A 144,179-nucleotide genomic window follows, 5' to 3' on the forward strand; every position below is an offset into this window, starting at 1 on the left:
GGGTGAACGGATGATCTCCGCATGTGTATTTCCCACCGTAAAGCATGGAGGAGGAGGTGTTATGGTGTGGCGGTGCTTTGCTGCTGACACTGTCTGTGATTTATTTAGAATTCAAGGAACACTTAACCAGCATGGCTACCACAGCATTCTGCAACAATACGTCTTCCCATCTGGTTTGGGCTTAGTGGGACTATCATTTGTTTTTCAACAGGACAATGACCCAACACACCTCCAAGCTGTGTAAGGGCTATTTTAACAAGGAGAGTGATGGAGTGCTGCATCAGATGACCTGGCCTCCACAATCCCCCGACCTCAACCAACACTCAACAAAGAGCTGCAGTTCGTTTCAGAGTGGGTGGCAAGGAATAAGTTAGCCCTAAATATCTCTAAAACTTAAAGCATTGTATTTGGAACAAAACACTCAGTAAACCCTAAACCTCAACTAAATCTTGTAATAAATCATGTGAAAATTGAGCAAGTTGTGATGACTAAACTGCTTGAAGTAACCCTAAATTGTAAACATATTGATGCAGTAGTAATTAAGATGGGGAGAAGTCTGTCTATAATAAAGCGATGCTCTGCCTTAACAACACTATCAACAAGGCAGGTCCTACAGGCCCTAGTTTTGTCACACCTTGACTACTGTTCAGTCGTGTGGTCAGGTGCCACAAAAAAATGACTTAGGAAAATTGCAATTGGCTCAGAACAGGGCAGCACGGCTGGCCCTTGGATGTACACAGAGAGCTAATATTAATGATATGCATGTCAGTCTCTCCTGGCTCAAAGTGGAGGAGAGATTGACTTCATCGCTACTTTAGTTTATGAGAGGTTGAACGCACCGAGCTGTCTGTCTAAACTACTGTCTGTCTAAAACATGCCACAAGAGGTCTCTTCACAGTCCCAAAGTCCAGAACAGACTATGGGAGGCACACAGTACTACATAGAGCCATGACGACATGGAACTCTATTCGACATCAAGTAACTCATGCCAGCAGTAAAATTAGATTTAAAAAACAGATAAAAAAACACCTTATGGAACAGCGGGGACAATGAAGCAACACAAACATTGGCACAGACACACACACACACACACACACACACACACATGGATTTAGTACTGTAGATAGGGAGTATGGGCCTGAGGGCACACAGTGTGCTGGGAAATCTGTGAATGTATTGTACTGTTTTTACAAATGTATAAACTGCCTTAATTTTGTTGGACCCCAGGAAGTGCAGCTGTTGCTTTGGCAGCAGCTAATGGGGATCCATAATAAATACAAAAAATACAAATACAAATTGAGATGGTTTGGGATGAGTCGGACCACAGTAAAGGAAAAGCAGCCAACAAGTGCTCAGCATATGTGGGAACTCCTTCAAGACTGTTGGGAAAGCATTCCAGGTGAAGCTGGTTGAGAGAATGCCAAGAGTGTCTAAAGCTGTCATCAAGGCTATTTGAAGAATCTCAAATATAACATTTATTTGTTAAACACTAGTTTGGTTAGTACCTGATTTCATATGAGTTTTTCATAGTTTTGATGTCTAGAAAATATTAAAAATAAAGAAAAACCCTTGAATGAGTAGGTGTTCAAAAACTTTTGACCGGTAGTGTATATATATTTGCAAAAAAATGTGGGGAATTGGAAGTGATACAGACAATTACATTGTTGGAAGCTACAATCTATACTAGCGGTATTAAAGCTGATCTGCCCCCTAAAAATAATAAAAATGAACAGTGGCGGGGAAGCCGCTTTGTTATTGTTTCAACTGCTGGTTGGCCCTTTAAGCACATTGTTGTGATAATACTCAGAAACAACATCCACACTAACGGCCGTTAGTGTCACTCAATGTATTAACTTAACTCTCACACCTCTTTTGTACTTACAATCTCCCTACTGTAGTCTGCTACCTTTGTACTCACACACAGGATATGGGCCTTTCTAGTAGAATAGTGTATAACAGTTGTCAGCTTTAAATCTGAATTCATATAGGTTTTGCGTCAAGTCTTGATTATGCGGCCGTACCACACAAAATGTTACTTAACAGTCCACTACCATTTTGCTACCTTCAGGATGTTCACAGAGTAGACCCTGATTGGCCATACTATCTCTGACGGTGGTGCTCCTAAAGGTTGAGGTCATGTAAGGATGTTCTATGTTGTGCCGTAGCAATCCGTCAATACTTGTAGAGAACACATGATGTACTGTGGGATCACAGAGTGGTTTATAAAAAGTTAACAATACCAAGGGCCATAGCAGCCCTCATTAAACCCTGTGATCATAGACAGGATCAATAAAGAAAACACACAAGGCAGGCAGCACTCATAGATACAGCAGATACACTACATGATACACTACATGACCAACAGTATGTGGACACATCTCATTCCCAAATCATGGGCATTAATATGGAGTTGGTCCCCCCTTTGCTGCTATAATGTTGGAACATTGCTACGGGACTTGCTTCCCTTCATTCACAAGAGCATTAGTGAGGTCGGGCACTGATTTTGGGTGATTAGGCCTGGTTCACAGTCTACGTTCCAATTAATCTCAAAGGTGTTCGATGGGGTTGAGGTCAGAGCTCTGTGCAGGCCAGTCAAGTTCTTCCACACCGATCTCGACAAACCATTTCTGTATGGATCTCACTTTGTTGCTCAGGGGCATTGTCATGCTGAAACAGGAAAAGGCTTTCCCCAAACTGTTGCCCTAAAGTTTGAAGCGCAGAATCGTCTAGAATGTCATTGTATGCTGTAGCAATAAGATTTCCCTTCACTGGAACTAAGGATCCTAGCCTGAACCATGAAAAACAGCCCGAGATCATTATTCTTCCTCCATCAAACCTTACAGTTGTCAGTATGCATTGGGGCAGGTAGCGTTTTCCTGACATTTGCCAAACCCAGATTTGTCCGTTGGACTGCCAGATTGGTGAAGCGGGATTCCTCACTCCAGAGAACTTGTTTCCAGTGCTCCAGAGTCCAATATTGGCGAGCTTTACACCACTCCAGCCAACAGTTGGCGTTGCGCATGGTGATCTTAGGCTTGTGTGCGGCTGCTCGGCCATGGAAACCCATTTCATAAAGCTCCCGACGTTGCTTCCAGAGGCAGTTTGAAGTGTTGCAACCGAGGACAGATAGGCAGTATATGTAATATGCCAGGGAGATATGTATACTGTAGCTAAGAAAGTAATACTTAGTGTATGTTGTATAGTAAGTTGTTAGTAGCCCATGTGCCTCACCCTAATAATTTGGACCCTTTCCCCCTCAGAACCTAGCCTACTGTTCTGACTTGGTGGTGCACATGTAGGATATAGTCTGTTTTAGAGAAATATCATCATTGAATATTGTAAGAGCTTTCTTTGTCTGCTTATATGCCCCCTTTATTTATCCTAGGGTTCTGACTTGGTGTACAGGGAGAATACTGTAAGAACGTCCCATGTTCTGTACATTTCAAAAGTGCTGAACAAATAGTTATATTGACTACATCCATCTTAGCTCGCTCATTAATGTCTTAATTGAAATTACGGATTGCCTCTTATCAGCTCATCATTCATTAATGCTATAGTTTGTACATCTCAATTGTTATAGGGTTATTGCTTATATAAGTCTATCTCATTAGTATCTTATTCATCTTTTTGGCAATGTTGGAATGATTTCATTGTTTTGCTTACTTTGTGTATTATAATTAGCTCATATGCTTTTCTTGATGAGGAAGAGAGATACTATATAATGTTGTTGGGTCTGTAACCATGTTTGCCAGTGACAGTCTCTTCCCATTCACATATTTGTTTTCAACAAAAAGTTCAGTAATAGACCCAAGTAATTCCAGTTGATATTACGATGGTTGTTGTTTGCGCAATGTGCTGTCTGTGCGTCATTACATTGTATAGTATTTTCTTTCCTTTTTAGAACATATAGGCCTAATAAAATACTTAAAATGGTAGGCTAACCAAGTCTCTCTCTCTCTCTCTCTCTCAAGAGTAAAGTTAAGGCCTCAACATCTTGTTGAATTTATGTGAACTCATTATATTATTTGAATTTCTGTCGGTATCCATTTTGAAAGTCCTGAACAAATAGGCCTACCTCGTCGCAGCTCGTTTGCTTGCACTTGCTTATAATTAGAGCTAAGTGTTAATGATATAAGAATAAACGTTGTGAAATTACCGAACATAAATGCAATAATATTTGAGTATGGTTCAAACCTCATTTTAGCGTTCGTTATTATTGAAGGAGAATGTGGTTCTTATCGACTTACACAAATCCACAAGGAGTCAGTAGTAACCACATTTGTTAAAGCAAGTCAGACATATCGGCTATGGTTTTTAAAAAGGAAGTAAATGAGGCTGAATGAACTGTTTCGTTGCCAGACAAGGCTCCGCTGATAGCCAGGTGTATTTAGGATTCACTCCATGGTGCTGAAAAGAAAGCTCTGCTGTTGGGACAGTTTATGTAGGCCCTAATAGTTTATGGGCACCATTTTGTCACTGTTATAGTGCAATTAATATATTGTTCAGTGTTGTGTAGTGACTTTGCTGGCATGCATCTAAAAAAACTTTTTTGAGTTTGCCTCACCTACATGCTAAAATTGCCACTGCTGGTGACATCACCAGGCAGTAAATGAGTTAATAGACCAATAAGAAAGAGAGTTTCAAACCTCTCTGCCGATAACAGCTAGATTTCCGTTTCCCCCTTCGTACTCAGACCACTCCGAGACAGTCCTAGCAAAATTCTTGCTTATTTTGATCAGTTTAATTGAAAACAATCACAGTTAGGTACTTAATTGTCACCCAGAAATGATTTGATATTGAGATCAAAACAGCTGAATTGGGCCATTAATTGAGAGGTTTGAACCACTCTTGATTTTGTTCATCATAACAGAAATGATTAGCTTGTTCAGTTCACAACTACAACAGCTGGAACTGGTTCTGGCTCTCTACTGCTCATGCACAGTCAGGTCTGGGTAGTAATAGATTACATGTAACAGGGATGACGTAATCTGATAAAAATGAAGTAGCCTGGAATCAGCCCGGATTACTTTTTAAAAATGTGCCATCGGATTACAGTTACATCCTTAAAAACAGCTGATTACATTTTGGAATACTTCATCTAATATCAGAAGGAACATATTATACAACTTTGTCAGCAATGCTGTCGGCACCCTCAAGACTTCTATTGTATTCAAACTGGTTGAATGAAAAGGTAGGGCGGAACATTTACACCTGGCCCACTGAACAATCAGATAATTAAATGTACTGTTAGGTTAATCAGGATTTTAAGCCTTGAGACAAGTGAGGCATGAATTGTGTATGTGTGCCATTCAGAGGGTGAATAGGCAAGACAAAATATTTTAAGTGCCTTTGAATGGGGTATGGTAGTAAGTGCCAGGCACACCGGTTTGAGTGTGTCAAGAACTGCAACATTGCTGGGTTTTTCATGCTCAACGGTTTCCTGTGGTCTAGCACCCAAAGAATGGTTCACCACCCAAGAACATGCAGCCAACTTGACACAACTGTGGGAAGCATTGAAGTCAACATCGGCCAGCATCCCTGTGGAACGCATTCGACAACTTGTAGAGTCCATGCCCACTATGAATTGAGGCTGTAATGAGGACAAAATATTAGGAAGGTGTTCCTAATGTTTTGTATGCTCAGTCTGTAAAGATGATATCTTGATCATTCTCTATGTTTACCCTATATGACTGGGAAAAATCTATTTGAACAGCCCTCCAACTGGCAATTACTAGTGGGAAACTCGTCTATCATCCTTGAGTGAGAATGTATTAGTTGTGAAGTCGTAAATACCAGTTGGATGCATCCACGTGCTTTGAAGATGTTGAGAAACGCACAATTGGCTAATAAGCTAAAGAAATGATGGTGTTCAAAAACTACATGAATAGATCGTTTTTTAAAGTAGTTTCATTTAACATCTGAAAATGTCACACCCTGATCTGTTTCACCTGTCCTTGTGTTTGTCTCCACCCCCCTCCAGGTGTCGCTCATTTTCCCCATTATCCCCTGTGTATTTATACCTGTGTTTTCTGTGTTTTCAGCCTACCAGTGGTTTGTCTTAGCGCCTGGTTTTCCCTAGTCTCTCTTTTTCCTCGGCCTCCTGGTCTTTGACCTTTACCTGTCCTGACCCTGTACCCGTCCGCCTGACCACTGCCTGTCTCTGGGCCTGCCTGCCGTCCTGTACCTTGGCCTCTGCTCTGGATTATCTACCCCTGCCTGCCTTGACCTGTCATTTGCCTGCCCCTGTGGTTACAATAAACATTGTTACGTCACACAGTCTGCACTTGGGTCTTACCTTGATTCCTGATACGAAAATGCTGTTATCGAGGCCATTTTCCTTCGTAGGTGACATCAGAACTCACCATGTGGGAGAAGTCAAATAGATTTTTCCCAGTCTAGATTAAATTAAAACATGTATTTCTTGAATCATACCATTCAAGTAGCCTACACTTCTTAAAAGCACTTTGAATTACTTTATAACATGAGAATTTTTTTATTTATTGTGTGAAAACATTAGTAGGCTATGAATCCATGTATATGTTATGCTTTCAGACAGAATATAAAACGTGATTTATAGGCTCTTTATGCTCTCACACTGAAATTGGAAATAGTCATGTTACTAAATGAAATAATGCTATATTTGGTGTATTTAAAACATGTCTGGGGAACTCAAGTAATTCAAATTGGATTGTTTTCCTGGGGCCCAGAATTATTTATTTCCTTGTTCTCAAAACTCTCCTCAGGGACTCCCAGCTGGTTCATGTATTTGACCTATTCCAAAACTAGCACACCTAAGTCAACTAACCCTTGATTAGGTGAATCAGATGAACTAGTTCAGGACAAAAACAAAATTGTAAAACGTCTGGGAGAGGTTTAAATACCACTGGACTAAGCTAACCAGGTAAAACTCCGGACCCTAGTTGGAACTAACAGGGCTGAGTTGCATCGTGTAGGCCTTCGCATCTGTAATTAAAAAGTTACTTCCACAGTTTGTCTTCACTATTGTGTTAATTGATTAATTACAGTCAAAACTTTTGGCCTGATAAATTGAATATAACCAAATTTGATCACATTCACATTTTATCTTAATACAAATTAATAGGCCTGATTTAAGCTGTAAATACATACGTTAGCCTATAAATGCATGACGTTAACACTTAGTTTCCGCTGGCCAGAGGGGATCAGAGCGCATAGGCTTCTCTAGGATACTTGCAGCTGTGGTTATCAGTAGGCTACAGCTGATCAGACTGAAGCGCAGATTAATTGTGCACTAGTTGACAAATAAATCATGAGGCAAATCAGTGCAAACAACAGTACTTTGTTCCTCATTTCAACTCTTTTGTGTCAATATTTTTTCATGAAACCGAATCAGAAATGTTGGGGCAAATGCCAGCCCGCTACACGTTTGCCGGTGGCCCTGCTGTGCTGATCTCTGCCACGTGAATAGATGGAAATCGCCACATAATTCTACAAATGAAGAAACATATCCTATATGTAAATTCTACAATCTGGAAATGTCAACATTTTTAGATACGCAAGTCAACATTTTGAGATAATATCTAAAAATGTCGAGATACTATCAAAAAAATTTGAAATCATTTCTAAAAATGTTGAGATACTATAGTGTTGTTTACCTGTAATAAAGCTATTGCGGGTAGCAGTGCTGATCCTAATCACAAGAAGAATTCATTCAATACATTTTGAATGGGTCAAATTACAACTGTACTTATACAGTTGAAGTCAGAAGTTTACATACACCTTAGCCAAATACATTTAAACTCAGTTTTTCACAATTCCTGACATTTAATCCGAGTAAAAATTCCCTGTCTTAGGTCAGTTAGGATCACCACTTTATTTTAAGAATGTGAAATAATAATAGTGGAGAGAATGAGCTTTTATTTCTTTCATCACCTTCCTAGTGGGTCAGAAGTTTACATACACTCAAATAGTATTTCAGAGCATTGCCTTTAAATTGTTTAACTTGGGTCAAACGTTTTGGGTAGCCTTCCACAAGCTTCCCACAATAAGTTGGGTGAATTTTGGCCCATTCCTCCTGACAGAGCTGGTGTAACTGAGTCATGTTTGTAGGCCTCCTTGCTCGCACACGCTTATTCAGTTCTGCCCACAAATTTTCTATGGGATTGAGGTCAGGGCTTTGTGATGGCCACTCCAATACCTTGACTTTGTTGTCCTTAAGCCATTTTGCCACAACTTTGGAAGTATGCTTGGGGTCATTGTCCATTTGGAAGACCTATTTGCGACCAAGCTTTAACTTCCTGACTGATGTCTTGAGATGTTGCTTCAATATATCCACATAATTTTCCTTCCTCATTATGCCATATATTTTATGACGTGCACCAGTCCCTCCTGCAGCAAAGCACCCCCACAACATGATGCTGCCACCCCCGTGCTTCACGGTTGGGATGGTGTTCTTCGGCTTGCAAGCCTCCCCCTTTTTCCTCCAAACATAACGATGGTCATTATGGCCAAAAAGTTTTATTTTTGTTTCATAAGACCAGAGGACATTTCTCCAAAAAGTACGATCTTTGTCCCCATGTGCAGTTGCAAACCGTAGTCTGGCTTTTTATGGCGGTTTTGGAGCAGTGGCTTCTTCCTTGCTGAGCGGCCTTTCAGGTTATGTCGATATCAGACTCATTTTACTGTGGATATAGATACTTTGTACCTGTTTCCTCCACCATCTTCACAAGGTCCTTTGCTGTTGTTCTGGGAATTGATTTGCACTTTTCGCACCAAAGTACGTTCATCTCTAGGAGGCAGAACATGTCTCCTTCCTGAGCGGCATGACGGTTGCGTGGTCCCATGGTGTTTATACTTGCGTACTATTGTTTGTACAGATGAGCGTTGTACCTTCAGGCATTTGGAAATTGCTCCCAAGGATGAACCAGACTTGTGGAGATCTACAAATTTTTTTCTGAGGTCTTGGCTGATTTCTTTGGATTTTCCCATGATGCCAAGAAAAGAGGGCACTGAGTTTGAAGGTAGGCCTTGAAATACATCCACAGGTACACCTCCAATTGACTCAAATGATGTCAATTAGCCTATCAGAAGCTTCTAAAGCCATGACATCATTTTCTGGAATTTTCCAAGCTGTTTAAAGGCACAGTCAACTCAGTGTATGCAAACTTCTGACCCACTGGAATTGTGATACAGTGAATTATAAGTGAAATAATCTGTCTGTAAACAATTGTTGGAAAAATGACTTGTGTCATGCACAAAGTAAATGTCCTAACCGACTTGCCAAAACTATAGTTTGTTAACAAGAAATCAACATCAAAACCTCATCCCAACTGTAAAGTATGGTGGAGGGAGCATCATGGTTTGGGACTGCTTTGCTGTCTCAGGGCCTCCCAAGTTTATCAAGACAGTTTGCAAGATAATGAGAGGCTATCTGTCCGCCAATTGAAGCTCAACAGAAGTTGGGTGATGCAACAGGACAACGACCCAAAACACAGAAGAAAATAAACAACAGAATGGCTTCAACAGAAGAAAATACGCCTCTGGAGTGACCCAGTCAGAGTCCTGACCTCAACCAGATTTAAAATGCTGTGGCATGATATCGAGAGCGGTTCACACCAGACATTCTAAGAATATTGCTGAACTGAAACAGTTTTGTAAAGACGAAGAAAAACAATAAGGTTGCTTTAACATTAAACACAATACAAATAACTTTTTTTTGCAAATTACTCACATAATAGTTGTACGTTAGTCTTCCTTTCCAAGCAATTACCTACCATCTCACCTGTCACGTTGGTAACAATGATTTGGGAGACAGGCGCAGGAATGCGTAATAGTTTTTTAAAATTACGCCCCAAATTATGGTGTGCCGTGTAAGGGCACGAGGGATGAAGACCTGTTACGCGAGTGCAGCAAGGAGCCAAGGTAAGTTGCTAGCTAGCATTAAACTTATCTTACAAGAAACAATCAATCTTCACATAATCACATATCAACACAACACATGGTTGATGATATTACAAGGCTAACTAGCTTGTCCTGCATTGCAAATAATCAATGAGGGTGTCTGTTTATTTATCATCGAATCACAGCCTAATTAACCTTGGCCGAACGGGTGATGATTTAACAAAAGTGCATTCGCGAAAAAGCACAATCGGTGCACAAATGTACCTAACCACAAACATCAATGCCTTTCTTAAAATCAATACACAGAAGTATATATTTTTAAACCTGCAAATTTTGTTAAAATAAATTAATGTTAGCAGGCAATATTAACTAGGGAAATTGTGTCACTTCTCTTGCGTTCAGTGCAAGCAGAGTCAGGGTATATGCAACAGTTTGGGCCGCCTGGCTCGTTGCGAACTAATTTGCCAGAATTTTATATAATTATGACATATCATTGAAGTTTGTGCAATGTAACAGCAATATTTAGACTTAGGGTTGCCACCTGTTCGATAAAATACGGAACGGTTCTGTATTTCACTGAAATAATAAACGTTTTGTTTTCGAAATGATAGTTTCCGGATTTTAAATAATTAATGACCAAAGGCTCGAATTTCTATGTTTATTATATTATAATTTAGTCTATGATTTGATATTTGATAGAGCAGTCTGACTGAGTGGTGGTAGGCAGCAGCAGGCTCGTAAGCATTCATTCAAACTTTACTGCGTTTGCCAGCAGCTCTTAGCAATGCTTGAAGCACAGCGCTGTTTATGACTTCAAATCAAATTGTATGTGTCACATACACATGGTTAGCAGATGTTAATGCGAGTGTAGCGAAATGCTTGTGCTTCTAGTTCCGACAATGCAGTAATAACCAACGAGTAATCTAACCTAACAAATTCACAACAACTACCTTATACACACAAGTGTAAAGGAATGAAGAATATGTACATAAAAATATATGAATGAGTGGTGGTACAGAACGGCATAGGCAAGATGCAGTAGATGGTATCGAGTACAGTATATACATATTAGATGAGTAATGTAGGGTATGTAAACATATAAAAGTGGCATTGTTTAAAGTGGCTAGTGATACATCTATTACATCAAGATGGCAAGACGCAGTAGATGGTACAGAGTACAGTATATACATATGAGATGAGTAATGTAGGGTATGTAAACATTATATGAAGTGGCATTGTTTAAAGTGGCTAGTGATACATTTTTCATCCATTTTTACATTGTTAAAGTGGCTGGAGTTGAGTCAGTATGTTGGCAGCAGCCATTCAATGTTAGTGGTGGCTGTTTAACAGTCTGATGGCTTTGAGATAGAAGCTGTTTTTCAGTCTCTCGGTCCCTGGGTTGATGCACCTGTACTGACCTCGCCTTCTGGATGATAGCGGGGTGAACAGGCAGTGGCTCGGGTGGTTGTTGTCCTTGATGATCTTTATGGCCTTCCTGTGACATCGGGTGGTGTAGGTGTCCTGGAGGGCAGGTAGTTTGCCCCCGGTGATGCATTGTGCAGACCTCACTACCATCTGGAGGGCCTTGTGTTTGTGGGCGGAGCAGTTGCCGTACCAGGCGGTAATACAGCCCGACAGAATGCTCTCGGTTGTGCATCTGTAAAAGTTTGTGAGTGTTTTTGGTGACAAGCCGAATTTCTTCAGCCTCCTGAGGTTGAAGAAGTGCTCCCTCTGCTGTTTCCTGAAGTCCATAATCATCTCCTTTGTTTTGTTGACGTTGCGTGTGAGGTTATTTTCCTGACACCACACTCCGAGGGCCCTCACCTCCTCCCTGTAGGCCGTCTCGTCGTTGTTGGTGATCAAGCCTACCACTGTAGTGTCGTCTGCAAACGTGATGATTGAGTTGGAGGCGTGCATGGCCACGCAGTCGTGGGTGAACAGGGAGTACAGGATAGTGCTCAGAACGCACCCTTGTGGGGCCCCAGTGTTGAGGATCAGCGGAGTGGAGATGTTGTTACCTACCCTCACCACCTGGGGGCGTCCCGTCAGGAAGTCCCGTACCCAGTTGCACAGGGCGGGGTCGAGACCCAGGGTCTCGAGCTTGATGACGAGTTTGGAGGGTACTATGGTGTTAAATGCTGAGCTGTAGTCGATGAACAGCATTCTCACATAGGTATTCCTCTTGTCCAGATGGGTTAGGGCAGTGTGCAGGGTGGTTGCGATTGCGTTGTCTGTGGACCTATTGGGGCGGTAAGCATATTAGAGTGGGTCTAGGGTGTCAGGTAGGGTGGAGGTGATATGGTCCTTGACTAGTCTCTCAAAGCACTTCATGATGACGGAAGTGAGTGCTACGGGGCGGTAGTCGTTTAGCTCAGTTACCTTAGATTTCTTGGGAACAGGAACAATGGTGGCCATCTTGAAGCATGTGGGGACAGCAGACTGGGATAAGGATTGATTGAATATGTCCGTAAACACACCAGCCAGATTTCAAGCCTATCAACTCCCGAGATTAGGCTAGCAATACTATGGTGCCTATAAGAACATCCAATAGTCAACGGTATATGAAATAAAAATGGTATAGAGAGAAATAGTCGACGCGTCATAATTCCTATAATAACTACAACCTAGAACTACTTAACTGGGAATATTGAAGAACTGGGAATATTGAACCACCAGCTTTCATATGTTCTGAGCAAGGAACTTAAATGTTAGCTTTTTTACATGGCACATATTGCACTTTTACTTTCTTCTCCAACACTGTTTTTGCATTATTTAAACCAAATTGAGCATGTTTCATTACTTATTTGAGACTAAATAGATTTTATATATGTATTATATTAAGTTAAAATAAAAGTGTTCATTGTTCATTCAGTATTGTTGTAATTGTCATTATTACAAATATATATTAAAATCAGACGATTAATCGGTATCGGCTTTTTTGGTCCTCCAATAATCGGTATCGGTTTCGGCGTTGAAAAATCATAATCGTTCGACCTCTAGTTGAAACCCAAACAAAAGAGCGAGGAGTACCTCAAATAAATAACACTAGCGCACAATGATTATCACACGGGACGAGACCCGTAATCATCTGATCAATCCACAAGGGCACGAGAGCACAAAACACACAGCACAGGTACTCACACGCACCAACAGACATTGTAACAATAATCGACAGCACCATGGTGAACAAAGGGCACATACAGTACATACAAATAACAACCAGTGGGAATAGGGGCCGGACGGACCAGTCGCAGCGTCGTAGGACGGGCCAATCCCGCTGTCTCCCTTAAACCTCTCTGGGATATTCGGGACGCTAGCGTCCCACCTCAACAACAGCCAGTGAAATTGCAGGGCGCCAAATTCAAAGCAACAGAAATCCCATAATTAAAATTCCTCAAACATACAAGCATTTTAAAGATAAACTTGTTGTAAATCCAGCCACGGTGTCCGATTTCAAAAAGGCTTTACGACGAAAGCACACCAAACGATTATGTTAGGTCCGTACCTAGTCACAGAAAAACACAGCCATTTTTCCAGCCAAAGAGAGGAGTCACAAAAAGCAGAAATAGAGATAAAATGAATCACTAACCTTTGATGATCTTCATCAGATGACACTCATAGGACTTCATGTTACACAATACATGTATGTTTTGTTTGATAAAGTTCATATTTATATCCAAAAATCTCAGTTTACATTGGCGCGTTATGTTCAGTAGTTCCAAAACATCCGGTGATTTTGCAGAGAGCCACATCAATTTACAGAAATACTCAAAATAAACATTGCTAAAAGATACAAGTGTTGTGCATGGACTTTTAGATCCACTTCTCCTTAATGCAACCGCTGTGTCAGATTTCAAAGAATCTTTACCAAAAAAGCACACCATCCAATAATCTGAGTACAGCGCTCAGACAACAAAACAAGCCAAACAGATATCCACCATGTTGTGGAGTCAACAGAAGTCAGAAATAGCATTATAAATATTCACTTACCTTTGATGATGTTCATCAGAATGCACTCCCAGGAATCCCAGTTCCACGATAAATGTTTGATTTGTTCAATAAAGTCCATAATTTATGTCCAAATACCTCCTTTTTGTTTGCGCGTTTAGTACACAATCCAAACTCACGAGGCGCGGGCAAGTCCAGGCGAAAGTTCAGACGAAAAGTCATATTACAGTTCGTAGAAACATGTCAAACGAAGTATAGAATCAATCTTTAGGATGTTTTTAACACAAATCTTCAATAATGTTTCAACCAGACATTGTAACAATAATGGACAGCACCATGGCGAACAAAGGGCACATATTTACAAATACAATCAGTGGGAATAGGGGACAGGTGTGCGCAATAAAAGTTCCACGGGGATCCGTGACATCACCCAACGTTTGGCACTTTTAAACTCATGTTATTGAAGAAAGGATCTCCTTTAGGGTCATAAACAAAATGGGAGAGCATACAGTTCTATTATGTCTATTCTGGTATTTAAAGGGACATTGTGGCTGTTGTGACGTCACTCTGTGCCCTTATTATTGCTCATATCACATCTCAGTTGAAATCAGCAGTTGAAACAATAACAAAGGGTTCTCCCAGCACTGTTTTGGTAAAAAGCTGAGGGATGGGGCTGGAGAAATGTAACCACTCTCAAATTCATAGACATAGCTATGGATGCAAGGACTGACTATCCATGACATCAACATTATAGTTTTAACCATGTTTTGAGGCTATACAGTGTTGGCTAACGTTTACTTTGTTTACAAACATTGAAATAAAATAAGCTTATATTTTGGGTTCTGATGAGGTACGAAGGTTGAACTAAGCTCATGAGGCATTTATAAGTTATAGTCTATTCTTCAAGAGTACAGGGTACGTACACCCTCACCAAAAAAAACAGGCTTCTGGCAAACAGTTGTGACAACCTTTGGCCAATTTGTCACAAATTTGCGGAAAGCTCATATTTTCACATGCAAATTAGTTTTGTGGCAAACAGTTTTGGTAAATTTGCAGCAACTTGTGATCTTCTGGCAAAATATTCTGGTAAACTTGTGGCAAACATTTTGTTTGAGAGAATGAGCCACCAACGCTACATTTTTTTTAAATTTCCAGTGCTGGGGCCCAAAGTGACACAGTCTGTTCCAACCTCATCCACAGAGTGACACTGATATGGGTGTTTTCAGTGCCATGATCAATCCTCAATCTATGGGGATTTAGATAATGGGAATTGATAATGGGAATCTATGGGATTTTTAATAATGGGAATTGATGGAAATTATGTAAAAATGTACCACTAGCCACTTTAAACAATGCCACTTAATATAATGTTTGCATACCCTACATTACTCATCTCATATGTATATGTATATACTGTACTGTATATCATCCACTGCATCTTGCCATCTTTATGTAATACATGTATCACTAGCCACTTTAAACTATGCCACTGTATGTTTACATACCCTACATTACTCATCACATATGTATAGACTGTACACTATACCATCTACTGCATCTTGCCTATGCCGTTCTGTACCATCACTCATTCATATATCTTTATGTACATATTCTTTATCCCTTTACACTTGTGTGTATAAGGTAGTAGTTGTGGAATTGTTAGGTTAGATTACTTGTTGGTTATTACTGCATTGTCGGAACTAGAAGCACAAGCATTTCGCTACACTCGCATTAACATCTACTAACCATGTGTATGTGACAAATAACATTTGATTTGATTTGATTTTGCATCGTTACTGTCACTCACGACATCCTTGAAATACCCAGCGATGATCCAAGGGTCATTGTTTGTCTTGCAGGCTTCTAAGCAATATTATTTTATGCGAAAACCCTTCGATGTATCCACTGATACTGTACATATTCCGTAAGGTTTTAACTTGTCGTAACCATCCCCGGGCCAAACATAATTTGCGCCACGACCGTTAAATACTCGCCTTAGGCGCTTCCTTGCTCGCTGGTTGACACCGACGTTGACGGACATTTTCCTTGTCGGTAACTATTCCGGCCTTACAACAATTCTGGTGCATCCACCGGTAGTCATGTTGTCGATCTGATGTTTGAAGCTGCTTTTGCATGAAAGAGAGCACCTCTGCTTCATCTGTTTTGTTTTTAACCCGGCAGAGCTGCTTCCTACTTAGAACTCTCTTCAGGGTCCGAATACTTCTTGTTATGTTGTGCGATTCCTCCAAAAACCATCAACATTCCATTGTTTGTGAATCCACGGTGGATGTAGTCGTCAACGATATTGTCCATTACCTGTAGAACAATGTAGAACAATAGACACGGGGGTCTTGAGATGGAATAAATAGGTACCCCTCCTCTAATTACACACATTATTACAACACAATAACAGCTAAGCCATGGAAAATAATAACCCACTTTATCATAAAAAGAACCACAATATTATGAACTCAGTCAGATAACATATACATTTTATATTTATTGTCCAAAACAGGGCACGCACGCACACACACACACACACACACACACACACGCAGAAACATTTTGTAGCCTAATTGACTATAGCAGTGGTTCCCAAACTTTTTATAGTCCCGTACCCCTTCAAACATTCAACCTCCAGCTGCGTACCCCCTCTAGCACCAGGGTCAGCCCACTCTCAAATGTTGTTTTTTGCCATCATTGTAAGCCTGCCACACACACACTATACGATACATTTATTAAACAAGATTGAGTGTGATTTTTTGTCACAATCCAGCTCATGGGAAGTGACAAAGAGCTCTTATAGGACCAGGGCACAAATAATAATAATAATCAATAATTTTGCTCTTTATTTAACCATCTTACTTAGAAAATCTTATTTGTTAATCGAAAATTGTGAATAACTCACCACAGGTTAATGAGAAGGGTGTGCTTGAAAGGATGCACATAACTTTGCAATGTTGGGTTGTATTGGAGAGAGTCACAGTCTTAAATCATTTTCCACACACAGTCTGTGCCTGTATTTAGTTTTCATGTAGTGAGAGCCGAGAATCCACTCTCACATAGGTACGTGTTTGCAAAAGGCATCAGTGTCTTAACAGTGTGATTTGCCAAGGCAGGATACTCTGAGTGCAGCCCAATCCAGAAATATGGCAGTGGTTTCTAATTAAATTACATTTTCACAGAACCGCTTGTTGCAATTTCGATGAGACTCTCTTGTTCAGATATCGGCAAGTGGACTGGAGGCAGGGCATGAAAGGGATAACGAATCCAGTTGTTTGTGTCATCCCTTTCGGGAAAGTACCTGCATAATTGCTCACCCAACTCACTCAGGTGCTTCTCTATATCACATTTGACATTGTCTGTAAGCTTGAGTTTATTTGCACACAAAAAAATCATACAATGATGGAAAGACCTGTGTGTTGTCCTTGTTAATGCAGACAGAGAAGAGCTCCAACTTCTTAATCATAGCCTCAATTTTGTCCCGCACTTTGAATATAGTTGCGGAGACTCCCTGTAATCCTAGATTCAGATCATTCAGGTGAGAAAAAACACCCAGATAGGCCAGTCGTGTGAGAAACTCGTCATCATCCAAGTGAAAATGATGGTCAGTAAAGAAAACTTTAAGCTCGTCTCTCAATTTAAAAAAATGTGTCAATACTTTGCCCCTTGATAACCAGCGCACTTCTGTATGTTGTAAAAGCGTTTCATGGTCGCTGCCCATATCATTGCATTGTGCAGAAAATACACGAGAGTTCAGGGGCCTTGCTTTAATTAACAAAGTTAACCATTTTCACTGTAGTGTCCAAAATGTCTTTCAAGCTGTCAGGCATTCCCTTGGCAGCAAGAGCCTCTCAGTGGATGCTGCAGCGTACCCAAGTGGCGTCGGGTGCAACTGCTTGCACGCGCGTTACCACTCCACAGTCTCCCTGTCATGGTTTTTCTGACATCAATACAGATACCAACATGAGCAGCAGCTATGTTTGGCTACATACGGCCCGTTAGTGGAATTCCCGCAAGAGAGTAACGTTTAATGAGATTAACTAGGCTACCTGTATTTGAGATTTTGTTGTTATTTCGCTGAACACTAGATGGTTTCATTTTATTTTTGACAGTGAAACAAGGCTACTCATGTGAGAACCTCACCCAAGTGTATAGCCCCGTTGGAAAATATAAATGGACTGTTTGAAAATGTGAAGAAAAAAGTGTTAAAAATATATATTTATTTTTATCCATCACATTTTTGTATGGCGTACCCCTGACGGCATTGCGCGTACCCCGTACCCCAGTTTGGGAATACCTGGACTATAGCATGTCTTACCTGGAAGGTTTTTGCTGTGCTGATCTCTGCCACATAAATAGATGGAAATCACCACACAATTCTACAAATGAAGAAACATATCCTATATCTCGAAATGTTTTGATAGTATCTAGACATTTTTTATAGTAAACTCAGCAAAAAAAGAAACGTCCCTTTATCAGGACCCTGTCTTTCAAAGATAATTCGTAAAAATCCAAATATCTTCACAGATCTTCATTGTAAAGGGTTTAAACACTGTTTTCCATAAACACTGAACATGCACCTGTGGAACGGTCGTTAAGACATTAACATCTTACAGACGGTAGGCAATTAAGGTCAGACTTATGAAAACTTAGGACACTAAAGAGGCTTTTCTACTGACTCTGAAAAACACCAAAAGAAAGATGTCCAGGGTTCCTGCTCATCTGCGTGAACGTGCCTAAGGCATGCTGCAAAGAGGCATGAGGACTGCAGACGTAGCCAGGGCAATAAATTACAATGTCTGTACTGTGAGACGCCTAAGACAGCACTACAAGGAGACAGGACGGACAGCTGATCATCATCGCAGTGGCAGACCACGTGTAACAACACCTGCACAGGATCGGTACATCCAAACATCACACCTGTGGGACAGGTACAGGATGGCAACAACAACTGCCTGAGTTATACCAGGAACACACAATCCCTCCATCAATGCTCAGACTGTCCGCAATAGGCTGAGAGAGGCTGGACTGAGGGCTTGTAGGCCTGTTGTAAGGCAGGTCCTCACCAGACATCACCGGCCTATGGGCACAAACCCACCGTCGCTGGACCAGACAGGACTGGCAAAAAGTGCTCTTCCCTGACGAGTCGAGATTTTGTCTCACCAGGGGTGATGGACGGATTTGCATTTATTGTCGAAGGAATGAGCGTTACACCGAGGCCTGTACTTTGGAGCGGGATCGATTTGGAGGTGGAGGGTCTGTCATGGTCTGGGACGGTGTGTCACAGTATCATCGGACTGAGCTTGTTGTCATTGCAGGCAATCTCAGCGCTGTGCGTTCCAGGGAAGACATCCTCGCTCCCTCATGTGGTACCCTTCCTGCAGGCTCATCCTGACATGACCCTTGTTGCTCATCCTGGCATGACAATGCCACCAGCCATACTGCTCGTTCTGTGAGTGATTTCCTGCAAGACAGGAATGTCAGTGTTGTTCCATGGCCAGCAAAGAGCCCAGATCTCAATCCCATTGAGCACATCTGGGACCTGTTGGATCGGAGGGTGAGGGCTAGGGCCATTCCCCCAAGAAATGTCCGGGAATGTGCAGGTGCCTTGGTAGAAGAGTGGGGTAACATCTCACAGCAAGAACTGGCAAATCTGGTGCAAATGGTGCAAATCTGTTGCAGCTGGTGGCCACACCAGATACTGACTGTTACTTTTGATTTTGACCCCCCCCCCCCCCCCTTGTTCAGGGACACATTATTCAATTTCTGATAGTCACGTCTGTGGAACTTGTTCAGTTTATGTCTCAGTTGTTAAATCTTATGTTCATACAAATATTTACACATGTTAAGTTTGCTGAAAATAAACGCAGTTGACAGTGAGAGAACGTTTCTTTTTTTGCTGAGTTGATCTTGAAATTTCGAGATTTATAGTATCTATACTATCTAAAAATTTCGAGATGTTATCTAAAAATTTCAGATTATGGAAATTAAAATGTCGAGATAGTATATGTACTTACATTTTTTTTTAGATACTAACCCACACTTTCAAGATACTAGAACATACAGTACATATAGGTGTTTCTTCATTTGTAGTATTATGTGACGATTTCCAGTGGTGGAAAAATACTTTAAAGTACTACTAGTTTTTTTGTATATGCACTTTACTTTACTATTTATATTTTTGACAACTTTTACTTTACTACATTCCTAAAGAAAATAATGTACTTTTTACCTGTCACCCAAAAGTACTCTTTATATTTTGAATGCTTAGCAGGACAGGAAAATGGTCCAATTCACACACTTATTAAGAGAACATCCCTGGTCATCCCTACTGCCTCTGATGTGTCAGACTCACTAAACATAAATGTCTTTCTTCCATTCAGCCACAAGAGCATTAGTGAGGTCGGGCACTGATGTTGGGCGATTAGTCCTGGCTCGCAGTCAGCGTTCCAATTCATCCCAAAGGTGTTGGCTGGGGTTGAGGTCAGGTCACTGTGCAGGCCAGTCAAGTTCTTCCACACCGATTTCGACAAACCATTTCTGTATGGACCTTGCATTTTGCAAGTGGGCATTGTCATGCTGAAACAGGAAAGGGCCTTCCCCAAACTGTTGCCACAAAGTTGGAAGCACAGAATCGTCTAGAATGTCATTGTATGCTGTTGCGTTAAGATTTCCCTTCACTGGAAAAAAATAAACACACACAAAAAACAGCCTCAGACCATTATTCCTCCACCAAACTTTACAGTTGGCACTATGCATTGGGGCAGGTAGCGTTCTCCTGGCATGTGCTAAACCCAGATTTGTCTGTCGGACTGCCAGATGGTGAAGCGGGATTCATCACTCCAGAAAACGTGTTTCCACTGCTCCAGAGTCCTATGACAGCGAGCTTTATACCACTCCAGCCGAAGCATGGCATTGCGTATAGTGATCTTAGGCTTGTGTGCGGCTGCACGGCCATGGAAACCCATTTCAAGAATCTCCCGGTGAACAGTTGTTTTGCTGACATTGCTTCCAGAGGCAGTTTGGAACTCGGTAGTGACGGTAGTGATTTTACGCGCTATGTGCTTCAGCACTCAACGGTCCTGTTCTGTGAGCTTGTTAGACCTACCACTTTGCGGCTGAGCCATTATTGCTCTTAGAAGTTTCCACTTTACAATAAGAGCAGTTACAATTGACTGGGGCAGAACTAGCAGGGCAGAAGTTTGACAAACTGACTTGTTGGAAAGGTGGCATCCTATGACGGTGCCACATTGAAAGTGACTGAGCTCTTCAGTAAGACCATTCTACTGCCAATGTTTTTCTATGGAGATTGCATGGCAGTTTGTTCTATTTTGAACACCTGTCAGCAACGGGTGTTGTTGAAATAGTGAAATCCACTAACTTGAAGGGGTGTCCACCACAGGAGGTTGTTGGCACGTTAATTGGGGAGGAAGGTAATGGCTGGAGAGGAATTAGTGTAATGGTATGAAGTACATCAAACAAATGGTTTCTAGGTGTTTGATGCCATTTAATTCGCTTCGTTCCAGCCATTATTATGAGCTGTGCTTCCCTCAGCCGCATCATGTGGTGTCCACATACTTTTGTATATATAGTGTATGTCTGAGTGATAGAAGTTAAGCAATCCAAATTGGATTATGTTACTCTTTTTGAGTATTAGGCCTAAATTACTGATGAGACTACTTTATTTGCTATGTAGGCCATAACTGTAAACAGTAACGGATTAGTTTACATGTTTCAAGTAATCTGCCCAACACTATTGAACCATTCCCGCCACCTCCAAAAAATAAAAATTACGATACTATAAAAAAACGTTATTACACGTAATGAAAAGTGTTGGGGCAAATGCCAGCTTGCCACATATTTGCAAACAAATGAAAATGTATGGCCCTCACTTCAGAAAAACGTATTTTTACACGACCATCACCTGAACACTTGAAAAAAACAAGTGACCCTCCCCTTTACCCAAAATAATAATTAGAACACGAAATGGATAGCAGATAACATGCCTACTATTTACCCTCACTCCTATGACATACCAGAGCTTTCGAGATGCAGTTTTAGAGACTTGCAAACATTGTAAAGTAGCCACAAGGGTGTGGGTTCACAGACCACTGTGGACAACGGTAGGGGTGAAAAGATCTCCGTTATAATAAAAGTATTACAATAATCTATCTTCCTTTGTACGGTCTGAGGAAAAATGGCCTTTTATAAACTCCAAGAGTGTGCAAAGCTGTCATCAAGGCAGAGGTTGGATACTTTGAAGAATCTCAAATATAAAAAATATTTGGATTTGTTTAACACTTTTTTGGTTTCTACATGGTTCCATGTGTGTTATTTCATAGTTTTGATGTCTTCACTATTATTCTACAATGTAGAAAAAAGTCAAAATAAAGAAAAACCCTTGAATGAGTAGGTGTGTCTGGTACAGCTGATGTTCTGAAAGAGCGGCAAAATCTGGATCCCTACAAATCAGCTGGGCTAGACAATCTGGACCCTCTCTTCCTAAAATTATCCGCCGCCATTGTTGCAACCTCTATTACTAGTCTGTTCAACCTCTCTTTCGTATCGTCTGAGATTCCTAAAGACTGGAAAGAGGCCGCGGTCATCCTCCTCTTCAAAAGGGGAGATACTCTAGACCCAAACTGTTACAGACCTATATCCATCCTGCCCTGCCTTTCTAAAGTCTTCGAAAGCCAAGTGAACAAAAAGATCACCAACCATTTCGAATCCCACCGTACCTTCTCCGCTATGCAATCTGGCGGGTCACGGGTGCACCTCAGCCACGCTCAAGGTCCTAAACGATATCATAACCGCCATCGATAAAAGACAGTACTGTGCAGCTGTCTTCATCGACCTGGCCAAGGCTTTCGACTCTGTCAATCACCGTATTGATTGCCTCGCCTGGTTCACTAACTACTTCTCAGATAGAGTTCAGTGTGTCAAATTGGAGGGTCTGTTGTCCGGATCTCTGGCAGTCTCTATGGGGGTGCCACAGGGTTCAATTCTCGGTCCGACTCTTCTCTCTGTATATATCAATGATGTCGCTCTTGCTGCGGGTGATTCTTTGATCCACCTCTACGCAGACGACACCATTCTGTATACATCTGGCCCTTCTTTGGACACTGTGTTAACAAACCTCCAAACGAGCTTCAACGCCATACAACACTCCTTCCGTGGCCTCCAACTGCTCTTAAATGCTAGTTAAACGAAATGCATGCTCTTCAACCGATCGCTGCCCGCACCCGCCCACCCGACTAGCATCACTACTCTGGACGGTTCTGACTCACATTAAGCATCTCCAATCCAAAGTTAAATCTAGAATCGGCTTCCTATTTCGCAAAAAAGCTTCTTTCACTCATGCTGCCAAACATACCCTCGTAAAACTGACTATCCTACCGATCCTTGACTTCGGCGATGTCATTTATAAAATAGCCTCCAACACTCTACTCAGCAAATTGGATGCAGTCTATCACAGTGCTATCCGTTTTGTCACCAAAGCCCCATATACTACCCACCACTGCAACCTATATGCTTCGTTGGCTGGTCCTAGCTACATATTCGTTGCCAAACCCACTGGCTCCAGGTCATCTATAAGTCTTTGCTAGGTAAAGCTCCGCCTTATCTCAGCTCACTGGTCACCATAGCAACACCCAACCGTAGCACACGCTCCAGCAGGTATATTTCACTGGTCATCCCCAAAGCCACACCCCCTTTGGCCGCCTTTCCTTCCTGTTCTCTGCTGCCAATGACTGGAACGAATTGAAAAAATCACTGAAGTTGGAGACTTATATCTCCCTCACTAACTTTAAGCGTCAGCTGTCAGAGCAGCTTACCGATCGTTGCAGCTGTACACAGCCCATCTGTAAATAGCCCATCCAACCAACCAACTACCTACCTAAATTGTAAGTACTTCGCTACTATTGGCCTATTTATTGCCTTACCTCCTTACTTCATTTTGCACACATTGTATACAGATTTTTCTATTGTGTTATTGACTGTACGTCTGTTTATCCCATGTGTAACGCTGTTGTTTTTGTCGCACTGCTTTGCTTCATCTTGGCCAGGTCGCAGTTGTAAATGAGAACTTGTTCTCAACTGGCCTACCTGGTTAAATAAAGGTGGAAAAAAAGAAAAAAAAGATGGTTTGCAGGAGGAGTGCAGTTTTATCATAAGGAGACATACTTGGAAAAAAGAGTCGGATAATGGTGGAAAAAAGGGAGATGGTTTGTTAAGACAGGAGGAGAAATGGAAGTGAATGAGGGTGAAGTATCGGAGGTGGTAGGTGTGGTGAAGTTATCGGAGACCGAGGTATGCACCGAGGATCAGGAAAAAGATGAGTCTGTGACAGTAGGAGTGAAGTTTACAGAAAAAGTGGACTCTTGCCTTTTGGCTGATCCATTTGTGGTTTCACGGTGGGTGAAAAAAGAGTTGGGTAATGTGAAATCGGTGAGGGTAACCAGAAGTGGTCTAGTGATAATTGTTTGTGTTTCTGTTGGTCAGAGGGAGAAAGTGCTCTGAGTTAAACGAATGGGGGCAAGAAAAGTGAATTGTTTCGTTCTCAAGAAAAGGGCACCAATGAAAGGAGTGATAACTGGGGTAGCAGTAAATATAAAAGTTGATCAGCTGAGGGGAAAGATTCCGGGTGTATGTGATGCTCGTCATTTGATGCGACGCAGACAGGGTGGTGAGAGTGGGGAAACAGAAGAGTCATTGTCTGTTATTTTGAGTTTTGAAGTTGAGTCTTTGCCTGACAAAGTGAAGTTAGGATATAAGTTATCCTGTACGAGCGTATGTGCTGAATACATTACAATGTTACAGGTGTCAAGCTTATGGGCATGTGGCAGCAGTGTGTAGGATGGAGGGTCCAATGTGTAAGAAATGTGCAGAATGGCATGAGACAAAGGAATGTGTTGTATTGGGGAAAGTAGTGGAATGTGTTAATTGTTGGGGTGCCCACGGAGCTGGGGATCAGAAATGTCCCATGCGAGAGAGGCAGGTTGAGGTTTCCAGGGTTAGAGTAGAGCAGAAGTTGTCATATACTGAGGCAGTGAAGAAAGTAGAGGAAGATGGGTTAAGGGGGAGGAGTGGTGAGAGTAGTAGCTCTATACCAGTACAGAGGGATAGGCCAAAAAGTGATATAAGTTTCAGTAAGATCGGATTCTTTTGCATTTATAGCGATGGTTATCAACTGTACTGCAGGGATGGAACGGAAGTCGCAGAAAATTGAGGTTGTGGTGGCAGCTGCAGAGAGGTATTTGGGTGTGCGAGACTTCACATCAGAAGAGTTACAGGGTGTGTTAAGGGGTAAGGGGTGATGTTCCATCCTTTCAGGATGATGGCATGAGGTAGGAATACATACATTTCATTAGTGGAGTAGGGTATTTATTTAGTCCATTTTTATTTTTCAAGCAAAGTATAAGGGAGTTGTACTCCAGCCTAGTAGGTGGCGGTAATGCAACAAATTCGATGCCAACCGCCGTTAAACCTCATAGAAGAAGAAGAAGAAGAAGAAGAAGAAGAAGAGAGGCACAATCAATGCGGAAGATAAGTTTGTGTGTGTCGACGCGGTGTGCGCCATGGAGTGGGGTTCCCCAAAACACCAGTCACCACATTGTACCGCCGATGACTACCGCCTGAAATATCTCTCTATGCCGGACAGTAGCCTAAACAGAAGAACACCTATTGCAGTATTGGAAAATACACTGAAAGTTGCACTCAAAAATAGTACTGTAATTGAGATAACCACGTTTGACGGTGTGCGGTCAAATTAAATTGTAGCGCACTACAATTTTGGATTACACGGCGTCGGTTGTGCACACTCCCGCACGTTCATCAGTCGAATGCCGAAGGAGAGGGAGAAGAGGCGAAAGACCTCCAAGGAGGCAGGGCTGTCTGGCGCTGGGATTGGTGAAGGGTTTTGTAAAGAGCGCAGAACAAGCTGCAAAGCAACTGAGAATTGCGATGAACTGTGCCAGATGACAGAAATTCGGTTACCTGAGGTTAACGCCGTTCTAGCGCAATCTAGTATGATGGAGGTGCTCCGTGTACCGCAGGTGACAATAACCCCAGATGGAGGCTGCTCGCAGGAGATCGAGCAGGAGGACTGGTCTGATGTGAATGGTCCTCTACGACGGAATATGTCAAACTCCTCTATCTCCTCAACAGGTTCCTCCATAGAGTCAGAGGATGACATTCTGAGTGACAACGAGAAAAAGAGCAAGGGGAATATCACATTGGAACATTTGTGTGAGCACACGGGAGAAGTGAGTACAGACTATTCTTTATTAAAATAAAGTCATATTGTTATTGGGTCGTATTTTAAGGAGACATTGTGCACCAATATAGAATTTAAAAGCCTGTTATAGTAAATGAATTGCCCTTTAATACAACTGGGTTGAGAAACTCTGTTACCTTTAATATAGACGACATGGAGAATTCAATAAATCAGATTTTTTAAATGGATGAAGACTTGCTAAAGTGCCAAAATTCAGCGTTTTTATTGCATTCCAGGCACCCTCTGTGACTTCTAGGAAGATTTTAACCCACTTAACTCCAAATGTATCCAGGTTTTCACCATCATATAGTTAAGCCCTTGTTCTGACAGTTATTTCTGAAAATATTTTTTTATTTCATGTGATTAGTGATTGATTTACATATGGACCTCATTTTAAGGTCAACCCTGTAACAGCTGCAATATATACAATTTTGGGGCGACCGGACAAAATACATTGAAAGCAAGTCTAAGAAGCGGTAGCTCTGTTCTTTGTGCGCTTTTTCTATGGTTCCCGTTCTTAAGTTTAGTTTTTGCAGTCTATTACTTTTGTCAACCCTGTTACCCATAGATACAGGCTAGAAATGTTTTGTCTACTAGTATATCTCAGATCTGGTAGTCATTTTGATATTATGATTGAGAACTCTGTCCTGTCATAGGGCTAGATTTATTCTTCCCCCATCTACTGTACAGTACCAGTCCAAAGTTTGGACACACCTACTCATTCCAGGGTTTTTCTAAATGTTTTACTATTTTCTACATTGTATAATAATAGTGAATACATCAAAACTATGAAATAACACACATGGAACCATGTAGAAACCAAAAAAGTGTTAAACAAATCCAAATATTTTTTATATTTGAGATTCTTCAAAGTAGCCACCCTTTGCCTTGGTGACAGCTTTGCACACACATATATTTCACAGCGGTTTAAATGGTAGAATGATTCTCTACGCTATATTTGCTTGTTTTGTCACGTGAACCAGAATTTTAGCAACCAAGAAATGGCTGAGCGATTTCTGCATAGTTCATCTTTAATGGATGTGAGCTTTCTGATGAATTCACTAAACATCCTTTCTTTAATGTATTAATTCATGTTTTAGAAACCCTTTCATACACAAGACCATTAAGCAACATACAGTACATGTGATACTGGTATAATAAGTTGTTTTTGAGGATCTTTCTAATGTTTTCTAATTTATAGTGCAGTAACAATGAATCACTGAGTGGAAAAACAGAACATTTTTGTATCTAATCAACAGCCAAGTGATCAGTTAGCGCTGATCACTTGGGTAATTACAGTCACTAATTACAGACACTATTCGAATGGTTTATTTAGTCTTGTTTGGGATCATGTCAGATAGGCCTATAGTTAGCTATCTTAAAGGTCATTTCCTCTTTTGTGGTGCTCTTCTGTGAGACAACACAGAAGTGGAGAGGAATTAGTTTACCCCCCCATCTTAATTGAGTTAACTCCCTTCATGTCTGATGGACCCTGGTCTGAAGTGGCCATTTTGTTTTTGCCTTATTTTTTTTGTTTTATGTCTTATAGCACATAATACAGGCGCTGCTGTTAGCCTGACCTACAGTATGATTTAGGGGGGCTGAGGATGGTGTTGCATTTGACTTCAACACGCTTGATTGATGACTTGCTGTATAAAATAGTGACACAGTTGTTTGTCAGGACAATACAGTAGTTTTCGATCCTCAAACTTAAAAGTAGCTGTGAATACCTATATGATGATCCAACAAAGTTTCCAAATAATGTCACTTGTGAATGTAAAAACATAATTCAATGTTTGACTTCTAAGGCCTCTGTTCCTCTAAACCACTGGGTGAAAATTCTGATCGAAGTGAATGATAATCTACTTGTCAGAAGCCATATTTGACTTTGTCTCTGACAAAGGAGATCTGTGCCTCTGTGTAACTCGTCAGAGCTATGCTCAGCCATCTCCATAGAAGGGTCTTAGCTGTCTGCTTCCTTTAAACACACTGCATACACATTGCCTGGCCCTGCTGGAAGGGATGGCTGGGCTGTGTACACTACACTTGAAAAGCTCTCATACCCAACCCTTTTATTGCTCTTTCCAGTTATTGAAAAAAAAAAAAGGTCATGTAAAAAGTGCCTCCCTGTTATGAAAATAGAGATTTCATTAACTCGCTAACCTTTTTAAATGGCAGATGAAGTCTCCAGTCAGCCCCCACACTTACATTGCAAGCCACCCCCATAGTCTAATGACTTATGTGCACATTTTAGCCACATTGACATTTAGTTATTGCCCTTTCAACACAGCAAGAACACTACTACTTTGTACACCAGGTTACCCATTCTCTGTTTTTCCAGTAGGGGAGAGTGAGGTAAGTTATTTATTTATTTTTGTTTTTTTTGTTTACCCTTTAGCATTAGTTCTAACAAAGATATCTACATATATTTCAGGATGTTGTGTATCCCTGGAAATAATCAGAGGCCATGGAAATATTACAGTTTGAAAACATACACAAGCTATCTAACACTTTTAACATAGGCCCTGTTGTTAGCTCATATCTCAGCAATAATGCCTTGCATTACACCTGGGAAGACAACACTTCAATTTGTTCAACTTGCCATTGGCTCAACTTACCAAGGCAAACATTTTGACTATTAGCCCACACAGCTACAGTTGAATTTGGAAGTTTACATACACTTAGGTTGGAGTCATTAAAACTTGTTTTCAAACACTCTACAAATTTCTTGTTAACAAACTATAGTTTTAGCAAGTCGGTTAGGACATCTACTTTGCATGACTTTGTGCTTTTCCAACAATTGTTTACAGACAGATTATTTCACTTATAATTCACTATCATAATTCCAGTGGATCAGAAGTTTACATACACTAAGTTAACTGTGCCTTTAAACAGCTTGGAAAATTCCAGAAAATTATGTCTTGGCTTTAGAAGCTTCTGATAGGCTAATTGACATAATTTGAGTCAATTGGAGGTGAACCTATGGATGTATTTCAAGGCCTACCTTCAAACTCAGTGCCTCTTTGCTTGACATCATGGGAAAATGAAATCAGCCAAGACCTCAGAAAATAAATTGTACACCGCCACAAGTCTGGTTCATCCTTGGGAGCAATTTCCAAACGCCTGAAGGTACAACGTTCATCTGTACAAACAATAGTACACAAGTATAAACACCATGGGACCACGCAGCCATCATACCGCTCAGGAAGGAGATGTGTTCTGTCTCCTACAGATGAATGTACTTTGGTGCGAAAAGTGCAAATCAATCCCAGAACAACAGCAAAGGACCTTGTGAAGATGCTAGAGGAAACTGGTACAAAAGTATCTATATCCACAGTAAAACAAGTCCTATATCGACATAACCTGAAAGGCCACTCAGCAAGGAAGAAGCCACTGCTCCAAAACCACCATAAAGAATCCAGACTACAGTTCGCAACTGCACATGGGGACAAACATCGTACTTTTTTGAGAAATGTCCTCTGGTCTGATGAAACAAAAATAGAACTGTTTGACCATAATGACCATCGTTATGTTTGGAAGAAAAAGGGGGAGGCTTGTAAGCCGAAGAACACCATCCCAACTGTGAAGCACGGGGGGTTGTAGCATTATGTTGTTGGGGTGCTTTGCTGCAGGAGGGACTGGTGCATTTCACAAAATAGATGGCATCATGAGGGAGGAAAATGATGTGGATATATTGAAGCCACATCTCAATGACATTAGTCAGGAAGTTAAAGCTTGGTCGCAAATGTGTCTTCCAAATGGACAATGACCCCAAGCACACTTCCAAAGTTGTGGGAAAATGGCTTAAGAACAACAAAGTCAAGGTATTGGAGTGGCCATCACAAAGCCCTGACCTCAATCCTATAAAAAATTTGTGGGCAGAACTGAAAAAGAGTGTGCGAGCAAGGAGGCCTACAAACCTGACTCAGTTACACCAGTTCTGTCAGGAGGAATGGGCCAAAATTCACCCAACTTATTGTGGGAAGCTTGTGGAAGGCTACCCAAAACGTTTGACCCAAGTTAAACAATTTAAAGGCAATGCTCTCAAATACTAATTGAGTGTATGTAAACTTCTGACCCACTGGGAATGTGATGAAAGAAATAAAAGCTGAAATAAATAAATCTCTCTACTATTATTCTGACATTTCACATTCTTAAAATAAAGTGGTGATCCTAACTGACTTAAGACAGGGAATTCTTACTAGGATTAAATGTCAGGAATTGTGGAAAAACCGAGTTTAAATGTATTTGGCTAAGGAGTATGTAAACTTCCAACTTTAACTGTATAATTATGCATTGTAATGCTAGGTTTAGGACCTCATTTTGAAGCTTATAGAGACCCCCACTGATGTATAGAACATTCTTAAAATTATCTTCTTTGGTTTACATGGAGGTTTCATGATGCTTCTAAAACAATAAATTCATTTGACTTGGTGAAAATCTTAAACATTTTTTTTTTTTTTACCTAACTTGCTTACCACTTTTTCAATGTGGTTTCTTCCTTCAGACTCCATGAAATTATGACCTCTTCCTAAATATTTGGTCAAATTATTAATTTTGTGTATGGTTTACCCCTTTGGCTGAACTTACCCCACCCTCCCCTATGACAAATACTTGTAGCGAAAAAGAGGAATGAACTTTGATGACATCACATTTATTGGCACTACCAATTTGTAAAAAATCAATAAATAAATGGTATGTTGATTGCTCATATTCAAATCTGCCAGGTTGAGAAACTGTTGCAAGGAAAATGAACAGCTTGAGTGAATCATTCAGTGTTGTCACTCCCTTGTTCCAGTTCTTGTTTACTGTTATGTCATTTATAATTGGTCAAAGTGTTGTGGGCTTTATTTGCAGCTGATTCCAGGAGCATTATTTTCCATCAGTCTGACAACCACACTAGGCATGTCTTTACAAAGATGTGTCCCAGAACTCACCAGGAATGTATTAATAAAGGGTTAAAGAAACAACAATGTTCACAAACATTAAGTTATTGTAGTTTGTGAGAGAACATGCCTCATACCGTTATGGAAATATAGCATTTATTTTTATTAATTAAAATACCTACTACAATGTTGAAATTCAGACTAGCTTTCACATTACGTCTATAGAATTGTGTGTAGCCACAAATGAAAGGACTGTGTTCATATCTCCTTGTCTTGACAGATGATATGGCTTTATTAAATACATGTTCATTAATATGCCACTGTACACTGTTGGCAATTATGTGTTTGCGAGAGAGTTGAAGGCCTGTGTGGACATATGACACCCACATAGCTGGCTATACCAACAAAGTCCATTTCATATGCCACATAAACAACACCAGCAAGTGTCACTTGACATTTCAGTGTGTCTGAGTTCTGTTATTTGTTTTCAGTGTATACAATCAATAGAATGAGTTAGTGTTCTTTCACTGCGGCCAATGACCCGGGCTTCACTTCCTTTTACTGCATAGTGACCTCCGACCTCTGTTTCATTGATTACCCTAAATTGTCATTGCCACTGGACTTACAGTGCATTCGGAAAGTATTCAGGCCCCTTGACTTTTTCCACATTTTGTTACAGTACAGCCTTATTCTAAAATTGATTAAATTGTTGTTTCCCCCCTCAATCTACACAATACCGCATGATGACAAAGAATAAAGTTTAGATTTTTTTTTCAAATGTCTAAATAAAAAATGGGAAATATCACATTTACATAAGTATTCAGACCCTTTATTCAGTACTTTGTTGAAGCACCGACTACAGCCTCGAGTCTTCTTGGGTATGATGCTACAAGCTTAGCACACCGGTATTTGGGGATTTCCTACCACTCTTCTCTGCAGATCATCTCAAGCTCTGTCAGGTTGGATGGTGAGCGTCGCTGCTCAGCTATTTTCAGGTCTCTCCAGAGATGTTCGATCGGGTTCAAGTCCGGGCTCTGGCTGGGCCACTCAGGACATTCAGAGACTTGTCCCGAAGCCACTCCTGCATTGTCTTGGCTGTGTGCTTAGGGTTGTTGTCCTATTGGAAGGTGAACCTTCGCCCCAGTCTGAGGTCCTGAGCGCTCTGGAGTAGGTTTTCATCAAGGATCTCACTGTACTTTGCTCCGTTCATTTTTCCCTCGATCCTGATTTGTCTCCCAGTCCCTGCCGCTGAAAAACATCCTCACAGCATGATGCTGCCACCACCATGCTTCACCGTAGGGATGGTGCCAGGTTTTCTCCAGACGTGATGCTTGGCATTCAGGCCAAAGAGTTTCATCAGACCCGATAATTATTTTCTCACGGTCAGTCTTTCGGTGCATTTTGGCAAACTCCAAGCGAGCTGTCATGTGCCTTTTACTGAGGAGTGGCTTCCGTCTGGCCACTGTATCATAAAGGTCTGTTTGGTGGAGTGCTGCAGAGATGTTTGTCCTTTTGGAAGGTTCTCCCATCTCAACAGAGGAACTCTGAAGCTCTGTCCAAGTGACCATTGGGTTCTTGGTCATCTTCCTGGTCAGCTCTATGAATATTCTTGGTGGTTCCAAACTTCTTCCATTTAAGAATGATGGAGGCCACTGTGTTCTTGGGGATCTTCAATGCTGCAGACATTTTTTGATACCCTTCCCCAGATCTGTGCCTCGACACAATCCTGTCTCGGAGCTCTACGGACAATTCCTTTGACCTCATGGCTTGGTTTTTGCTCTGACATGTACTGTCAACTATGGGACCTTTATATAGACAGGTGTGTGTGCCTTTCCAAATAATGTCCAATCAATTGAATTTACCACAGGGGGACTCCAATTAAGTTATAGAAACATCTCAAGGATGATCAATGGAAACAGGATGCATCTGAGCTCAATTTGGAGTCTCATAGCAAAGGGTATATGCATTCTTACGTAAATAAGGTATTTGTTTTTTTATTTTTAATATATTTCCATACATTTCTAAACCTGTTTTTGCTTTGTCATTATAGGGTATTTTGTGTAAATTGAGGGGGAAAAAATATTTTCTCCTGTTTAGAATAAGGCTGTAATGTAACAAAGTGGAAAAAGTCAAGGCGTCTGAATACTTTCCGAATGCACTGTATCTCAGTACTCAAAAAATATATATATATGGTTTTATGTTTATTTATTCAGGGGATCCCTGAAACTAGAGGAGGATTTACATAAATTGGTCGAGACCAGAGGGACCTCGAGTTAACCGTCCCTGCGAGTGGGTTTGGTAGCTCATTCTTTTATACTTTAGTAGCACAGTTAGGTAAGTTGGAAGCTTGTGTAGTAGAGCTTTGTAAACAATCTGCTTCCTGCTATTTAGGGAGAGGCAATATCTATTTCTGAAAAATAAGCCCACTTTAAATATTTTTAACTAGCTCATCTGTATATTTTTTTAAACATAATCTTTGTCAATCCAAATGCCCAGATATTTATAGGTGGTGACCTGATCAATGGGAGAACCATCGAATTAATAAATATGTAGTCCATCCCCAGAATTTTTAGAGAATTAGAGAACAACATGTATTTGGTCTTGCCCGCATTAAGTATACGTTTTAAACCTTCCAGAGCATTCTGTAAGGCAACCAGGCCAGATTGCAGCTCTTACACAGCCTGGTCATCAGTTGGGGCAATGGCATACATAAGTGTCGTCTGCATACAGATTAACATTTATAAAAACATGTATCTCGAAAACTAGACTTAACACCATTTAGAAATCACACACTGTGTCTTGTCTGACAGATAATTCTCAAACCACACGCAAGAAGCCTGATCCAGGCCTATTTCATTCAACCTTTGGTATGAGAATGGGATGGTCAACAGTGTCAACGGTCTATAAAGAAGGCAGCATAATGATTTTTATAATCGAAGCAATTTAACACTTCAGCTGAAACGGTGCCATGTCCAGGTCTTAAACCGGACTGGTGTGGAAATGTTTCCTTTTAGAGTGTAATAAAATAATGTCTCACCTCTGTCATCAAGCAAGTGCTAAGTCTGTGTAGCAATTCTGCTGCGAACATGCTTTGTGACTCACTCAACGTCTCATCACAGATAGGGAACCAAAGTTGTCATGTCTCTGCCTGAATCATCTACATCTCGTTGAACAAGATCTCGATGACGGTCTTATTGCAAATCACATGGAAACAGCAAGCAGGTGTGACCATACACAACAGCTGGTAGTGAAATGTGTAAGTTCCACAGAAATGACAACATATAGCAAAGAAACTAAAATGTTTGCAGATGAGGCCAAGGTTATTGTTTCAAGTAATGGGTTAGGGGTAATGGCTAGGTATTTAATTTTTATCGAAACTTTATTTAACTAGGCAAGTCAGTTAAGAACAAATTCTTATTTACAATGACGGCCTACCAAAAGGCCTCCTGCAGGGACGGGGGCAGGGATTAAAAATAAAAATGTAGGATAAAACACACATCACAACAAGAGACAACACTACATAGAGACCTAAGACGACAACAACAGCATGGCAGCAACACAACATGACAACACGGTAGCGGAACAACATGGTAGCAGCACAAACATGGTACAAACATTTTTGGACACAGACAACAGCACAAAAGGCAGAAAGGGAGAGACAACAATACATCACGTGAAGGATTAAGGTTTAGGGTTGAGCAAGAGTGGGGCTATGAAGCTAGGGTTAGATTTGAGGTTTGAATTAGAGTTGAGCCGCGATAAGGATATGAAGCTACGGTTAGTGACTTCGATACATTGAAGCGAATAACCAAAGTAACAGTGGCCAAGTGATTATGACAGCTGTCTGTCGTATTTGAGTCAAATCATGATCATTATCGTTATACAACTCAATTGACATCCACCCGACTGGTGAGCGCTGGCTTGAGGATGACAGTGGCTCTGCCTGGTTGATAATGAACCAGATACTCCAAAGAGGTAAAGCTGACTGTTACTGTGCTTGATCTTCCTTCTGCAGAGCACACCCTGGTGGACGCTAAAGAATATCGTCGTCAACTGGCCTTTTGTTGGCTCCCAGAGAAGAAACCTGTCCTGGGTTCAACTAGCTGGACACAAAGGTAAAGCACAGTCATCATGGTCATGACCCCTCACCTATCAGAGCAGCGTACCAAGAACCAATCAATGATACATACTGTGCACATTTCACACAAAATAAAGCACACGAAACACAGACTACTGTATACTATTAGTCACACACAACTGCAAATTCCATCTGAAACAATCTTCTTGACCCTAACCAGCTTCAAGACTCGTCACTCAGCCAAGACCGCTCTCCTCTCTGTCACGGAGGCTCTCCGCACTACCAAATCTGACTCTCTCTCCACATCCTCCTAGATCTGTCTGTTGCCTTCAACACTATAAATTATCAGATCCTCCTCTCTACCCTCTCAGCGCTGGGCATCTCAGGATCTCCACACTCTTGGATTGCATCCTACCTGGCTGGCCGCTCCTACCAGGTGACGTGGAGAGGATCTCTGCACCATGTCCTCTCACTACTGGTGTCCCCCAGGGCTTCGTCCTAGGCCTTCTTCTCTCTATACACCAAGTCACTCGGCTCCGTCACATCCTCACATGGTCTCTCCTATCACGGATGACACTCAATTACTTTTCTCCTGCCCCCTTTTGACACCCAGGTGGCGACAGGCATCTCTGCGTGCCAGGCAGACATCTCAGCTTGGATATTGGCCCACCACCTCAAGCTCAACCTCAACAAGAAGGCCTGCCCGCTCCAAGACCTCTCCATCACGGTTGACAACTCTATGGTGTCTTCCTCCCAGAGTGCAAAGAACCTTGGCGTGATCCTGGACAACACCCTATCCTTCTCAGCAAACATCAAAGCAGTGACTCACTCCTGCAGGTTCATGCTCTACAACATCCGTACAGTACGACCTTAGTACTTCACACAGGAAATGGCTCAGGTCCTAATCCAGGCACTTGTCATCTCCCATCTGGACTACTGCAACTTGCTGTTGGCTGGGCTCCCTGCTTGTGCCATAAAACCCCTGCAACTTATCCAGAACTCCACAGCCTGCCTGGTGTTCAACCATCCCAAGTTCTACCATGTCACTCCGCTCCTCCGCACACTCCACTGGCTTCCAGTCGAAGCTCGCATCCACTACAAAACCATGGTGCTTACCTACGGAACAACAAGGGGAACTGCCCCTCTACCTAGCTATACTCAAACCCTACACCCAACCCGAGCACTATTCTGCCACCTCTGGTCTCTTGGCAGTCCCACCCCTACAGAAGGTCCGCTCCTGCTCAACTCAGTCCAAGCTCTTCTCTGTCCTGGCACTCAAATGGTGGAACGAGCTTCCACCTGAAGCTAGGACAGCAGAGTCTCTGCCCATCTTCTGACAACAACTAGAAATGTACTACCTCTTAAAAGAGTATCTTAAATACAGTGCCTTCACAAAATATTTATACCCCTTGACTTATTACACATTTGTTGTTACAGCATTAAAAAAAATGGATTCAATGTATTTTTTCCACTCATCTACACACAATATCCCATAATGACTAAGTGAAAACATGTTTTTAGACATTTTTGCAAATGTATTAAAAATTAAATACAGAAATCTCATTTACATAAGTATTCCCACCCTGGACTTAATCCATGTTAGAATCAGCTTTGGTAGTGATTACAGCTGTAAGTCTTTCTGGGTAAATCTCTAAGAGCTTTGCACACCTGCATTGTACAATATTTGCACATTATTATTTTTCAAATTCTTCAAGCTCTGTCAAGTTGGTTGTTTATCATTGCTAGACGGCCATTTAAGTCTTACCATAGTTTTGACTTAAATTGACTTGAAAATAAGGCCACTCAGGAGCATTCAATGTTGTCTTCGTAAGCAACTCCAGTGTATATTTGGCCTTGTGCTTTAGGTTATTGTCCTGCTGAAAGGTGAATTTGTCTCCGTGTCTGTTGGAAAGCAGACTTAACCAGGTTTTCCTCTAGGTGCTTAGCTCTCTTTTGTTTCTTTTTATCCTAAAACAACTCTGTAGTCCTTGCCGATGACGAGCATACCCATAACATTATGCAGCCAGCTCCGTGCTTGAAAATATGATGAGTGGTACTCAGTGATGTGTTGTGTTGGATTTGCCCCAAACATAACACTTTGTATTCAGGGCATGAAGTGAATTTCTTTTACACATTTTTTTTTGCAGTTTTACTTTAGTGCCTTATTGTTGAATATTTTTATTCTTTACAGGCTCCCTTCTTTTCACTGTCATTTAGGTTAGTATTGTGGACTAACTACAATGTTGATCCATCCTCAGTTTTCTCCTATCACAGACATTAAATCTCTGTAACTGTGTCAGTGATGTCATCTCAGGGCGAAAGTATTTTCTGGCTTCGTGCTAGACTGCCGCTTGTCCCTGGTACATGTTTCGCCTAACAGTGTTGACTTGTTAACTTAGATTTGTTAGTTCTTCGTGGTTTGTTTTTGTCTACTTTCCAGCCTGTTTTTGTCCACTTGCCTTGCATACTGGACTTTTACAACCTTGCTTTATTAGAGCTAGCTCGTTAGCTGTTAGTCTGACCATGCAGAACCTTTCAGAGGTCATTTGTGGTCTGCAGTGGCTGTACAGTATTTACTGCTGATACAGACTCTGCAGAAGTCAGCGCAAACATACTTTTTGCGCTTCACAGAGCTGTTGTCAAATAAAATACAATTATATTGGTCACCTACACATGGTTAGTAGATGTTATTGCGAGTGTAGCGACATGCTTGTGCTTCCAGTTCCGACAGTGCAGCAATATCTAACATGTAATCTAACAATTCCACAACTACCTAATACACAGAGTTTGTGGTTTATACAGGACCTCCCGTCCCCACCTACCATCAACCAATCATGCCAATACGGAGCCCTCCACATTGTTACAAAATATGAGAGGCACGCGGCGATGTGGTACGGAGCTTGATTTGGCCTCTGCGTGCCTCTGGCGTCTCTGCAATTGTGTCACACCTTCCATACAAAGCCTCCAACCATATTTTCAGATCAAGCATAAATTGGATTTGAGTCTGGACTGCGCTGCTGTGATCACTTCCACCTGCCTGGGTTCTTCCTCTGATCGCTGGCCTCCTGGTTCACTCCTGGCCTCCTATCGGATTACCCTCTGACTCTCGCTGCCGGGTATGGCTTCCGCCTCACCCTGATTATTTGCCGGTAAGCTCTATGGCAGTGGTCAATGACGATAAAGGCTTACACTCCTTTTTTTTGTGTGAGTTGCGCTGTTGTTGGTAGTTGCACTTGATTCAGAAGCCCTGCACACCGGAGAGGCAGTGTTCCCATTTTGAACCATTTCATTTGTCTGAAAAGACAAACTCCGCCTACCAAGGCAGTCTGGGAGATCTGTGGTTAAATTGAGTTTGCCTACTGCGCTGGCCAATTTAGATAGCTCAAATCACTTTGTCTACAGCTTCCCCGGCCACAAAGTTTGATGCTAGCCTACATGAGGTTTCATACGTTTTAAAACCATGGCCAGAGAGAGACTCAAAGAACACATCAAAGAGCTGCTGTTTTTATGAGTGAGTTTGTCTGCTTTTATTCGACCCTATTATAAAACGGGCTTCTCCCTACTTCTCCCGCTGCAAAGAATGAGTAGCCAAGTCTATCGATAGTCCTGCATTTGACTTATTAGCAGCTCGTTGTGTCTTTTTAATGAGGAGTATTTCACTTTCTCTGGTCATAGGAACACCTTGAAATTGTGCTTGAGACAGATGGGGTTCGACCTGAGTTTCGCCATCAGTTGGAAGACCGTGTCCCCTCTTTCTGCTCAGTCTCACTGGAGGAAAGGAAGGAGAGAGCAGGGACAGTGAGAGGCTGAACCTCTGCTGCTCTCTCCTCCCTCTGCTGATCAAGACAACTGGGAACTCTGGCAAAAATTAGATCCGACTGGGAACAATAGTTTGAACGGTCATTAAACTCAGAATTCCAAGTTGGAAACTCTAGAGCTCTGACTTTCCGGCCTGAAGATCATTGACGTCACGATTTGACCATGCCCCCACCCCTAGGTCCCAGTTGTCATAAAAGCACCATTACCATCGGATGCAGGTACCATTAGTCCAGAGAAAGAACAAATAATTTCAATTGATGCTCAGCTGTGCCTTGCAAGTGCTACACCAACTGATCTATTAGTTATCAAATCTCAAGTTTTGAAATATAATATGGTCTGAGAAGAATATTGGCAAGCCAGGCCTATAGCCAATATGCTTTAGGTTTGGGCCTACTGCACAAACCTCATTCCTACAGAACTGTTTTTATTAGGTTAATGTTACATTTTAAGTCCTGTTTAGAAAATATTATGAGCGGTAGAACTCTGCATGCTTTTTGACTGCAAAAGTGGTCTTGACTCAAAGTTTGGTGACCACTTCACTACGGCCTCTCCCCTGAAGCGCCTCTTTCCCTGGCTCTGGTAACCCAGCCTCGACTCTTTTGCCATTGTGTGGGCCCCGGTCGTCAATCTCATTGAGTAAGTCTCCGCTCTCTGCTTTTTCCTCTGCAAGCAAAGGTTTTGTTTTTGACTGTGGGTTATAGTGCTAGCTGGTTTAGAGTAGGCTAGTTGGGCTTTGGCTTGCTGCTTTGCCGACCATGGCGGTTTCCTTCCTCTACGGCAACTGAGTTAGGAATGACGCCTGTATCTTTGTAGTGACTGCTTGTATTGATACACTATTCAAGGTGTGATTAATAACTTTTTCATGCTTAAAGGAATATTCAATGTCTGCAATTTTGTGGTCCTGTATGGCTCAGTTGATAGAGCATGGAGCTTGTGACGCCAGGATTGTGAGTTCAATTCCCGTGGCTACTCACACATAAAAACGTGTCTATGCATGATTGTAATTCGCTTTGGATAAAAGCGTCTGCTCTGACATTTATTATAATAATAATTAATAATTTGTTATTATATACAAAAAAATACCAATCGGTGCCCTTCTTTGTGAGGCATTGGAAAACTTCCCTGGTCTTTGTGGTTGAATCTGTTTGAAATCCACTGCTCGACTGAGGGACCTTACAATTATATGTATGTGTGGGGGGTACAGAGATGAGGTAGTCTTTCAAAAATCATGTTAAACACTATTATTGTGCACAGAGTGAGTCCATGCAACTTATTATGTGACTTGTTAAGCAAATCTTCATTCCTGAACTTATTTAGGCTTGCTATAACAAAGGGGTTGAATACATATTGACTAAAGACATTTCAGATTTCATTTTTAATGAATTTGTACAAATTTCTAAAAACATAATTCCACGTTGACATTATGGGGGTATTGTTTGTAGATAGTGACACGATCTCATTTTAATACATTTTTAATTTAGGCTGTAACACAATGTGGAAAAAGTCTAGGGGTGTGAATACTTTCAGAAGTCACTAAGTCATATGTCTTGTCCCCCCCCCCCCCTAAAATGTCAATATAAACTGGCAGTCATGAGTGGTTTGCTGTGGAATGTCAGTGTGTCTGTGCTGCTCTTTTCCAGGTAATTTCAAAGCTGGTGGCGAAGGCACCATTCTGAAGAAGTTCTCAGAGAATGAGAAGCTGTGCTTTGAGAGATTGCAGGGTGACGTGCTCCAGGGCTTTGTACCAGGATACCATGGGGTGGTGGAGAGGGATGGGGAACCCTTCCTACATATGACTGATCTACTGGTCAACTTTGATGAACCCAGTGTCATGGACTGCAAGATGGGAGTGAGGTAAGTTATCAGCAGTAGGTCTGTTCCATAATAATGTGCAGAAGACTACATGTCTGGCCCTTTAGGAGGGTTGGGTGAAAGGAGGTATTAAGCAATGTTGAGAAAATGGCAAACGAATCACTGTTGGAGTAATGTAATTTAGCAGTATCAGAGAGCATTTCCCATCTTACACTTCAGTGCTCCTGGTAGCAGAACATACACACTGTAAACTTGTTTCTTTTTCTCTTGATAAAAAAAAACCTGTTTCTGTGAGGATTTCCTGCCACAGTTGGTGGGGGTGTCGTGTCACATAGAGGCCCTCACGTTTCCTGTACATAGACAAAGAACCACGTACACACGCATACACGGGGGGTTGCAGGCACAGGTTTCCCCTGGAGACTCCCTTCTGACAAACATACAATCCAATTCATTACCCAAGCTCTCACCGTCAGCTAACACACCCTGTCACACAGTTAAACTAACAATCAGGCTGTGTACCCTGGAGTCTCCTCCTGACTTCCTCCTTTTATACAGAGGAAGTTCCATTAGCAGAATGAAACTGACCTTCACCGCGCATACATTGACTTTGCTTCTCTTTTTGTCTACCAAGTAAGACTTTGCATGCTGTTGTCTGTAGTGCCACCACACCAACTCCACTCTCATCATACACGACAAGACACAATGAGAAGTAACTTAGCTGTGAGGACCTGTTGTCCTCTTCTCAGGACGTATCTGGAGGAGGAGCTGGTGCGAGCGCGGGAGCGGCCTAAGCTCCGTAGGGATCTGTATGACAAGATGCTGGAGGTGGACAGTGAGGCCCCCAGCCCCCAGGAGCACCTCCAGAGGGCCGTCACCAAACCCTGCTACATGCAGTGGAGAGAGACCCTCAGCTCCACACACACCCTGGGTTTCCGCATCGAGGGCATCAAGGCAAGTACCAGTGTGTCAACATAAAATAAGGAATTCGGTCAGTTTTCACTCAAAACGCCACCATAGAGATCCTTTCCCATGTAAAAGGTTTTTCTTGGTCCCCCCCCCCCCCCCTCCCCTTTAATGTTGCTCATACGTTTTTCATGTGAAGTTCATTACATATGCAATTTAGTCATGTTGGCTGTTCCTTCTCTCAGAAAGCTGACGGTACATGTCATACGGATTTCAAGAAGACCCGGTCTAAGGAGGATGTCACACAGGTCTTCAGGGACTTTTCCGGAGGCAACACAAACATCGTAGTAGGTTGACCGCTACGAGTCCTACCTGTTATGGTGTTACAGCCGCATTCATTTGCATGTTCTGCTGATTCATAGACAAATGGAGACATACCTTGTCTCATGTAAAGGCCATACTTGAACAGTCAAACAAATTGGTTGCACTTTACCTGTCTCGTGTAAGATCACATGAAAAGTAATACACACATTGGTAAATATTTGGATAGGATGAGCAACCCACATGGCAATATGCACTACAGTAGATCCTGTTGGAACGACAGATGGCAAATGGAATTGAGATACCTGTACACATAACCTCTATTAATTTAATGGATTTATCAAGGGAGGCTCCCAAGTCTCAACTCTACAGCCAGAATGATCATATTGCCCCCTATTCTCCCCCTCTCATACAGAATTCATACCTCAGCAAACTAGCAAAAATTCAACAAGCCCTGAAGTCATCTGAATTCTTCAAGAGACACGAGGTGAATAGAGGAGCTTTAGTTCATCAGCACCTGTTTTCTATTGACATTTGTTCATCACATTATAGTTGTGGCCAAAAGTTTTGAGAATGACACAAATATTAATTTTCACAAAGTCTGCTGCCTCAGTTTGTATGATTGCAATTTGCATATACTCCAGAATGTTATGAAGAGTGATCAGATGAATTGTAATGAATTGCAAAGTCCCTCTTTGCCATGCAAATGAACTGAATCCCAAAAAATACATTTCCACTGGATTTCAGCCAAGCCACAAAAGGACCAGCTGGACATCATGTCAGTGATTCTCTTGTTAACACAGGTGTGAGTGTTGACAAGGACAAGGCTGGAGATCACTTTGTCATGATTGAGTTCGAATAACAGACTGGAAGCTTCAAAAGGAGGGTGGTGCATGGAATCATTGTTCTTCCTGTCAACCATGGTTACCTGCAAGGAAACACGTTCCGTCATCATTGCTTTGCTCAAGAAGGGCTTCACAGGCAAGGATATTTCTGCCAGTAAGATTGCACCTAAATCAACCATATATCGGATCATCAAGAACTTCAAGGAGAGTGGTTCAATTGTTGTGAAGAAGACTTCAGGGCGCCCAAGAAAGTCCAGCAAGCGCCAGGACGTCTCCTAAAGTTGATTCAGCTGCGGGATTGAGGCACCACCAGTACAGAGCTTGCTCAGGAATGGCAGCAGGCAGGTGTGAGTGCATCTGCACAGACAGTGAGGCGAAGACTTTTGGAGGATGTCCTGGTGTCAAGAAGGGCCGCAAAGAAGACCTATTCTGCAAAAGGTACAGGGATTGGACTGCTGAGGACTGGGGTAAAGTCATTTTCTCTGAAGCCCCTTTCCGATTGTTTGGGGAATCCAGAAAAAAGCTTGTCCGGAGAAGACAAGGTGAGCGCTACCATCAGTCCTGTGTCATGCTAACAGTAAAGCATCCTGAGACCATTCATGTGTGGTGTTGGTTCTCAGCCAAGGGAGTGGGCTCACTCACAATTTTGCCTAAGAACACAGCCATGAATTAAGAATGGTACCAACACATCCTCTGAGAGCAACTTCTCCCAACCATCCAGGAACAGTTTGGTGACGAACAATGCCTTTTCCGGCATGATGGAGCACCTTGCCATAAGGCAAAAGTGATAACTAAGTGGCTCGGGGAACAAAACATCGATATTTTGGGTCCATGGCCAGGAAACTCCCCAGACCTTAATCCCATTGAGAACTTGTGGTCAATCCTCAAGGCAGGTGGACAAACAATAACCCACAAAATTCTGACAAACTCCAAGCATTGATTATGCAAGAATGGGCTGCCATCAGTCAGGATGTGGCCCAGAAGTTAATTGAGTATGCCAGGGCGGATTGCAGAGGCCTTGAAAAAGAAGGGTCAACACTGCAAATATTGACTCTTTGCATCAACTTCATGTAATTGTCAATAAAAGCCTTTGACACTTATGAAATGCTTGTAATTATACTTCAGTATTCCATAGTAACATCTGACAAAAATCTCTAAAGACACTGAAGCAGCAAACTTTGTGACACAAATATTAATTTCCGTTCTCAAAACTTTTGGCCACGACTGTATATATTAAACACATCGAAGAGCTTTTGTGCGGCATACCGGTGAACAATATCAATGATTATATTGTAATGAGTACTAGTCTTCTCTCTCTCCAAGGTGATTGGGAGCTCCCTCCTCTTCATCCATGACCACACTGAGCGAGCTGAGGTTTGGCTCATTGACTTTGGTAAGACTACAGGGCTACCTGAAGGACAAACTCTGGACCACTGTATACCCTGGCAGGAGGGCAACCGAGAGGACGGATACATGTTGGGACTGGACAACCTGATGAGGACACTGGGCTCTTTAACCAATGAAGGCAATAGTGAAGGAACTAGTCAATTGACTAGTGAGTGAACTAGTGAGTGCCTTTTAGCTATGGCCACCCGGAAGGGAGATGGATTTTACATCATTCTAGCAGTTAGAGGACCCTGGGTGGTATTCTACAGTCTCAAGGGTCCTCTGTCACAAAGTATACTTACTGTATGAATCACACTTACAGCTTACCTACCTACTGTATTCAGCACAACCCATTGTATTGCTGAATACGTATTGTTGTAAATAATACTGTATTGTTGAAGCTATTGCAGCATGGAGGTAAGAGGAAGTTTTTTTTACCATATCTGTGCCTACTGAACAAATGTCACATTTTAGGTGATGAAATGTAATGAATATACAGAAACTTGATATTGTAAAGCCTGTACATTCTAGAAAAGGCATACATTACTGCTTACGTAAGGGACAGTATTGCATAGAAATCTAACACGCTCAATATTCCAAGGTATCATTAGATATGATTGATTGAACTATTTGATAATCAAGCATGTCATTTTTGGTTTCAAAAGTTATTTAAGACATTGGGCATACTTTATTCTACAGTTACATACAGCAGTTTGTATTTAGGATCATATCATGGTGAAAGATGAATTTAAAATGAGTCTTTCTAGTATTGTATGTTGATTGTGTGAATGGGTTAGCAATGGTTGTGTATTGGGATTTCATATGTTAAAGTAAACATCTGTAATGCTGTATTATACTACACTTTAAATAGTTCATTTATTTGGGGTAGAGAGATACAAGTATATTGCGTAAAGTTTATAGTGTTTGTTCTTCTGTGTAGAGGCCCATAACTTTGGATATGAAACCAATAAGTCTGTGGAAATTATGTGAAAATAAAATAGTTTTCAGACTGTTTTATTATTTATTTTGGTGGGGGAAGTTGTATTTTACCAGGTAGAGTCAGGTTGAAGGGGGTTTCTTCACTGTAATATATAGGCTTCAAGGCTTGTCCACTTGTAGCCACGTCAAAGTGTCACTGTAGCCTACATCATGGAAACACAGGACATTATCGTAACCTAAAATATCCAGTAAACAATGTTTATTTCAGTGTAATAAGCTAACATGTACACCAGCAACCGTACCGCTTTAACTACAGCTCATAACATAAATACTGAGAAATAAAAAAGTAAATGGCAAACAAGCCCTCATGTAAATACAAACTTTAACTATTTGGTATTTCATATGAGAATGCTGTCCCCTGCTGGGTGTAGGAGGTACAGTAGAGTACATTACAAACCTGTAGTGTTCAACGACAAGACATAAACACACTTTATAAATGAAGTATAATTGCTACAAATGTACGAAGTTAGTCCAGTTTAAGGAATTCCAATGTCAAATAATAGTATATAATATTTTGGTGTTGCCAAGGTGAAATTCAGTAGTATTAACATTTTGTGTGGTGGAACAAGATGGACACATTACAGAGCATTTCCTACCACATGATCTGTTCTCGGTTTCTCTAAAAGCCTCAGTAAAAAGTGAGAATAGCCACCATTTGATTAAATGCACGTAGAGAGGGTAAAGTATTAGTAAACAATTAATATAGACTATAGTATTAAGAAAATAAGTGTGGAAATGACTACATTTAAACACTATCTACAAAATAACTGACAATTCTAAACGAGATGACATTTTGGTCATGCACCTTGTAGGTGACAAGTCATTAGAATTCTTATCGCAAGGAGCTCCTAGACTACCCGTCGTAACATCCTCACACAATGTAATTCTCCTTTCTGCCTTACCATCACCTGCATAGGGAACCAGAGATTCTTATGTACTCACAGTATTGATTTAGCAGTCAATCCCAGTCATTCATTCCAGTGTAAACCTACAATACAACTTTATTAACCATTGTTTCAGTTACGAACAAAACCCCCCACACATCACACAGACACACCGTTGAGAGGAGCACAGGGTCAAGCTGCAGTGCTCTCCCTGGATGGAGAGCATGTTGTGGAGTTATGGGCCCAACGGTAGAGGATTGTTGTTGGGATATGAACCCAGCAACTAAAAGGTAATGGTAGAAACAGAGAAGAAAGGAATGGCCTAACAAAAGAGCCCCCGAAGCAGAGGAGACACTGCGCATTTGAATGGATGCCAGACATTGCAGCTGAATCCAGCTAGGGCCTAGAAATCCACTGAGGCTTGGATGTGCTTCTGTGCCAGTGACGGCCTTCTTGGGATGTGTCATATTCCACATCAGGAAGAGAACATACCACCTGTCTCCTGGCAATGCAGCATCTCTTCCTGTCTGTAAACTGTGCCTTTCATATAATTCTCTCACTGCCTATGCTGACTAGAAGGCATCAGTTGCACCAAAACTGTATAAAATAAAACAATGAATCGACAAAAGGGAGTGAAAATGATTTGGTCAAAATGGCTGCCGTCTCCAGTAGTGTGTTCCTGTGCGTGGCCATTGATCTGTGCGGTCTGTTCCAGTGTTCTGCTTCTCCCCCCCCAGGGGCCACGGTTAGACAGGGGTGACGCTCAGGTCCTCCGACAGGGAGAAGCCTGAGTCTCTGTCCCGGGTGGGTTTCTCAGGTTTGGTGTGCTTCCTCACATCTTCGTGTCCATAGCTGGCGTGGCGCTTCAGTAGCAGTTTGGGCATACAAGAGGAGGCTGCGCCCAGGCCTGCCCCTGAGCAGGAGGAGAAAGAGGCGCTGGGGGCACAGCTGGTGCTGGGGCAGGGCTCTGGGCTTTTGGGCACCACCAGGGGCAGTCTCTCCGCCTCGTAGCTCTGCTCGTCGTAGGCATAGTTGACATTGCCACAGGGGAAGCTCTGCAGCTTTGCCAGGTCCACAGCCTGGCACCCACTGGCTCCTCCTGCTGGGCCCTTCCGGGAGGACACCAGGCTGAGGCTGGGTGCACCCTGGGGAGCAGAAAGGGTCTGGCAGGGCGAGGAGGGGGATGAGGAGCACAGGCTGCTGGGGGCAGGGAGGCCGAGGCTGCCATCGCACCCAGAGTCGGTGCACTCGGAGGTAGGGGGTGCTGCCTGGAGGGCAGAGCAGCTGCTGGACAGGGGCATGGACTGGGTATGAGACAGTGCTGTCTTCCCCTGACCAAAGCTCTCCAGCACCCAAGAGCCGTAGGTTGGGTTCCATAGGTTCTTGGTCTTGTTTTTGAGCCTCTGGCTGCCTGAAAAGGAGCTGTTCCTGGAGCAGGGCCGGAGGGGCTCGGGTTGGAGCCAGGCCCCAGGGCAGACCCCTGGAGCAGGCACAGGCTCAGCCCAGCAGGGCTCTAGGGCCTCACGGTATGAGGCCACCTCCTGAGGCAGCTGCTGGGGCCTATGTAGCAGCAGACGGGGCTTGTGTGGTTGGGGCAGCGGGGTGGGACCAATGCTCAGACCCAGACCCAGGCTGCTGAGCTGGGGAGAGACCTCCTGGGAGGCAGAGTGGGCCACCAGCAGAGGGGTCAGACTACCCGAGGTGTCAGGGCAGATCACAGTGCTCAACTCCTCCTCTATTGTGGGGCCATACTCCACAGGCAGGGGTGTGTTGATCACATCAGGGTCCTGGGTGGGAGAGAGAGAATATAAGTGGTAAATATAAATGGTGTGTTATAAAGGAAATGCATCCCTGGCTGCCAGTGGGTCAGTACCTGAGTGCAGTAGTTGATCCTCTCCAGAATGGTGGAGAAATTGGGTCTGTGTTCAGGGCAGTGCTGCCAGCACTGAGTCATGATCCGGTAACTACAGAAGGGAGAGGAAGAAAAAAACTCAATATCATGGATTTAAGTCTAAAATTGCATATAGGCCTTGCAACAGTAAATGCATTATAAACTCCCACCAAGAGTTAACTCTCCATCAGCTCAATCTGATCTACTCACACAGGCCCGGGACAGCTCTTCGGGGGGTCCATCCTCCCCCCACTCGTCACAAACTCCAGAACCTCTTGGTTGGTCTTGCAGGGGTAAGGCATGTAGCCCAGAGAGAAAATCTCCCAGAGCAGTACTCCAAACGACCTGCAGAGGGAGAACAGAGCTCAGTTTAAAAAGTTGCTCAGAGAAATCAGTTGCTGTCCCATTTACACTGGCCGTATGTACTTATACCATTCATTCAACTTTGGATAGATCAACTTTGGATCATGTAGAAGAGTAAATGGGTTACCATGTGTCCGTTTTGCAGGTGAAGATGCCCTCCATGAAGGCCTCTGGCGGCATCCACTTGACGGGCAGCATGGCACGGCCACCCTTTCTGTAGTAGCTGGCCCTATGGAGGAGAATGAGTCATGGTTAGCGTTTCAAACTCCTCTAGGTATATAACTCAATGGGAATAGTACTCTCGAGTCTTCATCACTGCATGGAGCGAGACCAGACTGATCCTACAGATACGTTGAGATTTCAACTAGGAAAAAAACACAATGGAGAAATGAAACGGCTCATGTCATGAAGATCAAGAGGCTTGGTAGATGCCGAGCGTGCTATCGGGACAGATAGTACTGGTGGTTTAAGTGTACCTGTATATATCACGTGCCATTCCAAAGTCCCCTATCTTAGCCACTCTGTCTGGCCCAGGGCAGGTCAGCAAACAATTCCTGGCAGCTATGTCTCTGAAACACACAACATTGAATACCTCTTTATGTAATATGAATACCGTATACAAAAAGGTCATGCATAGGTTGTGGTAGGAGGACATAGTAACCTGTGGATGAAGTGGTTCTCCTCCAAGTAACGGCAGCCGAAGGCGATGTCTCTGGCCACGTGTAGCAGCTCCAGCATGGTGAGGGAGGAGCTCTGACTCTGAAAAGACACCATACATAACCATTACTGCTTTTACCTACACAGACCTACAGGGCTGTTTAACAGTTGAGAGACACTCCGCTTCTGGTCGGTTCTGTCTAAGGGAGCTAATGACCGTTTTGGTTCTGTTCTGTCTCAGGAAGCTACTGACCGTTTTGGGTCTGTTCTGTCTCAGGAAGCTCTTCATATCTCCTCCAGTCATCAGCTCAAGGAGGATGAAGCGGGGCAGGATCTGCAGACTCACCCCGATGCAGCGCACTATGTTCTGGTGGCTGAACTTACTGTGAACACACAAGGACAGTGGTGGTGAATACACTACCTCAGGCTAGGAGAGTTTGCCAGACATCAACTGTAATAGCTTCAGGGTACACAGGATCCGGCACCATTCTGTTTTGGACTGTTTCGTTCCTGAAACTATTTGGCCGAATCCGGTACCTCTTGGCAAAAAATAAACGCAATATATAAAAAAGTATATTGTCAGCCCTTACCTAATATTTTAAGAGTTGATTGGGGTACAGTCGGCCTGGGTTTATGGTTTGGGCAACATTATGTTTGAGAACAACGTGTGGCTGTGTGAGAAGCACGGCTTTATTGCTCACAGAACTAGAAGGAGATTCAGTTTCTATGATCCCTCTCCCTGCTCTGATAGACATGAGCCTGCAACTCTCCGTTCTCCAGCGTTGTACTTCATTTATTTCCATATATAATCATAGCCGTGCGAAGGGTTCTGGAGGAGCTGGAGCACCCCTGATTAATGCAAATACATTTGACAAAGTTATAGAATTACTGCTGTCGGTTCAGAAATAAATGAAATAATAGCCTACTAATTTAGCCACAGAGGATCAATAGCTTCTTTAAAAAAAATGCCTAGCTGTGGATTATGTATAGTAGCCCATTTACGAGGCATAGCCTACAAGTCGAGAACGCTCGGCAAATCTGTCAGTTGCAATTTGTCAATTGCATGGAATTTGTTTATTAAAAGGCCACATTTTCCCCAGACCCTGGGCTACTAAAAATGTTCCCCATGTGTGCAACTTCTGGAAGTGCCTCTACTCTACTGCTCTGTGCCACCACACAAAAAAAAAGTGATTACATGCAAGCCAGGCTTTATTATAAAGGTGCTGTGTTTTTTTCTCTTGCGTTCAGGTACCTCAGAGCTCCCCAGGTCACCCCCTCTCACGCTCATTTTTTGTTCCGGCACCTCCCGATTTACAAATTAACCACTGATTTTTACAAAACTGTGTGTGATGTTGTGTGGTGGCATCTACATGAATGTGTCTGTGTTTACATCTGTATGTCTAGGGTTATTTCATGGCCAGCAAACACTCCGGATCCCAATTTACCCCAAGCTGCTTATTATGTACTCTGTTGTGCCTGCTTTAGCCCGACAGCATCTGCTCGACAGATATGCTTTTTAATGCTTTCAGCAGAGCTCTATTTGGAGGAGAGACGAGGTTCTTCTGGCAACCAGCTGCTGTCTCCTCGATAGGGATGAATTACCTGACTCTCTATGATAAACAACAGCTGGGGAGCTGGTTAACAAAACATGGCAGCAGACTAGCCTGCCGAGCGCTAAGTGATGGCATGACAGTGTTTGGGTCTCATCCGCCTGCCTCATGGTACGCTATGTTACAGTATGCATCCTTTGTGTGTGTGTGTGTGGTGCAGGAGGAAGTGGATGGGGCCGTGTGTTCCAGCCCAATGCACCTCATAATCAGGGCCTCCATCAGGAAATCCATCTCGTCCTGTTCGGAGCAGATCTCCGGAAGAGTCTGTGGAGCAGAGAGGTAACAATAGGCAGTCAGGCCAATCAGGTCCTATTCAGAGCAGAGCGTGCAGTGAGAGAGAGAGAGACCCCATGGCACAAAGTTGTTTACGTCACTGTTGGTGAGCATTTCTCCTTTGCCAAGATAATCAATCCACCTGACAGGTGTGGCATATCAAGAAGTTGATTAAACAGCATGATCCTTACACTGGTGCACCTTGTGCTGGGGACAATAAAAGGCCACTAAAATGTGCAGTTTTTTTTTTCACAACACAATGCCACAGATGTCTCAAGTTTTGAGGGAGCGTGCAATTGGCATGCTGACTGCAGGAATGTCCAACAGAGCTGTTGTCAGAGAATGTAATGTTAATTTCTCTACCATAAGCTGCCTCCAACGTCGTTTTAGAGAATTTGGCAGTACATCCAACCGGCCTCACAACCGTAGACCATGTGTAATTACACCAGCCCAGGACCTCCACATCTAGCTTCTTCACCTGCGGGATTGTCTGAGGGGGACTGCTGAGGAGTATTTCTGTCTGTAATAAAGCCCTTTTTCTGGAAGAAAAAAAAACTAATTCTGATTGGCTCGGCCTGGCTCCCCGGTGAGTGGGCCTGCCTCCCAAGTGGGTGGGCCTATGCCCTCCCAGACCCACCCATGGCTGTGCCCCTGCCCAGTCATGTGACATCCATATGAGGGCCTAATGAATTTATTTAAACTCACTGATTTCCTTCTATGAAATGTATGTTACTCAGTAAAATCGTTGAAAATGTTGCGTTTATATTTTTGTTCAGTATACACTGTTTACCGGGGGGCAGGGCTACTGACAAAGGCTAATCTGAAGATGGTGCTGGCTGCAGTTAAAACTGGTGAGTGTAGATGGTATAGGGATATTGTTATCCACATCAGCACATATTATGTTAGGATGAAACAGTCAGAGGTCACCAAGCGCAACATAGCTTCAGCGTGTAATTTAACTAGAAATATATATTGGCATTGAGTAATTGTCTCTGGCCCCCTCCCAGTAAAGGGGAGTGATGAGCTCTACAGCAGACTCACAAATGAATCACTGGTTGAAAATGTATTTCTGTCCCTCACAAAAGTTAGAATTTCTAGATAGCCGGCCCTCTTTCTGGGACTCACCTACAAACAGGACCAAGCCTGGCCTGCTGAGGAGTGAATGATTCAATCCTAGCTGAAGGGATGCTCTCATTTTATCTATCAACAGAGACATGGCTCTAACTCCTCGATCTCCACAATGAGATAGCTTAGTGGAGTCTCCCCCTAGCACAGCCAGCTCAATTTTCTCCATTGAGACTGGGTATGTGCCTCAATCTAGGTCTGGCAAAACTACACATGGCAGTGTTTGCTTTAGAAATCTCCCTCGAATAAAGACTTCCTCCATTCCTGTGATTATTGAAAGAGAGTGTGAAAATACCTCATCTCAAAATAAGACTACTTAATGTTAGATCCCTCACTTCCAAGGCAGTCATAGTCAATGAACTAGTCACTGATCATAAACTTGAGGTGATTGGCCTGACTGAAACATGGCTCTCATGAAGCCTCGCCTTCTGGTTACTCTAATGACCATATCCATTGTGCATCCCGCAAAGGCAGCGGTATTGCTAACATTTATGACAGCAAATTTCATTTTACGGGGGGAAAAAATGACTGCGTCTTTGTCTTTTGAGGTTGTAGTCATGAAATCTATGCAGCCTTCTCAATTACTTTTTATAGCTACTGTTTACAGGCCTCCTGTGCCGTATACAGCGTTCCTCACCGAGTTCCCTGAATTCCTATCGGACCTCGTAGTCATGGCAGATAGTCCACAGACGCACTTCAAAAGGCTTTCGGAGCCATCATCGACTCGTTTTGTGCAACAGGTCTCGGGACCTACGCAATGTCACAATCATACCCTGGATCTAGTTGTCCTGTGGAATAGATATTGTGAATCTAAATGTTTTTCCTTAATCTTGAACTATCGGACCACCATTTTATTTGCTCAGACCCCAACCGAGGATTAACAAGAGCCACCCTATAGATTCTCTGATAATGCAAAGATTCCTAGATGCCCTTTCAGACTCCCTCCACCTACCCAAGGACGTCGGCGTTCAAAAATCAGTTATCCACCTAACATAGGATCTAAACTTAACTTTGCGTAATATCCTAGATCCAGTTGCGTCGCTGAATACAAAAAAACACTTGTCAAAAGAAACTAGCTCCCTGGTATACACAAAATACCAGAGCCCTGAAACAAGCTTCCAGAAAATTGGAATGGAAATGAAGGTCCACCAAATTGGAAGTATTCCGACTAGCTTGGAAAGACAATATCGAAAAAGCCCTCACTGCTGCTCGATCAGCCTACTTTTCAAAATTGATTGAGAAAAATAAAAACAATACTGACGCAAAGCTAACTAAAAACCAGCATTCCCCAAGTGATAATGGCCTTCACTTCAGCAGTGATCAATTCATGAACTTTGACGAAAAGATCATGAGCATTAGAAAGATAATTGCAGACTCCTCTTTGAATATGTGTATTTCTCCAAAACTCAGTAGTCCTGAGTTTGCACAGAACTGCCAGGACCATGGATCAATGGAGACACTCAGGTTTTTTAATCCTGTATTTCTCGACACATTCCACGGCAATAGTAATGGCCTCTAAACCTTCCAGCTGCCTAATGGAACCTATTCCAACTAAACTACTGAAAGAGCTATTTCCTGTACTTAGCCCTCCTATGTTGAACATATTAAATGTCTCCCTGTCCTCCAGATGTGTACCAAACTCACTAAAAGTGGCAGTAATAAAGCACCTTCAGGCATTTGGAAATTGCTCCCAAGGATGAACCAGGCTTGTGGAGGTCTACAATTCTTTTCTGAGGTCTTTGCAGATTTCTTTTGATTTTCCCATGATGTCAAGCAAAGAGGCACTGAGTTTGAAGGTAGGCCTTGAAATACATCCACAGGTACACTTCCAATTGACTCAAATTATGTCAATTAGCCTATCAGAAGCTTCTAAAGCCATGACATCATTTTCTGGAATTTACCAAGCTGTTTAAAGACACAGTTAATTTAGTGTATGTAAATTTCTGACCCACTGGAATTGTGATACAGTGAATTATAAGGGAAATAATCTGTCTGTAAACAATTGTTGTAAAAATTACTTGTGTCATGCACAAAGTAGATGTTCTAACCGACTTGCCAAAACTATAGTTTGTTAACAAGAAATTTGTGGAGTGGTTGAAAAACGAGTTTTAATGACTCTGATGTAAACTTCCGACTTCAACTGTAGAGTCGTGGCCAAAAGTTTTGAGGATTCTATTTAACTAGGAAAGTCAGATTTAAGAACAAATTCTTATTTTTAATGACGGCCTAGGAACAGTGGGTTAACTGCCTGTTCAGGGGCAGAAAGACAGATTTGTACCTTGTCAGCTCAGGGATTCGAACTTGCAACCTTTCGGTTACTAGTCCAACGCTCTAACCACTTGGCTATCCTGCCACCCCAGAATGACTCAAATATGAATTTTCACAAAGTCTGCTGCCTCAGTTTGTATGATGGCAATTTGCATATACTCCAGAATGTTATGAAGAGTGATCAGATGAATTGCAATTAATTGCAAAATCCCTCTTTGACATGCAAATGAACTGAATACCTGCTACAAAAGGACCAGCTTACATCATGTCAGTGATTCTCTCGTTAACGCAGGTGTGAGTGTTGACGAGAACAAGGTTGGAGATCACTCTGTCATGCTGATTGAGTTCAAATAACAGACTGGAAGCTTCAAAAGGAGGGTGGTGCTTGGAATCATTGTTCTTCCTCTGTCAACCATGGTTACCTGCAAGGAAACACGTGCCATCATCATTGCTTGCACAAAAAGGGCTTCACAGGCAAGGATATTGCTGCCAGTAAGATTGCACCTAAATCAACCATTTATCAGATCATCAAGAACTTCAAGGAGAGCGGTTCTATTGTTGTGAAGAAGGCTTCAGGGCGCCCAAGAAAGTCCAGCAAGCGCCAGGACCGTCTCCTAAAGTTGATTCAGCTGCGGGATCGAGGCACCACCATTACAGAGCTTGCTCAGGAATGGCAGCAGGCAGGTGTGAGTGCATCTGCACACACAGTGAGGCGAAGACTTTTGGAGGATGGCCTGGTGTCAAGAAGGACAGCAAAGAAGCCACTTCTCTCTAGGAAAAACATGACTATATATCAGACTGATATTCTGCAAAAGGTACAGGGATTGGACTGCTGAGGACTGGGGTAAAGTAATTTTCTCTGATGAATCCCCTTTCCGATTGTTTGGGGCATCCGGAAAAAAGCTTGTCCGGAGAAGACAAGGTGAGCGCTACCATCAGTCCTGTGTTATGCCAACAGTAAAGCATCCTGAGACCATTCATGTGTGGTGTTGGTATGCCATGAATAAAGAATGGTACCAACACATCCTCTGAGAGCAACTTCTCCCAACCATCCAGGAACAGTTTGGTGACGAACAATGCCTTTTCCAGCATGATGGAGCACCTTGTCATAAGGCAAAAGTGATAACTAAGTGGCTCGGGGAACAAAACATCGATATTTTGGGTCCATGGCCAGGAAACTCCCCAGACCTTAATCCCATTGAGAACTTGTGGTCAATCCTCAAGAGGCGGGTGGACAAACAATAACCCACAAATTCTGACAAACTCCAAGCATTGATTATGCAAGAATGGGCTGCCATCAGTCAGGATGTGGCCCAGAAGTTAATTGACAGCATGCCAGGGCGGATTGCAGAGGCCTTGAAAAAGAAGGGTCAACACTGCAAATATTGACTCTTTGCATCAACTTCATGTAATTGTCAATAAAAGCCTTTGACACTTATGAAATGCTTGTAATTATACTTCAGTAGTCCATAGTAATATCTGACGAAAATCTCTAAAGACACTGAAGCAGCAAACTTTGTGGAAATTAATATTTGTGTCATTCTCAAAACATTTGGCGACAACTGTACTCTTATAATCTCCACCGGCACAGCCAGATGAGGACTGGCCACCCCTCAGAGCCCGGATCCTCTCTAGGTTTTTTCCTAGGTTCCTGCCTTTCTAGGGAGTTTTTCCTAGCCACTGTGCTTCTACATATGCATTGCTTGCTGTTTGGGCTTTTAGGCTATGTTTATGTAAATTATAAGCACTTTGTGACATCTGCTGATTGATTGATTGATTTTCACACCAGGTTTTCTAGGAAAATCAATGAATTCATTAATATATGTAGCTGAATTAATTAATTAATGTCAATGTCAACGTCTATGGTATGTGTGATGCAATTATGTTACATTTCCCCTAATTGAAGAGGGCGGGATTGTGGTTATGGCTGGAGCGGAATCAGTGTAACGTTATCAAATACATCTAACATATGGCTTCCATGGCTTCCATTTGTTTGATGCCATTGCATTTGCTCTGTTCCAGCCATTATTATGAGCCGTCCTCCCCTTCAGTAGCCTCCACTGATTTTAACCCTACTCTTAAATGATCATGTAATCACGCATCGTTTGACTTGCATCATGCATTTTTCCAAGCAGAAGCAATACATACAGACATGTTGTGTCACAGCGAAATAGAGAGACTAATAGAATGACATTTAGATCAGTGTTGAAGTCTATTTAAAGGTCACAAGCATAATCTCCTTTGTTCGATTACAGGTCTGCACGTCACTGTTGCTTACAACACAGAGGCAAAAAGGGGACCTTGTTATTGTCGACATCCAGACAGTTCTCAATGCAACAGACCAGCAGTACATATAATGAAGAAAATGTCAAGGAGAACTACCATAGAGGAATATATATTTTGGTCAAAAGGTTACCAATATTTTTAACCATCTTCTCTCTACTCCTGCTTTTTAGACAGTCATATGCACTGCCAAAAGCAATTACTTCATTTCAACTGCTATGTGCTTCAAGTCATGGACGAGTAATGGAGACGGAGGAAGAGGAACTGACCTTTATGGCCACTTGCATGGCTGTGTTCTCGCCATTCATCCCTAGAACCTGGCCCTCATACACCTCCCCAAATGCTCCATGGCCCAACGCCCTGCAAACACACACCAAGTCAGACAGATGACAAAGAGCTTAATTCCAGAGTCCAGTCAAAACCTGAAGTGACTTGAACATAGCACACTCCTACAAATAAATTATCATGTAATGCACTTAATAGCTTATAGGTCTCTGCTAAGTCAGCCTCACTGTGTGTGTGGACTACCTGAGGAGGGTGATGTTCTTGCGTGGTACTTCCTTCAGCTCGCTCAGTGAAGCAGCCTTGCCAGCAAAGCAGTAGTTTGGGTTGTAGTCTGTCATGATGGTGGATGACCGGATCTTACTCAGCTTGTACTCTGGACTCTGGAGACGCAGCCTGACCGCATGCAGCTGGTTCTTCTTACGGTAGTATACTGTAGGGGAGAGCGACCAGGAAGATAGGGTTGGTTACTGTGATACAGCCCTCGGCTTCAAACTGTTGCTATACTGTAACTATCAGAGACAACATCCCACTAGCGCTGCATCAGACACACTACCCTAATGTCCGTCTGTCCTCTAACCTCTGGCCTCTGGGCCTGGTCCAATCAGTGACTAGCTAACAGTCTGTGAGTTGAGGACCGAGGACTCACCCTCCGTGGAGGCGGCCCGCGGCCTCGATGCAGGTTGGTAGTCTGCCTGGAGGGCTGGGTGGGGGCCCTGGGGGGCGATGCGTGGAGGTGAGAGGTGCCCTCTGCTGTGATGTCGAGCTGCAGGTGCAGACAGACGCGACACTCGGGGGAGGAGTGGGGGGCCCGTGGACAGACTACCAACCTACATGGGGGAGAGCTCAGGTGAAGAGACACTGTTAAGTGTCTGAGGTCTGTCTCCACCTGGAAGGGCCCTCTTCATGGGCCACTGTGGGGCTGCATAACCATCTGGCCCAGGGCTAAGGATTTTGTGTTGGGTTGAGTGTGTATGTGTTGTATGTTGTGTGTTATGCATGTTGTGTGTTTAGGATATAGGGAAACTATTTACTGACACTGTACAGATTGTTTTTTGAATTGATATCACTTCCTCTGAGGCTTATGGGAACATTCTGTGGTCATACCCAAAGGGACTTTCACTTCACGGTGAAACTTTGTGTTAATTACGGGTTTTATTTATTTAGCATTGGAAAAAAGTACAGTTACACTTCAGTCATGGCACAGTGTGTTACAGTTAGTGCACAAGTCAAACTCTAAATATCTGTTTCTCATACTGACATAGAGGGATGGTTTGTTGCCTTCACGGACAAAAGTAATCACATAGTAAATCGTGAATATCCCGACACTATATTGTTATTGGTAGTATTAACTCCTCCACAGTTGAGAGACGTACACTATATGAGAGAAGTATAGGGGATGAGAGAAGATCATTTCGCAGTAAAGCAGTCATGCTTGGATCCTGACAGGGCATATGCATAATGATGAGTCACCACCACAGTGCTTTTAAAGCTTAAGTTGACATTCTGCCTTGGTAAGACACTCCATGGTAAGACACTCCTTTAATCGGCACTGGCTGGAAAATAAGTCTTCCACTGACAGAACTTACCTCCGCTCTTACTGCAGCACACGGACGTCAAAAAGGGGGCAGTGCAAACAGAAACATCAAATAATCCCTCACTGTCCTACATTTCTAGCCAAAAAACTAATAAGACAATTGGTTAAAAAAATGTTTGCACGAGCACACATTAAGTACACACATAACGCAGTAGCAGCATTCAATATGATATTGATCATTGCCTATTGGCAAGACAAAGTTAGACACTAATATTAGGAGAATTGATTATTATTCTCTCTTTCAATCCTCAAAGCAGAATAATCAAAGGTACAATTTAAAGGTTCATATCAATAATTTTCCTAATTCCCTAATCATTCCTTTTAGCAGGGTAATTGTGCAATCATTAGCATTAAGCGGTTAAACCATGTATCACCTTGAATGTGATTACAAAACAAGAATACAGTAGAGGGTAAGAATTGTTACTGGAGATATGTCCAATGCGCCCTTTGAAGCATGAATAGATATACAGTATATGTTATTGCACACAATTAGGACCATCAATCCCAATGTGCCACACAACCAACTGAATACTTAGCTAACCCCTTTCCCTCCAACATAAATGTCTTAGATTTTGTGGTCTGAAATAGTGCAAGAGTGAACGGTGGTTAGTCTCACTGTAATCCCTTAAGCCCCTCCAAAATGATGTGTATCACAGTTCAAATATGTCTAGTCTCCACCAGGCTTGAAATCTGAAAAAAATATAATGCCCAAGGGCTTGCAAGACAAACCCATTATTGTCACTGTGGAAAATGATAAGCCAAAATTCCTAAAAGGCCACCTTTTGTACTCTTTCTGTCAAGTCTCTGAGTTATTTTATATTCAAGCTCTGCCTTTCTCTACAATGAAGTATCTTGCTGCTTTTTAACTACTGTGTTGAATCATGGACTTCTGCCATTCACTCTCATCCAATGTCACATTTCCCTCAAAGAGAACACATTAAACCACAGCTTGGTTTAAAATGCTAAGCGTCCTGCCTTTTCAGGATGCATTCTGAAAGTTAAATACAGTATCGTTGGCATGGAGAGAAGCTCACAGCTCACAGGCGGTGAAAGGTGGAGGGCACAGAGTCGACACAGAACTGGAAGAGTCTCTTACTGATGGTGAGGCTGGCGCAGGTCAGGACGATGCCCGTCACCACGATAGATGCCACCACGGCCAGGATGAGGGACAGGGACAGCTGGCCTTTTGGGGTGAGGCCCTGAGGGGCTGCTGGGGGGGGGGGGGGGGGGTCAGAGGTCAGGGTTAGCAGGGGAAGATGGAGAACCACTAAGATTATAAGAATGTTTCAAAGACAATGGGACTACTAGTGGGGTCGTTAACAACCTTCCATTCCATTCCTCCATGTATTTTATTTCATGAGTGCCATTTAATGATAAACAGATTGGCAGAAATTCTCAAGGACTCATTTTTTAAATGTTGCATTCATGATCCCAAAACACATCCAGTAAATTAGGGTATTTCCATGACTGTACAGAAGTTACCTGTGCAGGTGACATTGTCACTGGCCAGCACCTCCTCGTTGTGACAGAGGCAGAGGATGAGTCGGGTGTCCTCGTCTCGTTTGCAGCTCTGGGTCTGGCAGTGACTGCAGTTGAGCTGCACCTTGATCTCACATTCTCCATGGCTCTCCATGGCTGAGTGGAGAGGATGACAGAGGACATTACATCACCACATGAATCTCACAAGAACAATACTGTAGCACGAGCACCGGTCATCTTAGCCATATGTATGACTAAAAAGAGAAGACGTTTTACAATCTGAGTTCTTTGTATCTCTTCTTCATAACATCGTCAAATACTGGAGTTAAATTCTTAGCTATGGTCAACTAAACCTAATCATGTTTTCACTGTAAAGTCGATACTGCATGACCATGGATCAATTGATCTGTTCTACTTGTGTTTTTGTCATGTCTTTCACTACAAAGAGGACTGCTTTGTATTCCGGGCAGCATTGGCGGCATGCTTTGGCCACAAATGACATTGTCGTGCCGTAAAGAATTGATTGGCTGCCTGTTTTTCAGCGGCTAAAGAGAAGACAGCATGGCGCCAGGATCAACAGGATCCGTGAGGCTATCAATTAGGTCACCGGTGTCTGAGGATTGAGGCGCCCTTCCCTACTTCTCCCACTGAATCAGAGTCAGGTGATAGAGACACACAGACCTCTGTGTTACGGCCAGGGCTCTTTCCTTGTGCTCTCCTGGCTCCCAGTGACACTGATGTAGTAGGAGAAAGCCTTACCTGCCAGCGGCTGGAGAAATATCTCCCCCATGGGATGAACAAAGGAGATGCCATCCTGACCGCCCGCTGTGATGTCATCAGTCAGCGCGGCATCGCCACCTTGATTTAGATTAAACACGATATTAAAGATAAGTGCATGTTTGAGCTAATAATAATGGCTTATTATTGCCTGCACAACATCTGCTAACATTATAAGTGTCAATCTTCCTTTTGAACAAAAATGGTCTGGGTAGAGGGAGAGTATGTATGGTATATTAACGATGCTGAAAGAAATCAAATGTCTCTCAATCAATCTGTTCATATCTTGATCGTTCAACCAATTCGGTGCCTTTTGAAAAGTGTAATTTTTTTTTTTTTTTAAATCATAAAGAACACATGTTCAACTTCATAAAAAAGTTTTCCCATCTCAAGAGGTTAAATTAAAAAAATTACGATAGTAAATGTCTATTAAGTACCAAATAAAGTAACAGGGTTGACCATAACAGGTTAATTATCAAATCAGCCATAAAGCCCCTTGTGACAGGGGGTATTGAATGCAAAAATCCAATAGTTGGCCTAATTTCAGTTTATGTGACAAAACAAGCAAGTATAGTGTCGAGAATCATTTTACCATCTAAACTGTGAAATATATTCTCCAGCTGTTTGAAACTGGTGTACAAAACATCAAAGTAAAAGAAAAAAACATAGAAATAGCGCATGTAGAACAGATCTACCGCTTTTTAGACTTGCTTTCAATGAGAATGACATACACTACATCAGCAAAAGTATGTGGACAAACCTTCAAATTAGTGGATTCAGCTATTTCAGCCACACCCGTTGCTGACAGGAGTATAAAATCGAGCACACAGCCTTGCAATCTCCAGAGACAAACATTGGCAGTAGAATGTCCGGTAATAAAGAGTTCAGTGACTTTCAACGTGACACTCTCATAGGATGCCACCTTTCCAACAAGTCAGTTCGTCAAATCTCTGCCCTGCTAGAGCTGCCCCGGTCGCTGCCCCGGTCAACTGAAAGAGCTGTTATTGTGAAGTGGAAACATCTAAGAGCAACAATGGCTCAGTCGCAAAGTGGTAGGCCACACAATCTCACAGAACGGGACTGCCGAGTGCTGAAGCGCGTAGCACGTAAAAATCATCTGTCCTCGGTTGCAACACTCACTACCAAGTTCCAAACTGACTCTGGAAGCAATGTCAGCACAAGAACTGTTAGTTGGGAGCTTCATGAAATGGGTTTCCATGGCCGAGCAGCCGCACACAAGTCTAAGATCACCATGCGCAATGCCAAGTGTAGGCTGGAGTAGTGTAAAGCTCGCCACCATTGGACTCTGGAGCAGTGGAAACGCGTTCTCTCCATCTGGCAGTCCGACGGACTAATCTGTGTTTGGCGGATGCCAGGAGATTGCTACCTGCCCCAATGGATAGTGCCAACTGTAAAGTTTGGTGGAGGAGGAATAATGGTCTGGGGCTGTTTTTCATGGTTCAGGCTAGACCCCTTAGTTCCAGTGAAGGGAAATCTTAACACTTCAGCATACAATGACATTCTAGACTATTCTGTGCTTCCAACTTTGTGGCAACGGTTTGGGGAAGGCCCTTTCCTGTTTAAGCACGACAATGCCCCTGTGCACAAAGCGAGGTCCATACAGAATGGTTTGTCGAGATCAATGTGGAAGAACTTGCCTGGCCTGCACAGAGCCCTGACCTCAACCCCATGAAACACATTTGGGATGAATTGGAACGCTGACTGCGAGCCAGGTCGAATCGCCCAAATTCAGTGCCCGACCTCACTTATGCTCTTTTGGCTGAATGGAAGCAAGTCCCCGCAGCAATGTTCCAACATCTAGTGGAGAGTCTTCCCAGAAGAGTGGAGGCTGTTATAGCAGCAAAGCGGGGACCAACTCCATATTAATGCCCATGATTTTGGAATGAGATGTTTGACAAGCAGGTGTCCATATACTTTTGATCATGTAGTGTAACATTTAATAAATAATATTCTTCAGAAATGACTTTGTCAAAGTAAGAAAATTAACAGAGCTTTACAATGACGCTGAATTTGTTTTGAAATATTGGGGTTAGGTGTGTTAAAATCTTCCTAGAAGTCCCTTACAGAAAAAACACATGTGATCTTATGTGAAATTAATGTGATAACATGTGACACCATGTAAAAGAAACATGTGATAACATGAAAGTACACATGTGAAAACATAATCTCATGTGAAATAAATGTGACAACATAGGGATGCAAAATTTCTACGTGATACCATGAAACTAGAAATTTGAGCACATGATCTCATGTGAAATAAATGTGGAACAGGGATGCAACATTTGAAGTTTCAAGTGAAAATGCAATTCCACATGTGCAAGTTACATTTTCACGTGAATGTTTTGCACGTGGAAGTGGAAATTTTCTATTTGTCTATTGTTGTGACCTAGATGAAGATCAGATCAAATTTTATGACCAATTTATGCAGAAATCCAGATATTTCCAAAGGGTTCACATACGTTTTCTTGCCATTGTACAGTTTGTGTGTGTATCCTAACTACTCATTTTTGTTTGCAGGACATCACCTGTGAAATCTCATGTAAAAAAATAAAAAGGTTATGTGATCACATGTGAAAATCCAAGTGAAACTTCATGTGAAATATCATAATGTGAAGTGTTCCATAAAACACATCGTTTTACATGATTTCACACAGGCCAAACATGAACATTTCACATGTGAAATCATGTGGTTTTTCCGTAAGGGGTGAAACAAGTCTTTATTCATTTAAAAAATCTGATTTATTGAATTATCTATGTGGTCTATATTAAAGGGCACCTCATTTAATATAACAGGCTTTTAACATGCAATATTGGTGCACAACATCTACTTAAAATATCAAAGGCACTCTTTCATGGAACGATCCATCTCCTCTCAATCATGTTTTGCAGAGGAGCCAAATGGAACACCCAATCTTATCAATCAATGAAGTAGAACTTTCTTCCCCAGCCAGAACAAGAAGCAGGGTCTTTCATGATCTCAGTATGGTTTAAACTGTCTCATAATATCAGTACATTCAGAACGGCCTGTGAGTTATGTCACCAATCCACAACTAGTAAATCATACTAGATAAAGACAGAAAAGCAGTGAATGTTATCAACGTGCCCCTTTCCTTGGGGCCAATGGAAATTCTCCAGCATAAATATCTTGTCAGATTCATCCTATAATAACAGTATAGTACAACACATAGGAAAGCAGTACATAAATATTAATATTATTATTGTGTGTGTGTGTGTGTGTGTGTGTGTGTGTGTGTGTGTGTGTGTGTGTGTGTGTGTGTGTGAGCTTACCTCTGTATCCGCCTCCTCCTCCTCCAGCAGTGCAGGCTCCCCCTCCCCCTCCAAACCCACCGAAGGTAGCCCAGGACAGTTTGGATAAGGCTTGGGGACAGGAGGAACCCCCCTCGGCCCCCTCCAGGAGAGACTTCCCTGCCCACAAGTGGCTGGAGGAGTCCTTCCAACCTCCACCTCCCCCTGCAACACACACACGCAGGCACGCACACACACCCCTCATTTAGCCATCACACTCTCTAAACACTTCTTCCATCAATGTTTGTATAAGATGTGTCGATAATTGCTCCATAAGACCCTGCTGGTCAAAGGTGATTTACTGGGAATGTTCCATGAAGCTTTTCCAAGAACACTGACATGGTACTGCCATATACAGTATGCCGTTTCTCCCTTTTCAACAGTTGCATAAGTCAAAAGGCTGTAACCAAGATTATAAGCAGACCCAATGGATAACCAGTCCAGACACAGGGCCAACTTCTTGATACAAACACATGCACTCCTGCCCTTTCTCTGACACACTCTTGTCCTGTCTCCTGAAGACACTCAAGTAGGAGCTTTAGCAGTCAGAGGAATGAAAGCCATATGTTTTCAGGGAGCAGATTGTTAGCTCTGTGAAGAGAATCAGGGGGAAGGTCCACATGGAGGGGGTGAGGTAAAGGCAACCCTACCAACCTGCTGCCCCAGTCTTGCCGTTGGAGCTGGTGGCCACCGTGTCATTCTCATACTGCTCCAGAGGAATCTGGTCCAAGCTGCTCTCTGGGTCCTCCAGGTAGGCTTTACCTCCACCACCAGCTGCTATGAGTAGAGGCACCAGTACTCCACCGTCCATCTGGCAGGGGTCACAGTCAAACACAGTAAAAGCTTTTAGAGCACCCCTCTACCCTCTGTCATAGTCCATCATGCAACTTAGGGGCCAGTCCAGCGTTGCAAAGACATACAACTTCTAGGTTAAAGGGCTCTTGTGATACAAACCAGCTTTCATTTTGTGTAGATGAGGTAAAGGCGGAAAAGAGTTGAATCAAGTTATGTTGAGATTAGGGACTCCTTTTAGGGACTCTTACGTTGTAGATATAGGTGGCTCCTCCACCGCCTCCTCCACCACCTGCCCAATCATCACCAGTGAACTCATCTTCTATCACTGAGGATTCCCCCAGGCAGATCTTCTGTGTCAGAGGATTTCTCTACAGAGAACAAATGGATATGGTCAGATCAGAGAGAGAGTGGCTGCTAGTCTAAAATTATATTTTCCTACCATCAGGAGGAAAATACTCTCTGGATGGCACCCGAGGTACCAGGAAGTAATCAAACGTTGAAAGAAAACTAAACACTTTGAACAGCAGGTTATCCATCCATAATGTCACCTGAGGTGGCCTAACTCTCCACTCTAACACTCACCCCTGGACAGGCATCCTCCCCTTGATGTCCCACCAGTATATACAGGATGTCTCCCTTCTCCAGAGGGAAGATGGCTGAGATGAAGACCCCGTGGGAACGCTTGTTGTGGTTCTTTGCTCCTTTGCCACCTGCAGCTCCATAGGCTGAGATCCTGAGGAGGGCATAGTAAACATGTGATGAGACCACTGAAGGCCATGTTTGGTGCTTGGGTGACCTTATAACAGTGGCTACTCAATTAATTACAAGTGGCAAAAAAGCCATGTTGGTTTGATCTCTATAGTGCATCAGAAGTTTTGCAGCACTACAAATCAGACTGTAACACTGGCAATACCAAGGCTTTGCCTGACTGACTTGTATCATCAGCTTGTATCATCAGATGAAATCAGGGTAAATATTCTGTAGTTTTACTGTAATCAGAGCTCAGCTGAGCCCCCCGACAACGACATACCAATGCTAACAAAGAAGAGCAGAGAAGCTCCCTGATACCCACTTCTTGTCTTTCTTTACCCCTTTTAACATATAGTGTTATGGAGCTCATTGTAATGCTCCATGACTAGACCAGCAACTACAATAAATGAGTTCAAAGCCTTGGCTTGGCAGGGGCCAGATTAGGAAGAGAGAGTGAGCACAGACAGACTAATCTATGCCTCCAGCTGGTGGGTCACGCTTCTCACTCTGCCTCAGTCTTACACACACACACACACACACACACACACACACACACACACACACACACACACACACACACACACACACACACACACACACACACACACACACACACACACACACACACACACACACACACACACACACACGGTCTGATCCCATGTGAGACTCCCCCCTCTCCTAACCTGGATGATGTGGAAATCAATCTTGACACTCCAGAGACTTGCCTATATTCTATAGGTCTAGCGAATACGTGACATGAAGGTGATACATGGTAGTATTTAAGCTGTATTCATTCAGTTGACTGACGTCTCAGGTAAGGCGGCTTCCTGCCAGCTGTCAATACTGATGTGCAGATGCAATCATTGGTCAGGGTGCTTGTTTCAAGCATCTTTACCCTAGGGTTTAGTCTAGTGCAAGAGTGTTCCGATTACAAAAACAGTTGTTCTCTGTAGCTTTCATATTTCTACAAGATTAGAATAACATAGCAAAATTTGCACCCACATGTATCTGTTGGTGGCTGGTACCCTCCAGGTCTGCACTCCTTTGAACGGGCCCTCCTTGCCCACGGTGACACTGACGTTGGTGTTACGGTATGCGCTGTCACACTGGGCCTGGGTGGGACCTCGGGGGCCACTGGCCCCACAGGATGTGAACCACCAGGTCATCAGGGACACCTCTGAGGAGAGGAGACAGACACATGAGTCACATGTCAGTCAACAAACAAACTCCCTGTGTTGCATGGAAAGGAGAGAGACATACATATAGTGGAGCAGCTGCTGAGGAAATTACTTTAATGGATGCACCTGGTGTATTTTGCAAAATTGAGGGGAAAAGCTCTACAAAAATCGAGTTGCAAAGGCCATTGGTTATATTCCATTAGAACAGCTGGTAGTGTACCTGAGGCAGAGGGCTCTGGGAGGGGGCTGAAGAAATCCAGTTCACTAATGGAGTCCATTTCATGGAAGAATCTGTGTCCGAGCAGCAGGGAGTTGAGATCTGAGAGGAGGGAGACAGACACATTCATCTCTACAGTCTACAGACGGACCAGAAAAGCATTCTCTTTCATACGACTTCTATTAATAATGGTTTCTTCAAAGACGGAGACAGAGATAGGATTTAGAGCATAGATGTGTTTTTGTGAGGACAGGATACAGTCCAGTTGAGTATATAAAAAGGCATAAGCTGCAGGATTGAGGAGATAGAATAAGAAAGACAGACAGACTTATGGAGAAAGACAAAGGGCTTTAGGAGATAAGTAATAATTGTGAGGGAGGACATTGTGAAAGTCTTAGCAGGAGACAAGATAAGGGAGGTTATGACTTAGGAGCTGTAATTAGCTGTGGAATTCTGGATATGTGCTACAGTAAAACGTAATAGGGCCGATAAATCTGCGTGCCGATCATAGCACGCCCAACTGGTGCCTGTCTGGCGTCGACAACCCGCAGCCACCAGAACCATTTGCCTTGCACCAGACTCTGCAAGCCCTCCCGCCTCCCTCCCAACATTTACCGAACCGCATTGTCAATTCCTATCAAATTAAACTAATGTTGGCAGGCTTCTCCAGAGTTCGGACCAAAGAGTTTCATGGTAGAGAAGAATCGATGGAGCGAAGAAGATGTGTCCTCGAGCATGACAATAACGTGACACTGGAACCCATTGTTGGCGTACAATTTTATTGTCGGATTGCAGATTTCGAATCCCGGGGAGACGCATTCTACGTCGGTTTCCCTCTTTCAGAAGCAATCAGGCAGTGTGTGGATCATTGGGCCTCCTGGGGAGCACTCCAGCTGCGTTGGAAACAGTGGTTAGCCATCGCATCTGTGTGCATCATTCTTCGGTTAAGACTCCTCTCTGTCTTTGACTGTGCTTCAACAGCTCTATTGTTTCCAGTCATAAGAAATGCTCTATCAGCCGCAGGGCTCTCCAGAGGGTCTGCCCAACGCATCACCGGGGGCAAACTACCTGCCCTCCAGGACATCTACAGCACCCGATGTCACAGGAAGGCCAAAAAGATAATCAAGGACAACAACCACCCGAGCCACTGCCTATTCACCCCGCTGTCATCCAGAAGGCGAGGTCAGTACAGGTGCATCAAAGCTGGGACCAAGAGACTGAAAAACAGCTTCTATCTCAAGGCCATCAGACTGTTAAATAGCCATCACCAGGCGGCTTCCACCCGGTTACGTAACCCTGCACCTTAGAGGCTGCTGCCCTATATACATAGACTTTGAAATCACTGGCCACTTTAATAATGGAGCACTCGTCACTTTAATAATGTTTACATATTTTTGCTTTACTCATTTCATATGTGTGTACTGGATTCTATTCTACTGTATTTTAGACTATGCAACTCAGACATTGCTCATTATATATTCCTTAATTCCATTCTTTTACTTTTAGGTTTGTGTGTAATGTGTGTATTGTGTGTATTGTTGTGAATTGTTAGTATTACTGCACTGTTGGAGTTAGAAACACAAGCATTTCGCTACACAGCTAAACATGTGCTAAACATGTGTGTGTGACCAATAAAATGTTATTTGATTTGATAAATGGTCTCATTTGCAACTTCATGGGGATGCATCAGTGCATTCAGCTCTCCACTGAATGTCCTTCCTAGAACTAGACACACATGCTTTGGACTGTATTCAGGTGCTCCTATACAAACTTCATGGCATCCCTCAGGTGAATGCCACACTTCAGTGATATTGGCAATATGAGCTTATAGCCAACATCCAGTTGGCCTTTAACCCCCTAGAGTCGATGTCCGCGCCCCCTGTGTAAATCGAATTAGCATAATCAAAAATCCCCATCAAAATGTGGCAGTTTAAGCTCGAGATATCTGTTCGGTTTTTTTTTGCATTGGATGCGTCTCAATCCACTGCATCTGCTGAAGTCACCCTTCCACATCTGCGATGAAAGGTGACAGAGCTGGAGCGGTGTTTGTCAGACCATGAGACATCCTGAAAATTCGGTCTTCTCACAAAATCATCTGTAGCGTCTGAACAATTTGCCCCACGAACGATTTGGAAAGGTGCGACTCTCACGAACACGTACATGTCGGTTGCTCGTCTGAAGGTCCCCCGGTACCAGTAGAAAAAACGAATGTACAAAAGTGTTAGAAAACATTAGGAAAACCTACTCTTTCCATGACTTAGACTGACCAGGTGAATCCAGGTGAAAGCTATGATCCCTTATTGATGTCACTTGTTAATTCCACTTCAATCAGTTTAGACGAAGGGGAGGAGACAGGTTAAAGAAGGATTTTTAAGCCTTGAGACAATTGAGTCATGGATTGTGTATGTGTGCCATTCAAAGGGTGAATGGGCAAGGCACAAGATTTACAGTAAGTGCCTTTGAACGGGGTAGGGTAGTAGGTGCCAGGCGCACCGGTTTGTGTCAAGAACCGCACCGCTGCTGGGTTTTTCACGCTCAACAGTTTCCCGTGTGTATTAAGAATGGTCCACCACCCAAAGGACATCCAGCCAACTTGACACAACTGTGGGAAGAATTGGAGTCAACATGGAACAGCATCCAGGTGGAATGCTTTCGACACCTTGTAGAGTCGGTGCCCCGATGAATTGAGGCTATTCTGAGGGCAAAAGGGGGGGTGCAACTCAATACTAGGAAGGTGTCCATACTGTTTGTGAGACTGTTTAGTGCCAAAAGTAAGGGGTTGAATGTAAAAAAAAATATATACAAATGATTCCGGATGTTTCTTATATCTCTCAGACACTTCAGAGTAAACTTCCTTTTTTGGGACTGTTGTTCCATGTAGTGAATCTGGTTTTCAATGCGTTTGTATGGGCTAATAGCAGTAAAGCCAAATACAATGTTTGATCAAATCATTTTTGTATAATTTTTGGGATAATTCAAGGGGTCTTAAAATACACATTCAAATAGCTTTTCATAAAACAATTCAATATAGCTTAGTACGGGGCTTAGACTGTAATGGGTTAAGGAATATTAGCTATATCTTTATGAAAGAGGCCCCGCTCAATCAGTATGTAATCTTAAGACATTTAGGGAGTTTTACTCTATCACTGTTTGTTTGAGAGATTATTCAATGACGTGCTAGGAGCCCTCCAAATGTTTGCCCACTGTACTCTAGCCACACAGGATGCTACATACAGTATCTATAATGAGAGCTGCCTTTGTGTTGTGTACAGATTGTGTTACATGGAGGGCTACCTGTGTCAAAGCATGCTGCCCCCAGGGCGATGTCATCTAGGGCGATGTCAGCATTGGAGCCTGGTCCCCACAGAGCCTTCACCTTGAGGTGGAACCTGGAGGGAAACACAGAATGGCATTATTTTCATATTAGTTTAAGTACCAAAAAGTACCTTCAATTCTTTCACATATCAGTCTATGCATTTCTTATAAAGTATACTACAAAAATATATTTTGTACTAACTAACACAGTCATCATTTATTAATGAACTACAATCACTCAAGAAACACACTTTGAGCTTTTATGCGCTGTGTGTTTGGCACCTCTGGTCAGTAATTTAGCAGTAAATGATGGCACTGTACCCATTGAGGAGGGCAGGTAGCTGCAGAGTGATGTCCTGCCAGTTGTCTTTCCACTGTCCAGACCTCTCCCACACCAACGGGGACGCAACAGTACTGTTATCCTCTAGCGACAGCAGCACGGTGCCATTAAACTCCCCATAGAGATACAGGGAGAAATGCAACTGCAGACAGAGACATCAAGAACAGACGTTACGGTGAATTTCATGACATACTATTTGAAGACGTGAACATGGCTTAACTGTATGATGTTTAATATTATGTGTGTGGTACTAGAGGACTGCTCTTTGTTATGATAGACCCGCTGTGACCACCTGACTAATTACAAAAAATGTAAGACTTGGCTACGGTTGTGAGATTCTGGCATCTTTGAGGGTGCTTCTAAAACTTCCTTAATGAGGATGTCTAGAACTCATCCGTGAGTCATCAGTGAGCATTAGGTCAGTAGGGGAGATTTCAAGGAAGCCATTGGTGGAAAGATATGTCTATTTTTCTCACCTGACAGGCTATGGTAGAGACCGGTCGGGGGAAGGAGGAACTTCGGACAGACGCTTTAATACTGGAACTGTTCCCTCTCACCGCCAGGAACAGGAAGTGCCCTGGGGGGGAGACAATAACCGCAACACTGAGGGGAGTGAACACTGACATAAATTTGCACCACTCAAAAGGGCATGACTGATAGAGCTCTGAAGAGAACAGCCTTTTAGTCCTCATCTGCAAAACAATATATATTGCCTTGGTGCAGTGCTTGTCAATTTGGAATGAAACCAATTGGAGCTATAAACTGAAATGCAGAAGTCAGTGACAGGAAATAAATTCTGCAGAAACATGGCACGTTTTACCTCACACCACATCATGCTGGGCTAGATATAAAGTATTCAAGTATTACAACTGATTGTAAATCATCTACAAACTTTCCAAAGGACGATATTCAAATATATTCAGTGTTAACCCCATAGGGCAGGAGTATTCAACACTTACCCTACGAGGTCTGGAGCCTGCTGGCAGGAGTATTCAACTCTTACCCTACGAGGTCTGGAGCCTGCTGGCAGGAGTATTCAACTCTTACCCTATGAGGTCTGGAGCCTGCTGGCAGGAGTATTAAACTCTTACCCTACGAGGTCTGGAGCCTGCTGGCAGGAGTATTCAACTCTTACCCTACGAGGTCTGGAGCCTGCTGGCAGGAGTATTCAACTCTTACCCTACGAGGTCTGGAGCCTGCTGGCAGGAGAATTCAACTCTTACCATGCGAGGTCTGGAGCCTGCTGGCAGGACTATTCAACTCTTACCCTACGAGGTCTGGAGCCTGCTGGCAGGAGAATTCAACTCTTACCCTACGAGGTCTGGAGCCGGCTGGCAGGACTATTCAACTCTTACCCTACGAGGTCTGGAGCCTGCTGGCAGGAGAATTCAACTCTTACCATGCGAGGTCTGGAGCCTGCTGGCAGGAGAATTCAACTCTTACCCTACGAGGTCTGGAGCCTGCTGGCAGGACTATTCAACTCTTACCCTACGAGGTCTGGAGCCTGCTGGCAGGAGAATTCAACTCTTACCATGCGAGGTCTGGAGCCTGCTGGCAGGAGTATTCAACTCTTACCCTACGAGGTCTGGAGCCTGCTGGCAGGAGAATTCAACACTTACCCTACGAGGTCTGGAGCCTGCTGACAGGAGTATTCAACACTTACCCTACGAGGTCTGGAGCCTGCTGGCAGGAGTATTCAACTCTTACCCTACGAGGTCTGGAGCCTGCTGGCAGGAGTATTCAACTCTTACCCTACGAGGTCTGGAGCCTGCTGGCAGGAGTATTCAACACTTACCCTACGAGGTCTGGAGTCTGCTGGCAGGAGTATTCAACACTTACCCTACGAGGTCTGGAGCCTGCTGGCAGGAGTATTCAACTCTTACCCTACGACGCCTGGAGCCTGCTGGCAGGAGTATTCAACTCTTACCCTACGAGGTCTGGAGCCTGCTGGCAGGAGAATTCAACTCTTACCCTACAAGGTCTGGAGCCTGCTGGCAGGAGTATTCAACTCTTACCCTACGAGGCCTGGAGCCTGCTGGCAGGAGTATTCAACTCTTACCCTACGAGGTCTGGAGCCTGCTGGCAGGAGAATTCAACTCTTACCCCTACGAGGTCTGGAGCCTGCTGGCAGGACTATTCAACTCTTACCCTACGAGGTCTGGAGCCTGCTGGCAGGACTATTCAACTCTTACCCTACGAGGTCTGGAGCCTGCTGGCAGGACTATTCAAATCTTACCCTACGAGGTCTGGAGCCTGCTGGCAGGACTATTCAACTCTTACCCTACGAGGTCTGGAGCCTAATGGCAGGAGTATTCAACTTACCCTATGAGGTCTGAAGTCTGCTGGCAGGAGAATTCAACTCTTACCCTACGAGGTCTGGAGCCTGCTGGCAGGAGAATTCAACTCTTACCCCTACGAGGTCTGGAGTCTGCTGGCAGGACTATTCAACTCTTACCCTACGAGCTCTGGAGCCTGCTGGCAGGAGTATTCAACTCTTACCCTACGAGGTCTGGAGCCTGCTGGCAGGAGTATTCAACTCTTACCCTACGAGGTCTGGAGCCTGCTGGCAGGAGAATTCAACTCTTACCCTACGAGGTCTGGAGCCTGCTGGCAGGAGAATTCAACTCTTACCCTACGAGGTCTGGAGCCTGCTGGCAGGAGTATTCAACTCTTACCCTACGAGGTCTGGAGCCTGCTGGCAGGAGTATTCAACTCTTACCCTACGAGGTCTGGAGCCTGCTGGCAGGAGTATTCAACTCCTACCCTACGAGGTCTGGAGCCTGCTGGCAGGAGAATTCAACTCTTACCCTACGAGGTCTGGAGCCTGCTGGCAGGAGTATTCAACTCTTACCCTACGAGTGTCACGGATCCCTCCGGTACTTTCATTACGCACACCTGTCCCCTATTCCCACTGATTAGTAATTGTATAAGTGTGCCCTTGGTTCACCATTGTCCTGTTGATTATTGTTACAATGTCCGTTGGTGCGTGTGAGTACCTGTGCTGTGTGTTTTGGCTTTCGTGCCATTGTGGATTGCGCAGATGATTATGGGTCTCGTCCCGTGTGATAATCATTGTGCGTGTGTGTTATTTATTCGAGGTGCTCCTCGCTCTTTTGCTTGGGTTTCAACCCTGTGTTTTGTATAGTGTTTGTTTGGTGTTCGTCCCCGTGCCTTTACACGGCACGCTGTAATTTGAGTATAATAAAAATAACTATTACGCATTCCTGGGGTCTGTCTCCCGAATCCTTTATACCAACGTGACAACGAGGTCTGGAGCCTGCTGGTTTTGTATTCTTCCTAATAATTAATTGCACCCACCTGGTGTGCCAGGTCTAATCATTCCCTGAATAGAGGGGAAAAGCAGTGGAACTGGCTCAGAGGTCCAGAGTTGAGTTTCAAGGCCATAAGAAATTCCTCTGACTAAGCCAGTTTTTGCCAAACTCGGTTTTGGGGTACCCCAAGGGGTGCACGTTTTGGTTTTTGCCCTAACACTAGACAGCTGATTTAAATAGTCAAAGTTTAATGATGAGTTGGTTATTTGAATCATATGTGTAGTGCTAGGGGCAGAAAACGACAATGTGCACCCCTTGGGTTCACCAGGGTCGAGTTTGGGAAACACTGTACTAAGCCATTAGATTCCCAATGTTTTGAAAACTTGAATCTGAATAAAAATTCCATTGGAGTCATAAAAAACATGGATTTCCAGTCTCTGTGTAATATGAGAAACATGGAAAGAAACCTGAAGGATAATCTTTTCCTATGCAGTCTTCTCATATTTCCCCTCTCTTAGCTCAAGGACCTGATGGACGAGACTCAGCAGCACTTGAAAACATATTCTCAGAGGACACATCCAACCCTAGAGCTGTAGGATACCATCATATCTCCATTTACAACTCCTGATCAATTGCCTATTGGGTGCAACAGGTTCTTATGCTGATGCCTATACAACTGAATTTTCAGTACACTGTATGTCCACCAGTGTTTAGTGACTGAGTAAAAAACAATACCCAATTTACAGGATGAGGACCAGTCTAGAGTAAAATTTATACTTTATACAGCACAATGCAATACCCAACCTCTATTTATGTCTAGCCTGATAAAGGTGCCATGTATACCCCCTTCAAATAAAGTGTTAGCCAGCAATTTTAGGACTGGTACCCTTTGAGTGACCTAGTGTGTTTTGTACCATTTACCTTGGGTGTTTTGCAGAGCTGTCCCCAGCATGTCTGTACTGTGTTCTAGTTCCTCCCCACTGACCCTCCTCCAAGAGGACAGCTCACTGGATGTTGACCAGCCACAGGACCCAGGCTCAAAGGAACAGTGGGCTCCATAAGGCAGAGTGTCTGTATGGGGACACAGTGGACCAAAACATACTCGCTTCAGTGACTCATTCAGTACCCTATAAACTTATAAATGCAGATACAGCTTATACAAATGAAAGCTTCTAGAAAATTATAAAATAGGACATAGTGACTAGGTCCACAGACTCCCCTTTTCAAAGACCGCCTTGTACACCAATTTGAGCACTCCCTCTATCTTTATTTCTCAGAATGTAGTGGCTCTTGAGTATGCAAAAGAAAGGCTATTCTACTGTGCTGATCCCACAGTGTCTCCCCAGGGTCACACTAGTCAATAGGTCTTATTAGGTCTAAGCAGGGTAGTGTAAACAGAATTGCACAACATTCATACAATAGAAATACTAGTGGCAGAGCTTTTGAAACAACTGAAATGTACGGCCATTTTCAGGATATCTGAGACTTGTTTTAATTGAGTTTTCACCTGAAATTGCAGTAACAGCTTACAGTTACATTCTGATATTGTCAACGAAGCTTTAAGAAAGGAAACCTCAACAGCATTTTTCCCCTCTTGGCTGCTCCGAGCCACCATCCAGGATAGAAGCGTGCAGCAAGAAGCTAACCAACTCACCAGGTAATTATCAAAGTTTTCAGTCGCAATTTTGCGTTTACCTCATATAATGACTTCCATGATATTGATAAAATGAAGCCTGTCCACTGGGCACACCACGTCATTTCAACATGGATAATTGGGTAATATTTGGTAGAGCAGTTGATCAATAAGATTACAACCTACAGTATATTGTTTACCTTTATTTAACTAGGCAAGTCAGTTAAGAACAAATTCTTATTTACAATGACGGCCTACCCCGGCCAAAACCGGACGACGCTGGTCCAATTGTGCGCCGCCCTATTCTTGGATATTCATCCACTTAAAGACAGACAAAAGTTAGTTGAATTTCCAATGTGTTATCACTATGCTTTCAACCATCTAAAAGCGCAACCAAATTCCAATGGAAAAACAATGTCTGGTTTTTGGTTTAGTTGGCACCCAAATGTCTAACTGAGCCTTCAACCATTTAAAGGGATACCTTGAGATTTTGGCAATGAATCACTTTATCTACTTCGCCCTGAGTCGAATGAACTCATGGATACCATTTTTATGTCTTTGCATCCAGTATAAAGGAAGTTGGAGGTAGTTTCGTGAGCTAATGCTATCTAGCGTATTAACGCAATGACTGGAAGTCTATGGTATCTACTAGCATGCTAACAGCTACCATGCACTTTCAGTCATTGCGCTAACGATAGTTTGCAATTGCGCTAGTTAGTGACTTCCTTCAAACTGCACGCAGAGACATAAAAATAGTATCCACCAGTTCATCTGACTCGGGGGAAGTAGATAAAGGGCTTAATTGCCAAAATCCTGAAGTATCCCTTTAAAAGCACACTAAAGTTCATGGGAATACAATGTCAGATATTTTGTTTATTTATACATCAGATTAATCTGTTATTGCTGCGCTTCGTCTAATAACAAATGCAAATGACCAGGATTGCAGTTGAGATTACATTAAAAGTACATGGTGCAAGTGATCAATGCCGTTCGAGATTCTGCACAGAATTTAACAGCAATTGTGAAGATCTCTACTGACCTGCGATGACCTATCTTGAACATCCACGCTTTATATACAGTAATAACATAAGAAGAAATGTATAGTTAGAGTAACCTCAAAATATGGCCATAGATGTGTTACTCATTTCAAAGTTGAATGTTACATTAGTTTGTTAGATAACCTTAACTTTAGGGCTATTTATTATTTTACAAAATGAGTATTGAATTGTGTTTGGTTGAGAACACAACCAAATATCATATTTTAACTGCTTGGTTAGTTCCATCTGAGCCACTGGCTTAATCCCATTCTTTAACTTTTATTTGTGGTTGAGTTGGAAATGTGAATCCAGCATATAATTTGTTAACTTGTTGACAAGTTAATAGGCTATTTCATTTATTTCAAAAGTGATACTGAATTGTGTTTGGTTGTCAAGAATTCTTTCCACCTCATAGCTTGTTTTTTGTTCTGCCATGCACTGTCAACTGTGAGATCTTATATAGACAGGTATGTGCCTTTACAAATCATGTCCAATCAATTGAATTTACCGAAGGTGGACTCCAATCAATTTGCAGATTGGATGATCAATGGAAACAAGCTGCACCTGAGCTCAATTTTGAGTCTCATAGCAAAGGGTCTGAATACTTATTTAAATAAGTATTTCTGTTTTTATTTTTAATACATTTGCAAAAAATGTCTAAAAACCTGTTTTTGCTTTGTCATTATGGGGTATTGTGTGTAGATTGCTGAGGATTTGTATTTATTTAATCCATTTTAGAATAAGGCTGTAACGTAATTTTTTTTTTTTTTAAGTCAAGGGGTCTGAATACTTTCCGAATCCACTGTATGTGACAAAGTATGATCACATTTAATTAGCTCTGTTAAACCTTCCCTTTGGAATGACTTTGATAGCAACCTAGTAGTTTTTAAGTGGAGATCTCTCAACAATCATTCTCACGATAGCACATTGGTAACAGTCAGTGACAAATAGCTAAGCAGGGCTTGGTTAAAACCCTGGATGGGAGACAAAAGGGTAAATGTAGATAGATCAATTCTCCAGTAGGAGGTGCTGCCCTGCCTGTTTTTTTTCTTCTGTTAGTGGATATAACGTTGAACAAATTAAACAAATTAAACATATTTTATGCAAGGTTTCTTCTGTTTACATTTGGTTACCATGATGACATAATCCTGTGGTTGAAATTTCACCCTCAAAACAGTTTACGTTGATTACTTTTTTCAAATCCAATGTATTTCGTCACAATATGTTGACAAATGACGTTGAATGGTGAATCAACCGGTTTGTGCCCAGTGGGCGGTTTGTTCTATGGTAACTTTAATATGCTGAAACTGTAGTTTTATATTCGTATGAGAGGGGTAAACATTAATGTTTGATATGCTAACGTTACTAGCTAGCATTGATAGCTAGCTGTTTTATTGTCTCGCAAACTACATTTAGCTAATGCGTGTACGAACGAAAAAATGAACCCACAATTCACGTGCTTGGGAATTGTTGCATTATTCAAGAGTGTACTATGGTTTAGCTGCAATATTGAAGAATGTAGCTAGCTAATATGTTTTAGAGGAAAAGTTCCTTGCATTGTTGAATAGCTTGCAAGCTTACAGGCTAGTCAGTACCAGTGGCTACTGCGATACTAATATTTACGGTAAATTTGGAGCTGCAGAACAAGAACGTCACATTGCCAGCCACAGAAAAGTAAGGCAAGGCTGTAGCGTACATTGAAAAGTTTATGTACATCAGTGGAGGCTGTTGAGGGGAGGACGGCTCATAGTAATGGCTGGAATGGAGTCAATGAAATAGTATAAACCACATGTTTGATACCATTCCATATACTCCATTCCAGGCATTATTATGAGCTGTCTTCCCCTCAGCAGCCTCCACTGATGTACATTTTATGTCAATTGAAATCTTGTCACGCTGCCTCTCCTTAAATGTTTGTCAATGAGAATAGCCTCTTAATTACCTACTGGAGGTACAAGTTGTATTCTCCATGTCTGAACCATTCTTTGCATTGAATGTGTTCTGATTGAGTGTTAAGAGGGCTTTTATGACTAATGGTGTTGATGTGAGCATTGATGCAAGGGCTGCAAGCATTGATTGCTACCTTCATGTTGTCACTAACTAATCATTTACATTTAAGTCATTTAGCAGACGCTCTTATCCAGAGCGACTTACAAATTGGAAAGTTCATACATATTCATCCTGGTCCCCCCGTGGGGAATGAACCCACAAACCTGGCGTTGCAAGCGCCATGCTCTACCAACTGAGCCACACGGGACCGTGTAATCATTTCCCTTTGTATACATTCACAAAGCTGCCATTTAAACGAGCATTTACATTCAAATGCCAGTTTAATAATGGTATTTCAGTTCCAAGTGGTGTCTTGGAGAAACAGTACATGTATTAAACCCACAGAGAATGGTCCAAAGAAAGATATTAGCCTTAGTGGAAGGACTCTTTTGGCACATTTCTGTCTCTTAATGCAATGCCCATCTAGTGGTTGTTACACTTAGAGAGAAGGAACTGACTGATGAACACAGTAGAGAGAAGGAGAGCACTTACTGTTGGCTAATACACTGCCTCCAGTGAAAGGATTAACAATTCATCATGGCCTTAAACTTTAATACAGTTAATGCAGGTGGCATGCACCCTGCCAGTAGTACCACACTCTGTCTTTGTGGCTTGTCACATCACTCTCGTCACTTCTAATTGCATTAAATTAATCCAATGAGAATACCCAACCAAAAACGCTGTGATTTAAGATGCTGAAACTCTTTTTCCTTTAGGCTTAGCTGTTTCAAACGTAATCTGATCACTACGTTATAAGATTTACTTTGAAAAAAACATTGTTTTGGTGAGGTTTAAAAAAGAAATCAAAGCTGGCAACGAATTATTTTGAAGGCCTATTTGAAAATTCAGAATGTTACAAAACTTATTCAGATTTCTCAAAGTAGGATGTTTGGATCAAATATATACACATATTCGACAACATCTTTCTTGGAAAGATCAGATGCAAGGTACACATACATAGGGCCCAGAATTTGTCCTAGACACATGATGACCATTAAAAATCTGGACCCTGAATTCAACGTCAGTAATGTCATGTGACGTTGTTGCACTGTTGAAGCTGCTCTTAGGGATACTGCGAGATTCTGGCAATCAAGACATTTTTCTACTTTTCATCTGACTCTGGGTAGAAAAAGTAGAAAAACTGCTTAATTGCCAGAATCTCGCAGTATCCCTTTAAGGCCTTAGACTCACCACAGATAAATCCCTCATCCTCCCCTAGGGGGCAGTCACTGTGGAAGTCACATACTCTAGTCTTGTCAATGCAGCCTCCTAGGTCACAGTGGAAAGAAGTGATCTCGTCACAGTCTGTGCCCAGCTGTAATTCATGGTGACCTGGAACAAGAAAGAGTTCACATTTAGTTTCCAAAATATCATAGCATTTTTATGTTTCTATTAACGTTCGGAGATGTAATTCAGAATTTACCCATGTCACAGTCTATGAGCTCCAGGGAGTCGAGGGCCAGAGTCCCCCTATCCTTCCCCAGGCAAGTGGAGTAGAGCAGGGTCACCTGGAAGGGCTCATCCACCTCTCCAATCACCGTCTCCAGCACCTCCCACTGGGCCCTGTTCCAAGCAAAGGGAGGGTTAACTGTGCATGTGTGTGTGGATTGGCTCTTCTACGCTTGTGGGGACATAAAATCCCCAAAAGTCCCCACAAGGATAGTAAAACAAGGAACATTCTCCCTTGTGGGGACATTTCCCACATCTTCATGAGGACAAGGCTATTTTAAGCTTAGGGATTAGGTGTAGGGTTAGAATTAGGGTAAGGGTAAGGGGTGTTAATGGTTAGGAGTTAGGAGTTAGGTCCCCACGAAGATAGAAGAACAAAACGTGTGTGTGTGTGTGTGTGTGTGTGTGTGTGTGTGTGTGTGTGTGTGTGTGTGTGTGTGTGTGTGTGTGTGTGTGTGTGTGTGTGTGTGTGTGTGTGTGTGTGTGTGTGTGTGTGTGTGTGTGTGCGCGCGCGAGGTTGTGGCATGTTTGTCTGGGCAGCAACATCTTGAAAGGACTTTCTGTTCAAATAAATGTCTAAGCAGCCTTGTCTATGTCACAAACAGTCTCTGGTCATCAAACAACAAGTGTGTTACATCTTCATACCCAAGGAACCATTATACTACACTTTATATTCTACTTAAAGATTATATTATGACATTTTAGATTTAGGTTTATACATTTCCCTCTCAACTGAAGTCAGCATAACATAACATATTATGTCCACCATCTCAACATCTGCTCATTTAACTATTTTTAAGTTCAATCTATAGTGCCATTGGGATGTCAATATGAATGTAATGTCTTTGTTTGTCATTTTGTCTAATCCTTGCATGTTCCGTATGTTTTTACATCAAGGACCACTTTAGAAACAAGTGTTTTAATTAATAATGTGCTATCCTCTGGCGACACATTGTACATATTTTTGTATATCTTGCCCAAATAAAATACAATTCAAACTGTCATGATTCCAGTCTTTCTTGACAAAATATAGTAAGTACACTGTTCATATTGGCTCTATGCTGTCTCTGCTCCTGCAGTACCATACAACAACCATCCATCCACGTGAGGTTCCCTGAGCTCAACTCAATGACAGCACAGGAGCTAGGAGAGGTTCCCTGAGCCCCCCCCCCCGCATAGCATCGTAAACCACTTTCATTTGGAAATCCAGTAATTCTCAAACCTGTCAGAGAACCTAGCAGCATAACACCACACCAATGGATATTTATAGACTAGCTAGCTCACGTTAGGAGAGGAGACCCCCAAACCCATTTTTTGGGGGGAGCTAAATGGAATGTTTACATCGCCTTTCAAATCCAAGTTTAAACCCTAATTTTAAAAAAAATTCTCACGATAGGTGTGCCTTTATTCAAGAATATTAAATGAGATGCTCTTAAAAGCCCACTTCTATTACTACCTCAGCTAATAGGTACAAATGTGTCTGCACATTACGGTGGGTGAGTGCTGAACATCATACAGTACTGTACATTCTGTGAAAAAACAACTTGTCAAGCTGAAAGCTTTCATTCATTTATTCATTCATTCCATCTGTTTCTTCTATATTTCCACCCCTGTTTATACAGTATGTCTTGCTTTCAGTGGAGATTAAGGTGACCTGTCATCCCCAGTACTCACCATCTTACAGTCTGTGAGTTAAAACCTTTTTCATAATGGACAAGCACTCCATTACTCTCCAAATAAAGATGCCAGGGTATAACCTTGTTGCATAGCCACAGCCCATCCCTCCACGCTACTGTCCAGGCCAATTATGTCCAAATTCATTTTCAGGGTCTGCATTTGGAAACAAAATGCTTTTATCTGGTCCCAGAATGCCTGTGCCCAACATTAGATCAATATTAAGGACATTTGCCCAACAATAGTTACACAAAGATGATCTCTCTCCATGTCAAGGGATGTAGTGGTATTTCCATGCCATACTTAAAGCTTATTGTATGTCAAGTCCCTCTAGGCATCCCAAGAACCTGCACTTCAGTGCATTATAGCAGAATGATCCATGTATTTCTTAAAACAACCACTTCAATCCATCAACAGACTGAGTACCTTATAGTTACTAGCAGTGTTTCAATGCAATGCTGGACCCTTTCTTTCACTACTGTATTAGGTGGATGTGTATAGGATTCTGAGTTCACCGCCAGATTTCATCACTAAGAACGTACTCAAGATACATTGTAGAGTACCGTAAGTGAGTTACACATGGATGCAGTGTAGAGCTAGTACAGCAAATGCTACTACTGTAAGCATACAAAATAGAAATTGTTGAAAAGTTGTGTGGAATGTTCAAGTGAACAAGCATACAATTGAAACATAAGAGGCTAAACATGAGCATAAAATCTAATCTTAAGGCCTTGCTGACCTGGTGCCATCTTGGGCTCTGCCACTGAGAGCTGTTGTGCTGATGACAGATGCTGAGTCGACTGGTTTCACTAAGACTGAGAGATTTCCAGCGGTGGGCCCTGACTCAAAGCGGGCCAGCTGCAGATGGCACAGTGGACCACTACTGTAGACCACTGGACTAGTGACGTGGTATTCACACTTTCTAGATGCCCTGGAGGCAGCAGAGGCACTCAAAAGCAGGAAGTGACCTAGAAAGGGAGGGAACCAGACAATCATTTCCCAGAAGTAAAAAAAACAACATTTGATTATAGAGCGAAACAACATTTTAAAAATGTGCCCCTTCTCTCTTGCCTGTTTTCCCAGCACTCAACACCATCTATCTAATGACTCCATTACGTATCTCTGAATACAGTATACTACACCATGCTCTCAGTGAGATAAAAGGAGTACCACATTAAAAGTGTGAGTGAAAAACACAATTTGTGACTGTGCTTCCTCCCTTACCGTCAGAGCTCCCCTCCGAATGGTCGCTGACCGGTCTCATGGCCTGTGTGCTGGATCTGTGTTGCTGTGGTGATGTGACCCTCCAATCATATCTGATGCTGTGATTGGAGAAGCTCCAGGAGCAAGGCGATTCAAAATCACAGGAGGTAACTGCAGGAGTGAGGATAAAGAGTTTCTTTAGGTCTGAGACTGACTCTATGGACCTGACACACATTCTTGCTCAACACTGGCCACTGTAACTGTATGATACCATTTACATTGTACTGTATTCATCAACGTCAACATGGAGTTCAAGAGGGAAACTACATCTGAAATAGATTTGTAATCAAATGAGTTGACAGTATTTATACAAATGAATGAAATGGAGACACAACCCATGGAAATAATTATCCTTATCCAATGCCAATTTAGGCCAACATGGCATCCTGCTTCAGAAGTATGATGAGATTTTTTTTATTTTACTAGGCAAGTCAGTTAAGAACAAATTGCCCTATGGGACTCCCAATCACGGCCAGTTGTGATACAGCCCAGGATCAAACCAGGGATCGATCCAGGGTCTGTAGTGACACCTCTAGCACTGAGATGCAGTGCCTTAGACCACTGCGCCACAACTCCTTAACTGTGTACTCCACTCCACCAATAGTTCCTTACATGAGAAGAAGAAACTCCAAATGCCCATGGGTGAAATTAGCAGAAGTTAACCAAATCTCAGGGCAATTATCATTTGAAATCATTATGGTTACAGTAAATTAGCTACAGTATAGACTTCATCTTCAACGACAGCATAGAATTGTAGTGATAATCTCATGATTGCTGACGGGTCCTCGGTACAGTTACCACAGTTTGTGGGCATTACTGTTTCTACTGTAATGCTGAACACATTCAGACAAGCAATGCAGAGTGATCCATATAAGTGGTAGCCTCACAGGGGTCAGAGACATTTTCCACTCATACCAAAGGAGCTCTCTGACATGCATTATCTGAGAGCACATTTACCAGACTCCGATAATGGCAATAAACAGACAACTCTGCCTACCTCCAAGAACAGCAGATACCAAACCAGATACAGCATATTCAGTAGAAAATGTCTATTTAGTGTGATATTGAAAACTTTTTATAAAGCATCTCTGAGCCTTAACAAAAGGCCATCATTAAATATCAAATCCAAATAAAATTGTATTTGTCACATGCTTTGTAAACAATAGGTGTAGACTAACAGTGGAATGCTTATATACAGGCCCTTCCCAACAATGCAGAGATAAAACAAGATGAGGAATAAATACACAATGAGTAACGATAACCTGGCTATATACACGGGGTACCAGTACAGAGTCGATGTGGAGGGGTACGAGGTAATTGTGGTAGATATGTACATATAGGTGACTAGGTAACAGGATAGATAATATGATAGATAACAGTAGCAGCAGCATATGTGATCATTTTTGAGTCAAAAGAGTTATTGCGAAAAGGGTCAATGCAGATAGTCTGGGTAGCTATTGGTTAACAATTTAATTAACTCTTTAGTGTCTGGAGTCTGCTACACTCACACAATCATGCACAAATTACTCATGTCAGTACAGTTTCTTCTCACCAATCAGAATATACTAAAATTACCTTGGAAACCCTGCTTAGTGTTTGGAGCTGTTATCTTCTTATGGCTGCAGGGGCAGTATTGAGTAACTTGGATAAAGGTGCCAATTTCAAACGGCCTCGTACTCAATTCTTGCTCGTACAATATGCATATTATTATTACTATTGGATAGAAAACACTCTCTAGTTTCTAAAACCGTTTGAATTATATCTGTGAGTAAAACAGAACTCATTTTGCAGCAAACTTCCTGATAGGAAGTGGAAAATCTGAAATCGATGCTCTGTTCTAGGGCCTGCCTATAAATGTGCTTGATATTTATTAGTATACATGCACTTCATACGCCTTCCACTAGATGTCAACAGGCAGTGAGAGAAGAAATGAAGTGTATAACATGATCTGAGGTCGAATAAAAGCTCTTGGCATGACGTGACCCCAATTTCCTGTTTTCTGGAACGTGCGAGAAGTGACCTGGTATTGCCTTCTGTAAAGCTGTCGTTATAGACGACTAATATCTCCGGCTTTGATTTTATTTGATACATGTGACAATATCATCGTAAAGTATGTTTTTTCAATATAGTTTTATTAGATTATTGAAATTTTTTCGGGACGTTAGGCGTGTTGCTTTGTCTGCGTATGTTCAGGAAGGAGAGCTTCGCGCCACTTTGCTAGCTTTCCGTGCTAATTGACTGGAGAAGAGGACATTCTAAATCCAAACAACGATTGTTCTGGACAAAGGACCCCTTGTACAACATTCTGATGGAAGATCATCAAAAGTAGGACCCATTTTATGATGCTATTTCATATATCTGTCGAACATGTGAACTAGTAGTTTGCGCCCAGATTTTGGGCACGCTCTCGCCATAACGTAAACTGCATGTCGTAATGAAGTTATTTTTAGAATTCTAACACGGCGATTGTATTAAGAACTAGTGTATCTATAATTTCCTATACAACATGTATTTTTTAGTAATGTTTATGAATAGTTATTTGGTCAGAATATGTGAGTGTCAGAAAAATATCCGGACGTTGTGGGAAAAAGATGCTACGTTAGCACAATGTATAACCACTGATTTCAGCTCTAAATATGCACATTTTCGAACAAAACATAAGTGTATGTATAACCTGATGTTATAGGACTGTCATCTGATGAAGCTTATCAAGGTTAGTCAAAAATTATATATCTTTTGCTGGTTTGTTACGATCGCTAACTTTTGCTGCTGGTAAATGGCTTGTGTTTCTGGCTATTGTGGTGAGCTAATATAATGCTATATTGTGTTTTCGCTGTAAAACACTTAAGAAATCGGAAATATTGGCTGGAATCACAAGATGCCTGTCTTTCATTTGCTGTACACCATGTATTTTTCAGAAATGTTTTATGATGAGTATTTAGGTATTTGACGTTGGTGTCTGTAATTACTCTGGCTGCTTCGGTGCTATTTCTGACGGTAGCTGTGATGGTAGCTGCAATGTAAAACTGATTTATAGCTCAAATATGCACATTTTTCGAACAAAACATAGATTTATTGTATAACATGTTATAAGACTGTCATCTGATGAAGTTGTTTCTTGGTTAGTTTGGTTGGTTCTTGGTTAGTTAGGTTGGTTTTGTGCATGCTACCTGTGCTGTGAAAAATGTCTGTCCTTTTTTGTATTTGGTGGTGAGCTAACATAAATATATGTGGTGTTTTCGCTGTAAAACATTTTAAAAATCGGACATGTTGGCTGGATTCACAAGATGTTTATCTTTCATATGCTGTATTGGACTTGTTAATGTGTGAAAGTTAAATATTTCTAAAAAATATATTTTGAATTTCGCGCCCTGCACTTGAAGTGGCTGTTGTCATATTGTGCCCGGCTTCGGGCTTGCAGCCCAAAGAAGTTATTGTTCATTTCAGACAAATTCCATTCCATTGAACTTACCTAAAGTGTAGTGCAGGAGATATCTAGCATTTCTCCAATAAGACACCAACAAAACAATTCAAAAGCATTTTATAGTTCAAACTAAGAACGCTGCGTTGTGTCTGATGAAGCTAGTCATTTGTGAACGATCAGACATTGAAACAACTCCATTATCATCAAAAGACCAGGGAATGTCAGTCTGGATTTTTAGGGGCTCCATAACTGGCATGGGGAATCTAACCAAGTGAATGTGTGAGGGTCCTGAAGGAGTGAAACCATTAATAAGAAAGCCATCCCTCTCTTCTGGGACGCGGAAATATCCTAATAGAAGTGGTTAGGTGGAAAATGTAATACATTCTTTTTTATTGCATGCAGTTTGATGGGTTACTATAAATACAAGCATGCTTTTGTCATGAATAAACAAGGCAGATGAGGCTTTTTGTGTTAAACTAAATTTCAAGAGGGTCTTCATTTAATGAACAACCAAGACTGACAACGCAATGCTTTTGACTTCAGACTGTGTCACATTTTATAGTTAAAGATGTCGCAAATCAAAATGAACACATTACAATGTTGTAAAAGCTGTGACAAACACTGTATTAGATTAGTGCTTTCAATGGTTTAATTCACTCTCTGCAGACCACACATACTACTTACTACCTAAGAGAAACGGCAGCCCTATAAGGCAAAACAATGAATAACGACATACACCCTTAATGTCCCTGACACACATGACCATTAATGACACTTAATAAGTTGGGTTCCATACACACTTTGAATATTTCACTAACAATAGGGGAGAGTATTCTATGTAACTGTGTCAATAATGTCAATAAGTCAATAATGAATTCTTCTCCTGGTCTGCTAATGACAAACAGCTTGCTGTCTAAGTGAATAGTCTTACTTTGGCTCTCGTCCTCAGACCTCAAGCGATGGGGGAACATGAAGTTCTCCTCCAGGGACTTGTCCAATAAAGCATGGCTGGAGCTGCTAACTGAGAGAGAGAAAGAGAGAGAGAGAAACAAGTGGTTAGATGATTGCTGTTATTGACTGTGTGTCCCGACACCAGAGGATAGGTGGCTTACTCAAGTGTTCTCTGACGAGGCCTTTACATATAAATTGCACTCTGACATGTTGAATATAATGTAGCAGATGAATGTGGCCAAATGCTTGATGTTTTTGTTGTTCTACAGTGTAAATAATGAATCTGAAGGCCACAGAAGATAATTGCTTGTCATATAACCTTGGGAAGGATCCATTTGAGTTCACAACGAGTTGTTGTCGCCTACGCATATGAACAAGACGTTTGTAAAAGGTGAGTTTGTACTGTAATAACACGAGGTTCATAACATTTATAAGGCATTATTAACAGGTTGTAAATACAAAACTTAAGCGGTACAGTATAGTATTATGACTTGAGCGCAATTACCTAACGTTACTTGAGAATACATCTGTTTTTGTTTACATGGGCTTAAGTTAACAATCTGTTAACAACATGGCTTGAGTTCTACACAATAACCAAAAAGGGTTATTAAAAACTCCTTTGCCATGTTTGAAATGGGCACACATTGCTTTGGATAGTAGTATCAAAGTAGATCAACTATTAGTATTATTACATTAAGCTCTGTTTTGAAATAAGTCATTTTTATAGAACCCATTTTTTTAATAGCCCAATTTAGCTCTCATGAAAAACCGGGACAATAAGTTCAATACAAGGTAACCATTGCAGAACAGCTCAGAACCTTCTCTCTGGATTGCCATACAGTATACTGAGTCCTCGCATTGCTATATACATTATTATCACCACCTTTGATTAAACACAACCCCTGTCTTCGGGCCGGTTTTAATCTTGGCAATAAAACCTCCAGTTGTTTATAGAGGACGGGACATTAAGATATGCATCTTAATCGTATTAGTTAGGAATGCCTCCTCCCTGAATCTGTCTGTCCTTAGATTTCAATAACATCAGCTGAACTTAATGATCAAGTAATCCCTTTGGCTACGGCTTGTCCACACTTACTCAGTTAAATGAGGGTGGAGGGGATCAGGCTTGAATTTATACATCCTGGTCAGTGAGATTTACATTAAAATAAAACACTTGGAAAAACGAATTCTGGAAACCATATTTAAATGCCTTTTAATCTTCTACCACAGGAAGCATACAAGGTAATCCGGGATCTCAAGGCAGCTAGGTATTCAGAATGTGTTAAAAAGAAAATATATATAAATAAACTATTCACAGAAGGGCCATAAACAAGATCAGGCAGCAGAGAATATTGCAAGTGTGAGAGCTCTGTTTTACCAAGGTACATAGAGTAGGCCTACATTACAGTAGTTCCACAGAGTGAGAGGCAGCAGAATAAGAATACCAGCAAGAATATTTATGCAAACAACATTAGAGTTGCCTCATACACAGCCCACAGAAAACACTCCTCTCCCAAACACTCTATTATAAATGCATCATGTTATTTCTGAACATGGTGCAACATCAGCACCGTTACAGTAAACCCTTAGAGGCTTAAGAATTCTAACACAAAGACCTGAATAAAGCCCTACTCAAGTTTCCCGATCCCTCTGACTCAAGGCTCCAGGCTACCGACACGCTTTACGTCTCTGACTCGCCAAACAGGAACTCAGCCGAAGTGATTGAGACAAATCAAATGTGTATAAACAGATTAATTATAGACAACAAGCCCAATTCAAAACAAAGATTGGCGAATTTTAACTACAAAGTCACACAAAAATAAACTGGACATGACAGTTTTAGCTCAATGGAGTAGAGGGCCGGAAACAGGACACAACGCCAACAATCAGAGCCCTGGGGGTTAATGGACAAATCATGTGACACACCCCACGGTCCAATTAGGATCAACACACACTAACAGGAATAGGGGTTTTCACTGGGGGTCAGCATAACTCAACCTCACAAGACTGGACAAAAGAGACAATAAAAATAAGCCAATACTAGTATCGCGTCATTCTAAAGATTTACGCCTGTATGAAAAGCTCACATGACAATAGACAGTCTGTATGTTGCCAGATGCTGAAGAAAAACATACGAGACATGGCCATGCTTGTGAAATTGAATTATAAAAAAGCAGCTCACTAAATGAAGTAGGCTGTAACTATATTGGGTAAGATGACGTTTTTAATATTGTATAAAAACAGATGTTTCACTGCAAACACCAACATATTTTCTCAGCTTAGATGCCATTAGATGCCTTATTTGCCGTTTGTCACACCAGCCTTCGCTTTGGCTCCCCCTCCTGTCCAGCTCAGGCGTTAGGCGTCGACGGCCGTCTAGCTGCTGCCGAACCTACTGCTGGCAAACGCCCTTCACTCATCAAACCCGGACTTGTCTCGTCATCATTACACACACCTGGTTCCAATCCCCACTCTATCACTGTTTATATACTGCCTCTGCCATTTGTCTTCGTCGGTCATTGTAAATGTTACTTGTTTTCCTGAGAGGAATCTCTCCTACTATTTCCTGAGTACTTTATATTTTGCACTTTGGGTTTGCCCTGTGCCTTTTTGTATATGAACATATATTTTGAGCACAACAACGTTTGGGTTTCATTCCACTTTGTTCTATGGTGCTTAAATAAATTCAGTAGTTCTAAACCTGCGACTGCCTCCTGCCTACTCCTCTCTACACCAGTGACAGAATACCTGACCCAAGAAAACAGGACGCAGCAGGACATCCCGACCTCTCGGCTGTAGGAGCAAAGCTCCACCACCATGACTGGTGCCTGGAGCGCCTCGGGACTGCCATGGACGAGGTGCTTCGGGCCGTACGCCAACTGCAGGCTACACCACCACCTTCCCAGCTCCCCGCGGTCGTTCCAGCCACCCCACCACCATCACCAAGTCCAATGAGCAACGTCCACCTGCCCCTCCCGGAGGGGTTTGACGGCACCCAAGCTCATTGTAGGGGGTATCTCCTGCAGTGTGACCTCCACCTGGCCCGTCATGCCGGAGTGGCCTCCGAGAGGGACAAGGTGGCCTTGGTGATCTTGGTGCTGACAGACCGGGCTCTGGAGTGGGCGCACATCGTCTGGGAGAGGGACGGACCAGAAGTGCAGTCCTATGAGCGCTTCTGTGCCGTCTTCAACCACCCTACAGAGGGCCGAGAGGGAGGTGAGCGTCTCCTCCGTATACGCCAGGGGTACAGGACAGCGTCGGAGTACGTTCTGGATTTCCGGACGGTGGCTGCGTCCACTAGCGGGAACGACCAGGACCTGTTTACGGTTTTCCGCAGCGGGCTACAGGCGGACATCCAGACCGAGCTGGCCTGTTGCGATGAGGACCTCACGCTGGACCAGCTCATCGCCATGACCATCCGCCTGGATAATCTCCTGCGTGCCCTTCGCCGTCCATCCCGGGGGTTCGGGTATCTCCCAGGAACCTCCAGCGAGACTGAGCCCATGGAGGTGGGCACGACGCACCTTCCCCCTGAGGAACGCCAACAGCAACGTCAACAGGGTCTCTGCTCCTACTGCGGGGATTCGGACGACCCCTGGAACACCTGACCCAGAAGGAGAACCAGGTGATTAAGCGACAGGCAGAGGAGCACTCCTGCACCTTCACAGGTAGGCGTGGACGTGCCTTGCTCCTCTCTGTCTACCCAGCCCGTCCTTCTCCCTGTCACCTTCCCTGACTATCCTGGCCCCCCACTGAGTCCTGCCCTAGTGGACTCAGGTGCTGCAGGCAATTTCCTAGACCGGTCAATGGCCTTATCATTACGCATTCCTCTAGTCCCTTATCAACTATCCCAGTCCTTGCCCTAAACAACCGTCCCCTAGAAACAGGACTGGTGCGCCAGACCACGATTCCCATTTCCCTCACAGTTACTCACAACCACCTTAAACTCTCCTGCACACCCTGCAGTTTCAGGTTTCAATCTGTGCCGCCTCCGTGGAAACCACCCACGTCCCTATCCCGATGGAGTACCGGGACCTACAGGTGCCATTTTCAAAGACTCGTGCCACGTGCTTGCCCCCAGATTGCCCATGGGACTGCACTATCGACCTACTGTCTGGTTCTAACCTCCCCCGGGGGCACATCTACCCTCTCTCGCATTCAAAGACCGAAGCCATGGAGGCCTATGTCCAGGAGGCGCTGGCCCAAGGATTCATTCGTCCGTCCACCTCTCTGGCCGCCTCCAACTTCTTTTGTGTGAAGAAGGACGGAGGTCTCCACCCCTGTATCGATTACCGGACACTGAGTAAAGCAACTGTTAAATTCAGTTATCCCCTGCCTCTCATACCCACTGTGATCGAACAGATGCACGGTGCTAAGTACTTTACTAGATTGGATTGACACAGTGCCTACAACCTGGTGCACATAAGAGAGGGGGATGAATGGAAGACCGCCTTCAGCACCAGCACCGGGCACTACAAATACAGGGTAATGCCCTACAGCCTGACAAATGCACCCTCAGTGGTTCAATCATTCACTAACAAGGTGTTTAGAGACATGTTGGGTCGCTGGGTAGTGGTGTACATAGACGAAATCTTGTTGTACTCCACTACACGCGAGCAACAAGTCTCTCATGTCAGGTCCGTTTTGGAGAGGCTGAGAGGGCATCACCTGTACACCAAGGCGGAGAAGTGCTTTTTCTTTCAGCAGGGGATCTCTTTCCTGGGCTATCGGATATCCACTGCGGGAGTAGAGATGGAAGAGCAGAGGGTCAGTGCAGTACGGTCCTGGCCTGTTCCATCCAACATCAAGGCAGTGCAGCGTTTCCTTGATTTTGCTAACTATTTCAGGCGCTTCATTAGAGGTTTCAGCACAGTGGTGGCCCCTCTCACCTCCCTCCTGAAGGGAGGTCCTCGACAGCTGTGCTGGACTGGGGAGGCCAACGAAGCCTTCCGTGCGCTCGAGGAACGTTTTACTAACGCACCTATTCTGGCTCATCCTGACCCGTCTCTGCCCTTCATCGTGGAGGTGGACGCCTCCGAGGTTGGAGTTGGGGCTGTTCTCTCCCAACGCACTGAATCGCCACCTAAACTCCATCCATGAGCCTTCTACTCACGGAAGCTGTCTCCCGCAGAGCGGATTTATGACGTGGGGGATCGTGAGTTGTAGGCCGTCAAGAAGGCGCTGAACACATGGCGGCACTGGCTGGAGGGTGCTAAACACCCATTCTTTGTCTGGAAGGACCAGAAGAACTTGGAGTACATTCGAGCAGCGAAGAGGCTGAACCCGCGTCAGGCCAGGTGGGCCCTATTCTTTGCCAGGTTTGACTTTACCCTCTCCTACCGGTTGGGATCAAAGAACATTAAGGCCGATGCATTGTCCCGGGTGCATGACACAGAGGATCGGAGGGAGAAAGTGACACCCATTATTCCCCTGTCCTGCATTGTGGCTCCTGTCGTGTGGAATGTGGACACGGACATCCGTCGAGCACTGTGACAGGAGCCCTCACCTGCCCACTGTCCCGAGGGGCGTATCTACATGCCGTCTGATGTGCGGGACCGTCTCCTCGCCTGGGCACACACAGCACTTTTGGGGCACCTGGGTATAGCCAATGCTATCGACTGTCTCTCCACCAAGTACTAGTGGCCCACCTTGGCCTGGGACGTCCGGGTTTAAGTCTCTTCCTGCTCGACCTGCACATAGAGCAATACACCTAGACACCTCCCCTATGGAAAACTCCACCCGCTGCCGGTTCCACAATGACCCTGGTCCCATCTCTCCGTGGACTTTGTCACAGACCTTCCCCCCTCAAAGGGGAACACCACCATCCTGGTCGTTGTGGACCGGTTTTCCAAAGCCTGTCTGGTCTCCCTACGGCTCTGCAGACAGAGGAGACTCTCTTCTCTCACGTCTTCCAGCACTACGGGATCCCAGAGGACCTTGTGTCTGACCGTGGTCCTCAGTTCACCTCCAGTGTCTGGAAGGCTTTCATGGAACGACTGGGGGTCATGGTCAGCCTCGCCTAAGGGTACCATCCCCAATCAAATGGGCAGGGGGAAAGGGTATATCAGGAACTGGGTAGGTACCTTCGTAGTTACTGTCAGGACCGGCCAGGGGAGTGGGCTGCGTTTCTGCCTTGGGCAGAATACGCACAAAACTCACTCCGTCACTCCTCCACTAACCTCACACCCTTTCAGTGTGTTCTAGGCTATCAGATCAAGGTTCCTGCGGTGGACGATTGGTTCCAGTGCGCCGAGGAGGTATGGAACACCGCGCACACCCGTCTCCAGTGCATCATCCTCTGGCAGAAGACGCAGCCCGGAAGCCAAGCCCGTGGTTTGTGGGGCCGTTCAAAGTCCTGAGGAGAGTCATTGAGGTGACGTACAGATTACAGCTCTTCGTCAATTACCGTATCTCACTTAATTTCATGTATCTCTCCTCAGGACGGTGGGAGCTGGTCCCTTGTCTCTTGCTGGACCCCACGACGCACCTCCCGCTCCCTTGGACGTCGAGACGTACTCCGTCCGCAGTCTGTTGGCTCATGGCGTTGTGGGGGGCTTCTCCAGGACTTAGTCGACTGGGAGGGGTACGGTCCCGAAGAGCGGTGCTGGTTTCTGGCGTGGGACATCCCGGATCGCTCTCTCAATCGGGATGTCACACCAGCCTTTGCTTTGGCTCCCCTTCCTGTCCAGCTCAGGTGTTCGGCAATAATCGACAGCACCATGGTGAACAAAGGGCACATATATACAAATAACAATCAGTGGGAATAGGGGCCAGGTGTGCGCAATGAAAGTTCCAGAGGGATCTGTGACAGTACCCCCGTCGCAGCGTCGTCGTACGGGCCATTCCTGCTGTCTCCCTTAATGGTCGATTATTCTGTCACGTTGGCATGAAGGATCGGGAGACAGACGCAGGAATACGTAATAGTTTTTTTTATTTAGCTCAAATTATGGTGTAAAGGCACGGGGACAAAGACCAAACAAACACTATAGAAAACACAGGGTTGAAACCCAAACAAAAGAGCGAGGAGTACCATAAAGTAAATACACACGGGTACAATGATTATCTCACGGGACAAGACCTGTAATCATCTACGCAATCCACAAGGGCACGAAAGCCCAAAACACACAACACAGGTACTCACACGCACCAACGGACATTGTAACAATAATCGTCAGCACCATGGTGAACAAAGGGCACATAAACTCAGCAAAAAATAAACGTCCTCTCCACTGTCAACTGTGTTTTTTTCAGAAAACTTAACATGTGTAAATATTTGTATGAACATAACAAGATTCAACAACTGAGACATAAACTGAACAAGTTCCACAGACATGTGACTAACATAAATGGAAAAATGTGTCCATGAACAAAGGGGGGATCAAAATCAAAAGTAACAGTCACTATCTGGTGTGGCCACCAGCTGCATTAAGTACGGCAGTGCATTACCCCACTCTTCTACCAAGGCACCTGCAAGTTCCCAGACATTTCTGGGGGGAATGGCCCTAGCCCTCACCCTTCGATCCAACAGGTTCCAGACGTACTCAATGGGATTGAGATCCGGGCTCTTCACGGGCCATGGCAGAACACTGACATTCCTGTCTTGCAGGAAATCACGCACAGAACAAGCAGTATGGCTGGTGGCATTGTCATGCTGGAGGGTCATGTCAGGATGTGCCTGCAGGAAGGGTACCACATGAGGGAGCGAGGATGTCTTCCCTGTAACGCACAGTGTTGAGATTGCCTGCAATGACAACAAGCTCAGTCCGATGATGCTGTGACACACTGCCACAGACCATGACGGACCCTCCACCTCCAAATCGATCCCGCTCCAAAGTACAGGCCTCGGAGTAAAGCTCATTCCTTGGGCGAGAAACGCGAATCCGATCATCACCCCTGGTGAGACAAAACCGCGACTCGTCAGTGAAGAGCACTTTATGCCAGTCCTGTCTGGCCCAGCGATGGTGGGTTTGTGCCCATAGGCGACATTGTTGCCGGTGATGTCTGGTAAGGACCTGCCTTACAACAGGCCCTCAAGCCCTCAGTCCAGCCTCTCTCAGCCTATTGTGGACAGTCTGAGCACTGATGGAGGGTTTGTGTGTTCCTGGTCTAACTCGGGCAGTTGTTGTTGCCATCCTGTACCTGTCCCGCAGGTGTGATGTTCGGATGTACCGATCCTGTGCAGGTGTTGTTACACGTGGTCTGCCACTGCGATGGCGATCAGCTGCCCATCCTGTCTCCCTGTAGCACTGTCTTAGGCGTCTCACAGTACGAACATTGCAATTTATTGCCCTGGCCACATCTGCAGTCCTCATGCCTCGTTGCAGCATGCCTAAGGCACGTTCACGCAGATGAGCAGGAACCCTGGGCATCTTTGTTTTGTGTTTTTCAGAGTCGGTAGAAAGGCCTCTTTAGTGTCCTAAGTTTTTATAACTGTGACCTTAATTGACTACTGTCTGTAAGCTGTTAGTGTCTTAACGACAGTTCCACAGGTGCATGTTCATTGAACAAGCATGGGAAACTGTGTTTAAACCCTTTACAAAGAAGATCTGTGAAGTTATTTGGATTTTTACGAATTATCTTTGAAAGACAGGGTCCTGAAAAAGGGACGTTTCTTCTTTTGCTGAGTTTATATACAAATACAATCAGTTGGAATAGGGGCCAGGTGTGCGCAATGAAAGTTCCAGAGGGATCCATGACAGGTTCGCCCTGTGACTTTTTGTTTATGAAGATATATTTTTGAGCACAACAGCGTTTGCGTTTTGATCTATGGTGCTTAAATAAATTCAGTAAACCTGCGACAGCCTACTCCTCTCTATACCAGTGACACCATTTGCCATTTGGCTTCAAAATAAAGCAATTGTTGGTTCAATTTAACAATTGGCATGTGTTATTGAAAACACTAAAATGCATAAATTGATGTTTACTTTGGGGGCGTTGGCATCTTCGCTAGCTACTGACTATCAAATGAAGCAAGGATGTTTCCAGAGTAAGGGGTTGTTTGACTGTTTAACGTCACATGTGCGGTTCAAAGCTGAGATGACGCCCTAAGATTGGCTCTAAAAATGTAACAAAAGAAAAGTATATTCAATCATCAACCACAGGATATCTGGTCATCTTCAGAAATGCAAGGAATGGATGATCTGGCTCATTAGCTAGTGCAGGCCCAGCCTCAGAGCAGAATCTGTGATTGAGGTCCAGGCTGTGTCGTGTGCAAGCTACTCCAGCTGCACAGGCGACGGAGCACATTTGACAGTGACAGCTGGGCCTGCTTAGCCAACCAGCTCCACGGCTCCACGCTGCCAACAAGCTCCTAAGCAGACCCGTCTCTCCTCTACTCCTCTTCTCAGAACATCATGCAGCAGAACAACGTCTTCTTACATCCTCTTTTCCCTGCTGAGTCATCCACTGGAAAAGCATCCGCTTGCTTCCGAAAGGCTTTATCCCCTCTGGGGAAGAGTAATGTCAACTTACACTATAGCCCCATGATCTAAGAGACAATGACAACGCCCCACGGTCTGAAGACAAAGATGGTATCCCACAGCATTTCAACTCAATCACACAAACCTGGGTTCATAACCTCCCTGCCGTGCTCCACATTTAGTTCAACTTCAAAGGTAGCGCCTGGTGTACCGGGCACGCACTACAAAAACCCCACACTTGGTAAAAAATGTGAAATGTTTACTCTTGATAACAGCCTTTTGTGTACGTTTGAGCGATTTAAATTGTTTGCATGTGTTCCATTTCACCTCACACCTTTCATGCTCTGAGATCTGCGAAACAGAACAAACACCTAGAGTGAAACATTTAAATTGTCACACAAAACTTGAAAGATACTTGAAAGATATTTAGTTCAGGGAACACTGTAGCTTACAGTACATTCTCACACCGGGGCGTTTTGCTCATTATATTTTCAGTCTTTTGTTCTTTCCAAGGGTTCCAGTACATAGTGGATTATGATATGGTAATACATCAGTACTGAGCTATTTCAGATATTTCCAAATTGTATTCTGACCAAAAGGGTGCCCAAAACGTATAATACTTGAACTCATTCACAGAAAAGGTCTTTAGAAGGGAACAATTTATTTGCAATGTTGTGTCACGATCGTCTTGCGAAGAGAGTGAGGACCAAAATGCAGCGTGTGGAAAGTACATCTTCTTTATTAAAGAAAGAAGACGAAAACGACACGAACACTATACAACTAAACAAAACAACAAAACAGACGACCGTGAAGCTAATCAAACATAAGTGCTGACACTAAACACTTAGACATAGACAATTACCCACAAATGCATGATGCCCATGGCTGCCTTAAATATGGCTCCCAATCAGAGACAAATGAAAGACATCTGTCTCTGATTGAGAACCACTCAGGCAACCATAGACATACCTAGACACATTCACTCAACCATAGACATACCTAGAAACATTCACTCAACACAAACTCATACACTACACCCAACACCCCCTTTACCATATAACCACCCAAAATGACAAAACACAAACATTCCCCATGTCACACCCTGACCTAACTAAAATAATAAAGAAAACAAAGAATACTAAGGCCAGGGCGTGACATGTTGTTTTAATGAAATCCATATCCTAAGGCATGGTTTGTTGTAGAGGGACATCAACTAGAATCAGTGGTCTGCATCATTCCCAACTGACCAGTTTACATCCTGTTTAAGTCATGCACTGTCTATTCATGCAGAAACGCCTAAACATATCAGATGTCTCACACATGTGGGTGTTAAAAGCTCTGCAGGATGTACAGGAGCTGGTGCTGTACCCACTGAGAGGGGATGTCCAGAGGGATAGACTAATAATAAAGCTTTGGCAGTGCATAGGCAAAACGCTAAAAGGCATAAACCATGGTGCTATTCTTCCAATGGACCATTGAATGCCTGTCACAGTGATACAACTCACTCATCGTCACCATCTTTCCTAAGTCGCCAGAAAAGCCACAAACAAAGCTGTACTCATTTGTTATTTACTGACTCGAAACAGTGGGAACTGGAAACTAAAAACAGCATAACAAAAAAACTATCAAGACAGTCAATTTACTATCAAGGCAAAAAAAAAAAAAGCTCTGGTAGAGAGAGAGCCCAAAATCATATCACAATGTTCTGAGCATCAGCCTTGCCTTTTTCTAATCTAGTTTACGAAAGTTCAATCAGGAAGGCTGGTCTGAATGCTCATTTAACTTCATCCAGTAGGCTTAACATAATTCACTTTGTTTCCTTTTCTACGGGCATATTGGGAATGAATACAAATGTATCATCATCATCATCATCATCATCGTCGTCTTGTTTCTTCTTCTCTGTCCTATTAGCCATGTGTGGAATGTCTTTCACCTATTTACCTCATAGCCTTTAAGCACGGCACAATAATGCACATTCATCACGCTTGCTGTTTAACCTACTCTTGCAATTAGCACCTTCCTCTCTCTCAGCCAATGGGCGTAAATCTTGGGATGTATTTAAATGTCAACCTACGCTCGTTCTCTCACTTTTCGACAACCATCCACCTCCTCACCACCACCAGCTATAATAACCTTAAGGCCTGTCATCAGCGGGGGAAAGGAGTTCCAATGATGGAAACCAGCAGACCCGCATAGGGCTTCCTGCCATCACATCATCTGGCTCTGAGGATCTTCCCTTGGAGACAAGACCATTCCCCAAACCATGTATTAAAATGTCATAATGCATTCCGTCATTGTTGTTCATTCAGTTAAGCCTGTACTCGATTGAATTAGCTGAAGGTCCAAGTAGTAGTCTTCATTTAGCCAATAACTACTGCTTTGATGAACAGAACAAGACTTGCCAAATGGAATCTTCATTATTCACAAAGGAACGTTTCTGTAGTGATGTGGCCAGGAAATTTAAACCTGACAAATGAGTTTGGTGCTGATCCAACACACTTCCTTCAAACACATTGAACCACCAGGGTATACTTTATCACCATTTAAAGAAAACGAGGTGGGATTAGTCTCCCTTGAGCTTAAAATAGGAAGTAACTCTTGGACATTGGGCTCCCTTGTAAAAATAGATTAACGATTTGATTCCAAGTGTAATCCTTTTCTATTCTAAAATGTTATGATACTGTATATTGTGTATCCATGCATACTTAGGGACTCGTACAACACAGCTTCAGCATCAATATAATATCTACAGTATGATCTGACTCAGAGCCATTAGTGTCCTCCTAAGTGAAGCAGTGATGTTAGACCTTGACTTCAAACCAGCTCCAGAGGCTAAGGAGTATCTTGGAAGAAGAGGAGACAGACAGTGGAGTCACTGATAAACAGAGCAGCACATCTGTTGAAAGCACATCTGTTGAAAGCACATCTGTTGAAAGCACATCTGTTGAAAGCACATCTGTTGAACACATCTGTTCTCTTCATTAGAAGTGCTTGACATTCATTAGGTTCCAGGACAGTGAAACCGCACAGCGCTCTTCACCAAGCCTGTCAACAGGAATGTTTTCCTCATTAAACTGAAGGCTTTCGCATTCCTGTCATATTATATAGAGCTGAGATGAAGCAGTTCTGCTCCTTACCCTGTATAGAGTTAATAATGATCAAATATAACAAGGGATTATGTCCTGCAGTCACCTTCCTTCAAACACTATACTGTACATTAGTGGAATGAAAACAGGTTAACATGGCTCTTCCTGACTGGTATCCATTCAGGGAGGAATATTGCCCTTTTCATTTATTCCACTACAGCAGGGAGACTGACAAAGTCCAGCAACTTAACTGGTCAGCCTATTTTAATTAGGTCTACTCTGTTAGTCTGTGACTGGTACTAGATGTATTGTGGTTACAGACTTAAGTAACTCTGGAGTCAACCAAAAACTTATTTTCTGAAACTCATTGTTCTAAAAGATGAGGAAGATGTCAATCTGACAAATTCAAGCCCTATTAATAGGAAGTTAGAGCAGGTTTTTAGGCATAGAGAACCAAACCTATGATAACAGAACATTGAATTCCACAGGAAATTGTGTTTTAGGTTTTATTTTCTTGCTCATTCCTGACATATCGTATGGGGCTGTCCACCAGAACTCTGACGCACGCCACTGACACATCGAGGAGAGCAGTGCTGCAGAAAATCAAATACACAGGAGACTGGGCTCTTGTGATTACAGATATCCTCAAGAGCACAAACTCAACAGCCCAGAGGTAAAACTCAGCAGAATCTGCTCTCTGTTAATTAGCCAGCCAAAATACCACGACAGTGTTTTCATGCTAGTGAAAATTGGCAATTTCCAAAGGCGTTTGTTCAGGAGGAACCCTAGATCTGGACAGACCACAGACAGGATGGAAATATCCAGGCCTCCAGCTGTAATAAGTTCCTCTTTGTTTTTCAAACTAAACACAACTGGGAACAGGGTCTGTGCTGCAACTTGTCTCGTCCTTTTCTACCCAGAGAGACTATTTGACCACTAGGAAAAACATGGCTACCACACCGCAAGACCACGACAAAATACAGGATCTGTTGTTGGAGCCAAATGCTGGTCTTTTCCCTCCCCACTTCTAAGGACCTATTCATATGCAGTGAATCAGGCTTTTGGCATTTCCCAAAAATTACACCATAATTCAATTTATAATTTAATTGGTTGCAGCTAGGCTTGAATTAGATTCAGGGGTTCCTCAGACCTCAGACCCCTGTCCTTCCATTTACACTAAAAGCCCACATCATCCAGACATTCTGCCCCTCCACACATCCTCTCTATCCCCCATCCATCCACTCACCTCATCACAACCTCGCTTTCCCATTAATACATTGAAAAGTGAGGTTTTATATAATCTTCAGTTCTAGCCCGTCAGTGGAAATTGGCCATTTTTAAAGGACTTTGTTCGGGAGGGACAGGAAGGAAATATGAGCAATCACAACCACCACAACCTTGCTTTCCCATTAACACATTGAAATCTATATGCTATGACGACATACATCAGAGATTCAAGATAGATAAAAACACATCTGGACAAATTCGGGCATAAGTTTGGATGTGGGGACGAGTCGGAAATGTGTCACCGCAACGCCACTGCCGTATTCGCTTGTTAGTGAGTGTTGCAACCGAGGACAGCGCTTTAGCACTCGGCGGTCCCATTCCTTGAGCTTGTGCGTCTTACCACTTCGCGGCTGAGCTGTTGTCACTCCTAGATGTTTCCACTTCACAATAACAGCACTTACAGTTGACCAGGGCAGCTCTAGCAGGGCAGAAATTTGACAAACTGGCTTCTTGGAAAGGTGGCATCCTATGACGGTGCCTTGTTGAAAGTCACTGAGCTCTTCAGTAAGGCCATCCTACTGCCAGTGTTTGTCTATGGTGATTGCATGGCTGTATGCTTGATTGTATACACCTGTCAGCAACGGGTGTGGCTGAAATAGCCGAATCGACTAATTTGAAGGGTTGTCCACATACTTTTGTATATATAGTGTAGATGGCATGATCTTCATAGAAAAGGTGAGAACCTTTCAATTCTGCATTAAAATCAACAATTCCATAGTGAGTCATGCAATCTGAAGAAGATCATAATTTAATAGACGTGTCAGTCTGTATTCCATTCAGGGAGGCCTGTGCTAACTGCTTCAATCATTCACTTAACATAAATTGAGGGATTGATTAACTGAAAACATGTTGAAAGTCTTTATCATTTAGAATAATATCTAAAGGGGGTAAATACATTTTCACAGCCTGGTTTTGATTATCCACCTGGAAATGGCTCATCACTGGCTTATGAAGGAGCAGGTGCCATGCCATGGACAGTTTTGTACACTAAATCAGATGAGGGCTTACCTATTGGGAGCACTACTTTATTTAATAAAATACAATTTAATACAACTTTAATACATATTTGTTTAAGATAAATACATTTCCATCATCTTCACTCTGGTGCATTATCCTTCTTCCTGTTTTGTCTTTCGTTCTTCTATGTTTTGGAGTCTGGTCTTCTTTGGTCTGTTATTTAGAAGGGTTCTGTTGTTTTTTGGTTTATACATGATGTCCATTAGGTCCAGGTATTTACAAAGGGGTCCAGTTTCAAGTGGATTTTAGCTGTTATTTGTTCCATATCTTGGATTTTGTTGGTTATGTTGGTCTAGTCCTGGATGGTTGGTATTTGAGGTGATAGCCAGTGTCTTGTTATTGCTTTCTTACTTCTGGACAATAAGATGTTATATAGCTGGCCTCCTGAGTGGCACAGCAGTCTAAGGCACTGCATCACAGTGCTAGAGGCATCACTACAGACCCTGGTTCGTTCCCAGGCTGTATCACAACTGGCCGTGTTCGGAGGTCCCATAGGGCGGCGCACAATTGGCCCAGTGTCGTCCGGGTTAGGGGAGGTTTTGGCCGGGGTAAGCCGTCATTATAAAATAAGATTTTGTTCCTAACTGACATGCCTAGTTAAGATAAAAAATATTGGGCCATGTGTTTAGCAGATGTAAAGCACATCAGATAGTAAAACTTTGTCATTCACTACTTAAGAATTCGAATATGTCTGAATATGCCATCACTCATTATTTCCCTCTAAATGAGCTTTTGGAGCAACAAGCTACAAAATGATTTGCATCAAAGGCACCATCTGTAGTATATTATTGTGTTTTCTAAATGTCCTTGAGTCTTAAAGAGTTTTCATATTCTTCCTCTTTATTCAAATATGTTCACACACCGCGTTAATTGCTAATTGAGACAAGATTCACAATTAACTGCTTACTTAAATGAATAGCCCATCTGTTCAATTACATTGACGATTCATACAGTAAAAAAAAAAGATATTGATATGCCATCATAATAAACAGATTCAAGTGAGAATCAAAGTATTGGAGGTTATAGAGCACAGCGTAATTGAACAATATTCATACCCCTTGACCTTTTACACATTTTGTTACGTTTCAGCCTTATTCTAAAATGGATTAAAACATTTTTAAATCCACATCAATCTACACACAATACCCCATAGTGACAAAGCAAATCCAGGTTTTTATACATTTTGGCAAATGTATTACAAATTAAGAAAAGGAATACCTTATTTACAAAAGTATTCAGACCCTTTTCTATGAGATAAGGTGCATCCCGTTTCCATTGATCATCCTTGAAATATTTCTACAACTTGATTGGAGTCCACCTGTAGTAAATTCAATGATTGTACATTATTTGGAAAGGAACACACCTGTCTATATAATTTCCCACAGTTGACAGTGCATGTCAGAGCAAAAACCAAGCAATGAGGTCAAAGGAATTTTCCACAGCACTCCGAGTCAGGATTGTGTTGAGGCACATGTCTGGTGAAGGGTACCAGTAAAAGGCACATGACAGCCCGCTTGGAGTTTGCCAAAAGGCACCGAAAGGACTCACAGACTATGAGGAACAAGATTCTCTGGTCTAATGAAACCAAGATTGAACACTTTGGCCTGAATGCCAAGCGTCACGTCTGGAGGAAACCTGGCAACATCTTATGGTGAAGCATGGGGGTGGCAGCATCATGCTGTGGCGTTGTTTTTCAGCGGCAGGGACTGGGAGACTAGTCAGGTTTGAGAGAAAGATGAACGAAAAAAAGTACAGAGAGATCCTTGATGAAATCCTGCTCCAGAGTGCTCAGGAGCTCAGACTGGCGCGAAGGTTCATCGTCCAACAGGACAACAGCCCTAAGCACACAGCCAAGACAACGCAGGAGTGGCTTCGGGTCTCTGAATGTCCTTGAGTGACCAGCCAGAGCCCGGACTTGAACCCGATCTAACATCTCTTGAGACACCTGAAAATGGCTGTTCAGTGTCACTACCCATCCAACCTGACAGAGCTTGAGAGGATCTGCAGAGAAGAATGGGAGAAACTCCCCAAATACAGGTGTGCCAAGCTTGTAGCGTCATACCCAAGAAAACTCGAGTCTGTAATCGCTGCCAAAGGTGCTTCAACAAAGTACTGAGTAAAGGCTCTCAATACTTATGTACAGTTGAAGTCGGAAGTTTACATACACCTTAGCCAAATACATTTAAACTCAGTTTTTCACAATTCCTGACATTTAATCAGAGTACAAATCCCTGTTTTATGTCAGTTAGGATCACCACTTTATTTTAAGAATGTGAAATGTCAGAATAATAGTTGAGAGAATGATATATTTCAGCTTTTATTTCTTTCATCACATTCCCAGTGGGTCAGAAGTTAACATACACTCAATTAGTATTTGGTAGCATTGCCTTTAATTGTTTAACTTGGGTCAAATGTTACACTACACTAGTTTGACGACACATACTAGTTCCACAACACATAGTTTTGTAGTGTAAAGAGAGTGATCTAGCTTCAAAACTCTCTTTCCCAAGCCACTTTGGTATGTACAGTAGTGTGGGACACCCCTCTGAGTGGTATAGTGTAAAGACAATGGCTCTCCAATGCCTCATGCCCCTGCAAACTGCACGCAGAGACATAAAAATGCTATACATGAGTTCTGACTCTGGGTATGTAGAAAAAGGGCTTAGATGACAAAATCTCGCACCATCCCTTTAAGTTCAAACAGATTGAGCAGTGGTGCAAATTAGAGCCGTGAGTGCATAGCCACTGCTTGCTCCTCATCATCTCCCTACAGTGTATAGGCACGCATCAGTTATATTTCCGATGGTGTCAACATAATTACATTTTCATGCATTTGGGAGTAGAATGTATTTTTTTTTAAATCACCAGAAATGACCTTATCACAGTCGTTCTATAAAAAAAATCTCACGGGAGGCAGTGACCCCCACTACTTACTTTGCAACCGCTGCTGAAATAAATCCTAGGGGAAACACTGCATCTATCTACGATAATATGGTGTACTGTACATATTTCTGTACAAAGACTGTTTACAATAGCAGTATCTTAACTAAAGGAGCTCCCTCCCAACTGAGATTTTCTCCAGTAAAATACATGTCGTCCAGTACATGTCGTGTAGGAAATACGGAACCAGTGTACCACTCTACTCATGAAACATGCCTGCTAGAAGTCACATCAACATGAGTTTATTATTTTATAGATTGGATCTGTTCCAAGAAAAAGGTAACTGGCACTTGCACTGAATTCATTCAGCTTGTATATAAATTCAAAATATTCAAATTAAGTTAGAGTACAAGTAATTGAAATAAATGTGAAGCTTCAGCAAGTATGGACAGTAGATTTCAAAGGCAATATATAGAGAAATTCCCTTTGCTGTCTGCTGTTGGTGTTAATTTCACGTAGACAGAATACTAAGCATTACTGGAGGGAGGGAACAGACGTTAATTGCGGTTCTTCTTATTAAAACACAAATTAAGTTAAGCAGGTAGCCTCTTTTCTCTTCTTGGTTATTGAAAAGTATACAGTGAACAAAAAGCCCTACAGTACATACCACTATAGCTCAATGATTCCAATGAGAGTGTCTCTGAGTCATACATGGTTATTTTAATGAATCAATTATATTTTCATAAGTAACCTCAAATCAGGTTTTGATTCCTTCCTTACTTTTGGCAGTTGCTTCTTCAATCATACTAAAAGCAAAAGTCAAACCCAAACAATGCACAGGGCTATTTAGACTGGGACAAAGAGGCATAATTCTGGTAATAGTTAACTGGCATTTACTGGAAAACATTTTCGTCATCTTGCAGAACAACAAATGCTCAAACATGTTATGCAAACTAAGTTGTAGATGGTCTATTTTCATTAGTATGCTAGAAGAAGAACTAATTGATTGTGCCACAGAGGTGAAAATGATACCAATATTTGCTAATTCAGAGTGAGAACTGTGTCCTGTTTTCCCTTACTGAATATATCTTTTTGTGATTTTACTGTGATGACCATTGGATAGGTTATCTAATCAGTTATGTGGGTAATAAGGGCAGCGCATCAACTATGTACCAGAAAACCAATGCCATTGGTGAGCTATCTAAGCAATGCCAGGAAATAATACATAAAATCAGTAGAGAAGAATGGCTTCACTTTTAATGTCTCTTGCTTTATAAAACCAATGCAAATTGTATTTGTCACAACAGGTATAATAGACCTTACCGTGAAATGCTTACTTACGAGCACTTAACCAACAATGCAGAGTAAGTAAGAAAGATTTGCTCAATAAACTAAAGTAAAAACAGAAACACAATAAATGAACAATAACGAGGCTATATACAATGGCTACCAGTACCGAGTCAATGCGCAGGCGTACGGGTTAGTTGAGGTAATTGAGGTAATACATTATATATACAAATGTATGTGGACACACCTTCAAATTAGTGAATTTGGCCACTTCCGCCACACTCATGCTGTTACTGTGAAGTGGAAACATCTAGGAGCAACAACGGATCAGCCGCAAAATGATATACACCACACAAGCTCACAGAACGGGACCGCCGAGTGCCGAAGCGAGTAGCTTGAGTTCCAAACTGCCTCTGGAAGCAACGTCAGCACAAAAATTGTTTGTCAGGAGCTTCAAGAAATCGGTTTCCAAGGCCGAGCAGTCGCACACAAGCCTAAGATGACCATGCGCAATGCCAAGCATCAGCTGGAGTGGTGTAAAACTCGCCGCCATTGGACTCTGGAGCAGTGGAAACGCGTTCTCTGGAGTGATGAAACACACTTCACCATCTGGCAGTCCGACGGACGAATCTGGGTTTGGCGGATGCCAGGAGAACGCTACCTTGCCCCATTGCATAGTGCCAACTGTAAAGTTTGGTGGAGGAGGAATACTGGTCTGGGGTTGTTTTTCATTGTTTGGGCTAGGCCCCTTAGTTCCAGTGAAGGGAAATCTTAACACGACAGCATACAATGACATTCTGTGCTTCCAACTGTGTGGAAACAGTTTGGGGAAGGCCCTTTGCTATTTCAGAATGACAATGCCCCCGTGTAAAAAGTGAGGTCCATACAGAAATGGTTTGTATAAAACAGTGTGGAAGAACTTGACTGGTCTGCACAGTGCCCTGACCTAATTTTTCCCAAGATGGCGCTGCAGTAGGACGTGTGTATGTGTCTCTGTCTTTGTCTTTTGTCTTTTCCTGTGTAAATAGCCGGTCTTTTTTGTATATATCTTAATCTCACATTCTATCTACGAACTAAATATACTTTCCGGCAACCCGCCTCACTCAACGTGGTACGGATCTGTATTTTTATTCCTTATAACTGGAACTTCCATCAGGAGATACCAGTTAACTAGCCAATAGTCTTTGTTAGCCTCCTCGCCTTTTTCCCCCGTCATCAGCCAGCCTTAGCTCGGACAACACCTGCCAGTCTGCACGGCGCGATATCAACCCAGAGCATATCGGACTGCTTCTCTCTACCATATCACCGGATTCCTGCCGCTTTGGATCATTACACCAAATCATTACTCCGCATCATCGCATTCTAGGGCTACAATACCTCCTTTGCCAATTGGCCTGGACCCTTTATTGTTGACATGGAGCCTCGCCGATCCATCACGACTGGACTGCCGACGTGATCGCCCGATGTGGTCTCAACAGACTATTCTGTTACGATGTCGATGAAGAACCTACTACTAGCCTCGGCCCGCTAGCTTTTCTGAATGATGTGTCCCCTGCTCGCCTAGCGTAGTAGTGACTACCGATCAGCACCTTGACTCACCTATTGCTGCTCTTTTGACCCTGTGATCACTTGCTACACAGCTGATGCCCCCTGGACTGTTTCAATAACACGGAACCTCATTTTGTTTACCTGTCGGCCCCAGCCTCGAACTCAGTATGTACATAACTGACCCGTTCTGCCCATTCATCGCTATTTACCCGTTGTTGTCTTAGCTCTCCTGATCAACACCTGTGATTGCTTTATGCATCAATCTAATGTCAATATGCCTTGTCTACTGCTGTCTTGGCTAGTTTTTACCATTTAAAAAATGCCTGAGATAGCTCTTTCGTCCCACCCCACACACATGCGGAGACCTCACCTGGCTTAACTTGTCCCTCAAGAGACGAAACCTCTCTCATCGTCACTCAACGCCTAGGTTTACCTCCACTGTACTCACATTTTACCATACTCTGTCTGTACATTATGCCTTGAATCTAGTCTACCACGCCCAGAAATCTGCTCCTTTTATTCTCTGTCCCCAACGCACTTGACGACTAGTTCTTATAGCCTTTAGCCGTACCCTTATCCTACTCCTCCTCTGTTCCTCTGGTGATGTAGAGGTTAGGCCCTGTAGCCCCTAGTTCTACTCCTATTCCCCAGGCGCTATCATTTGTTGACTTCTGTAACCATAAAAGCCTTGGTTTTATGCATGTTAACATCAGAAGCCTCCTCCTTAAGACTGTTTTATTCACTGCTTTAGCACACTCCGCCAACCCTGATGTCCTAGCTGTGTCTGAATCCTGGCTTAGGAAGGCCACCAAAAATTCTGAAATTTCCATCCCCAACTACAACATTTTCCGGCAAGATAGAACGGCCAAAGGGGATGGAGTTGCAATCTACTGCAGAGATAGCCTGCAGAGTTCTGTCATGCTATCCAGGTCTGTGCCCAAACAGTTCGAGCTTCTACTTTTAAAATCCACTTTACCAGAAATAAGTCTCTCACTGTTTCCGCTTGTTATAGACCCCCCTCAGACCCCAGCTGTGCCCTAGACACCATATGTGAATTAATTGCCCCCCATTTATCTTCAGAGTTTGCACTGTTAGGTGACCTAAACTGGGATATGCTTAACACCCTGGCCGTCCTACAATCTAAGCTAGATGCCCTCAATCTCACACAAATTATCATGGAACCTACCAGGTACCACCCTAAATCCGTAAACAAGGGCACCCTCATAGATATCATCCTGACCAACTTGCAATCTAAATACACCTCTACCAGGATCTCAGTGATCACTGCCTCATTGCCTGCGTCCGTAATGGGTCCGCGGTCAAACGACCAACCCTCATCACTGTCAAACGCTCACTAAAACACTTCAGTGAGCAGGCCTTTCTAATTGACCTGTCCCGGGTATCCTAGAAGGATATTGACCTCATTCCGTCAGTAGAAGATGCCTGGTTATTCTTTAAAAGTGCTTTCCTCACCATCTTAAATAAGGATGCCCCATTTAAAAAATGTAGAACTAAGAACAGATATAGCCCTTGGTTCACTCCAGACCTGACTGCCCTTGACCAGCACAAAAACATCCTGTGGCGTACTGCATTAGCATCGAATAGCCCATCCTGTGGCTAGCTTTTTCAAACAGAAATTTGTATCCTGTAGCACAAACTACCAAAAGTTCTGGGACACTGTAAAGTCCATGGAGAATAAGAGCACCTCCTCCCAGCTGCTTGGAAACACTGTCAGAGGCTAGGAAACACTGTCACCACCGATAAATCTACGATAATTGAGAATTTCAATAAGCATTTTTCTACGGCTGGACATGCTTTCCACCTGGCTACCCCTACCCAGCTCGGCACCCCCCCACAGCATTTTGCCCAGGACTCCCCCATTTCTCCTTCACCCAAATCCAGATAGCTGATGTTCTGAAAGAGCTGCAAAACCTGGACCCGTACAAATCAGCTGGGCTAGACAATCTGGACCCTCTCTTTCTAAAACTATCCGCCGCCATTGTTGCAACCCCTATTACCAGCCTGTTCAACCTCTCTTTCACATCGTCTGAGATCCCCTCTTCAAAGGGGGTGACACCCTAGACCCAAACTGTTACACACCTATATCCATCCTGACCTGCCTATCTAAAGTCTTCGAAAGCCAAGTTAATAAACAGATCACTGACCATTTCAAATCCCACCGTACCTTCTCCGCTGTGCAATCCGGCTTCCGAGCCGGTCACGGGTGCACCTCAGCCACGCTCAAGGTACTAAACGGTATCATAACCGCCATCGATAAAAGACAGTACTGTGCAGCCGTCTTCATCGACCTGGCCAAGGCTTTCGACTCTGTCAATCCCCGTATTCTTATCGGCAGACTCAATAGCCTTGGTTTTTCTAATGACTGCCTCGCCTGGTTCACCAACTACTTTGCAGACAGAGTTCAGTGTGTCAAATCGGAGGGCATGTTGTCCGGACCTCTGGCAGTCTCTATGGGGGTACCACAGGGTTCAATTCTCGGGCCGACTCTTTTCTCTGTATATATGTATCAATGATGTCGCTCTTGCTGCGGGCGATTCCCTGATCCACCTCTACGCAGACGACACCATTCTGTATACTTCTGGCCCTTCCTTGGACACTGTGCTAACTAACCTCAAAACGAGCTTCAATGCCATACAACACTCATTCCGTGGCCTCCAACTGCTCTTAAACGCTAGTAAAACCAAATGCATGCTTTTCAACCGTTCGCTGCCCGCACCCGCCCAACTAGCATCACCACCCTGGACGGTTCCGACCTAGAATATGTGGACAACTATAAATACCTAGGTGTCTGGCTAGACTGTAAACTCTCCTTCCAGACTCATATTAAACATCTCCAATCCAAAATCAAATCTAGAATCGGCTTTCTATTTCGCAACAAAGCCTCCTTCACTCACGCCGCCAAACTTACCCTCGTAAAACTGACTATCCTACTGATCCTCGACTTTGGCGATGTCATCTACAAAATAGCTTCCAACACTCTACTCAGCAAACTGGATGCAGTCTATCACAGTGCCATCCGTTTTGTTACCAAATCACCTTATACCACCCACCACTGCGACCTGTATGCTCTAGTCGGCTGGCCCCCGCTACATACTCGTCGCCAGACCCACTGGCTCCAGGTCATCTATAAGTCTATGCTAGGTAAACTCCGCCTTATCTCAGTTCACTGGTCACGATAACACCACCACCCGTAGCACACGTTCCAGCAGGTATATCTCACTGATCATCCCCAAAGCCAACACCTCATTTGGCCGCCTTTCCTTCCAGTTCTCTGCTGCCAGTGACTGGAACGAATTGCAAAAATCGCTGAAGTTGGAGACTTTTATTTCCCTCGCCAACTTTAAACATCAACTATCTGAGCAGCTAACCGATCGCTGCAGCTGTACATAGTCCATCTTTAAATAGCCCACCCAATCCACCTACTTCATCCCCATAGTGTTTTTATTTGATTTACTTTTCTGCTCTTTTGCACACCAGTATCTCTACTTGCACATCATCATTTGCTCATTTATCACTCCAGTGTTAATCTGCTAAATTGTAATTATTCGCTCCTATGGCCTATTTATTGCCTACCTCCTCATGCCTTTTGCGCACACTGTATATAGACTTTCTTTTTTCTACTGTGTCATTGACTTGTTTATTGTGTTATTGGCTTGTTTATTGTTTACTCCATGTGTAACTCTGTGTTGTTGTCTGTGTCACACTGCTTTGCTTTATCTTGGCCAGGTCGCAGTTGCAAATGAGAACTTGTTCTCAACTAGCCTACCTGGTTAAATAAAGGTGAAATAAAATAAAAATGTAAAATAAATAAAAGACAATGAATATTGTATTGAAAGCATACTGTACAGCTAGCTAGCACTGCAGTGCTTAAAATGTGGTGAGTAATTGACTCAAAAAGATAAAAAGACAATAGTTGAACAGTTTTGAACAAATTCATTTCTTCAAAAATTAAGGAGAAACAAGTGAGCTAGCTATATTTCATATTTTTTCACTTTCACTTCCACTTACTTAGCTAGCGAATGCAGCTAGCTAGTTTAGCATACTCAAACACCCGGCTCAAACAGAGAGGGATGCTATGTTACCTAGCTGGCTATGGCTATCCAACACTGGAACTCTTCCAAGTCAAGCTTTTGGTTTTATTAATTTATTGCCACCGGGGCCCGCCAATGTAACTGCTCAACTGCTTGCTGACTATACACTGTAGTGCATGATTGTAGCGGGTTTACTAACGCTTTGGTTCTAGTAGCTATGTTGACTTGACGTTAGCTAATATGTGGAAACAATGTAGGCTGTGCGTAGCGGTTATGATATGAAGGTTTGGCTTGGAAAGCTGTTTGTATGTAGCCTCTATGAAAGTGAACTGTGTTTGCGTGTGATCAGGGATGTATTCATTCTGCCGATTCTGTTGACAAAATATTTCTTAAACGGAAGAAAATGGATAGAAACAGGGATAAACATGAATTTGTCCAATAGAAACTTTCGTTTGCAACTGTTGGAATAATGATTAAACCCTAGTTTAGCTAGATTGTGCAAGGTGGTATTGAATGTGTCTATGTTTGCCACCTTGATTACTCAAATTTCTCTCGACCTGTGCACCTACTTTGTAAATGTTCATTCAGAGGCTAGGTTGTAGCGACCTCATGAATGGGTATAGGGACAATTTTAGAATCATGTAGTAGCCTAAACCTTTCAATGTTACATTGAGCTGGATGAATGAAATATGAATGACAGTCATCAAATATGCTGTAATAGAAATAAGACCATTTTTTTTCTGTCCTCCCTCATCTTTAACGGCACCGATTACCACTTTCAGTGTAGTACAGTGCATTTGGAAAGAATTCAGACCCCTTTACTTTTTCAAAATGCTGTTACTTTACAGGCTTATTCTAAAATGGATTCAATTGTATTTTTCCCTCATCAATGTACATACAATACCGCATAGCGGCAGAGGAAAAACAGGTTATTATAAAAAAACGGAAATATCACATTTACATAAGTATTCAGACCCTTTACTCATTACTTTGCTAAAGTACCTTTGGCAGCGATTACAGCCTCAAGTCTTCTTGGGTATGATGCTACAAGCTTGGCAAAATTGTATTTTGGGAGTTTCTCCCATTCTTCTCTGCGGATCCTCTCAAGCTCTGTCAGGTTGGATGGGGAGCGTCGCTGCACAGCTCTTTTCAGGTCTCTCCAGAGATGTTAGATAGGGTTCAAGTCCGGGCTCTGGCTGGGCCACTCAAGGACATCCAGAGACTTGTCCCGAAGCCACTTTGTCTTGGCTGTGTGCTTAGGGTCGTTGTCCTGTTGGAAGATGAACCTTCACCCCAGTCTGAGGTCCTGAGCGCTCTGGAGCAGGTTTTCATCAAGGATCTCTCTGTACTTTGTTTCGTTCATCTTTCTCTCAAACCTGACTAGTCTCCCAGTCCCTGCCGCTGAAAAACAACCCCACAGCATGATGCTGCCACCCCCATGCTTCACTATAAGATGTTGCCAGGTTTCCTCCAGACGTGACGATTGGCATTCAGGCCAAATAGTTCAATCTTGGTTTCATCAGACCAGAGAATTTTGTTTCTCATGGTCTGCGAGTCTTTAGGTACCTTTTGGCAAATTCCAAGCGGGCTGTCATGTGCCGTTTACTGAGGAGTGGCTTCTGTCTGGGCACTACCATAGAGGCCTGATTGGTGGAGTGCTGCAGAGATGGTTGTCCTTCTGGAAGGTTCTCCCATCTCCACAGAGGAACTCTGGACCTTGGTCAAAGTAACCATCGGGTTCTTGGTCACCTCCCTGACCAAGGCCATTCTCCCCCGATTGCTCAGTTTGGCCAGGCAGCCAGCTCTAGGAAGAGTATTGGTGGTTCCATTTAAGAATGATGGAGGCCACTGTGTTCTTGGGGACCTTCAATGCTGCAGCCATTTTTTGGTAGCCTTCCCCAGATCTGTGCCTCGACACAATACTGTCTCGGAGCTCTACGGCAATTCCTTCGACCTCACGGCTGCTCTGACATGCACTGTCAACTGTGGGACCTAATATAGACAGGTGTGGGCCTTTCCAAATCATGTCCAATCAATTGAATGTACCACAGGTGGACTCCAATCAAGATGTAGAAACATCTCAAGGATGAAAAATGGAAACAGGATGCACCTGAGCTCAATTTTGAGTCTCGTAGCAAAGGATCTGAATACTTAAGTAAATAAGGTATTTCAGTTTTTTTTTTAAATAAATTTGCTAACATTTCTTAAAACCTGTTTTCGCTTTGTCATTATGGGGTATTGTGTGTAGATTGATCAGGGAAAAATATTTTAATAACAAAATGTGGAAAAAGTGAAGGGGTCTGAATACTTTCCGATTGCACTGTATGTGTGAGTGTGTGGTTAGAATCCAGTGAGTGTACATTGAGCCTGTTCAAGAAATAAGAATAAATAAGAATAAAATAAGCCGATAATGTAAATAGTCCGGGTAGCCATTTGAGTAACTGTTCAGCAGTTTTATGGCTTGGGGGTAGAATCTGTTAAGGAGCCTTTTTGGTCCCAGACTTGGCGCTCTGGTACCGCCTGCCGTGTGGTAGCAGAGAGTACAGTCTATGTGCTTCTACATCTGCATTGCTTGCTGTTTGGGGTTTTAGGCTGGGTTTCTGTACAGCACTTTGTGACATCGGCTGATGTAAAAAGGGCTTTATAAATACATTTGATTGATTGATGACTTGGGTGGCTTGAGTCTTTGACAATATTTGGGGCCTTCCTCTGACACCGCGTGGCATAGGAAGCTTGGCCCCAGTGATGTACTGGTCCGTTAGCACTACCTTCTGTAGTGGCTTGCGGTCGGAATGCCTGAATAGTTGCTATACCAAGCGGTGATGGAACCAGTCAGGATGCTCTCGATGGTGCAGCTATAGAACTTTTTGAGGATCTGAAGTCCCATGCCAAATCTTTTCAGACACCTGAGGGGGTGTTGTCGTGCCCTTATCACAACTGTCTTGGTGTGTTTGGACCATGATAGGTCCTTAGTGATGTGAACACCAAGTAACTCGAAACTCTCGACACGCTCCACTACAGCCCCGTCAATGTGTTTGGGGGCGTGCTTGGCCCTTCTTTTTCTGTAGTCCACGATTAGCTCCTTTGTCTTATAAGGTACTGCATCAAGGTCAAGGATTGAACATATTTAACCTGATTTTAAGATATTTTTAAGATACCACTGCAGGTTGAAAATATTCAAGACAGACAACATTTCAAGATAGGTAAACTTCTTAATATAATGAAACTTTCAACCGGTTTTCCCCATTAAGTAGCGAGTCGGAGTCTGAGGCCGAGTTTTCTCTTGTCTCTACTCCTCCCGTTACGGGGTCTGAGACGCCGAAGGCTCCCACCATTAGCTCTGACAAATTGAAAACCCTAGTCATTGGCGACTCCATTACCCGCAGTATTAGACTTAAAACGAATCACCTAGCGATCATACACTGTTTACCAGGGGGCAGGGCTACCGACGTTAAGGCTAATCTGAAGATGGTGCTGGCTAAAGCTAAAACTGGCGAGTGTAGAGAGTATAGAGATATTGTTATCCACGTCGGCACCAACGATGTTAGGATGAAACAGTCAGAGGTCACCAAGCGCAACATAGCTTCAGCGTGTAAATCAGCTAGAAAGATGTGTCGGCATCAAGTAATTGTCTCTGGCCCCCTCCCAGTTAGGGGGAGTGACGAGCTCTACAGCAGAGTCTCACAACTCAATCGCTGGTTGAAAACTGTTTTCTGCCCCTCCCAAAAGATAGAATTTGTAGATAATTGGCCCTCTTTCTGGGACTCACCCACAAACAGGACCAAGCCTGACCTGCTGAGGAGTGACGGACTCCATCCTAGCTTGAGGGGTGCTCTCATCTTATCTACCAACATAGACAGGGCTCTAACTCCTCTAGCTCCACAATGAAATAGGGTGCAGGCCAGACAGCAGGCTGTTAGCCAACCTGCCAGCTTAGTGGAGTCTGCCACTAGCATAGTCAGTGTAGTCAGCTCAGCCATCCCCATTGAGACTGTGTCTGTGCCTCGACCTAGGTTGGGCAAAACTAAACATGGCGGTGTTCGCCTTAGCAATCTCATTAGGATAAAGACCTCCTCCATTCCTGCCATTATTGAAAGAGATCGTGATACCTCACATCTCAAAATAGGGTTACTTAATGTTAGATCCCTCACTTCAAAGGCAGTTATAGTCAATGAACTAATCACTGATCATAATCTTGATGTGATTGGCCTGACTGAAACATGGTTTAAGCCTGATGAATTTACTGTGTTAAATGAGGCCTCTCCTCCTGGTTACACTAGTGACCATATCCCCCGTGCATCCCGCAAAGGCGGAGGTGTTGCTAACATTTACGATAGCAAATTTCAATTTACAAAAAAAAAAAGACGTTTCCGTCTTTTGAGCTTCTAGTCATGAAATCTATGCAGCCTACTCAATCACTTTTTATAGCTACTGTTTACAGGCCTCCTGGGCCATATACAGCGTTCCTCTCTGAGTTCCCTGAATTCCTATCGGACCTTGTAGTCATAGCAGATCATATTCTAATTTTTGGTGATTTTAATATTCATATGGAGAAGTCCACAGACCCACTCCAAAAGGCTTTCGGAGCCATCATCGACTCACTGCCACAGTCTCTGGACCTACTCACTGCCACAGTCATACTCTGGACCTAGTTTTGTCCCATGGAATAAATGTTGTAGATCTTAATGTTTTTCCTCATAATCCTGGACTATCGGACCACCATTTTATTACGTTTGCAATCGCAACAAATAATCTGCTCAGACCCCAACCAAGGAGCATCAAAAGTCGTGCTATAAATTCTCAGACAACACAAAAATTCCTTGATGCCCTTCCAGACTCCTTCTGCCTACCCAAGGACGTCAGAGGACAAAAATCAGTTAACCACCTAACTGAGGAACTCAATTTAACCTTGCGCAATACCCTAGATGCAGTTGCACCCCTAAAAACGAAAAACATTTGTCATAAGAAACTAGCTCCCTGGTATACAGAAAATACCCGAGCTCTGAAGCAAGCTTCCAGAAAATTGGAACGGAAATGGCGCCACACCAAACTGGAAGTCTTCCGACTAGCTTGGAAAGACAGTACCGTGCAGTATCGAAGAGCCCTCACTGCTGCTCGATCATCCTACTTTTCCAACTTAATTGAGGAAAATAAGAACAATCCAAAATTTATTTTTGATACTGTTGCAAAGCTAACTAAAAAGCAGCATTCCCCAAGAGAGGATGGCTTTCACTTCAGCAGTAATAAATTCATGAACTTCTTTGAGGAAAAGATCATGATCATTAGAAAGCAAATTACGGACTCCTCTTTAAATCTGCGTATTCCTCCAGGGCTTAGCTGTCCTGGATCTGCACAGCTCTGCCAGGGCCTGGGATCGGGAGAGACACTTAAGTGTTTTAGTACTATATCTCTTGACACAATGATGAAAATAATCATGGCCTCTAAACCTTCAAGCTGCATACTGGATCCTATTCCAACTAAACTACTGAAAGAGCTGCTTCATGTGCTTGGCCCTCCTATGTTGAACATAATAAACGGCTCTCTATCCACCGGATGTGTACCAAACTCACTAAAAGTGGCAGTAATAAAGCCTCTCTTGAAAAAGCCAAACCTTGACCCGGAAAATATAAAAAACTATCGGCCTATATCGAATCTTCCATTCCTCTCAAAAATTTTAGAAAAAGCTGTTGCGCAGCAACTCACTGCCTTCCTGAAGACAAACAATGTATACGAAATGCTTCAGTCTGGTTTTAGACCCCATCATAGCACTGAGACTGCACTTGTGAAGGTGGTAAATGACCTTTTAATGGCGTCAGACCGAGGCTCTGCATCTGTCCTCGTGCTACTAGACCTTAGTGCTGCCTTTGACACCATCGATCACCACATTCTTTTGGAGAGACTGGAAACCCAAATTGGCCTACACGGACAAGTTCTGGCCTGGTTTAGATCTTATCTGTCGGAAAGATATCAGTTTGTCTCTGTGAATGGTTTGTCCTCTGACAAATCAACTGTACATTTCGGTGTTCCTCAAGGTTCCGTTTTAGGACCACTATTGTTTTCACTATATATTTTACCTCTTGGGGATGTTATTCGAAAACATAATGTTAACTTTCACTGCTATGCGGATGACACACAGCTGTACATTTCAATGAAACATGGTGAAGCCCCAAAATTGCCCTCGCTAGAAGCCTGTGTTTCAGACATAAGGAAGTGGATGGCTGAAAACGTTCTACTTTTAAACTCGGACAAAACAGAGATGCTTGTTCTAGGTCCGAAGAAACAAAGAGATCTTCTGTTAAATCTGACAATTCATCTTGATGGTTGTAAAGTCGTCTCAAATAAAACTGTGAAGGACCTCGGCGTTACTCTTGACCCTGATCTCTCTTTTGACGAACATATCAAGACTGTTTCAAGGACAGCTTTTTTCCATCTACGTAACATTGCAAAAATCAGAAATTTTCTGTCCAAAAATGATGCAGAAAAATTAATCCATGCATTTGTTACTTCTAGGTTAGACTACTGCAATGCTCTACTTTCCGGCTACCCGGATAAAGCACTAAATAAACTTCAGTTAGTGCTAAATACGGCTGCTAGAATCCTGACTAGAACCAAGAAATTTGATCATATTACTCCAGTGCTAGCTTCCCTACACTGGCTTCTTGTTAAGGCAAGGGCTGATTTCAAGGTTTTACTGTTAACCTATAAAGCGTTACATGGGCTTGCTCCTACCTATCTTTCCGAGTTTGTCCTGCCGTACATACCTACACATACGCTACGGTCACAAGACGCAGGCCTCCTAATTGTCCCTAGAATTTCTAAGCAAACAGCTGGAGGCAGGGCTTTATCCTATAGATCTCCATTTCTATGGAACGGTCTGCCTACCCATGTGAGAGACGCAGACTCGGTCTCAACCTTTAAGTCTTTACTGAAGACTTATCTCTTCAGTAGGTCATATGATTGAGTGTAGTCTGGCCCAGGAGTGTGAAGGTGAACGGAAAGGCTCTGGAGCAACGGACCGCCCTTGCTGTCTCTGCCTGGCCGGTTCCCCTCTCTCCACTGGGATTCTCTGCCTCTAACCCTATTACAGGGGCTGAGTCACTGGCTTACTGGTGCTCTTTAATGCCGACCCTAGGAGGGGTGCATCACTTGAGTGGGTTGAGTTACTGACGTGATCTTGCTGCTGTTCCAGTTTCAACTGTTCTGCCTGCGGTTATGGAACCCCTACCTGTCCCAGACCTGCTGCTTTCAACTCTTAATGATCAGCTATGAAAAGCCAACTGACATTTATTCCTGATTATTATTTGACCATGCTTGTCATTTATGAACATTTTGAAAATCTTGGCTCTCTCTAATTCTCTCCTTCTCTCTTTCTTTCTCTCTCTCGGAGGACCTGAGCCCTAGGACCATACGTCAGGACTACTGGGCATGATGACTCCTTGCTGTCCCCAGTCCACCTGGCCTTGCTGCTATTCCAGTTTCAACTGTTCTGCCTGCGGTTATGGAACCCCTACCTGTCCCAGACCTGCTGTTTTCAACTCTTAATGATCGGCTATGAAAAGCCAACTGACATTTATTCCTGATTATTATTTGACCATGCTTGTCATTTATGAACATTTTGAAAATCTTGGCTCTCTCTAATTCTCTCCTTCTCTCTTTCTTTCTCTCTCTCGGAGGACCTGAGCCCTAGGACCATACGTCAGGACTACCGGGCATGATGACTCCTTGCTGTCCCCAGTCCACCTGGCCTTGCTGCTATTCCAGTTTCAACTGTTCTGCCTGCGGTTATGGAACCCCTACCTGTCCCAGACCTGCTGTTTTCAACTCTTAATGATCGGCTATGAAAAGCCAACTGACATTTATTCCTGATTATTATTTGACCATGCTTGTCACTTATGAACATTTTGAACATCTTGGCCATGTTCTGTTATAATCTCCACCCGGCACAGCCAGAAGAGGACTGGCCACCCCTCATAGCCTGGTTCCTCTCTAGGTTTCTTCCTAGGTTTTGGCCTTTCTAGGGAGTTTTTCCTAGCCACCGTGCTTCTACACCTGCATTGCTTGCTGTTTGGGGTTTTAGGCTGGGTTTCTGTACAGCACTTCGAGATATTAGCTGATGATTGATTTGATTTGATAATGGACACGCTGGTGATTTGAAGTTTTAATATTGAGAAAATCTGTGTAGTTCTATGGTAGCAGCTGCCAGCACAGTGCAAGCTAGATTATCTACAAATGTGCACACTACAAATCTGCATTTGTTTTGGTTGTTTTCAGACCCGATTAAATTATAAACCTGTTATCAAAATAGTATATACATGCTAGGAATTCCCTGCCTCTATTTGACTAAACTAACAGTTCATCACAAGAAATACTTAGTTGGGAAATAAATGCATATATTACAATAAGATGTATTGGATAAACTATGGTGATCGGTCCCATCTACAAGACATGCTTTCAGTTTTAATGAGCACATGGATGACTACCAAAATAATAGAATCTGTGAAGCTGCACTATTTAAAGTAATAAAGGTCTGTGAAAATAGTTCTGGTTCCGCTGATACCACTTTAACGCAGTGTAATTACTAATTTGTTCTGATGTAATTAACACATTTGATGTCAAATACTTCAATGTTCCTCATCTAAGGAATATTCTGCCGTGATATATAGCAAGAACGATTACATTAAACATAAATAAATAAGCCACTATAAAGGAGAGCAAAACGACCTACTATAATTTGTTAATTAAGACAGTTTTTCATATCATTTTTCTATTTAAAAAGTTGAGAGATTTATGCAAGGTAAACATGTTTAAAAAAAAAAAAAAAATAAAAATACATTATATAAATGATTCATATTGAACTTACATTTGAACTTCATGAATCTTACATGAGTGTTTTCCTGTCATATTTATTTTACACAAATTGTGTTTTCCTAATGCATGACATCAGCTTCTAGTGCCACAATTACTTTTAAGTACATTTAAAAAAAAAAAAATGGTATTTCAGTTTTTTATTTGTAATAAATTTGTCTGGGAGTGCAGTCATAATTACTCATAAATCAGTGGGATGGCGTGTGTAAATTTAGTGTGCTTATTTTCGAAATAAGCACTATATACAGGTACAGTATATGCAGAAATGTAAACTGCAGTTAAAACAGACATATTCAAGCAGGTTCCTCAGGAACTCTCTGATTGAGACATTATGGATTATGAAGATCGCGAAAATTTGCATATGGCTGTAAGGATAATGAAGGCTTACTCTTTAAGGAAATACAGTGAGGCATAGTCAAATAAATATTGACAACATGGACTATCCATGTGAATATTGTTTTCAAATAATCCAGCACCATTCCAAATATTCAGGGTGCCAAGAATCACAATGTCAAATAGCAAAGAATTATTCAATGGCAGTAATGTTTATAATCACAGTTGATCTGAAGCTACAATAGGTCGCAAAATGTTTATCTGACCTTCTCAGGCGATTATTCCTAAAACCTATGATCACACAATAATAACAATATTTCTCAAGAGAAATCCGTTGAGTAAACAAGTTGACTGCCACAACCTTTCCTAACAAATGGACATGTGTCGTTCTGAATTTTACAGGTGCAAGAATGACTCTAAATGACTCTAAAAGTATGTTAACCCTAATGATTCGGTCAGAAATGTGTATTAATCTCACAATAAAATGAATTGATTAATATGCCTATCATAGAAGAAGAACATATCATGACCGTGAGGGGAACTGATACTGAAACTTCGAATGAAGTATATTCCGCGTATCTACACCAAACTAAAGAGATTTTTTTTTTTTTTACATTGCTGAAATTGACTCCTCAGCGCCGCAATATAGCCAAGAAAAATGTAAATAAATTACTATAGTCTACTTACCTATCAAAACGCTGACAGCGATATTAATAAAAGTGTGTCTTCTAATACAATCCATGGCTCCTTTTGGAAGGATCCTGGAAAGAGTTGTCACTTTTTTGCACTTTTGCCACTTTTATTTATGAATGTTAACAAATGATAAACAACCAAAAACACGTTTTAGATCACCAAGTCCCAAGGACGTGCAGCCTTTTTGCGAGCGTAGTTTCTACTTCACCTTGCTGTAATAGTGGCGATGCTGATGCTGCAGCGTTTCGGTCTGAATTGGCGAACCAACTCAAACTCACTCCCGAATGAATGCCTGCTCCTTCTCTTTTTGGTTACCACTGCCTACTTAGAAACTTGGTCCTAAAGCCTGCCTGTGGTGTCATGCTGTATATTATTGCTTTGCAGAGGGCTTTGTGTATGGCGGTTGGTATGGTCATGTTTTACTGTTGGCACAGCCTGGTCTCATACAATAGACGTAACATAGTAAATGTAAATCCAGGATACTTAAATTAGTATGAGACGGTATGTAAAGTTTGGTAACCCTAAGGTTGCGAGTTTGAATCTCATCTTTAGCATTATTGTAATTAGCAACTTTTAACTACTTGCTACTTTTTAGACATGTTGCAACTACTTAGCATGTTAGCTAACCCTTCCCCTAACCCTAACCTTAGTCGTTTTAGCTCACCCTAACGCTAACATTAACTTTTTAACCTAACTCCTAAACTTAACCCTAAAACAGAAAACCTAGCCTAGCTAACATTAGCAAGTTAACATATAGTATGTTTTGCAAATTCTTAACATATAGTAAGAATTGTCATTTGTAACATATCATATGAAATTATTGATGGACATCCACAAACATATCATACTAAATGGAACCCCCAAGATTTACACACATAATAATACGAAATGCTCTGAGACCAGGTTGATTTGCATTGAGAACTCCTTAAAGCAAGAGAAAAACACTGCCTGTTTCACAGAATCTATATGATTTTTCCACAGTAGAGCTTTCTAGCTGTACTTGTGTGATTGAATTCCAGTTGTAGTATCAAGAGGAACCAGGGATGAGCCTAGAGTAGCATTTGGGGTACTTCATTGAGCAGTTTTCAGTCATGAGAGGCTTTGTAACTATTAATTTTACCAAAGGTGGGTACTAGTTATGAAATTAAAGGTTACAAGCACAGGAACTCAGTGTTTCCTTTCTTGGACTGGAAGTGCAAAAGTCCATTCCTCTACATGACCCCATTATGCCATTGGATTCTTCTTCTTACTGTATCATATTTAATTCTTTTTCATTCACCAGTGCTCCTCTTCTTGCAACATAGAACTTGACTATGTTGGGCGTCCATGTGTCGTGTCTGATGTGTTTTTAATACAGGATATGGTTACGCCTGTCACCTCGTAATAACCTGCTAATAGAGGTTTCCTGCCTTTGATGTGTTTACAAAGATCAGTGAAGTTCAAAGGCCACAGCTATCTCAGCATAGCGCTAATAAGGGGTGTCTGAGTGTAACGACGAGATAAAGACGATGCATGCTTAATCGGTATTTTTTCAAATGATGTTTGTGCATTACTATTTTAAAGCAATGGGCATATATTGTATATTAATAATCACATCACAGAGCTTTTGATCTATTGTATAAGATTAGGAACAATAGATGTCCGTATAGCTCGCCATAAACTGTATGAACACATAATAAAATGTTTGTAAAAGGAAGTTCATAAAAGCTTGTCAAATCTTGTGTCAAATAAAAGCTAAGGGTCTATATTTTTTAGAAATTGAGGCATATATGCACTCAGTGTCCAGTTTATTAGGTAAACCCATGTAGTACTGGGTCGGACCCCACTTTGGCTCCATAACAGCCTGAATTCTTCGGGCATGGAAACCTTGCTCAATTGTTATGAAGGGACCTAACGTGTGCCAAGAAAACATTCCCCACACCACTACACCACCGCCACCACCGCCACCATATCGTTGACACCATGCAAGATGGGGCCATGGACTCCGCTTCGCCAAATCCTGACTGCAATCAGCATGACGCAACAGGAACCATGATTAGTCAGACCAGGCAATGTTTTTCCCACTCCTCAATTGTCCAGTGTTGTTGATTGTGTGCCCACTGGAGATACTTCTTGTTTTTAGCTGATAGGAGTGGAACCCGGTGTGGTCGTCTGCTGCAATAGCCCATCCGTGACAAGGACCGACGAGTTGTGCATTCCGAGATGCCATTCTGCACACCACTGTGGTACTACATCGTTTTTTTTAGGGGCTGGATCAGCTTTAATATTGCGGATAGATTGTCGCTTCCATCAATGTAATTGTCTGCCTCACTTCCAATCACCCATATTTTTGGGGAGTAAATATATATATATATATATATATATATATATATATATATATATATACAGGCATAAATCAAATCAAATCAAATTGATTTATATAGCCTTTCTTACATCAGCTGATATCTCAAAGTGCTGTACAGAAACCCAGCCTAAAACCCCAAACAGCAAGCAATGCAGGTGTAAAAGCACGGTGGCTAGGAAAAACTCCCTAGAAAGGCCAAAACCCAGGAAGAAACCTAGAGAGGAACCAGGCTATGATGGGTGGCCAGTCCTCTTCTGGCTGTGCCGGGTGGAGATTATAACAGAGCATGGCCAAGATGTTCAAATGTTCATAAATGACCAGCATGGTCAAATAATAATAATCACAGTAGTTGTCGAGGGTGCAACAGGTCAGCACCTCAGGAGTAAATGTCAGTTGGCTTTTCATAGCCGATCATTGAGAGTATCTCTACCGCTCCTGCTGTCTCTAGAGAGTTGAAAACAGCAGCTCTGGGACAGGTAGCACGTCCGGTGAACAAGTCAGGGTTCCATAGTCGCAGGCAGAACAGTTGAAACTGGAGCAGCAGCACGGCCAGGTGGACTGGGGACAGCAAGGAGTCATCATGCCAGGTAGTCCTGAGGCATGGTCCTAGGGCACAGGTTCTCCGAGAAAGAGAAAGAAAGAGAGAGAGAAAGAGAGAATTTAGAGAGAGCATACACAAATTCACACAGGACACCGGATAAGACAGTAGAAATACTCCAGATTTAACAGACCCCGACACATAAACTACTGCAGCATAAATAAATAAACATACCCACATATATAAATATAAACATGCATACATATACACATACATATACATACATAGAAATACGCATACATATTATACATATACACCAGTGGAGACTCCTCAGAGGTGGAAGGGGAGGACCATCCTCCTCAGTGAAATTTCATAAAATAAAAATAGTGAAACGTTAAAAAAGTTATCCTTTTTAGATAAAACTGAACTAAATATATTCATATGTCACCAAATAATTGGTTAAAATACACTGTTTGCGGGGCCTCCCGGGTGGCGCAGTGGTCTAGGGCACTGCATCGCAGTGCTAACTGCGCCACCAGAGTCTCTGGGTTCGCGCCCAGGCTCTGTCGCAGCCGGCCGCGACCGGGAGGTCCGTGGGGCGACGCACAATTGGCATAGCGTCGTCCGGGTTAGGGAGGGTTTGGCCGGTAGGGATATCCTTGTCTCATCGCGCTCCAGCGACTCCTGTGGCGGGCCGGGCGCAGTGCGCGCTAACCAAGGGGGCCAGGTACACGGTGTTTCCTCCGACACATTGGTGCGGCTGGCTTCCGGGTTGGAGGCGCGCTGTGTTAAGAAGCAGTGCGGCTTGGTTGGGTTGTGCTTCGGAGGACGCATGGCTTTCAACCTTCGTCTCTCCCGAGCCCGTACGGGAGTTGTAGCGATGAGACAAGATAGTAATTACTAGCGATTGGATACCACGAAAAATTGGGGAGAAAATGGGAGAAAATTTATACAAATTTTTTTTTTTTAAAATACACTGTTTGCATTGAAGGTCTACAGTAACTTCAACAGCACTGTCTGGATTAGCACCGTGGTGTAGCCGGAGGACAGTTAACTTCCGTCATCCTCTGGCTACATTGACTTCAATACAAAATCTAGGAGGCTGGTAGGCCTCACCATTTCCATAGACATACAGTTGAAGTCGGAAGTTTACATACACCTTAGCCAAATACATTTAAACTCAGTTTTTCACAATTCCTGACATTTAATCCTAGTAAAAATTCCCTCTCTTAGGTCATTTAGGATCACCACTTATTTTATGAATGTGAAATGTCAGAATAATAGTTGAGAGAACGATTCATTTCAGCTTTTATTTCTTTCATCACATTCCCAGTGGGTCAGAAGTTTACATACACTCAATTAGTATTGGGTACTGTCATGACGTGGCCCTCTTTGGGGATAGCGAGTACCATCCCCCTCTCTCTGCACCATCCCCCTCTCTCTCTCACCACCTCTCTCTCTTCCCCCTACACCCAGGCTCTGTTATGCAGGTCATAAATTCCTAGAGGAGTCTCTCTCTTCATGGCCAGACAATATAGAGAGAGTGAGTTTCACAGGCGAACAAAGGAACCTCTTCCACATCACAGAACTTGAGAACTGAACAATGTCCATGTTTTGGACAATGTGTACATGGTCGGGGGCGAATCCACCTACGACCGGTCCATTTCGTTTAATGTTTGTGAAACTCATGAGAGACAATACAGCCACATTACCATAACTCTGTTTATACTAGAGTCTCAGTTGGGACGCTTGCATCTAATTGTTGTATAAAATGAATGAGTAAAGATGAAACTATTTGTGAAATTATGTAATGTGATTTTAAACTGTTTAATCTTACAGCTACCACCCCCCCCCCCCCCCCCCCCCCCTTCTTTCAATTTCCGCCTGAAGACATACCCAAATCTAACTGCCTCTAGCTCAGGCCCAGGAGCAAGGATATGCATATTCTTGGTACCATTTGAAAGAAAACACTCTGAAGTTTGTGTAAATGTGAATTGAATGTAGGAGAATATAACACAATAGATCTGGTTTAGATAATACAATGAAAAAAACATACGTTTTTTCTTTTTAATTGTTGTATCATCATCTTTAAAATGAACAAGATAAAACAAACATTCAGATATGAATATGGGGACAATTTCAGTGAAAAACATAAGAGGGCAACAGTACTTGTGCAAAGTTTCAGAATGATAACTTCCAAAATGATGGTGCTACATGACATTTATCATGAAGTCCCCCAGGTGTCCCACACAAGTAGCCCAAATGTACCCAAGTGGCCAAATTGGTGAAGGTATACATTTTGAAACAAATAACTATATACAAAATACCAAAATGGTATTCTAACACAGCCCCCCAAAAAATGGAGGAAAAAATATATTTTAAAAAATGGGGAAAAAAATATTGAAAAAAAAATATGAAAAAAAAAAAAAAAAAATTTACAAAATAACATGGGTAACTATTTACACACTTTCAATATTTGGAAGACCCTCAGTCCTCTATCAAATCAAATCTATTTATATAGCCCTCAAGAGTAAATATGAACAGTTTACCTCTAGATGGCCCGGGAGGTGTGGAGCCAGAGACAGCAGGGGTCCAGCTGGATGAACCAGCTTCAGAGGGGGATGGACACGTTGGAGATGGACACGTTGGCGGCAGACACACGCATCTCGACCATGCTCCCTCTAATCCATAATATGTAGACTGAGTTGATTAAGCATGCCGCTGGAGGAAGTATAGCCAATGTGTACTTTACACATTTCATTACATTTTTATATATTGCAAATAAAATGTAAAAACAATCACAAATAATATTTTATATTATTAATTTCAAACAACGGCATTAGCATGAGAAGAACTTACCAGTCCAAAACAATGTCCTCTCCGTTCAAAAAATATGCTTCCATTTGAGTCATGGTCGCTAACTGAGTCGTCTTCCAAAAGCATATGTTTCACTTTCACGATCAATTTCCTCTATAATTTTGTAGAGGAATCTAGTCTTAGATTTAGCTTTCCCTGACTTATTTGCCGTGATGTTCGATATATAAACATCTGAAGATGCTTGTTACTGAAACAGTGCTGTGCGTAATGTGTTTGGCTCCTTCCAGTATGAATCATCAATGGCAAATGACGGTCTTTACGCCGGAGTTTACTACATGGGTTGGTCTTCCAAAACACAAACATTACATGTTGCCGTTTACCTCTGCTCATTGGCTATCTACCCAGCTAGATTTCAAGACGATCAGTGGTCATTGGGTTAAAATACAGTCAATCAACGAAACAGCGGTCATATAATTGGTGCACAATGAGGTCGTTGTCTTCCAATCGGTTTCTTTGGGTCAATACGTCCCGCGAAATGACCCATCAAGTTTGGTTGTGTTACAAACAAACAGTTGATTGCAAGGAAACCAAACATGACTGGATAAAGTCAGGTTTAGTCTGTGTATTTACGTCGAATGTTTCGTCGAAAATTTAATGACACGAAATTCAACGAGATAAGCGTTCCCAAAATGTTTCGTGTTAGGCTATACAAATGGATTTAACCGAACAAAAGACCATTCATTGTGTAACAATGAGCCTTAGGATTGCAAACAGAGCAAGATCTTCAAAGGTAAACGATTTATTTCATTGCAATCTGTGATTTTGTTACGCCTGTGCTGGTTGAAAAAGTATTTTGGTATGGGGCTCTGTGCTCAGATAATCGCATCGTATTCTTTCGCAGTAAATCCTTTTTTAAATCTGACAACGCAGTTGGATTAGCAAGATTCTAGGCTTTTGAAGCATGTGAGACACTTGTATTTTCAGCAATGTTTAATATGACTATTTGTGGCGATCACAGTATGTTGTCGAATTTAAACCCGCATCCGGTATCCGTAGATCAGAGAAGTTAATGAAGGAAACTCCAATTCCCTTTGGAGTTTAACTAAGTCATAGGTCCGCCCCATGAGCACAGACATGGATCTGGCATCATGGGACAGCCCCTTTCTACTGTTACGAATATAACCCCCACCGGGAGGAATTTCCTAGCCAGACCAGCTTACCTCGAATACCGAGACGGCTAAGGTTTGAGTAGAGACCATAAACCTGTTGTAAGGTTGTAATGGTTGTTGAAACTCTGAGACTATCGATACCAACAGAATAAGAGCAAATCTTTGATACTAATTACTAGTCTGCAGCTAGGAATCCTATACCATTGAATGCGAAGGCCGACAACCGCCGAAACATCTATCTATAAGAACATTTCTGAATGTTACTCTGAAGTAGCCTTTCTAACCAAAGACTCCAGGGACGCAGAGAGAGGGGCGGATGAACTTCCAACAGAGATCACGATGACACACTGAGCGTAAATATATATATTAATTGCAATTACTCCCGAATGAGTGAGCGTTCATGTGCAAAGGACTAACATTTCCATTTTTAGAATTATCATCTTTCGCGCCCTTCTCAGTCCCTTTGTCTACCAAGCCGCGATACCGGTTTAGCCCACTAGGGCACATCCCCTATCATTTCCTTGTAACCATCTTTACTTTGTTGATTGTTTATGCATTTCTGTGATTATTTAGTTAGTTAATAAATAAATGATTGAGACAATTGATAGATTGATGGATGATTCAATGATGGATGAATCATTGTGAAGAATGGGTTCGTGCAGATAACCAACAATTTACGATGTTTGGAATGAGACTAACGTGAGGTAAAGAATAATTAATTAATTTGAAGACTATTGATCAGATATTAAAATATCTGAAAGTTAAATTAGGAAAATTATAACTTTGTAATCTGAATATTTTCCTTGGTGCCCCGACTTACTAGTTAATTACATTTACCTGATTAGTTAATCACATAATAATAATTACAGAGGATTGAATTGATAAACTAACAGTCATCAGTTTAATGATGCCAAAGACACGACAGTAGCATTGCCTTTAAATTGTTTAACTTGGGTCAAACGTTTCGGGTGGCCTTCCACAAGCTCACAATAAGTTGGGTGAATTTTGGCCCATTCCTCCTGACAGAGATTGTGTAACTGAGTCAGGTGTATAGGCTTCCTTGCTCAAACCATAGTCTGGCTTTTTTATGGCAGTTTGGGAGCAGTGGCTTTTTCCTTGCTGAGCGACCTTTCAGGTTATGTCGATATAGGACTCGTTTTACTGTGGATATAGATGCTTTTGTACCTGTTTCCTCTAGCATCTTCACAAGGTCCTATGCTGTTGTGCTGGGATTGATTTGCACTTTTCGCACCAAAATACGTTCATCTCCAGGAAACAGAACGCGTCTCCTTCCTGAGCTGTATGACGGCTGCGTGGTCCTATTGTCACACCCTGGCCTTAGTTATCTTTGTGTTCATTATTATTTTAGTTAGGTCAGGGTGTGACATGGTGAAGTATGTGTTTTGTATTGTCTAGGGGGTTGTATGGTTTAGAGGGTTAAGGAGAATAGATGGTTTAGTGTTGTGTGTAGTTGTCTAGGAAAGTCTATGGTTGCCTGAATGGGTTCTCAATTAGAGACAGCTGGTTACTGTTGTCTCTGATTGGGAGCCATATTTAAGGCAGCCATAGGCTTTAGCTGTTGTGGGTCATTTTCTATGTCTAGTCTATGTTGAACGTAAGTAGTTTGTGTGTGCACTTGCGTTTGTAGCTTCACGGTCGTTTGTTGTTTTTGTTAGTTTGTATAAGTGTTTCGTGTTACGTCTTCGTATAATAAAAAAAGAAGATGTATTCATATCATGCTGCTCCTTGGTCCAATCTCTCATATCAAGACGATCGTGACAGAATTACCCACCAATCCAGGATCAAGCAGCGTGATAAGCGGCAACAGGAGCAGCGCAAGGAGGAATGGCAATGGGAGCGTAATCTGGACTACACTACGTGGGAGGAGATCGACAGGTGGGCGATCGACCCAGGGCGAGTGCCGGAGCCCGCATGGGATTCTCTGGCGCAGTGCGAGGAGGGATACCGGCGAATGGAGGCAGCACGACGACGCGGTAGGAAGCCTGTGAGTCAGCCCAAAAAATTTCTTGGGGGGGGGCTTAGAGGTAGTGGGCCGAGGGCAGGTAGGAGACCTGCGCCCACTTCACAGGCTAACCGTGGAGAGCAGGAGTACGGGCGAACACCGTGTTACGCAGTAGAGCGCACGGTGTCTCCTGTACGTGTTCATAGCCCGGTGCGGGTTATTCCACCTCCCCGCACTGGTAGGGCTAGATTGGGCATTGAGCCAGGTGCCATGATGCCGGCTCAACGCGTCTGGTCTCCAGTGCGTCTCCTCGGGCCGGCATACATGGCACCAGCCTTACGCATGGTGTCCCCGGTTCGCCTACATAGCCCGGTGCGGGTTATTCCACCTCCTCGCACTGGTCGGGCGACGGGGAGCATTCAACCAGGTAAGGTTGGGCAGGCTCTGTGTTCAAGGGAACCAGTACGCCTGCACGGTCCGGTATTTCCGGCGCCACCTCCCCGCCCCAGTCCAGTTCCACCAGTGCCTCCTCCACGCACTAGCCCTATGGTGCGTGTCTCCAGCCCTTTACCACCAGTGCCTAAACCACGCACCAAGCCTCCTGTGTGTCCCCAGATTCCTGTGCGTCCTGTTGCTGCTCCCCGCACTAGCCCTGAGATGCGTGTCCCCAGTCCGGTACCACCAGTTCCGGCACCACGCACTAGGCCTAATGTGCGCTCCCAGGGTCCAGTATGCCCTGTTCCTTCTCCCCGCACTAGCCTGAAGGTGCGTGTCCTTAGCCCGGTGACTCCAGTTCCGGCACCACGCACCAGGCCTACAGTGCGCCTCATCCGGCCAGAGCCATCCGTCTGCCCAGTGCCATCTGAGCCATCCGTCTGCCCAGTGCCATCTGAACCATCCGTCTCCCCAGCGCCATCTGAGCCATCCGTCTCCCCAGCGCCATCTGAGCCATCCGTCTGCCCAGTGCCGTCTGAGCCATCCGTCTGTCCCGAGCCATTAGAGCCGCCCGTCTGTCCCGAGCCGTCAGAGCCGTTAGTCAGTCAGGAGCCGCTAGAGCCATTCGTCAGACAGGATCTGCCAGAGCCGCCAACCAGACAGGATCTACCAGAGCCGCCAACCAGACAGGATCCGCCAGAGCCGCCAACCAGACAGGATCCGCCAGAGCCGCCAACCAGACAGGATCCGCCAGAGCCGCCAACCAGACAGGATCTGCCAGAGCCGCCAACCAGACAGGATCTGCCAGAGCCGTCAGCCAGCCATGAGCAGCCAGATCCGTCAGCCAGCCATGAGCAGCCAGATCCGTCAGCCAGCCATGAGCCGTCCAGCCAGGATCCGCCAGAGCCGTCCAGTCAGGATCCGCCAGAGCCGTCCAGCCAGGATCCGCCAGAGCCGTCCAGCCAGGATCCGCCAGAGCCGTCCAGCCAGGATCCGCCAGAGCCGTCCAGCCAGGATCCGCCAGAGCCAGCCAGCCAGGATCCGCCAGCCAGCCAGGATCCGCCAGAGCCAGCCAGCCAGGATCCGCCATTCAGTACGGTGCTGCCCTTCAGTCCGGTGCTGTCCCTCAGTCCGGAGCTGCCGTACCTCAGTCCGGAGCTGCCCCTTATCCTGGTGCTGCCCCTTATCCTGGTGCTGCCCCTTATCCTGGTGCTGCCCCTTATCCTGGTGCTGCCCCTTATCCTGGTGCTGCCCCTTAGTCCGGTACTGCCCCTTAGTACGGTGCTGCCCCTTAGTCCGGTGCTGCCACTTAGTCCGGTGCTGCCCCTTATTCCAGTGGGGTTAAGAAAGCGGGTAGTGACTATGGTGGGGTGGGGACCACGACCAGTGCCAGAGCCGCCACCGTGGACAGACGCCCACCCAGACCCTCCCCTAGACTTTATGCTGGTGCGCCAGGAGTTCGCACCTTAAGGGGGGGGTTATGTCACACCCTGGCCTTAGTTATCTTTGTGTTCATTATTATTTTAGTTAGGTCAGGGTGTGACATGGTGAAGTATGTGTTTTGTATTGTCTAGGGGGTTGTATGGTTTAGAGGGTTAAGGAGAATAGATGGTTTAGTGTTGTGTGTAGTTGTCTAGGAAAGTCTATGGTTGCCTGAATGGGTTCTCAATTAGAGACAGCTGGTTACTGTTGTCTCTGATTGGGAGCCATATTTAAGGCAGCCATAGGCTTTAGCTGTTGTGGGTCATTTTCTATGTCTAGTCTATGTTGAACGTAAGTAGTTTGTGTGTGCACTTGCGTTTGTAGCTTCACGGTCGTTTGTTGTTTTTGTTAGTTTGTATAAGTGTTTCGTGTTACGTCTTCGTATAATAAAAAAAGAAGATGTATTCATATCATGCTGCTCCTTGGTCCAATCTCTCATATCAAGACGATCGTGACACCTATGGTGTTTATACTTGCGTACTATTGTTTGTACAGATGAACGTGGTACCTTCAGGCGTTTGGAAATTGCTCCCAAGGATAAACCAGACTTGTGGAGGTCTACAATTTTTTTCTGAGGTCTTGGCTGATTTCTTTAAATTTTCTCATGTTCTCAAGCAAAGAGACACTGAGTTTGAAGGTAGGCCTTGAAATACATCTTTAGGTACACCTCCAATTGACTCAAATTATGTCAATTAGCCTATCAGAAGCTTCTAAAGCCATGACATAATTTTCTGGAATTTTCCAAGCTGTTTAAAGGCACAGTCAACTTAGTGTATATAAACTTCTGACCCACTAGAATTGTGCTACAGTGAATTATAAGTGAAATAATCTGTCTGTAAACAATTGTTGGAAAAATGACTTGTGTAATGCACAACGTAGATGTCCTAACCGATATGCCAAAACTATAGTTTGTTTACAAGAAATTTGTGGTGTGGTTAAAAAACTAGTTTTAATGACTCCAACCTAAGTGTATTTTTAACTCAACTGTACATTGTAATTATGACCACTTCCGGCGGACGTCCTCCAACCAATCAAAGCTTTTGCAGTATGAACTGACATGTTGTCCATCCAATCATAGATGTATGATCAGAGAATGAACCTAGTGTGTTGTATTGGGATTGTGCCACAGAGCATTATGGGGGTTCGATGTGTTTATTTATTTATTTTATTTTATTGAACCTTTATTTAACTAGGCAAGTCAGTTAAGATCAAATTCTTATTTACAATGACGGCCTACCAAAAGGCAAAAGGCCTCCTGCGGGGATGGGGGCCCGGGATTAAAAACAAAAAAATAAATACAATATAAATATAGGACAAAACACACATCACAACAAGAGAGACAACACAACACTACATAAAGAGAGACCTAAGACAACAACACAGCAAGGCAGCAACATATGACAACACAGCATGGTAGTAACACAACATAACAACATGGTAGCAACACAATGTAAGTAGCACAAAACATTGTACAAACATTATTGGGCACACTCAAAAGCACAAAGGTCAATACATCACGCAAAGCAGTCAAAGTTGTCAGTAAGAGTGTCCATGATTGAGTCTTTGAACGAAGAGATTGAGATAAAACTGTCCAGTTTGAGTGTTTGTTGCAGCTCGTTCCAGTCGCTAGCTGCAGCGAACTGAAGAGGAGCGACCCACAAATGTGTGTGCTTTGGGGACCTTTTAACAGAATGTAACTGGCAGAACGGGTGTTGTATGTGGATGATGACGGCTGCAGTAGATATCTCAGGTAGGGGGGAGTGAGGCCTAAGAGGGTTTTATAAATAAGCATCAACCAGTGGGTCTTGCGACGGATATACAGAGATAACCAGTTTACAGATGAGTATAGAGTGCAGTGATGTGTCCTATAAGGAGCATTGATGGCAAATCTGATGGCCGAATGGTAAATAACATCTAGCCGCTCGAGAGCACACTTACCTGCCGATCTATAAATGATGTCTCTGTAATCTAGCATGGCTAGGATGGTCATCTGAATCAGGGTTAGTTTGGCAGCTGGGTTGAAAGAGGAGCAATTACGATAGAGGAAACCAAGTCTAGATTTAACTTTAGCCTGCAGCTTTGATATGTGCTGAGAGGACAGTGTACCGTCTAGCCACACTCCCAAGTACTTGTATGAGGTGACTACCTCAAGCTCTAAACCCTCAAAGGTGGTAATAACACCTGTGGGAAGAGGGGCATTCTTCTTACCAAACCACATGACCTTTGTTTTGGAGGTGTTCAGAACAAGGTTAAGGGTAGAGAAAGCTTGTTGGACACTAAGAAAGCTTTGTTGTAGAGCATTTAAGACAAACTCCGGGGAGGGGCCAGCTGAGTATAAGACTGTATTATCTGCATATAAATGGATGATAGAGCTTCTTACTGCCTGAGCTATGTTGTTGATGTAAATTGAGAAGAGCGTGGGGCCTAGGATTGAGCCTTGGGCTACTCCCTTGGTGACAGGCGGTGGCTGAGATAGCAGAATGTCTGACTTTATACACTGCACTCTTTGAGAGAGGTAGTTAGCAAACCAGGCCAAAGACCCCTCAGAGACACCAATACTCCTTAGCCGGCCCACAAGAATGGAATGGTCTACCGTATCAAAAGCTTTGGCCAAGTCAATAAAAATAGCAGCACAATATTGCTTAGAATCAAGGGCAATGGTGACATCATTGAGGACTTTTAAGGTTGCCGTGACACATCCATAACTTGAGCGGAAACCAGATTGCATATCCGAGAGAATACTATAGACATCAAGAAAGCCAGTCAGTTGTTTACACTTTTGATAAACAGGGCAAAATAGAAATAGGCCTATAACAGTTAGGATCAGCTTGATCTCCCCCTTTAAACAAAGGATGAACTGTGGCTGCCTTCCAAGCAATGGGAACCTCCCCAGAAAGGAGAGACAGGTTAAAAAGGTTGGAGATAGGCGTGGCGATGATAGGGGCAGCAGCCTTAAAGAACAAAGGGTCTAAACCATCTGACCCAGATGTTTTTTTGTGGTCAAGTTTAAGGAGCTCCTTTAGCACCTCAGACTGAGTGACTCTCCCCAGAGAGAAATTTTGTAGCGGGGCAGGGGAAAAAGAGGGAGAAGCATCAGGGATTGTCGCATTAGAAGGGGTGGGAGATGAGGAAATGTTTCACAGGCAAGGAAGCATGGCTGAGTCAAATAGGAATCCTGACTTAATGAAGTGGTGATTAAAGAGCTTAGCCATGTGCTTCTTGTCAGTAACAACCACATCATCAACATTAAGGGACATGGGCAGCTGTGAGGAGGAGGGTTTATTCTCCAGGTCTTTAACCGTTTTCCAGAACTTCTTGGGGTTAGACCCACAGAGAGAGAACTGCTCCTTAAAGTAACTAACTTTGGCCTTCCGGATAGCCTGAGTGCACTTATTTCTCATTTGCGTGAACGATATCCAGTCAGCTGAGCCTTTCCCCAAATGTAATTCTTGAGGTGGAGTAACTCTGCAAGATCACGGTCGAATCAGGGGCTTTAATTCTCATTTTCTTTATGGGGGCGTGTTTGTTAACAATACCACTGAAAATATCAGAAAATAATGTCCTCACCTTTTCATCCTTCTTTAATGAAACTGATCTCAAGTAGAGGTCGGACCCTCGCTTTTAATTTGCACCTTTTGAGCCCTCTCATTCCCTTTCCCCTTACTATTGTACTATAAATGTCTTTATTAAATGCTTTAGGTTCAAATAATTAGTCTTTCATGATTTTTGAAACACACTTTGTGGTCTCCGTGCGTTCCGCGCCTATACCGTGTCCCCCATCCTCCTCAATTTTTCAAGTCACCAGCCTCCACTGATATACACATCTTTTTAAAATACATTTTCCTTATTATTCCCCGCAAACCCTCCAACCCCTACCCTAATTGGAGTAAACTAATAAACAATAACACTTAGCCTTCTACTTCCAGCTTATAGAGTTCAATTCGTAAGTTAAAAATACACTTAGGTTGGAGTCATTAAAACTCATTTTTCAACCACTCCACAAATTTCTTGTTAACAAACTATAGTTTTGGCAAGTCGGTTAGGACATCTACTTTGTGCATGACACAAGTAATTTTTCCAACAATTGTTTACCGACAGATTATTTCACTTATAATTCACTGTATCACAATTCCAGTGGGTCAGAAGTTTACATACACTAAGTTATTAACTGTGCCTTTAAACAGCTTGGAAAATTCCAGAAAATGATGTCATGGCTTTAGAAGCTTCTGATAGGCTAAATGACATACTTTGAGTCAATTGGAGGTGTACCTGTGGATGTATTTCAAGGCCTACCTTCAAACTCAGTGCCTCTTTGCTTGACATCATGGGAAAATCAAAAGAAATCAGCCTCAGAAAATAAATTGTAGACCTTCACAAGTCTGGTTCATCCTTGGGAGCAATTTTCAAACGCCTGAAGGTACCACGTTCATCTGTACAAACAATAGTACGCAAGTATAAACACCATGGGACCACGCAGCCGTCATACCATTCAGTAAGGAGATGTGTTCTGTCTCCGAAGAGATGAACGTACTTTGGTGCGAAAAGTGCAAATCAATCCTAGAACAACAGCAAAGGACCTTGTGAAGATGCTGGAGGAAACAGGTACAAAGTATCTATATCCACAGTAAAAGAAGTCCTATATTGGCAAAACCTGAAAGGCCGCTCAGCAAGGAAGAAGCCATTGCTCCAAAACCGCCATAAAAAGCCAGACTACGGTTTGCGACTGCACATGGGGACAAAAATCGTACTTTTCGGAGAAATGTCCTCTGGTCTGATGAAACAAAAATAGAACTGTTTGGCGGCAGTTCTAATGTATGGGGCGGCAGGGAGGTTAGTGGTTAGAGCGTTGGATTAGTAACTGAAAGGTTGCAAGATCGAATCCCCGAGCTGACAAGGTAAAAATCTGTTGTTCTGCCACTGAACAAGGCAGTTAACCCACTGTTCCTAGGCCATCATTGAAAATAAAAATTTGTTCTTAACTGACTTGCCTAGTTAAATAAAGATAAAATAATGACCATTGTTATGTTTGGAAGATAAAGGGGGAGGCTTGCAAGCCGAAGAACACCATCCCAACCGTGAAGCACGGGGTGGCAGCGGGGGTGGGGGTGCTTTGCTGCGGGAGGGACTGGTGCACTTCACAAAATAGATGGCATCATGAGGAGGGACAATTATGTGGATATATTGAAGCAACATCTCAAGACATCAGTCAGGAAGTTAAAGCTTGGTCGCAAAAGGGTCTTCCAAATGGACAATGACCCCAAGCATACTTCCAAAGTTGTGGCAAAATGGCTTAAGGACAACAAAGTCAAGGTATTGGAGTGGCCATCACAAAGCCCTGACCTCAATCCTATAGAAAATTGTGAAATACTGAATTTAAATGTATTTGGCTAAGGTGTATGTAAACTTCTGACTTCAACTGTATATACTATAGACATTTTACGGACACAATTTATTTTACAATAGTTATATTTTGTTTGTTTTTAGTCCTGGCCTTCCTTTTATTTCTCAAGTCCATCCAGTTTGATTTATATTTGCCATATATTTGTAACTGTGCTATTTCACACAAGTTCTGAACCTATATAGATTTTTACAGACCCCATATGTTATTAATTTGTTATCTTGTTGTTATTCGTCTCACCCTTCAGCTCCATTCAACCCCTCCCATCTATCTCTTAACACCATACTTATTGGATTTCTATTTGCCATATATTTTTCAACTGTGCTGTGATGCTTCACAAAAGTTCTGAACCTTTTTATTCTCATAGCTTCTACAGATTGCAAATTAAAGATACACGTTTTTGCTAAAATAATTATTATGTTATTGATCGATTGACTATGACTTTTCACATCACCCAGTATTGGTATCTGCAGCATTAGCTGTAGGTAAATGTTGCAATTCTTCAGCCATTCCTGGACCTGTGACCGAAAACGAGGTACATTTGGACAGTACCAAAATAAATGATCTAATGACTCTGCCTCCTCGCAGAAAAATCTGCAGAGCTGGGAAGGTTGTATCCCCATATATATATATATATATATATATATATATATATATATATATATATATATATATATACACTGCTCAAAAAAATAAAGGGAACACTTAAACAACACAATGTAACTCCAAGTCAATCACACTTCTGTGAAATCAAACTGTCCACTTAGGAAGCAACACTGATTGACAATAAATTTCACAGGCTGTTGTGCAAATGGAATAGACAAAAGGTGGAAATTATAGGCAATTAGTAAGACACCCCCAAAAAAGGAATGGTTCTGCAGGTGGTGACCACAGACCACTTCTCAGTTCCTATGCTTCCTGGCTGATGTTTTGGTCACTTTTGAATGCTGGCGGTGCTCTCACTCTAGTGGTAGCATGAGACGGAGTCTACAACCCACACAAGTGGCTCAGGTAGTGCAGTTCATCCAGGATGGCACATCAATGCGAGCTGTGGCAAAAAGGTTTGCTGTGTCTGTCAGCGTAGTGTCCAGAGCATGGAGGCGCTACCAGGAGACAGGTCAGTACATCAGGAGACGTGGAGGAGGCCGTAGGAGGGCAACAACCCAGCAGCAGGACCGCTACCTCCACCTTTGTGCAAGGAGGTGCACTGCCAGAGCCCTGCAAAATGACCTCCAGCAGGCCACAAATGTGCATGTGTCTGCTCAAACGGTCAGAAACAGACTCCATGAGGGTGGTATGAGGGCCCGACGTCCACAGGTGGGGGTTGTGCTTACAGCCCAACACCGTGCAGGACGTTTGGCATTTGCCAGAGAACACCAATATTGGCAAATTCGCCACTGGCGCCCTGTGCTCTTCACAGATGAAAGCAGGTTCACACTGAGCACATGAGCACATGTGACAGACGTGACAGAGTCTGGAGACGCCGTGGAGAACGTTCTGCTGCCTGCAACATCCTCCAGCATGACCGGTTTGGCGGTGGGTCAGTCATGGTGTGGGGTGGCATTTCTTTGTGGGGCCGCACAGCCCTCCATGTGCTCGCCAGAGGTAGCCTGACTGCCATTCGGTACCGACATGAGATCCTCAGAGCCCTTGTGAGACCATATGCTGACACATGCACATTTGTGGCCTGCTGGAGGTCATTTTGCAGGGCTCTGGCAGTGCGCCTCCTTGCACAAAGGCGGAGGTAGCGGTCCTGCTGCTGGGTTGTTGCCCTCCTACGGCCTCCTCCACGTCTCCTGATGTACTGGCCTGTCTCCTGGTAGCGCCTCCATGCTCTGGACACTACGCTGACAGACACAGCAAACCTTTTTGCCACAGCTCGCATTGATGTGCCATCCTGGATGAGCTGCACTACCTGAGCCACTTGTGTGGGTTGTAGACTCCGTCTCATGCTACCACTAGAGTGAGAGCACCGCCAGCATTCAAAAGTGACCAAAACATCAGCCAGGAAGCATAGGAACTGAGAAGTGGTCTGTGGTCACCACCTGCAGAACCATTCCTTTTTTGGGGGTGTCTTACTAATTGCCTATAATTTCCACCTTTTGTCTATTCCATTTGCACAACAGCATGTGAAATTTATTGTCAATCAGTGTTGCTTCCTAAGTGGACAGTTTGATTTCACAGAAGTGTGATTGACTTGGAGTTACATTGTGTTGTTTAAGTGTTCCCTTTATTTTTTTGAGCAGTGTATATATAACATTCTATTGGTTGCAAGAATTGTCTATAATAATTTAAATAGAAAAATAGGTTGTTTTGAATCCGGTGTCGTTTTGCGTGTCAATTCATAAACTATGTGCCATGGAATCGGTACATTGAAAATCTCTTCCCAACTATTTTGCAATTTATATGGCACAGCTGTCGATTCTTTGGGCCTTAAATGAAACTGGTATATATTTGTATTTATCACCATTTTCATTAACCAATTTTGGTCTTTAATGCAGGGCCGACAGACAAGTTCCTTACTTTTCCCCCTTCCACTTGCCTCTTCCATTTTTGTGTTAATGCTACAATTAGTTGCAATTAATACCCAATTAATTTTGGTAGAGTTCAGTACAGTACACAGTAGAGCACACTAGATTTGAGTACACTATAATGTACTGTATTGTACTCTACAGTACAGTACTGAACTATTCTCTACTTTACTGTACTCTACTGTACTAAACTCTACGGTACTGTACTGTATTGTACTGAACTATACTCTAGTAAACGCTACTGTACTGTACTGTACTGAACTATACTCTACTCTACTCTACTGTACTCTATTGTGCTGTACTTTGATGTCCAAACTTGTGAAACAGAGACGTCTATGACTGGTTAAAATTTGGTCCGTTCCGGACCAACCAAATGTGCTATTGTTTGGGGGCAGAGCTCATTAATATAATAATACCCAAATATGCAAAGGAGGATATTGCATATTTCTACCTTTGTGTACCTATTTAGTATACATCACCATGAAGAGAATGACATTAATATCCATAATTATGCATTTCTGTGAAGCACAGATCAGAAACCCATGATGAAATTCCGTTAGCGCAATTTTGTTACCGTGTGTAATTCCACTTCACTTACTGTAATTCAATAACCAAAATAGATATTTTCAAAGTCAAGTTGTGGTGTCATAGCTGACACCCCATTCGTTCAGCAGACATCTTTGAATCTTAATTCGGAGCAGATATTTAACAGAGTTTTTGGAAACTTGGACACATACTTAAGAAGATTTTACTGAAATTCTCTTACCAAACTTTACATCTGCAAAGTAAATGTATTTTTTTGTATATGTTCTTTGTAAATGATTTAAAGTAGTCATTGTGCATAGGGTTGTATGGTTTGTTGAACTTTGAAATCAATGTTTTTTGTTTGGCATTCATTTTAAAGTGAAACATCTGAGTCAGCGCAATTCCGTTACCATGGAATTGCCCTTGTGTGCATTGTATAAACATTCAAACATTCTGTTAAAATGTTAAAGGCAATGCAGCCACTTTTTATTTAAATATTAAATCATTTCTGAGTAACAATTAAGTATCTTACTGTAATAGCTTTCCATTAAAATGGTCAGAAACTAAACAAAGATAGCTTTTCAGCAAAAACAAGTGGTCTGAGTGAGAGGCATAATTGGAGGGGACTAATGGGAGGGACATGTAACCTGAAAACTAGGTGCCAGTGAACGAGTTCGTTTTACATGGCCTTCTGACCCGGGTGGCTGCCAAATTTCACTTTATGACCAATCGAAGGGTCTAAAATGTGCAAGCCCCGCCGACACAGGGCACCGGGTGATACAAAACAAACTCGTCCATTGGCAGACACACATCTCCAACTCAATCATCAAGTTTGCAGACGACACAACAGTGGTAGCAACGACGAGACAGCCTACAGGGAGGAGGTGAGGACCCCGGTGGAGTGGTGCCATAAAAATAACCTCTCGCTCAACGTCAACAAAACAAAGCAGCTGATTGTGGACTTTCATGAGACAGCTGAGAGAGCATGACCACATCTACATCAACGGGACTGAAGTGGAGAGGATGAAAAGCTTCAAGTTCCTCTGCAGCCTGAACTGGTCCATCCCCACAGAGAGTGCGGTGAAGAAGGCGCAACAGCGCAACAGCGCCTCTTCAATCTCAAGAGGCTGAAGAAATTCGGATTGGTCCCTAAGACCCTCACAAACTTCTACAGTGAGCATCTTGCCGGGCTGTATCACCGCCTGGTATGGCAATCGCACCGTCCACAACCGCAGGGCTCTCCAGAGGGTGGTGTGGTCAGCCAAACACATCACAGGGGTCACACTGCCTGCCCTCCAGGACATCTACAGCACCCGGTTTCACAATAGTCACCACTAGCCGGCCTCCGCCCAGTAACCCTGCCCTGAACTTAGTCACTGTTACTAGCCGGCTATCACCCGGGCACTTTAGAGACTGCTGCCCTTTGTACATAGTAATTGAACACTGGTCACCTTAATATTGTTTACATACTGTTTTACCCACTTCATATGTATATACTGTATTCTAGTCAAGGCTTATCCTATATAACTACTGCTGTATACACCTTTTATATTCATATACTGTCCATAATGTCTATACACACCATCATATACAGATACACTGAGTGTACAAACATTAGGAACACCTTCCTAATATTGAGTTGCACACCCTTTTTTCCTCAGAACAGCCTCAATTAATTGGGGCATGGCCTCTACTACGTGTCGAAAGCATTCCACAAGGATACTGGCCCATCTTGACTCCAATGCTTCTCACAGTTGTGTCAAGTTGGCTGGATGTCCTTTGGGTGGTAGACACACGGGAAACTGTTGAGCGTGAAAAACCCAGCAGCGTTGCAGTTCTTGACACACTCAAACTGGTGCACCTGGCACCTACTACCATACCCTGTTCCAAGGCACTTAAATCTTTTGCCTTGCCCATTCACCCTCTGAATGGCACATATACTTAATCCATGTCTCAACTGTCTCAAGGCTTAAAGATCTTTCTTTAACTTGTCTCCTCCCCTTCATCTACAATTATTGAAGTGGATTTAACAAGTGACATAAGGGATAATAGCTTTCACCTGGATTCACCTGGTCAGTCTATGTCATGGAAAGAGCAGGTGTTCATAATGTTTTGTACACTCAGTGTATATTTATATTCCGGACTGACGTAGCTTGTTCTGATATCTCTTAATTCCTTTCTTTAAATGTTTTCTTGTTAGGTATTACTGCACTGTTGGAGCTAGAAACATAAGCATTTCGCTGCACCTGCGATAACATCTGCAAAATATGTGTACGCGACCAATAACATGTAATTTGATTTGATGAGATGTTTGGAACTCTCTTTGTTATTGGTCTATTAACTTATACTGCCTGGTGATGTCACAAGGCAAGCCAAAACTCCATGCATGCAAAATCAACTGATTCGAAGGTCATGTGTAAATTCTATTTTCAACCAGCAACTATCAGGAAATAACAGTGATCAAATTTTTTCACACTTTTACAATGTTTAGTTTAATCAGCTGCTGTGCAATGATACAAAACACAGGAAAAACATCATTCTGACTGCACTAGGCCTTAGCAAAGCTGCATGGATTTGTCAGTGGATCCAAACTCAAGGTCATTGGTTCATGATTGAACTAGTTTTGCAATTTGAATATTGAATGTGTGCCCAGATCACACTAGATCACACCATCTGTCCCGGTTCCTGGATGGATGGGGACTGCAGTGTGAGAGAATGGCTGAGGCTTGCCTCGTAGGGGACTGTTCCAGACTACTGTCAAGATGTGGCGGTCTTTTCCTGCTGCTTTTAACGGCGCTGAAGCATCTCCCAGGTGGGTGCTACACTTTGACAGAGGATGAGACAGCCTACCTATGGAGGAGGAGACAGCCTACCTATGGAGGAGGAGACAGCCTACCTATGGAGGAGGAGACAGCCTACCTATGGAGGAGGAGACAGCCTACCTATGGAGGAGGAGACAGCCTACCTATGGAGGAGGAGACAGCCTACCTATGGAGGAGGAGACAGTGTGCCTATGGAGGAGGAGACAGTGTGCCTATGGAGGAGGAGACAGCCTACCTATGGAGGAGGAGACAGCCTACCTATGGAGGAGGAGACAGCCTACCTATGGAGGAGGAGACAGTGTGCCTATGGAGGAGGAGACAGCCTACCTATGGAGGAGGAGACAGCCTACCTATGGAGGAGGAGACAGC

The 144,179-nt window shown here is 43.1% G+C and overlaps 2 protein-coding genes across 3 annotated transcripts; one reads left to right on the forward strand and one right to left on the reverse strand.

Annotated features, from left to right (window-relative positions):
- The first annotated feature begins 25,385 nt into the window (after positions 1 to 25,385).
- LOC120023802 (inositol-trisphosphate 3-kinase A-like) lies at positions 25,386 to 45,172 on the forward strand. Of its 2 annotated transcripts, XM_038967913.1 has the most exons (7): positions 25,386 to 26,093; positions 35,006 to 35,105; positions 40,528 to 40,741; positions 41,446 to 41,650; positions 41,848 to 41,949; positions 42,339 to 42,410; positions 44,092 to 45,172. In XM_038967913.1, exons 1-7 carry the CDS (start codon positions 25,671 to 25,673, stop codon positions 44,329 to 44,331), a joined length of 1,356 nt encoding a protein of 451 aa, XP_038823841.1. In that variant the 5' UTR covers positions 25,386 to 25,670; the 3' UTR covers positions 44,332 to 45,172. The 2 variants fall into 2 exon arrangements, with proteins under 2 accessions (XP_038823841.1, XP_038823842.1); XM_038967914.1 differs by lacking the exon at positions 42,339 to 42,410.
- A 1,611-nt stretch (positions 45,173 to 46,783) lies between these two features.
- ltk (leukocyte receptor tyrosine kinase) lies at positions 46,784 to 89,467 on the reverse strand. Its single transcript, XM_038967347.1, has 29 exons — positions 89,455 to 89,467; positions 87,300 to 87,389; positions 82,906 to 83,055; positions 82,421 to 82,649; positions 79,982 to 80,121; positions 79,750 to 79,890; positions 74,761 to 74,910; positions 71,044 to 71,144; positions 70,549 to 70,709; positions 70,207 to 70,301; positions 66,916 to 67,014; positions 66,520 to 66,694; positions 65,347 to 65,497; positions 65,013 to 65,132; positions 64,624 to 64,780; positions 63,952 to 64,134; positions 60,625 to 60,723; positions 59,869 to 60,021; positions 59,483 to 59,596; positions 57,036 to 57,222; positions 56,777 to 56,867; positions 50,758 to 50,822; positions 49,202 to 49,331; positions 48,953 to 49,050; positions 48,768 to 48,860; positions 48,419 to 48,520; positions 48,139 to 48,273; positions 47,911 to 48,001; positions 46,784 to 47,824 (listed from the first exon to the last, which is right to left on the reverse strand). The coding sequence occupies exons 1-29, from the start codon at positions 89,465 to 89,467 to the stop codon at positions 46,784 to 46,786; spliced, it is 4,554 nt and encodes a 1,517-aa protein (XP_038823275.1).
- Between the last annotated feature and the right edge of the window lie 54,712 nt (positions 89,468 to 144,179).

Source organism: Salvelinus namaycush, chromosome 28 (genome assembly GCF_016432855.1).
Source record: "Salvelinus namaycush isolate Seneca chromosome 28, SaNama_1.0, whole genome shotgun sequence".
Taxonomy (NCBI): domain Eukaryota; kingdom Metazoa; phylum Chordata; class Actinopteri; order Salmoniformes; family Salmonidae; genus Salvelinus; species Salvelinus namaycush.

Coding starts and splice junctions, on each gene's coding strand:
- LOC120023802 (XM_038967913.1), top strand. CDS start 25,671: ATGCCGAAGGAGAGGGAGAAGAGGCGAAAGACCTCCAAGGAGGCAGGG. Junction 35,106..40,527: donor TCAACTAGCTGGACACAAAG/GTAAAGCACAGT, acceptor GCTCTTTTCCAG/GTAATTTCAAAGCTGGTGGC. Junction 41,651..41,847: donor TCCGCATCGAGGGCATCAAG/GCAAGTACCAGT, acceptor TCCTTCTCTCAG/AAAGCTGACGGTACATGTCA.
- ltk (XM_038967347.1), bottom strand. Junction 49,051..49,201: donor GACAGAACAGACCCAAAACG/GTCAGTAGCTTC, acceptor GTGTCTTTTCAG/AGTCAGAGCTCCTCCCTCAC. Junction 48,861..48,952: donor GAGAACCACTTCATCCACAG/GTTACTATGTCC, acceptor TGTGTGTTTCAG/AGACATAGCTGCCAGGAATT.